The 141,220-nt window shown below is 53.8% G+C and overlaps 3 protein-coding genes across 9 annotated transcripts; 2 read left to right on the top strand and 1 right to left on the bottom strand.

The window, feature by feature from the left end:
- Positions 1–42,558: 42,558 nt before the first annotated feature.
- FAM131C (family with sequence similarity 131 member C) lies at positions 42,559–65,218 on the top strand. The gene is given in 8 exon segments (XM_048825335.2): positions 42,559–42,705; positions 53,601–53,719; positions 57,624–57,659; positions 58,679–58,772; positions 63,473–63,655; positions 64,258–64,368; positions 64,882–65,004; positions 65,007–65,218. Coding segments are annotated over 8 exon segments (903 nt in total). The 5' UTR covers positions 42,559–42,680.
- Positions 65,219–66,457: 1,239 nt separating this feature from the next.
- On the bottom strand, positions 66,458–96,533 carry CLCNKB (chloride voltage-gated channel Kb). 5 transcript variants are annotated; one of them, XM_075121169.1, is made up of 20 exons: positions 88,325–88,347; positions 87,671–87,879; positions 86,446–86,574; positions 84,117–84,245; positions 83,009–83,148; positions 82,225–82,302; positions 81,963–82,041; positions 79,156–79,281; positions 76,862–76,946; positions 76,332–76,433; positions 75,701–75,785; positions 74,979–75,152; positions 73,906–73,975; positions 73,413–73,523; positions 72,835–73,048; positions 72,290–72,423; positions 71,700–71,800; positions 68,260–68,343; positions 68,001–68,087; positions 66,458–67,793 (listed from the first exon to the last, which is right to left on the bottom strand). In XM_075121169.1, the coding sequence occupies exons 1-20, from the start codon at positions 88,330–88,332 to the stop codon at positions 67,746–67,748; spliced, it is 2,193 nt and encodes a 730-aa protein (XP_074977270.1). In that variant the 5' UTR covers positions 88,333–88,347; the 3' UTR covers positions 66,458–67,745. The 5 variants fall into 5 exon arrangements, with proteins under 5 accessions (XP_074977270.1, XP_048681284.2, XP_074977267.1 ...); XM_048825327.2 differs by lacking the exons at positions 66,458–67,793; positions 68,001–68,087; positions 88,325–88,347 and adding exons at positions 69,606–70,192; positions 96,443–96,533 and having other exon boundaries at positions 68,261–68,343; positions 87,671–87,884; XM_075121166.1 differs by lacking the exons at positions 66,458–67,793; positions 68,001–68,087 and adding an exon at positions 69,606–70,192 and having other exon boundaries at positions 68,261–68,343.
- Positions 96,534–106,955: 10,422 nt separating this feature from the next.
- Positions 106,956–120,468, top strand: HSPB7 (heat shock protein family B (small) member 7). Of its 3 annotated transcripts, none has more exons than XM_048825338.2 (3): positions 106,956–107,323; positions 111,284–111,417; positions 117,910–120,468. In XM_048825338.2, the coding sequence occupies exons 1-3, from the start codon at positions 107,161–107,163 to the stop codon at positions 118,093–118,095; spliced, it is 483 nt and encodes a 160-aa protein (XP_048681295.2). In that variant the 5' UTR covers positions 106,956–107,160; the 3' UTR covers positions 118,096–120,468. The 3 variants fall into 3 exon arrangements, with proteins under 3 accessions (XP_048681295.2, XP_048681294.2, XP_048681293.2); XM_048825337.2 differs by having other exon boundaries at positions 111,281–111,417; XM_048825336.2 differs by lacking the exon at positions 106,956–107,323 and adding an exon at positions 108,185–108,379 and having other exon boundaries at positions 111,281–111,417.
- Positions 120,469–141,220: the final 20,752 nt, after the last annotated feature.

Raw genomic sequence — 141,220 nt, 5'->3', positions numbered from 1 at the left:
AAACCCTGGGTTTGTTGTTATTTGTACTGTAGTAGCACCTCAAAGCTCTAGTCATGGTCCAGGATGCCGTTGTGCTAGGAGCTGTGCAAACCCAGCCCAAAAAGACCATCCCTGCCCCAAGCTCCCCTCGCCCACCCCTGGTTGTTCACGATGGTTACTCCTGATAGCAGGGTGAGTTTGGCTGGTTCACCTGATACAGACCAGCTGCCAGGGCCCCCGTGACCCGGAGATCCCCTAAATCAAGGGGCACAGAGGCTGGATGGAGTGTGGATGGACGGGTGGGGAGCTGATGGGTCAGGACACAAGGCAGGAGGGATCTGTGGAGTGAGATGTGGCCAGCGCTCAGCCAAGTTACCGACCGGCTGCAGCTCACACCCAGGAGGCTGAATTCAGCCAGTGGAGTCGCATGGGGTGTGCATCTGAGCAGAACCAGACCCTGGGATGCCAGCTGGATGGCATCAGTGCCAGCCCTAGCTCGCTCAGAGCAGGCACCGTGTGGGGCTGGGAGGGGCTCCCTCCCCTGGGGCTCTGTGTCTGCTACCGCCTGAGGAACATGGCATGGAAATGGCCTGGGGTTCTCTGCATGGCACTGAGTGCCCAGAACGCTTTTCAACTCACGCCCTATGAGCATCTGTCCAGACTGTTGATCTTAGAGCTAAAGGGCTCCAGCTGGGAGCAGGGCCTAGGGCAGGGATGGGCAAAATACAGCCCACAGGCCAGATCCGGCTCCTCTAACATTTCTCTCTGGCCCGCCATGAGTAACATTTCTGTCCGGCCTCCTCTGCCCCATCGAGAATCTCCGAGTCTGGCTGCTAAAAGTCCCACGGCGCAGTGGGGCACTCAGGCAGGCTGCCTGTCTGCCGTGGCCCCATGCCGCTCCTGGAAGCGGCCGGCTGCTGCTGGCATGTCTCTGCGCACCCCTGGCGGGGCGGTGGGGGCAGCTCCGTGCGCTGCCCCCGCCCCCATCACCGTCCTCACAGTTCTCACTGGCCGGAAACCGGGGACGGTGCTTGCGGGAGCAGGCAGTGCAATGAGACCCGCTGCCTCCCTCCCCACAAGGGGCATGCAGAGACGTGCCGGCCGCAGCCACTTCCAGGAGTGGCGTGGGGCCACGGCCTGCAGGCAGCCTGCCTGAGCCCTGCTGCGCTGCTGGCCGGGAGCCACCTATGGTAAGCGCCTCCTGACCAGAGCCTGCACTTCACACCCCCTTCCACAACCCAACCCCCTGCTCCAGCACCCCCTGCACCCAAACTCCCTCCCAGACCCTGCACCCCCCCATTAGTATAGTAAAAGTGTGCATCCCATGATGACTTACCAAAATTCGTGGAGTGGCCCCCCTGTGAAAACTATTGCCCACCCCAGCCTAGGGGATGAGTGCTACACAAACACACAGCAAAGGACAGTCCTGGCCCCACAGCTTCCAGGCAAGGAGGGGAGACGGAGGCAGAGAGCTTGCCCACGGTCCCGGCCAAGCAGAGAACCCAGGTTCTTGACTTCACTCTGTGCTCTGGCTGCTAGGCCACAGCCCGTGTAATATACAGGCTCCCAGCCAAGCTGACACCACCTTCCTCAGCTAAGGTGTGCCCTCATGATCAAACCCATCAATTCTCCATCCACGCGCTAGGGCACCGGTTCAAATGCCGGGGGAGGCCATAGTGACTGTCAGTAAAGCACCCTGGGCCCGACTCAGAAGGAATTACTCGAGTTCCTGCTAGAAATAGCTGGGTGCTGTGAGCTGAAATGGACGTTCCTGACGTGATGGGCTTCCACAGCGCATGGGGAACTGTCTTACAATGCTATGGCGCTTTTTGCCCGTAGATCTCAAAGCATTTTGGCCCAGGAAGGTAAGACCCTGGGTACCTTCGAAGATCTGGGCCCTGCTGTGTGGGACACCGAGGCAGAGAGCAGTAGCTCCGGCAAGGCCACCCGGCAAATCTGTGACAGAGCGGAAAGGAAAAGCCTGCTCTCCTGACCGCCGGCACTGCACTGACAGCACCACTGCCCTGCCCCCCCGCAGCAGGGATCCCCAGCACTGGTGCACTGTGGCTCTGTCCAGTTCCCCCAGGGCAGGCCTGCAGTGAGTTGAATTCTGGGAGGTGGGGAAGGAGTTTGTTTTGGCCTTGGTGTGGGAGACACAGCTGGGAAAAACAGCCAGATGTTTTCAAAGTTGTTTTATGAATGTGGCAGATGTTTCATTCCCCCTGGATTTGCACTGGGAGCGGTGCGGCTGATGTTTGGCATTTGTATTTCAGAGAGAAGTCTTTGGGCTGCTGCTCGGGAGTTACCAGCCATCCCCCGGCTGCTGCTGCGACAGAGGGGTCTGGGACTCCTGTCTTGATACAAGGGGGTGGGGGAAGTTGCAGACAGGGCCTGAATCCTGCCTGGTGGGAGAATCTGGGACACAGCGCTCTGTTAGGAGCACTTTACAAACGCTACCATGCTCCCAAAGCTGGTTAATTCCTTCTAACAACACAGAGTTATCCACAATCTCCTGGCTGGCTTCCAGGCCAGGTAATTACATTCCACCTACCTGAAATCCCCCGGGGGTTGTAACTGGATCTTGTGCATTTGCCAGCCTGATATGTTTAAAGACTGCTGCCTTCTGCCCCAGAGGTGGCTGCTTTTTTGTGGTGGGTGAAACCCTCTAACAATAAAACCCTTGATTTGGTCTAGTGCCCAGTTCGCCTCTTGCCAGGCAGTCGGGAGTAACTGGAGTTAATGGAGTGAACTCAGCTTAAAACGGGGGTGGGGTGGGGAGCATCTTTCATACTGTGTGTTGCAAAACATCTCACTGATTTAATTGCAATAATTAGGGAACTGGATGGTGATGGAAATAAAGGCCCTGCATTTAGAGAACTGTGTGAGAGTTTGCCCAGGGGTTGGGGGGATTGCCAGTTGCTGATATTAATTGTCAGTACCTGGAAGGTCACCCAGTGTTACCAGAGGACCCAGAGATATTGTTAACCCTTGCAGTGCTGACTGAACGGGTAGCTAAGGTATCAGTTCTAGACTGGGGCACAGGAGAGCTGGGTTCTATTCTTGGCCCTGCTGGGTGACCTCGGACAAGTTATGTCCCTGCTCTGTGCCTCAGTTTCCCTTCCCATTCTTTCTGTATTTAGATTGTGAGCTGTGTTGGGCAGGGAGTATCTCTTGGGCACATTTATAATTCAGACTCCTGGCTCCAGGAGACACCCCCTGTCCGCAGGCTCTGATTGAGCCAACGTGCTAAAAACAGAGCGTACCTCCCTGCAGTGGCGTGAGCAGAATGAGGAGCTAGCTGCCCCGTCTCGGATGGGTATGCGCTCAGGGCTGCTAGCCTTTCCCATCACTGCAGCTGCACTCTGGTTTTAGTGCAGGTCGCTAGGGTGGGTGTGTCTCCTTGAATTGTGAATCACCCCAGTGTAGACACAGCCGTTCTCTGTGCAGTGCCTAGCACAAGGAGGCCTGGATCTCAGGTGGAGCTCAAGGTGCTGCTGGGATACACGCACTCAGAACTGGGGACTGTGCAGGCTGCCTGCAGTTTCCGATCACAATCACAGCCGATCACAGTCACTCCTTAGCGAGGAGCAGAAGCGGGCCAGGACGAAGACACCCAGACGGTCTAGAGATGGGAGATCGGGAGCCCTCGGGTCTCACTGCACAAGAACAAGGGGCCAATCAAGGACCCTGCGAAGTGGCACATTCCAAACCACTCGAAGGCACGGCTTTTTCTGACAGTACACACACACAGCCGGTGGGACTCGCTGCCACAGGATATCACTGAGGCCAAGCGCTTAGAACGCTTCAGAAAGGACAGCAACCAGAGTGAGAACCGTGAATGCTAAAAAACAAACAAACGAATGAGAGCTGGGGAAGGATCTAACCCAAGCTCTAGCACTGGGGTCGGGAGGAAAGGTGCTGGGGGGGCAGGCCATCCTGCAAATGCAGGGCTTCTTGCTCCTTCCTCTGAAGCAGCTGATACTGGGCACTGTCCAAGCCAGGGCACTGGGCTGGCCGGATGCAGCAGGGAGAGACCTATGGTCCTGCGGTAGTCAGCAGAGTCCCTCCCGATTTGCAATGGTGCAATGAGACCCAGTCACGGCATGCCGAGGGTCCATTTGGCTGACGCCAGGGAGCCGAGAGACATCGCTAGACGTGGGATCATAACAACATGGGAATTGCCCTAGACGGGAATTGCAACATGGGACCACCCTGCCCAGCATCCTGCCTTCAGGGACAGGTGCATGTAGCGCCCCCTACTGGACAGTGAAGGAATCCCTTGCCCTGAGGCCGACTGGCCGAGCTCCTCTCTGAGCCCAGGCAGTCAGTGGTCTGCGTAGGGCCCTATCCAGATGTAGCGTGTTTGCTTCACCCAAGTTGTGGAAGGGCAGGCAGAGAAGGGGCACTGGTTGCACAGGCTGGCAGAGTCAGCATCCCAGCCAATGGCGGCAGCCAGGAGCCCTTCCCAGTCACATGGCTTCTCCTGGTCACGTAGCAAAAACTTGTTTTTCCTCCCGGTTTGCATCGTTCCTGCCTCAAGCGCCTGGTTTCCTGGAGGGAAGGCTCTGCAGATTCAGCACAATGGAAGGTGGGCGTGCCTGCCAAGAGCCCGCATGGTTTGAAACAGGAACTGCCCAAAGCTGAGCTCATGCTAGCCTGGCCCTGCATGCACCCCCTGGTTCCTCTGTGCACAGCTCAGGGGCAGCATAGAACTACACCTCTCACTTGCAAAGCCCCTGGGACAGGCCAGTCGGTAGAATCACCCCCATAGTACATGGGGGAAACTGAGGCACAGAGCAGGGAAGTGACACGGCCAAGATCATGCTGGAAGGGGCTAGTGTGAGAGCGGGATTAGAACTCAGGAGCCCATGGCTGCCAGGGCTGTGCTCAGGCCCAGGGCTTAGCTCTCAGTGGCCTTTTGCACTCCTGGATGAGTGCTCGTCCCCACTCCAGGCATGTTAATTCCCAGGGACTCCCTGGCATACATCTCACCCACGAAGCAGCATAATTCGGAAGCCAGCCCCTTGCTCGCAGCCCCTTTGGGGACAGCTACATCCTTTCGCTTTGCTCCCAGGAGTTCAAAGAGCCCACCGGCACTGTCCCTCTGCCAAGCACACACCCTGCCAGCGCCCCTCCGCTGCTCCTTGTGACAAAGCTGCAGTGGAGACAACACACAGGTGGCAGGGAGGTCCCCGGTAGCCCTCCCCGCTCCCTTGAGCTATTTTGCCTGGCTGACATGTACCCCGAGGCTTTCACCCAGTGTGTAACACCTGCACCGCTGCTGGGATCCGTCCAGCTACAGGCAAACCTAGCCACAGCTTCAGATCAGTCTACAGAGCCGGCCTGCCGCAGGGGAGCCTTCCCCAGCCCTGGCCCCTCATCCTCGATCTCTCAGCGGGATTTGTGGGGTGCTCGCTCGTCCTTCATCACTGCTGAACGAACACAGTGCCCCGTCCCCTCCAGGACTCAGTTAGACCCCAGTTGAGTCTGGAGCCTTCCCTTGTTGCCCATTGTTTTCCTGGTCTTAACGTACAGGCATTTTAGGGCAATCTCTCTGCCTTTGCCACTTGGTCCTGTGCTCAGCTTGCTACCACCTGCCTTTCTTCCTCCCCTGCCTCTTATCTGACTGTGCTGTCTCCAAGCTCAGGGCCTTCCACTGGTCACCTGCTATCTACACCCCATCCTCCCCTTGAGCTGCTCCCGGTGGGTGGCTCCTCTGATAGGAGCGTGGAAGGGCCGGGGGGTGGCTAGAAGGGTTAAAGGACAGATAAGAAGAGAGAAAGGGTGGATGTGTTGGGGGATGAGCAGATAAACACGAGGATTAAGGGACAGACGGGGAAGTTGTGTTGATGGACTGAGAAATAAAGAGAAACAAATGCTGAGCGACGAGTAGATGGAGAGGGAAATACAGGGATAACGGGACAGGCTAGTGGAGGATGGGAGTGGGAGGTATAGCTCAGTGGTTTGAGCATTGGCCTGCTAAACCCAGGGATGTGAGTTCAATCTTTGAGGGGGCTGTTTGGGATCTGGGGCAAAAATTGGGGATTGGTCCTGCTTTGAGCAGGGGGTGGGACTAGATGACCTCCTGAGGTCCCTTCCAACCCTGATAGTCTATGACCCTATGAGGAGTGGGCGGAGGAAGACGTGCTAGAGAAGGGTAGAAGGGGAGCGAAGATATGCTGGGAGAGGGTGGAGCTGAGGGGCAGATAGGGACCTGGATGGCTTGGAAGCATCTCAGGCCGGTGGCTACGTCCATCTCTCCAACCGAGTCACCCTGGTCACCGTGCAGCCAGCTCCTGCAGTGATCTGCTGTATTCACCTGCCAACTGGTCGGCCTAGCTCAGCAGCCCCAAGGGGAGCCCAGAATTCAAGAGACCCTTGAGTGATGGGGTCAGAGAGCTTCCCCAAGCCAACGGCACGTCAGGCTGACACAGGGAAGGCACAGCCGCTTCGTAGCCAACGGTGCACAGGAGAGCAACGTGGCCAGCGTCTTGGCTGGCCACCCTAACCCCATGGACCAGGTGCCAGTTTTGCAGCTGGGGGGAATGGCCTTTCCATGTGAGATCACATGAGACTTGAACCCATGACCCGCAGGGGTGTAGTCCAGCCATTCAGCTCAAGCAGTGTTATGGCTGGGCCCAATTCTGTGAGAGGGTGAGTCCCCTCGACCAGGAAAGCCTGGTGCAGGCTCAGATCCAGCACGCGGAGCGTCTGTTTTGGCTCAGAGCCGAGGAACACTCCCACCCGGTTGTGGGGCGGACGATCAGGGCAGGGCTCCCACAGAGGAGGGCCTCATGACCCCCCGAGGCAACGTGAGCAGTGCCAGCTGAGGCTCCTCATTGTTCCAGCTGGGCTGGGCCTCCCTGAAGACAGTGCCCCGGCAGGGGGGTGGCGGCACGGAGAGGCTGCGAAGGAGGGGGCGCGAGGGCTGCAGCGACCAACCGTGGGGTGAGCCCACCTGCCCGCCCGCTCCGGTGCCAGCCCAACGGGTGTGTGCAACCCCACAGAGCCGCCTGCTGCTGCCTTGGCTTGAGGGTGACCTTGGAAAGAGCAGGAGGGTGAGAGTCAAGCAGAACCTCAACGTGAGGGGGTGGGGGGAACTGGCCCCCTGAGGGGCTGGAGGGGGGGCACATCCACTTTGCCTGCAAAGAGAGACATAATAAGAAAGGGGGTTGGGGTAGAAGGCCTAGGAGACAGACAGACAGACTCTGCTAATGGAGGGAAACTGAGGAAGGATGAGTGGAAACAGGGACTGCCCATCCTAACCCCTCGTCTGTTATTCTCTCCCCTTTTCCTCTCACTCTCCTGTTCTTCCTCCTCTTCTCCTGTCCCTGCCCAGCTCCCTCCTCTTCCTCTTTCACTCCCCCATCTCTCTCACCCCACACATGTGTGTTTCTCCTAAGTGGAGGGACGGGGGGGATTGAGGGTTCAGCTCCCCAGGTCCAGGTGGTGGAGGGAGGCCTAGTTTTAGGCAGGGCTTCGTGCAACCCCCAGCATTTGAATCATCATCACATTGTCTAACCCTGCTTCGACCTTAAAAGCCCACTTGCTCCCGGCACCTCATCTCCATCACTGCTCCCACTGGGGGAGCCGGCCTGGGGCAGGCACTTGTGGGGCAGAGAGGCTGGGGTCACCACCTCGCTCTTACCCGGCTGAGGGGGCCAGGGCGGGAGCCTTTCCGTGCTGCACTTCAGGCAGCCAGAGGGGTCGTTGCTGAGCAATGGGGCGGGGGGGCACGTCTCCTGCAGACAATGGTTTGCACAGCTCACCTAGCCCCCAGGCAGGGCTGGGGGGGGCAAAGCCAGTGCTCCTGAGGAGCCGTGCCAAGCCCAGCCCTTTGAGTGGCTCAGGTTCTGCTCTACCATTTTGTACAGGAACTCTGGGCTTTCCTGGGATGGTACAGGAACCTCCCAGGCCCTCCAGGGTCAATGTTAGACTCTAATCTGGGACCCCCACCCCAGTCTGGGCAGCTGGGCTACTGTAGTGCTACCAGGACTGATGCTGAGGCCTAGTACAAGCATATCAAACAGCATCTCTTTCATTTAACGACATTTCCTTTTCTAGAGGGTTCTAGTAATGAAGGGGTTGATACATAGCCCCAGCCACTCAAACGTGTCCCCATTGTACAGGTGGGGAAACTGAGTCAGGGAGCGGTGAAATGACGTGGCCCAGCCCATATAGCAGGTCAGCAGCAGAGCTAGGAATAGACCCCCCACCTAGTCTCATGCTCCATCCACTAGACCATGCAGCCTCTCCACTAGCAGGCTCTTTTCAGCTCTCCCTGTGGCGGGGGGGGGAGGGGATGCCCCAAATCGGGATGAAATGTCGAAAGCTTGGCAATTTCCACAAACTGGAAAAAAAAAGTCAACTCCGGCCAACTGCAACAGGGTTTTTTTCAATCAGCTCGAACCACTTCATTTCAGCCTCTTGTGCTTTGCTTTTTTAAAAGCCTTTCATTCGTCTAGTTCACGTCTTCCTCGCGAACGAAAACGTTATTTCAAAACTTGGAATTTTTCGTTTGGAAAATGTCAAAATGAAACACTTTCAACCCCTTTTGATTTCACACAGTGTTGGCCGCGGGAGATGCTCTGAACCTGCCCCTTTCCGAGACGTTTTGGTGGCAACAAGTTGGCATCGAAATTGGAATAGAAAAATCCCCATCCGGCTCTAGAAATACTATCTTTGGTCCGACAGCAGAATGGGGCTAAGGGTTTTCTTGGGCCAACCTCCCATCCTCCACCCTCTCCCAAGCACAAGGTTGCTCCAGTAGCCAGCCCACTTGACTCTAGTCTCTGATCCCATCAGCACACCCGGCCCGGCAATCTATATAACACACGGCTTGCATCATTCCCCAGGCTTTAAAGATCATAAAAACGTGTGTTGTAAAATTTTGAATAGATTTTATTTATTGTCCAGTATATTTCAAACACAACTGGTCATATATTTTATGGGGCCTATAACACAGACAGGGTTGCAGATGAACGAGAAATGGGTTACGTTCTCCTAAAGGGTTACAACTAATAATGCCATACGTTTTCTACATATTGTTGCACAGTCAGCCCAAGGGTCTTGAAGAAATTTACAAACATTCATTCATTAAGCCTCGCAAGCCCTTGATGAGTTTATTACAGGAATAATTAATTGTTCAGCCCTGCTACCTTACAGGTGAGGAAACTGAGGCACAGTGTGATTTGGTGGGGGTGACTTGGCCACAGTCACACAGCTAGTATAGAAAGACCTTCCCACCCCTTATCTGCTAGCCCTGGCCTTAACCTCACTCCCATCCCTCTTCTTTGTCAGGTGATGTTCCACATGACCTGCAGGGGACATGCTAAGGATAAGCAGGGGATCTGGGTGATATCTGATACCTGCTCCGTTGGGGGTGGGCTGCATCCCAGTGTTGCCAGCACCTCCCTAGTTTATGGAGAATCTCATCACACCTGGTGGGGTTTTTTCTTAAAGCCCCAGCTCCTGGAGTCATGTTATTTTGGCAGCATCTCAGCTTTTGTTTTACAAGGCTGTCTGGGTTGCACAGAAAAGCTTGAGCAGGATTCCCTAGTGTATCTGGGCAGCACAGAGACCCCAAGGCAAAGAAACAGAACCGGACATCTCTGTGTTTATTTTTAAATCTCATGATTTTTAAGCCAACCTCCTGATTTATTGGGGTCTGACTCATGAGCTTTGACTGTCTGGTGGCCCCTGGATGAGGCAGGTGAGTGGATACGGTGAGGCACTGTGCTCTGAATCCCACTGTCAGCAGGTCTCGTTTGCATCTCGCCCACACCAAGAGGACGGATGGGCCGGTGGTCAAGGAGCCCACCTGAGAAGGGGCAGGGGCAGTTCCTCGCTCTACCCCAGACGCCCCATGGCGCGGTTCAGCCAGATTTGCAAAGCTGCTCTGCTCAGGGTTACAACACCAGGCTGAATTCGGCACCCAAGTCTCACTTTCAGAAGTGACTGAGGCTTGGTCTCCGCGTAAAAACCAGGTGATCCTCGGCACGTGGCTCAGGGCTGTAAAAACGTCCCGCCCCGAGAGCCGGAGTTGTCTTGAACTAACCCCCAGGGGGGACACGGCTAGACCAACAGACGAAGCCTTCCGTCAACGTTGCAACCGCCTCTCGGAGAGGAGGATTCACAACGTCACTGGAAAATCCCCTTCCATTAAAGCAGGAAGCCTCTACACTACGGCGTGCCGGTGGCACGGGGGCAGCACCATAGCCGTGCCGCTGGAGTGTAGACATGGCCTTGGTCTCTTTGGGCTCCAGTTCTCCACCTGTGCACACACAGGGAGGCATGGGATAAATACGCTAACAATCGTGGCACGCTCGGATGCTGGGGTAACTGCTACCCCCATGCCTGTTTCTGTTATGACTTGATTTCCCCAGCCCCAGCAGCATGCTCAGTGGAGAGGAGCACGTGCCCCCCACTGCAGGGGGCTCACAATCCCCAGATGCATCATGCCCTGTGTGATCCCATGCCCCCGCACCCATGTTACTGTCCGCTCAGGTTTATTACTATCACCACTCACCCCATACGGCTTTAACCCTGTACTGCCCTCACTCTAGCCTCTTGGCTGTAAGGGTCATGTTTTGCCAGCCTCTTAGAACAGGGAGGGATGAGCCGTATTTAAAAGGCAGCAAGGGGGAAGGGGTGGGGTAAGCCTACAGAAGAGACCATTGGGAGAGAGGCTTGGGAAGAGAGTGAGTGGGGTGGAGGCAGGGGCTGAGCTAGGTGGGTGTGCATCATGTCCCTTCAGCGGCTGGTACATTAGAGAATAACAGCCTACTACTGGTGCCAGCTAGCTGAGTTGCTCCTTTAGCTCCAGCAGCAGAAGCTGTCTGTGCGGTGCTGAGGGCTCTGAGTTTGACCCATGCTGGGGCATGGCTGTGGATGAGAAGGAGTGAGCCTAGGCTGGGGACATTGCTCCTGCGGTCGGAGGCCCAGTGGAGCTCTGTGCCAGGCTTGGGATCCTGCCCAGACAGCGTTCCATGGGGCAGAAAAGAATCTGCTGGGAAGCTTTCCCAGCAGGGGAACGGAGCCAGGGGAGCGGTGAAGGAGACGCGCCCTGGGGGGACGCGCCCAGGCCAGACACTGATTAGAACCAGCGTAGCTCCCCCAGGAAGGGCTGCGAGGAGAAGGCTGGCGCTGAGAGGGCGGCCCCTCAGAGATGCTTCCCTGGCCATAAATCCCCACGCGCTGACAGCTCTGGGGCTGGATGGCAGATTCCAGCCCCAGCCGGGTCGCAGCTCTGCCGAATGCCTTTCATCAGCCTCAGGAAAAACGAGAGGAACATCTGGAGTGGAGGCTAGGGGGCTTACAAAGAGAATAACGGCTTTTCTATACACTCCGACCGCGGCTCCCTTTTCCCATTGCAAAGCCAGGCTTCGTTCAGCAGCGAACGGGCCCACAGGCATGACATTCAGTGCCCCTGCCACATCCCTGGCCTCACACCACGTGGGTTCCCATGCTATAGATCCTTTGGGCCCCAAGGTGGAAGCCCCCAGCCTGGCCTGATGGGGATCTTCAGTCCAGCTGCTTTGGTTTCTAAAGTCTATTTACTCTGTCATTGTCACCACTGATTTAGCAGGACCTACTAAAACCGATGTGTGGAAACTCTCCCCAGTTGCTATGTTGGCAGAAGCTAAGTCTTCGGAGACTATCAGTATCTGTCTATCCATCCACGCACCCACCCCTTCTCCTTCTATCCAGACTTTCATTCACCAACACCTCTCTCTAATATAGCCATCTGTTCAGCCCATCAATCAGAACAAGTTCAAGGACTCTCGCATTGTCACTATGTCGCATATGCTGGTCATTCATTTCACAACCCCAGCAGGACTAGTTCTGAGACCCTTCTCCCAGCCCCTACAATTTGCTCTCCGACCAGGAGAATCCCCTTCTGCTGTCAGCTGTATAGAGCCTATGACACACAACTGAGCAGTTCTAATTCCATGCAGCAGAGGGCAGTGGTGCAGACCCACACTAGCTTAATACACTCTATTAGAGACAATGTAGTTTAGGCAGAGATGTTCTCCTACAACACCCATTTGACTGGCAGTCTGGAAACAGCCAGTGTCCCGGGGAATAATAGAGTGCTACTGTGACAGCATCAGCTAGTGGCTAGAGCAGGGAATTGTGCATCAAGATTCCTTAGTTCTCTACCCAGTGACTCAGTGTATGACCTTGGGCAAATCACTTCCCTTTGTCATGCCTCAGTTTCCCCATCAGCCAAAGGGGGATAATACCCACCTCCAGGGTTATGAGGTTCATGCTTGTTTGTAAAGGGTTTTGTGATCCTTCCATCATGCAAAGTGCAAGTTACACAGATTTGTAACTCTTGGTAAGGAAGGAGTCAGGTGGAAATAACTCCCGAGCCCAGCTGGAAATAACTTTTTTCCTTTTCTGCCCCATGGAGAAGAATAAAAAACCGGGCACCACAAACTCTGGTTAACAAAAGGAAAATCCAGCCTCACAAACAGGTGCTCCACGGGGCCCCTTAAATCCCAGCAAAGCTGGAAACTGGCGCGGTGTACAGGCAATTATTTCTGCTTGTCATCTGCACTTGGAAACGCACATGCCAGCCATACCAGCAGGCATAAGTCAGTCAGGGGAGTGGTGTGGGGAGAACATCCCCTATTATGCCCCAGATTGGCCTGTGGCAGGTCAGAGTCTGCACTCAGCTGGAATGACTATAAGAGGAGGATGAGGGTGCTGGACACGGATCCTGGGGTTCTTGCTGGCTCCCAGACTCTCCCTGCCTGCGCTATCTCATGTCTCCCTAAGTCCGGGCCTGGCCTCTGATCTCACAGAAAGGACATCTGGGGTTATTACAGTAAAGAGGCTCCACCCAAGTTCCCAGCCCCATGGCTCTGGGCGTTGTACATACACATCGGGAGAGAGAGACTGCCCTTGAGAGCTTGCAGTGCAGCTAGTCAGAGTGGTGGGAAAGGAGAGGCCCGGACCACACACCAGGAGCAGGAACGGAAGCCAGGTCTCCCGACTCCCAGCGCTCTAACCACTAGAGCACACTGCCTCTGCTTGACCACCCGCCTCCCCACCTCTTTACTGAGCCTCCCGGTTCACTTGGACCGCTGCTGCTAACCACAGCAGGTGGGAGAGGCGCGGGTCCCTCTGGCAGCAGAGGGGTGACGAGATGGTGCTCTGGGGCCAGGACGGGCGATCGCGCCTGCTGAGCTGGGTCGATTTTTTTTGTCCTTTGGCAATTTTTGCTCTTCTCGAGAAGGCACCTAAGAGCAAGCCGGTGTCGGCAGGCGGAAGGCACGGCTGCGGGAGCGTGGGAGCCAGGCCCCAGGAATGTGTCCGCCTCAGCCCGGCACTGCCCCAGGGGCTTTCACAAGGCCAGGAACGCAGGTGAAGGGTGGGGGATTAACACAGTTCATCAGCTAGCACAGGCAAAGACGCTTTATTGCAGAGATGGACCCGATCCAGAGCTCACACCCACCAGTGTAAATCAGGAAGCACTTCCTGGAAGCCAGAGGGATGTCAAATGGGCAGAAGATCAGAATCAAGCCCATAATCAATAAGGCCCCGATCCTGCCATCAGGAGGATGCAGGGGGGCGGCATTTGGGTTTTTCATGGTCCGAGCGGTCAGTGCTAGTGGATCCAACAGCAGGATCAGGGCCTAACGGAGCCGAGCAGCAGCAATCCACAGCCCATCTAGGGGGTCTGGAAACGCGGCGCCCTGGATGAGAGACCAGGGCTGCTGGGCGGAAGTGGAGCCAACCCGCCCCGCTGCTGAATGTGCTCGGCAGCCTATCGACCCTCTGGTTCAGCGGGATATGGAGAGGCGATGGCAGCACAGCAGCAGCCAAAGGGTTAACTTTCCACTGCTGAGTGGGGGCAGAGAAAAACACGTGGCTTCCCCAGGAGGCTGAGCCCGGCCAACCCAGTCTCTCCGACCCATAGGGAGGCGAGGTGAATACTCGCAGGTATTCAGAGACAGTGAACTCCGCCCTCCTCCCCCCCAATCTGCTCTCAGACTCCAGCTCTGCCAAGCTCCCCTACGCGGTGACAGTGTCACTTACTGCCAGCAGCAGCTGCCCCACCGGTCTCCGGTCTCCGGGGCTCGGACCCTTAGGGCAAATCAGACTCCGCCCAACCTTGGGACTGTAAAATCCCCGGAGCAGCTTCTATCCTCCCCATCAGCATGGTAGGGCATGGGAGGGCCAGGGTCTCGGCCCCACAGCAGGAATTGTAGAGGGAGAAAAAAAGGCCACAACATGCTCCTGCTGGAGATCTTCCAGTGCTTTACAAAACACTCAGGCTCACAGTGCCCTGGGCAGGCAGGGAAGTCGGATGATGCCCATGAGAGCTATACACCCTCATGCTTCAGGGCACCAGCTAACCTCTACCTAATCAGGGTCAGGAAGAAACTTCTTCTGGGAGCAGGTTATCTCCTAACTTCTGGTTAGGGGGTTTCTTGTACTGCCCTCTATTGCTGGCCACTGCTGGTAACAGGAGGTTGCGCTGGATGGGCACCGGAGCTGGTTCAGTCTGGCGGTTCCTGGAGGCTAGCTCTTCCAGGAAAGCTGTGTCCATTTTGCTCAGCACCACGTTCTCTTCAAGAGGGGAAGCGGCGTAGCAGTTAAAGCAGAGAGCTGCCCGTTCGGTCTCCTGGGGGCTTTCCCGGCTCTGACCTGCATGGTTCAGTATCAGGCCCTCTGGGTCCATCCGTCTGTACCGCAGCTGAGAGCGAGTGACACTTGTGTGAGCTCAGACCCAGGGAGCAGGGGCGTCTGAACCTCAGTGGTTAGCCCAAGCCACAGCTGCTGCAGCAACATCCACGCTGCTATTTTCACTGCACTAGCATGTGTCCATATTGTCACTGACCCTACAGAGCTAGATATAAACCCCTTCTAGGAGGGGCTTGGGTCTCCTCCTCTGGGAAAAGACCTTATCCATACAGGGTCACATCTGCCACATCTCTGCCACAGAGAGCTCACAGCTACCCCAGCCCCTCTCGGCAGGTGGCATGGGAAGGAGCAGTGCTGATGAGAGGACGGTGAGAGCACTTCCAGCAACTCCACTCCCAGCCTCCCCAGCAGGAGGCGCTGTCAGGAGCAGGGCAGACGCTCTGGCTGGGAAGGGGCTCCTGGCGACTCCAGTCCCAACCTCTCCCAGCAGGGGGTGCTGTCAGGAGTGGGGCAGACGCTCTGGCAGGGAAGGGGCTCCCGGTGACTCCAGTCCTAGCAAGGTAACCAGTGAATCCAGTCTTCTAAGCAGGGGCCCGAAAGCTCTCGTGTTTCCAGGCCCAGGAAGGAAAGGCTGGAGAGGTGCAGAGAGCAGGTGCAGCCCATGGTGCTGCCCAGGCTCCAGGCCCTAGATCTGCCCCGTCTGCCAGCCAGGCAGCCCAGGGCACTCCGCACATGCCAGTGCTGTGAGGCAGCCAGCAGCGCCCAGCTCCCAGCCAGCCACGGGTGGCTGCAGGGGCCCAGCTGGACTCTGCAGGGCTGGGTGTCTCTGGACACCCCCACCTGGCTGGCATGGGGTGGTTCTTGGCACAGCTCTCCGCGGGCGACAAGAGTCCAGCCCAAGGGAGAGCTGAGCTCTCTGGCTCCTCCAGGGGAGGGAGCGGCCCCTCGCCCTGCCGGTGCTGAACATGGCCCCTCATCCAGCCCCAGGGCCTCGCAGGCAGGGGGCCAAGGGTAACCCCAAGCAGGCAGAGGCAGCGTGGGGGGCAGGGCCAGGCAGGGGAGAGGGCAGTGATGGCGGGGGGGGGGGGCAGTGCAGTGCTGGGAGGGAGGCCGTGCTTGGCGGGGGGGGGGGGGCAGGGGGCAGTGCCAGGCAGCAGGGCTGGGGAAAAGGGTCATATCTTTCTCAACTCACCCACTTGCTGGCTCTCGTTCTCCCCCTTCCCAATGCTGACGACATGGCGCTAGGCCCATCTCCCCATCACCTCCCACAGCGGGTGGCAGGGGAGTCCTGGTACAGATCCCCCCCCAAGCCAGGCACTGGAGGTGGCTGGGTCTTTTCCAGCTGCTCGCAAGTCTGGGACATGGCAGGGTTTTACTAACCCCTGCTGAGACACTCCTAGCCAGTTCCTGCTGTGATGCCCGCACCAGCCCCCTGACCAACCGCATGCCCCCTGCCTAGCCTGCCAGCCGCCCTGCCTCTCCTGGCAATGGGAACAGTGCTCTCTCTCCCACCAAGAGCCAGCCACACAAGCACCGCCAGCTCACTGCCGAACCCAGGGGTGCTGCCCGCTCTCTCCCCACCTGCCAGCCCCCGTGGGTGCTCGCGGGGCTCGGATGGGACTGGTACACGGCAGTACGCTGCAACAGCCCCTTTCACGCTGCCCACTCGTTCTGCTGAATTGCAGCGGGCCGTTAAAAGTAGGACATGTCCAGCTGCCCTGGTGGCTGGCACTGCCCTCTTCACACACCAAGGCGGGTGTCTGATGAGGCGAGAGCGGTGCCCAGGCATGGGTACTTTTTACCTCCTCGTAGCAAGTCAAGGTCAGCCCCATCGCCCCTGCTGGGATCCCCCCTCGAGAGCGTCTCCTGGCCGGCAGCGTCCACACCCCTCTCGCTGTGGTGCTCTGGCACCTCCCTCCCCATGCAGAGGAGCCTCGGTGAGCAGGGCTGGCAGCAGAGGCTCCAGGCTCGGTGCCCACCACAGCCCAACCCGGAACGCGGCCTCGCGGGGGACAGCTCAGAGTCCTTCCCCACTCCCCCCGCCCCGTCTCCCCCGCTGGATCCCGGCGAGATGAGAGGCCCCCACGGCAGCAAGATTAAAAGGGACTGAATCACAATGGCAAAGGGATTGCTGAGTAACCTACAATTACCCTAGGAACGGCGGGCCTCCTGGGAGCTGCCCTGCCTCTGCCCCTTTAACTGAGCCACCCAGGGGTTTGCTGGGGCCAGGAGGACCCCTCCTGCTGGTGGACAAACCAGTCCTTATGTGGCTGCTAAGATCCCTGGTGTCCCCACAAGACCCAGACTCTCACGACCCTCCCTCCTGCACCAGTCACCCACATGACCAGCTTTGCCAGTATCCCCAGCAGGGTGAGGTGCCTGTGGCCCCTGGGCTGGGGCCTGGCTCCCTGCCCCGGCCTCTCGCCAGTGTCAGGGCGGACACTGGCTGATGCAGCCCTGCTCTGGGGGATTTCTAGACAGGGGGTCAGCACGGCTGGGCTTTCCCCACCACGTGCCCCATAGCCCCGCTCAGAGCTCAGCCCTCACTCTCTGCTGTCCCGGCTGCTCCCCCTGCAGGCAGAACCCAGCCAACTCGCTCCAGGGCTCGAGCCCAGCCAGTCGCCACCGGGCCCTAAGGAGAGTGGGGTGGAACAAAATGGATTATCCGGCAGCACCAATGCCCCCTTCATGTGCAAACCGGAGACACCGCATCAGGGAGCAGCGCACATGGCAAGCGTGGGATGTGCCCGCCGGCCTAAGTGTCCCTTCCCTGAGATCCATTTGCATGTTCCCCCTTTCCTCCCCAATAAACAAGCCAACCAAAAGTGCAATTAGCTCCAGGATGTTTTCAATCCCTCTAACAAAATAGCCAAAGCAGCAGCTGCCTGGATCTCAGGAGCAGGCCCACAACAAGCCAGCTATGAAGAAATCCCAACGTTAGCAGCCAGCCCTTATGGCAAGAGCCAGCTACCCTACAACAACAAGCTGGCAACTCTAACATTAATAAGCTAAAGCCCAACAAACTCGAAACTTCTCAGATCTCCCCCAGACGCCCCACGTGACCTCATGGTGTCTCTCTGGCCCTCAGTTCATTAACCCTTCCATTCCCCCCGCCTTTGGGCCGTGTTGGGTATTCAGACTGGCAGCCCTTTGGGGCAAGAGCTGTCTCTCGTTATATGCTTGTACAGCACCCATCTCGCTTCAGGCCTGCAGCGTTATTGTCCTACTAACAAGAAGCAGCAACCCGGCATTGGCAAACAAGAGCCTCGTTCAGACATAACGACAACCCAGAGCCCTTACAATAACAACCCAGCGACCCTACAGTAACAAAGCGGCTGGGGCACTCACAGCACAGAGGAAGCTGTTTCAGCAAGGGAACACGGCTCGGCTAGACCGGATCACAGCGCCCCCTACAGGACCAGCCATGGGAGAGTTCTGAACTCCCCAGGCACACGCTGCCAGATAGGTGAGCTCCCTGGCAGTGCCCAGTTGCTGTGCCATGCAGAGAAGTTCCACAGACGTGGAGCAGCAGGAATCCCGTGGCACTGGACTCTGCCTCTGTGTGGCTAGGACACGCTGGCAGTGACTGTTAGAAACTGACAGGGCCGAGAACGAACGCAGAGTGGAGGGCAGAGAACCTCGCCTACCCCGGCTCGCCCTTTCCCCATGGCCCTCCACCCAGTCCAGGCATTCCCAGTGCCCACAAAGGCCAGCCCCAGCTCATGGCTGAGCTGAGATGGACAGAGCTGGAGGCATCTGCTGTCACACTCTGCCCTCCAGGCTGTCACGTAACCAAGGGGTCCTGCCTCCACCTGCCGGAATTAAACCCTTTCCATAGGGAACTAGCACAAGGCCAGTGCTCCCACAGACCCGGGGCCGCTCGGCAGCAGGCAGGGCCTACTAGGTCTTCCTGGCACTGCCAGGTTCTGGGTGGGTGGCACGTGCCCTAGCTCTGCTGATGGCACCTCCCCAAATCACAGGGTCTGGGAGCCCCTGCGATGACCCAAGGTGGGTTACTGAGGGGAACAGCTCTGGCTGGACCCCTGCTCCCCATACAGTGTTCCCCTTATATTGAGAGCCCTGAGTGGATGCCTTCTTGGTACATGACAGCAGATAAACCCTAATAACCAAAGGGTACCCTGTGATACTTCCTTAACACCTGCCAATGACTACCTCAGGCCCACCAACAGGTACCCCAACACCCAGTATCAGGGCACCCCCTGGCCCACCAGCAGGGCCCTGGTAGCTCCTCACTTCCAGTCCCCCAGCCAGATATCCCAGAGGTCACCTGGTGGGACGAGAGAAGTAGGCAGAAGCTGGGCATGGCTCAGCTGGAATCACTGCTCTCAGGCCGTGTGCCCACAAGCGGACTGGCCCATAGAATCCACCCCCAGCCACCCACTTCCCAGGCTCGAACAGCACTCACTGGGCAGCAACACTGCAGGGAGCAGCTTTGGGCCTTTGAGCCCCAGTGGAGGGGAGCCGGACTGGGAGGCCCAGAATCTGGAGTACTGAAAGAACCAAGCAGGCCTTAGAACTGGCACTGGCAAATCCAAGGCCCACTAGGGACCTCAGGCTAGGGACCACAGCCACCTGGCCCTTCCCAGCAGCAGCAGGGATAGAACTTAGGCTCTCAGCGTTTGAGCAACAGGAGAATCTCCATTAGTCAACAGCAGTACAGGGCCTTTGACCCAGTTCTGATTTCATAGAACATCAGGGTTGGAAGGGACCTCAGGAGGTCATCTAGTCCAACCCCCTGCTCAATTTCATCCATGTTAGCCTCTTCATTACCATAGCTTCAGCCTCCAGTGAGCCGAGCTTTCCCCTCGATGAGAGCGAAGGATGGAGATACGGAGGACAACAGAGGGAGTCCATCCAGTGTGTGATCTCTGACTCAGCTTCCGTCTGGTCTGAATCCCAACTGGTCCCTAATTATCCTTCGTATGGCCCTGGCGTGGAAGGGGTTTGTCCTCAGCAGTCTGGATCTGATTCTAGAGACAAGTGGATGGGGTGAGCAGGTGATGTTCAGACCCTCTGCCCCTAGTCCCATGGCACAAACAACTCCAACCCAGGCCACGCAGATGGGATGAGGCGGCACGGATTGGTGGGGAGCCTGGGGGGAATGTCTGCCCGTCCTCTCCTCGGTGCCTTTGTACGCAACCATTGTTAATGGGCATTGGAGCTGGGGCCTCAGAACCAGACTCCCGGAGCTAAAAGAGTAACTCCATCAGCTGTGAGTCAGTAGCAGGCTCTTATGTCACTGGGGCTGGCCAGTCGGGGGAGACACAAACGCACATGTGCTAGGAAAGAAAGGAACCATGAGCAGAGGAACCCTCAGCCCGAGCCCTTGTGCAGCATCAAGCCGCTTCCAAGGAACCAGCTCCAGGCCACGGCTCAGGACACTGTTGCCACGTAATTACCAGGAATTTGTGCCCTGGCTCCACCTTGCACAATTTCCCCATGATTGAGACATGAATCAAACCAACTCTCAGGGACATAAACAAACAAGAGGCTGGCATGAAATTGCAGGTGATCCATGGGCCTCTCGGCCTTGACCCCATGAGCAGTGGCCGCTTGCCGTTTGGTTGGCTGTGCCCGGGTAGCACAGGCTCCTTCAGGCTGGGGTTTGCCAGGACGCCACTGGCTCTCGTGGTTGGCCCTGGGCCTGATCCCCTGTTCGCCACATGGGTTGGGTGCGACTCCGCACCCGGAGCAGATGAGACGGCTGGTCAGATCCAGGGGCGAGGCCTGTGTCTATAACCAGAGATTGGCCCAGCGCAACCCTCCCTCCTCCGCCCCGCCCGCCCAGGATCTCAACACCCGGCAGCACCATTTGAGGCCTGGATCTGAACTCTAGGATGCCAGAGTCCACGGATCCCTCCCGGGGCTGTCGCTGGTTCCCCTCCCTTCCCCGCAGGGTGACTCACTAACCGATACCCGTTTATCAGCCAGCGGCTGCTTCCCAAGCGCTCTGCTTGTTCCATGTTTGTTGGTGACAGCAAACACCATTGCTAGGCAACAGGGGGGGAGAAGGTGGTCATGCAGGGGGAGGGAAGGGGGGGTCTCTGATCCCACCAGGAAGAAAGAGGCACCTGCGATTACCCAGTCCTTTGCTGCCGAGACCCCTGCCATTTCAGGGGAGGGCAGGTTAGTTTAGGGCCCCAGCAAACCCCTTGTATTTGCTCATCAGGGAAGTCTCCAGTTGCCCTTTGCCTTGCCACAGGTTTGTCCAGTGATGGGCCGGGGTGGGGGGAGTGGAGGAGGAAACAACGACACTCAAACAGCATTTTGCTCTTCTCTGCAGGTGGCTCAGGCTGGTGCCAAGAAGAAGAACTAGCTCTCACTTACACATCGCTTCTCCTCAGTCGATCTCAAAGGAAGGCATGATCATCATCCCCTTTTTACAGATGGGGAAACTGAGACACAGAGTGGCACCGTGACCTGCCTATGGTCATGTAAGAGAGTAAACGGGAGAGCTAGGTGCAGAACCTACAAAGCCAGCTTCCCAATCCCCAGCTCTGATCGCTAGACCACACTCCCTCCTGAGCTTTGCCTTTCCCTGGGCTCCCTCTATGTACACCCCTCCTCTCCAGATGAGGAACGCAGGCAGCGGATCTGGAGAAGGGAATCATGCGACAGTCGCCCTCTTGGCCCACTCACCGGGGACCTCCACGCTAAAAGCACAAGCTGCTAAAGCTTGAGTCGCAGCTACCTAGCTGGGGGTGGGAAGAGCCTCACGGATGGACCATGAAGGGGACCTCGAGCACACCCGGGGGGTCCAAACGCCCACGCAGGTTCCCTCCCACTCCCGGACTCAGATGATTCCACAGACTAAGCCACGTCCTTGCAAGAGCGCCATGCCAGGGCCGGAGAGAAAACAAGAGAAATTGAACTGAAAAGCAACTGTCTGGTGGCGCAGGCCCCATGTCGCCCTGTCCTGGGCAGACTGGGAAGCACGTACACCCCGGCAGGGAGCTGCTGAGGTGCGTTTGCTGCTCTGTGTGGCGCTCAGCGAGGGGTCTATAATCCCCTCGACAGCAGGAGAGCAGAACTTGCTTTCTCGCTGGTCCGAAGCGTTTCCATTTGTCTGGAGCTGATTTGCTGCCACCAGGCTTTGGAAGTGGGGCTCACAGCCCATGCTTGCTGGCACACGGCAGCCCAGCAAGGCCATTTTCTAATCACGGTTCAGTGGCTCCTGTGTGAAATGAATCTAGAGGCTGATCCCCCTCCCCAGACCCTCTGCAAGCCCCGGGAGGCCTTTCCCACAGGGCAGCATTGCACCCCATTTACAGGGCAACGCGGGTGACGCTGCCTTGCTGGGCCTGATCTTGGGCCCTCCACCGGGCTGTAGGTGTGAATCCAGCACCTTCCTGCAGAGGTGCGTTCGCTCCAGAAACGTCAAGGTGGGTGAGCCTACATCGGACCCACTTCTGGTGAGAGAGACGAGCTTTCAAGCTCCATGGAGCTTGGCTTCAGGTGTGGGAAAGGAACTCCGAGCGTCCCAGAGAAATGCAAAGGGTGGGATGATCGCTTAGCAAAAGCAGTTCAGAAGAGCTCTCTGTGGCTCAGAAGCTGGTCTGTCTCCCCAACAGAAGCGGGTCCAATAAAAGAGATGACTTCCCCCACCTTGTCTCTCTAATCTCCGGGGACCCCCGTGGCTATAACAACACAGCAAACAAATCTAAACCGTTCAGTCAGTTGCACTCAGCTGTTTGCGCTGGCTCAGCCCAGCTCTGGGGTGAACCCCTCCCTCTAACTCTGTCCCCTGCAGCGGGTGGGGCTGTCTCTCGTTTTGAGGAGCATCTCCACCTGCAGGGGAAAGACCAGTGCCACCATCTCAGTCGGGCCCCAAACCAGCCGGGTGGCCGCTCCCCCTCTCGTTTTGTGTTGTACTGACACACTCATCTTCGCAGCTGCACCACACAGACACACGTGTTGTCACACACACACAGTGGGTCTTGTCTGCACTCCAAACGCTGCGGCAGTAGCGAGGCTGACAGGAGAATTTTCCCAGCGATCCAGTGCTGTTTACACTGGGAGTTAGGTTTTTCACACACGCCCGCCCCCGAGAGACACAGTTATACCGACCTAATTCCCAGTGTAGACCAGACCTCAGCCCCACACACCTTATAACGCCAGGTATATCTACACTCAAAATAACTCCTCTCCAGTTAGCCCCGCTCCAGTGAGAGCACGCTGCGAAATAACGCTCCCGCAGCACCGAGCGGTTGCATTAGCGGCACAGAGGCGCCAAGTCCCACTAAAGTCGAGCTGTAAGTCAAGTCAGCTAAATCGGTTTTGTCATAAATATAAAGGGAGGGTAACCACCTTTCTGTATACAGTGCTATAAAATCCCTCCTGGCCAGAGGCAAAACCCTTTCACCTGTAAAGGGTCAAGAAGCTAAGGTAACCTCGCTGGCACCTGACCCAAAATGACCAATGAGGGGACAAGATACTTTCAAATCTGGATGGGGGGGGGGGGGGGAAGGCTTTTGTCTGTCTGTGTGATACCTTTGCTGGGAACAGATCAAGGATGCAAGCCCTCCAACTCCTGTAAAGTTAGTAAGTAATCTAGCTAGAAAATGCATTAGGTTTTCTTTGTTTTGGCTTGTAAATTCGCTGTCTTGGAGGGAATGTGTATTCCTTTTTTTGTGTCTTTTTGTAACTTAAGGTTTTGCCTAGAGGGATTCTCTGTTTTTTGAATTTGACGGCCTGTGAGATTACCTTCCATTCTAATCTTACAGAGTGTTTCTTTTATCTTTGTTTTGTTCTTCTAATAAAGTTCTGTTTTTTAAGAATCTGATCGGGTTTTTTGAGTCTTAAAAATCCAAGGCTGGTTTGTGCTCATCTTCTTTATTCTCAAGCCTCCCCAGGAAAGGGGGTGTAAGGGTTTGGGGGGATATTTTGGGGAAATAGGGACTCCAAGTGGTCCTTTCCCTGTTCTTTGTCTAAATCACTTGGTGGTGGCAGCATACTGTTCAAGAACAAGGCAAAGTTTGTGCTTTGGGAAAGTTTTTAACCTAAGCTAGTAAAAATAAGCTTAGAGGGTCTTTCATGCGGGTCCTCACATCTGTACCCTAGAGTTCAGAGTGGGGAAGGAACCTTGACAGGTTTCTTTAGCTGACTTGACTTCAGCCACCGCGGGGACGTCTACACTGCCGTGAAATGCCCGCGACTGGCCCATGTCAGCTGACCCAGGCTCAGTGTAGATGTATCCTTTGACTGCAAAATAAGTGTATCCCCGTCCAAACCTGCACCGCAAGAATGGGTTTTAGGGACCTGATTGATCAAGCCCTGCAAGTCTGTCTGTAGCTCAGCCCTCAGCTACCCCTGGGAAGCAGCCACCCTGCTGGGGATCTCTCAGGAACAAAAACTCAGCGACCATGACACATCCTTCCTTGTAGCTGGCTGAGAAGTGTCACTCCTGTGCTAAGCAGCCTCTAATCCCTTCCTTGTTGTTGCAAAACAAACACATGCACCCCACCTCCCTTGAATTAGCTGCAGTGAACTGTAGATGAGAAAAAGGAATCAAGCCAAGTGTTTCAGGATATTTTGAGAATGAACAGACAAAATGAGTTATATACTCATTGATGCCCTGTCCTATGTATGCCTCAACAACCAGCTACACACACACACCCCAATTATATTGTCCTGTAGAATACTTGGATGGTGGGCATGTTACAAAAGTGAACCAGCCAGGGGTGGAGTCTTGGGGGGGGAAGAGGTGGAGCAAGGCCTCAGGGAAAGAGGAGGTGCGGGGGCTTGGGGATAAGCGGTGGTATCATGGGGGAAATGGGTGGTGTGGGGAGGGGCAGGGCCACGGTTTGGGCTCCTGTGGCCCCCCACTTTCAGAGCGCTTCTGCCGCTCCTGCTCCCCGGCCCACCTGTGCCACAACAACTGGTTTTCTACATATAAAAGCGAGGGCCAGCGTTAGAGGGTAGCAAGCAGGACAATTGCCCGGGGGCCCCACACCACAGGGCCCCCCCACAAAAGCTGTGTTGCTCAAGCTTCGGCTTCAGGCCCAGGTGGTGGGGCTCCAAGCCCTGGGCTTCAGCCCCATGCAGTGGGGCTTTGGCTTTCTGCCTTGGGTCCTAGCAAGTCTAATGCTGGCCCTGCTTGACAGACCCCATGAAACCTACCCACAGCCCCCCAAGAGGCCCTGGGCCCCTGGTTGAGAACCACTGCTCTATAGAAGCATGACCTTGTCATGTGAAACCCATGTGAGTCTAGGAGTCATGCTAAGGCCATACAAGCAACATACAGTCCCCATCAGACACTTATGTTAGCCACACTAAGAGTGTAAGAGCCACATACATACCTTGTGTGTTGTCACACGAACCACCCTAAGGTGATGTGAGTGACACAAATGCTGTCTGGTCTGCATGAAAGCCAGGCTGGCCACATGGGTTCTACCTATGAAAACTGGGGGATTCTCCCCAGCTAATCAGTGGGGGGTGTGGGACATTCTCTCTTTGTACTACCCATGATCCCCAGTATCATTGTGACCCATTAACAGAGCGCTTTCCCTCCCCGCCCCCCCATCCCCAGCTGCCCCTGAAATGTACCTATGTTGTTTTCCAGCTGGCTAATTTAAGCGATCACTGGCTCACCCAGGACGGTGACATGCTAATTGCGAAGTATGATAAGAATTCTGGGCCCGGGAGCATGCACGCTGCATTCCGGCGCACTGCGAGATGGGCACGCTCCAAGGCAAAGGGTGTGGAGGCAGTTTGCCTGTTGCTTCAGCTCCAGGAAGGCCAAGGGGCCCAGCTCAGAGTGAACCTGGCCCCCACGAGAGAGGAGCCCAGGGGACAGCGTTTGGCTCTGGAAGGGAATGTTCTCAACATCTGGAGGGGGTTCCTACTCAGGGGTGGGGCCGTTGCTGTTCCTTTGCTAACAAACACCAGAGTCTACACAAAACACTCGTGCAATGAGTGTCACAGCCTCAGCTCAGACTCTCAGGACAAAGCGTTGGGGGGCGGGAGGGAGATCTGGCCTAAGGTTCCACTCACCCTGGGCACCAGGACAGACAGACCTTCCCATGGCAGCACCTGCAAGCAAAGGAGTTCCCAGCGGTGGGGCTGGCTTCCCGTGGGAGGTAAAGGTGCTCAGCTGGGCAGCTAGGAAGCCCCGCAGAGCACCAGGCTGCCCTGGCCTGAACCACTGAGCCGGCAGCAGTGGGCCCCGCAGAGGAACTCTCTGCACCCCTACGCTTGCTTCCCAACCGCTGCAGGAGAGCGGGTGGCTGCTGCTGCGCCTGCCTGGCTCCGAATCACCATACCGCATGGCACCGCTAGCATGCGGGGGACGGGCATCTCCTGAACAGCCGGGGCTGTGGGTCAGCACTGAGGGGCAGGGGCAGGGCTGGCGCGGTGGGGTCCCCAGACCGGAGTCACAGGGGGGATATGGGTCAGCAGGGAGGGGCAGGGGTAGGGCTGGCGTGGTGGGGTCCCCAGACCGGAGTCACAGGGGGGATATGGGTCAGCACTGAGGGGCAGGGGCAGGGGCAGGGCTGGCGCGGTGGGGTCCCCAGACCGGAGTAGCAGGGGGGATATGGGTCAGCACTGAGGCCCCTAGACCTTGCTGAGAGGTCTACCCACCCCCCTGCCCGCAGACCAGCTGGAGTTCAGAGTCCCCACGGCACGGCACGGCACGGCAGGGCAGGCTTTGTTGCTCGCTGCAGATTAGAGCCATGTTCCCGCTGCAGACTGGGAGGTGTGTGTTGGGGGGGGGGGGGCAGGGGGGCAGCGCTCCAGCCAGAGGCCTGACCTTCGAAGCTGCTCTTTCAAAAGACGAAAAGGGCAAAGGGTCAGAGTGCTCCAGCAAAGAGCGAGGCTGGGGAGGGAGAAGCCAGGCTAGGAAAGACCCAAGACACTGAGCTGCTCTCCAGATGCTACAGCCAGGCCAGGCCTGGGCATCTGCTCAGCTTTGTTTCCCAGAATCTTTTCCTAGCCCAGAGGGGACTGAGCTGCGGACTCACAGACCCTGCCCTGGCCTGCAGGATACCTGTCATTCCAGCCCTGCCATCCTCACCCACACAGCCCTGCCAGTGCCCCTCAGTCCTGCCCCGCAGCCTCCTGGCTCTCGCAGCCCTGCCAGCGCCCCTCGATCCCGCCCCATGGCCCCCTGCCGCTCACAGCTCTGCTGGCGCCCCTCGGTCCCACCCTGCAGCCCCCCTTCCACTCCACCCCATTCGCTGTCCTCCTCTCCCCTTCCAGCGGCATTCGCACTTGTGTGCTAGCACAAAAATCTGCACCATGTCCTGGCTGCTGCATAAGGGTCAGTGACGCTGGGCTCCTTTTCTGTGGGCCACTATCCAGCTGCCATTGTCCTCCCCTTTTCCAAAGAGCCCTGTCAGCATTGCTCACATTCCTCACCAAGGATCAGCTCACAAGGCCCATCTCCAGGCTTTGATGTTGCAACCCGATCCAGTTAATAGCATCCCTGTTTACATCTCGCTGGGCCCAGACGGTGTAATTACCCTATTAGCCAGCCCTCCCTGAACCAAGCACTCTCTGCCCTTACACAGCCACCCCTGGACACATACCAGCACCAGCAGTGCACAGATCCACCCTGTCTGCAATCACTGCAAGCTCCTCTTGCTTGGATTCACTAGACTCCATCTAGCCTGCCCCGGAGCCTTCCGCCTGTAGTCTTTCCTCCAACACTGTGGTTTGCAGGAGGGAGATGATACTCCCAAAGTCCCTCCCACCACCAGATTCCTGGTCCCTCTTCCATCTTTCTTTTAACATGGCTGTGTAACATACCGGCACCATGTGCATTACATTCCAGTTTAGTGTCTGGGCTACTGGAAGATAACAGCTTACTACTGCAGCTGGTTAATGGAGTTACTCCTGTAGCTCAAACAGGAGAGGTCTGTGGTAATGATCCCAGGGTTGAGGCCCAGCTGCTGACCCAGGTGGGGATTGGTCACACGTGCACCATGGTTTATACCTAGAACACACTGACCACCAACGGGGCCCTGGGCAGCTGCTCTGGAGGAGAGCAGACCCTGCCTTGGTTAATAGTATCTTAGCACACAGATAGCCCTACTGACATCAATGGACTAAGGTGTATCACAGTCCAACCCTAGGATGGGGGTTTCAGAAGCACCTTAAGGAGTCAGATGCCCAGCTCCCACTGGCATTCAATGGGATCTGGGTGCCCAACTCCCTTAGGCACCATTGAAAATGCCACCCAAAGGCTCCCATTTCTGAATGGGTTTTAGGCCCATGTTGCAGCAGTTTGGAACCTGGAATCGGAGTTGTTTGGGTTTGAGATGTTGGCTTGGACCCATCTCTGGTTTCAGGCCTAGCATGAGCGGGGCAGAAGCAGAGTCCCAGGCCTGAGTCTCTTGAGTCAAGACAGGGTAAAGCTTAGGGTAATGGGGGGAAGGCAACGCATGGGGGGATATTCCACCCAACAGGAAAAGAAAGAGCAGCTGAATTGTCTTCCTTGGGACCCACCCCTAGTTGGCCCAGCCTCCCAGCCAGGGTCAGACAGAGACCATGCCAATTAAAATCAGACCTGAAATGGCTTAAAACAAAATCAAATCCCATCATTAATCAAATAGCAAGGCCAGAACTGGGACACAGTGATCCTTAGCGTTTGCTCTTCTGCTGTTAATGTGACTTTGGCACCTCTTCTAGTCAAAGAGGGGGAGCGGAGAATTTTGCACATCAGTAAATCTGGCTAAGCCCCCCTACCACCAGCCGTGGGCTTCCACATTCCGCAGGAGTTTTACAGCTCTGTGTGTTGCACTCTATGTGGCATTCCCACAGTGCCTTCTAGCAGAGGATCATTAGCACTTCAACGCTATGGCAATGGGCTCAAAAAGGCTGCTAAAATTAAGCAACAGAGCAGATGCACTTGTTTCATTTAAACTAGTTTAGTTAATCCAGTGCAACGTTTGGGTGCAAACTCTTACTGGTTTAAAACCGCTTTTCCTCAATAAATCTCCTAGTGCAAGCTAATGTGATAAGAGAATCCACCTACAAAGCTGCACCAATTATAAAAATCTCACCTTTAGCTCAGCTGGTACAACTTTGCACCCGCACCAGTCTACAATGCAACTGCAAAGGACTATACAAATGCTAATGAAATAAGCCTCAACCCAAGCCGTGAAATGGTATCACCTTAGGACAGATGGGGACTTTCTGATTAGCCAAAAAATGCCATTTGAGGGGCAACCCGAAACTATTTCTCACCCCTCTCTGATGCTCTGGATTTGCCAGCAAACCAAAAAAATCAGCTATTTGCACAGCTCTGCTGCAGAACAGAAACTGTCTGTGACTTATTTCAGAGGAACAGCCGTGTTAGTCTGTATTCGCAAAAAGAAAAGGAGTACTTGTGGCACCTTAGAGACTAACCAATTTATTTGAGCATGAGCTTTCGTGAGCCACAGCTCACTTCATCAGATGTTTACCGTGGAAACTGCAGCAGACTTTATATACACACAGAAATCATGAAACAATACCTCCTCCCACCCCACTGTCCTGCTGGTAATAGCTTATCTAAAGTGATCAACAGGTGGGCCATTTCCAGCACAAATCCAGGTTTTCTCACCCTCCACCCCCCCACACAAATTCACTCTCCTGCTGGTGCTAGCCCATCCAAAGTGACAACTCTTTACATAATCAAGTCGGGCTATTTCCTGCATAGATCAAGGTTTTCTCACATCCCCCCCACCCCCATACACACACAAACTCACTCTCCTGCTGGTAATAGCTCATCTAAACTGACCACTCTCCAGGTTTAAATCCAAGTTAAACCAGAACATCTGGGGGGGGGGGGGTAGGAAAAAACAAGAGGAAACAGGCTACCTTGCATAATGACTTAGCCACTCCCAGTCTCTATTTAAGCCTAAATTAATAGTATCCAATTTGCAAATGAATTCCAATTCAGCAGTTTCTCGCTGGAGTCTGGATTTGAAGTTTTTTTGTTTTAAGATAGCGACTTTCATGTCTGTGATTGCGTGACCAGAGAGATTGAAGTGTTCTCCGACTGGTTTATGAATGTTATAATTCTTGACATCTGATTTGTGTCCATTTATTCTTTTACGTAGAGACTGTCCAGTTTGACCAATGTACATGGCAGAGGGGCATTGCTGGCACATGATGGCATATATCACATTGGTGGATGTGCAGGTGAACGAGCCTCTGATAGTGTGGCTGATGTTATTAGGCCCTGTGATGGTGTCCCCTGAATAGATATGTGGGCACAATTGGCAACGGGCTTTGTTGCAAGGATAAGTTCCTGGGTTAGTGGTTCTGTTGTGTGGTATGTGGTTGTTGGTGAGTATTTGCTTCAGGTTGCGGGGCTGTCTGTAGGCAAGGACTGGCCTGTCTCCCAAGACTTGTGAGAGTGTTGGGTCATCCTTTAGGATAGGTTGTAGATCCTTAATAATGCGTTGGAGGGGTTTTAGTTGGGGGCTGAAGGTGACCGCTAGTGGCGTTCTGTTATTTTCTTTGTTAGGCCTGTCCTGTAGTAGGTAACTTCTGGGAACTCTTCTGGCTCTATCAATCTGTTTCTTTACTTCTGCAGGTGGGTATTGTAGTTGTAAGAAAGCTTGACAGAGATCTTGTAGGTGTTTGTCTCTGTCTGAGGGGTTGGAGCAAATGCGGTTGTATCGCAGAGCTTGGCTGTAGACGATGGATCGTGTGGTGTGGTCAGGGTGAAAGCTGGAGGCATGCAGGTAGGAATAGCGGTCAGTAGGTTTCCGGTATAGGGTGGTGTTTATGTGGCCATTGTTTATTAGCATTGTAGTGTCCAGGAAGTGGATCTCTTGTGTGGACTGGACCAGGCTGAGGTTGGTGGTGGGATGGAAATTGTTGAAATCATGGTGGAATTCCTCAAGGGCTTCTTTTCCATGGGTCCAGATGATGAAGATGTCATCAATATAGCGCAAGTAGAGTAGGGGCTTTAGGGGATGAGAGCTGAGGAAGCGTTGTTCTAAATCAGCCATAAAAATGTTGGCATACTGTGGGGCCATGCGGGTACCCATAGCAGTGCCGCTGATCTGAAGGTATACATTGTCCCCAAATGTGAAATAGTTATGGGTAAGGACAAAGTCACAAAGTTCAGCCACCAGGTTAGCCGTGACATTATCGGGGATAGTGTTCTTGACGGCCTGTAGTCCATCTTTGTGTGGAATGTTGGTGTAGAGGGCTTCTACATCCATAGTAGCCAGGATGGTGTTATCAGGAAGATCACCGATGGATTGAAGTTTCCTCAGGAAGTCAGTGGTGTCTCGAAGGTAGCTGGGAGTGCTGGTAGCGTAGGGCCTGAGGAGGGAGTCTACATAGCCAGACAATCCTGCTGTCAGGGTGCCAATGCCTGAGATGATGGGGCGCCCAGGATTTCCAGGTTTATGGATCTTGGGTAGTAGATAGAATATCCCAGGTCGGGGTTCCAGGGGTGTGTCTGTGCGGATTTGATCTTGTGCTTTTTCAGGAAGTTTCTTGAGCAAATGCTGTAGTTGCTTTTGGTAACTCTCAGTGGGATCATAGGGTAATGGCTTGTAGAAACTCGTGTTGGAGAGCTGCCGAGCAGCCTCTTGTTCATATTCCGACCTATTCATGATGACAACAGCACCTCCTTTGTCAGCCTTTTTGATTATGATGTCAGAGTTGTTTCTGAGGCTGTGGATGGCATTGCGTTCCGCATGGCTGAGGTTATGGGGCAAGTGATGCTGCTTTTCCACAATTTCAGCCCGTGCACGACGGCGGAAGCACTCTATGTAGAAGTCCAGTCTGCTGTTTCGACCTTCAGGAGGAGTCCATCTAGAATCCCTCTTTCTGTAGTGTTGGCAGGGAGACCTCTGTGGATTAGTATGTTGTTCAGAGGTATTTTGGAAATATTCCTTGAGACGGAGACGTCGAAAATAGGATTCTAGGTCACCACAGAACTGTATCATGTTCGTGGGGGTGGAGGGGCAGAAGGAGAGGCCCCGAGATAGAACAGCTGCTTCTGCTGGGCTGAGAGCATAGTTGGATAGGTTAACAATATTGCTAGGTGGGGTGAGGGAACCATTGCTGTGGCCCCTTGTAGCATGTAGTAGTTTAGAAAGTTTAGTGTCTTTTTTCTTTTGTAGAGAAGCAAAGTGTGCGTTGTAAATGGCTTGTCTAGTTTTAGTAAAATCCAGCCACGAGGAAGTTTGTGTGGAAGGTTGGTTCTTTATGAGAGTATCCATTTTTGAGAGCTCATTCTTAATCTTTCCCTGTTTGCTGTAGAGGATCTTGATCAGGTGATTCCGCAGTTTCTTTGAGAGCGTGAGGCACAAGCTGTCAGCATAGTCTGTGTGGTATGTAGATTGTAATGGATTTTTGACCTTCAGTCCTTTTGGTACGATGTCCATCTGTTTGCATTTGGAAAGGAAGATGATGTCTGTCTGTATCTGTACAAGTTTCTTCATGCAGTTGATAGATTTCCACTCCATACGGCTAAATGCAGTGCCTTGCATAATGACAGGTTTCAGAGGAACAGCCGTGTTAGTCTGTATTCGCAAAAAGAAAAGGAGTACTTGTGGCACCTTAGAGACTAACCAATTTATTTGAGCATGAGCTTTCGTGAGCCACAGCTCACTTCATCAGATGTTTACCGTGGAAACTGCAGCAGACTTTATATACACACAGAAATCATGAAACAATACCTCCTCCCACCCCACTGTCCTGCTGGTAATAGCTTATCTAAAGTGATCAACAGGTGGGCCATTTCCAGCACAAATCCAGGTTTTCTCACCCTCCACCCCCCCACACAAATTCACTCTCCTGCTGGTGCTAGCCCATCCAAAGTGACAACTCTTTACATAATCAAGTCGGGCTATTTCCTGCATAGATCAAGGTTTTCTCACATCCCCCCCACCCCCATACACACACAAACTCACTCTCCTGCTGGTAATAGCTCATCTAAACTGACCACTCTCCAGGTTTAAATCCAAGTTAAACCAGAACATCTGGGGGGGGGGGGGGGTAGGAAAAAACAAGAGGAAACAGGCTACCTTGCATAATGACTTAGCCACTCCCAGTCTCTATTTAAGCCTAAATTAATAGTATCCAATTTGCAAATGAATTCCAATTCAGCAGTTTCTCGCTGGAGTCTGGATTTGAAGTTTTTTTGTTTTAAGATAGCGACTTTCATGTCTGTGATTGCGTGACCAGAGAGATTGAAGTGTTCTCCGACTGGTTTATGAATGTTATAATTCTTGACATCTGATTTGTGTCCATTTATTCTTTTACGTAGAGACTGTGACTTAGTTTCTCTCCCCTGGAAAGCTGTGAGGACACTGCTGGGATCTGAACCCTGTGACTGGGTGGCATCCACTCCCGAGGCCCTAATCTCGCTTTCCTTTCTCCCGTCACTCTGTTAAACCTTCTGAAGGACAAAGCCCAGGAATAACCAGCCAGCAGCACAAAGGAAGGATGCTCTCAACGGACAATGGCAGAGAAGTGAATTTATTGGGGGGCAGACTAGGGCCCGTAATCCTAGTGCTCTGGACACGAGCGTGTTTGGGGCTGATCATTTCAAACACTAACACACACGTTCTCTTCCTCTCCAGCCTGGCCTTCGCCCCTGGGGGGCATGAGACAGCAGTGGGGTTGAGCAGTCGCCCCCCGGGAATAGAGGCTGCCAGGACAGTCACAGCAAACCCCTTTACCACAAGGGTCATTTCTTTAGTGCAACAGCACCCCCTGCTGGTGAAATCCAGGGACTGGCTGGCATTCAGGGCACTCCCCTTGGTGAGGCTGGGTCAGGAGAAGCTTGCAAAGAGGCTGAGTTTTGCAAGGCCCCAAGGCCACAGAGGGCAGAGTTATCTAGCAGCTAGAGCAGGACACCTGGTTCTACTCCTGGCTCAGACATTGAGACAGGGCCAGAGGAAGTCACTTGCTCAAGATACAGGTTTCCCCATCTGTGTAAGGGGAATCCTGCCAGTGCAGGCTGTTAACCCATTAATGACTGTCAAAGAAAAGTTCCTATTATTATTGCCTGGTCAGTGTGGGAGTGTTTCCCACAGCGTGTGCCCCAGCAGTTAGGGCCTGGGCCATGCCCACAAGTCCCCTACTATGTCCCATCACTGCGTGTGTAGGTCTGGCTTGGCCACCTGGCTGGTAGGTTCCTGCCTCCGAGAGGAGGGCAGGGTTTCAGTGGGAACAGATGGGCAAAGGCTAGTTTTGGATCATGCTCAGAGATCTCAGAAAGGGCCAAGCTCAGGTTTGCTGATAAATCAATTCTGCGGTAGGTCGGGCCAGAGCCTTGGAAACTTACAGCCCCCATAGTACTCCTTAGAGAGAGGGACACAATCAGCTGCATGCAGCAGAGCTAGAGTGAAAAACAGGTTCTGACCTTAGCAAGAGCCTCCACCTCTGACAAACACTACAGGGCAGATTCTCAGGTGCATCAGGAGGGGACCAGCAGGAAGCTGGTTACAGCTCCTGGATTCTCTGCCTCAGAGCAGGTTAAAGCAGCCAGGGGTCCCTGTTTTAACTGGTCTCAGTTGGTTATGGTCCCTTAGTGACCATTTGCCAGCTGGACTTTGCCAGAGCATGCTGTGCTCCAACCATGCCCCCTCTCCACCCTGGCGTGCCCCCTACACCAGGGGAGGTGCTGGTTCCAGAGAAATGCCAAGCAAGGGGCTTGCAAGTAGTTTCTGCTTTCTTGGCATCACTCTGGTCCTGTGTCATTACCCCTTGGGTGAGGCTGGTGCTTTACAGAGCTATAAGAGACGTGAGGCTCGCCCCAAGGAGCTGATCACATAAAGCCCCAATCCTGCAACCAGACCTAATAGCCCAGGCCCCTGCAACCCTCGATTGCTGGATCAGGGCCACAGCCTGAGGTGACCCAAGGATACATGGGGAAGACTATGCTGGAAAGGGCCCACGTCTATTCGCTCCCAAAGACACCAGGGAAGGAGCATTTTCTCTAGTAAACAGGCTTCCAACCCAGCAATGCTTCTCTTCCCAGACGGACGATGATTCAGGTGGGGTCTGCGTGGGTGGGTGCGTGGCCGGCTGGCTAGGCGTGGCACAGCTGGTGCTAGGAAAGGAACAAGACACCGTTATTTCCCTAGCAATTTACTCAGGCCCAAACGAGGAATTGCCTCAGGCTGGTTTATCCTGAAGTATAACCGCACAGGTGACACCCATTGGGCAAGGGGAGTCACTGCCAGGGCTACAGCCGGGGTTTCTGGCCACTTCCTGCCTAGGCTAATGTCAAGAGTTTCCTTTAGGATTACCATATTTGAACTTTCAAAAAAGAGGACACTCCACCAGGGGGGTGGGGGGTGGATTTGCTCCTGCCCTCCCATCCCTGGCCCTGCCCCAACTCCACCCCTTCCCCATCCCCATCCCAACTCCTTCCCCAAAGTCTCCGCCCCAACCCTGCCCCCTCCCTGCCCCATTGGGCCCTTCCCCAAATCCCCGCCCTGGTCCCGCCTCCTCCCCCTGAGCGCGTCAAGTTCCCCCTCCTCCCCCTTCCCTCCCAGCCCCGCAAGACAGCTATTTTGTGGCACAAGCGCTGGGAGCTAGGGGGAAAAAGTGGGCACTCTCTCGAGTGATCATCATTCACTCTCTTTCTTGAATGATCAACTCTTCTTTGGGGAAAAATAATAATGGCAAAATCCTGGACGTTTTTAGATATTTAAAAATTCCTCCCGGACACTGATTTAAGAACCAAAAAGCCAGACAGGTCCTGGAAAATACAGACGTATGGTAACCCTAATCAACTTGAATTTTCATAGTTGTGGCAAATTATGTGGGGGTCATACCATGGCGGGGGGGGGAGGGACGACGACAGAATTCAGACTTATTGACAATAGACATTGATATTCAAAGAGTTACAACTTTGTAACCATTATACACGAATTGCAGGCAGTGGCGTTGTAGCCATGTTGGTCCCACACTATCAGAGCGGTCAGGAGAACCTGACCAAGAACTCTGCGTAAGCTCGTCTCTCTCACCAACAGAACGTGGTAAGTAAGAACGGTAAGGGATTACCTCACCCACCTTGTCTCTCTAAAAAACACAAATTGTCAGCAGCACAGGTCAAAATATACAAAGTAAATATCCTGAAATCAAGTCCTAATAAATTCTCAAGCATCAGTTTTCTTACTTTGCCTTTCTGTAAATTTTGATGATCGATGGAAATATTCTCATTGTTTGTGTGCATGGTGAAATCAACGTTTACCAACACAAATCTAATCCTGCCAAGCCAAGGTACAGAGCAGGCTATGGGAACAGTCATGTCTCTGACTGTCTGCATGTATAGGAGGGAGTGCATTTCTCACTGTGTATTTGTGCATCTGTTTGTGGGATATGGGGTGCTTAGATCTGTGTGCTCTGATGGCTGTGTTTGTGCGAGTTTGCCCCTGAGAGCGTGTGCATCTCTCCTTGTGAATGGGATAAATGCCATCCCATTCCCACTGCACTAAACCTGGGCCAGATCCTGCTTCTCACCACATGGAGGCACTGGTGAGCACATCGTGGAAACCCCACGCCTTAGTGCCAATGGGCTTGTCCCCGGAGAGTTTTGTACTTCAGTGTGATTTTAGCACAGATGGAAGGTGCCAGACAGCCAGCCCTAGAGAGCAGAGGCCTCAACTTCCACTGCTGCCCCTCCTCTGTGGGTATGCCCCCCCACCCCGAGGCATGATGGGAGATCAAGCTCTATGGCCCAGTCACTCCTTGATCTCTTCCTGGCGCTGCCAGCAAAGGGGCCAGTTAACGCACGTGGGGTTGAGGGCTCTGTCCGGTAGCCACTAGACTCCAACAACTTTCGGTCACGACCGGGGCTGGATCTGAACCTGTGGCCTAGCAGCCACAGGCTCCACTTCCATTTCCAGGCCACGCAGAGGGCTTTGCGAAGGGATGCGCACATGCCCGGGGCCTAGGGCTTCCTCTAGTTTCTGGTGTGGCGTCCAACCTGGCTTGACATGACCCAAGAGATGGCTCCTCAGCCACTGCTCTCAGGCCATTATCCCTTACACCCTACCTGCCAAAGCCAGACCCCAGGCACCCCTCACCTTTGGGACATGCGGTGTGCCAGCCGCAGCCCCCTCCCTAAGTCTAAGCCCAGTGCCCACAGCCAGAGGCAGATTCGGGGAAGAGAGGGAGCTCCTGGTGACAGGGAGCGATACCATCAGGCTCAGCAGCTCCATTGGGAAACCCCCTCGTCCCCGCTGTGCCGGTGCCAGGCTCCTCGTGCCAATGCGTTTCGTCCAAGCTGCTTGCCAGAGGGAGGGTCTGCTCACCATCACCAGCCACACCACCGGGTCTGCCCCCCTCGCCAGGGCCACAGGGAAAGCGACGCTGGGTCGCCTCTCACTATTTGAGGACTGACCCAGCAGAAGAGACAGAGCAAACTATTGTTCTCCTGGTGAGGAGAGAGAGAGACTTTACCTACCCCTAGGTAAAATCCAAAGACAGGATTCAAGCCTCATGAGCTCTAACGGACCTTGACAAGCATGCAATAAATTAGCATTCATGAACGTCCCACCTGAGATCAGGGCCCCGTTGTGGTCTGCGTTACACAAACAGTGAGAAAAAATCGCTGTCCCCTGGAGATCACAGGCTGTAGAAGGGAAACATGCACAGACTGGAGAAGTAACTTGCCTGAGGAGGTCCCAGAGCAGAGCAAGGAATAAACTCCAGGTCTCCTCCTGCCAAAGTGTGCTCGATCCACTAGGCCAAACTGCCTCTAAACCATGCTGGATTCAGATCCAGTCTGGCAGAGTAGCCCAGGGGATCTCACTCTCCCCAGCCCGGAACACACCTTGCCACTGTGCGGCTGAAACTGGCAGCTTTAAGTTGTTGGACACTGTAACAGGTCACAGACTCACCGCCGCAGCGCCTCCTGCTGGTCATCTGGGAATTAGCTCAATTCCAGCACTTGGAGCGCCACCTGCTGGCCAGTGTCTCTCATGCCTCAGGCCCCGTGCCCCTCCCAGACCCCAGTGCCCTTTACCTCAGGGCTCTGCCCACAGCAGTACCCCCCACACTCTGGGTCTTCCCTCCCCAGGGGAACCCCCAACCTTCTAAGCCCACCTTGCCTTAGTGGCTACTGCCAGTCATCATCTAGCCCCCTTTCTCTGGGGCAGGTGCAGTCTGTAATGGCCACTCATTATCAGCAAGGGGGTTGGAAGTGCCACCTTTCTTGGCCCAGCTGCCTCCCTGCAGCCCCAGTACCTCCTTTGGCCTTCAGCAAGGCCTCAGCCTGGGGACTCACCAGGCCAGAGCCCCCGGCTCTGCTCTGTTCCAGGTATCCTGTGCTCCCAGACAACTAGGTCCTTCCCACTCCAGCCCTGGAGTGAGACTCTGTCGCCTGGCTCACAGCCCTTTTATCAGGGCCAGCCGTGGCCTGATTGAGCTAGCCACACCTGGGGCCAGCTAGCCAGCCAGCCTCCCTCAGCCACTCTGAATCTCTTTTCTAATTGGGTCCCCACCACAGCCCTCTCCAAGGGCTGCTTTTAACCCCTGCTCTCCTGGAGTGGGGAGCCGCCCCACTACAGACACCAAGTAATTCTATTTTAAAAGTTACTAAAAATATTTACAGGTTTCAGAGGAACAGCCGTGTTAGTCTGTATTCGCAAAAAGAAAAGGAGTACTTGTGGCACCTTAGAGACTAACCAATTTATTTGAGCATGAGCTTTCGTGAGCTACAGCTCACTTCAGTGAGCTGTAGCTCACGAAAGCTCATGCTCAAATAAATTGGTTAGTCTCTAAGGTGCCACAAGTACTCCTTTTCTTTTTAAAAATATTTAGAGGAACAAGGAATGGTAGGCTGGCTTTAACCGGCTCTCGCTCACTGCCAGCTCGGGGGTGTGGCTTTCCCTGTTCAGTCACAGGAGTTACCCGAGGGCCACCATGACCAAACAAATGTCACATTTATTAACTGGGGCTATTTTCGTACGAAAGAGAGCAGGGGAGCCAATCAAACACAAGTCGACAGAATACAGGCTCTGGAGTGGCGACTTCCGTTACAATCTCAGCTGTCTCTCTGGGGAGAGCTTAATGGTGATTGCCGTGAGCAGGTAACGGCCCCTGGGGGCGCGTCTCTCGTGGTAAGAGAACGCCCAAGTCTGTTGTTGTGAATCCATTCTTTCGTGTGTCGTCAGCCAACTAAGAATGTTCACTGACGGGCAAACGAATTTTGTTTTGGGGCCGGTGGACCTGCTGGTGATTAATAACTAACCAGCCCGATTAGAATTGGGAACGTAAGCAGTCTTAACGGCATCCTGTGACATTGAAGCAAATGTTTAAATCAGTTGCTTAGAAGAAGCCATTGAAGGGGCTGTGTTTGAAAACAGGCCAATTATAAATCTTAGACCTAGTAGAATGCAGGTGGATTTCTTTCCCAGCGTTTTAGCCCATCTCCTCTCCAGGAATAACTAGTATGACAGCATTTCAATAGTCCAACAAAATCGTTACAAGAGTTTGAAGACCCTTTGCGGCGTCTCAGTTAACTCCCTCTCACCAACCCACGCCAAAGTCTTAGGGAGGTTTCCCTTGAGATGGTTTCTCTGCCTTAGCCACAAGCCCATCATTCCTCCCCTCTGTCCTGCCACAATGAGCTGCTGCTAAAGTCAGCTAGCAAAACTAACCCCCCCCAACCCTCGTAGGGTTGAGATCTCAAGTAGGGCTAGGCAGAGCTAGCTGCACTGAAGGAAGGGATCCATCCCCAATCTAGTTTCCCAGCACAAATAACTTTCTTGGGTCCTGGTCACATGTGGTGTCTGACATTTGGGCCTTGGCAGAGTTTTGTTAGTGTATTATTAGGATAGTGGTTTTACATGGCATGGTTGTTTAACACAGTGCAGCCAGAGGGTCCAGAAATGGGCACACAGGGGCATGCAGAGCAGTGACTCACCAGCCAGCACAACCCCCCCACGGCTGGGCATGGCATTACAGGATGTCCTCTGCTGACATCCCCGCACGACAGCTGCTCCAGCCCTGCACTGATCCGCTGCTTCTCCTAGTCAGCCCTCCGGCCAGCTCACTTATAGCCCCCCCCATTCCAGGGGGAGACAGAGTTCCACCACCCAGCAATCCAATAACCTCATGCCAGATCTTCGGCCCAATTCTGGGCTCAGTTCCTTACACCCCTTGAATGTGGGAGGCAGGGTGTCACACAACCTTTCTCCAGGGCCAGTTCTAGGCCAGGGACCTTGTAGCAAGCCACTGCAGTCCACTCCCTCAGGCTCCTGGCTGCCTCCCTGGACCACTTCCAACCTCAGCCTGTCTCTAGGCCCTTTTCCCCAGCTCCTACCTGGGCAACCTCCTCCACAGACCCTTCACTCCTTGCCAGGCTCTGCAGAGCCCCTTCCTGCTCTTGGACCAGGCGCTGCCTGTCAGGGATTTCTCCCTGGAGGGCCAGCTCCTGTCTGCCTCTCCCCAGACTGTCAGTGTGTCCACATCTGTCCACCTGCCATTCACCATCACTCCCATCAGCAGGGAATCCTCAGACCAACTCTCCTCCTACTTCCCCCCAGTCCCCTGGAATCCTTCCTTTATTAGCCACCAGCTCCCTTCAGCTGGGCCTGGCCCACCCTCCAGGTGCAGGCAGGTGCACTGAGTGCCCTCCCGCTCCAGTTAACTCTTTCTCTGCCAGTGCGGAGTGCACGCCCCATCACCTGGCCCCCAGGGACATTTCCTCCCTCTGCTTCTGTGAGGGCAGAGTCACAGCTGGAGGGGGCAAAAGCAGTGTCTTCACCCCGCCCTGAGATGCCGGCAGGGCAGAGCCAGTGGGCTGAGGTGGGGAAGGGTTCGGGAGAGATGGCAGAGATCAGGGCAGTTCCCAAAGGGGACAAAAACAACGAGGAGTCCAGTGGCACCCTAAAGACTAACAAATGTATTTGGGCATAAGCTTTCGTGGTTAAAAAACCCACGTCCCAAAGGGGACGTTTATCTGCTGCTTGTCACTGGCCTTTGTAACCTGGACACCCCAACGGACCCTGGCTACTCCCAGATGCCCAAAGCAGCAGCAGTCTTAAAAGCCCAGATCCTCAAAGGTATCTAGGTACCTAACTCCCATTGAAATCATGCACCTTTGAGGATCTGGGCCCAAGAATTTGTTTTCCAGCTGCGCTTGGGTAGAAAGCATCACTCCTTGCATTCAGCCATGGACCTCATCTACTCCCCCCAGTCACGATGGTGTTGAACTCAGTATGTTTCTAAAATGCTTTGGGAGGGAAAGAGCAAATTATTTTATCAGTCAGAACACCGGCTGCCTGCCATGTTCCTATTGGCCAGACGCGCCTGGCAGCAGTAAAATGAACACACATTGTTGCAACTGATGTTCTACTTAGTGCCTGCATGTCATTGACTAGCCTGGAGACAAAGCTGTGCAGGGCAGCTGCTAGTGCAAAGTGGGAGCTTCTAACCTGCTTTGACCGGCCTTGAGATTGCACTTGCTGGAGTTTCTATTCTACAAAAATTAAAAGCCAGATCCTCATCTGATGCAAATCAGTGTCGCTCCATTTAAGTCAGTGGGCCAGATCCCCAGCTGCTCTAATCTGGCACAGCTCCGCTGAAGTCAACGGGGAGTTTCACCAGCTGAGGATCTAAGTATTTTGTTAAGGAGAAGACAGGCTGGTGCTTTGCAATTCTTCAGCCTCCAAAGCACTACTGCCAGCCTCGTGAGTCCAGGTCCCCCCAAAACCACAAGATTGGCTTAAAAATTATGATTTTTTAAAAATAAATGCGGCATTCTTTATCTTTGCCTTCTGCTTCCGGAGCTTTTAAGGTGCATTGGGGTCACATTTCCAAGTTTTCCTCTGCAACCAGGCAGGCTGGAAGCTTACTAGAAACAAAGGAAAGCTGAGATTCTCCTGGCTCCGGGAGCTGGGGCTTTCAGAAAAACACCACGTATCGCAAGACTCTCAAGAGCTGGCAGTACTGTAAAGGGAATTTCTCTCACCCTCTTGGGCCAGGTGACTTAGACTGGAAATCTCATAAACACAGACTATGCCAGAAAATCTCCAGTGCTGGCTGCCTCCAGAGGGCTGTCCATAATCCAACCGGGGGCGGGGGGCAGCACTGGTTGCTTAGTCCTGTCTTGACACAGAGACCTTGGTACAAGCAAACAACCCCCTCTGCCTTCCCTAGGAGCCACCACATTCAGCAAATCCCCCGCGCACACACACACACACACAATCCCTCTCCCCAAGCAAATACCAGACCCGCGGGGTGAGCCGCCCTCTTTGCCCTGGAAGCAGCAAAGTGCAACTCATGGGGCAGGTGCAGGGAGTGAAAAGCAAACTCGAGCATCAAGCCCCCTCTCCCCCCTTGCTGAGAAGCCACTGCCCCCAGGCCCTGGTCACTCAAGCCCCCATCCCGCATGCTGATCTCAGCAGTCAGCGGAGACAAGTGGCAGTTTTGGGGGCCCAGCAAAGTGGTTCAGTCACAGCTGGGGGCGGGAGGGGGGACTGTTGTTACATTGTCAGGAGCCAGTTTGTAACCCCCCTCAGCATCACAGCCGGCTCGGGGAGGGCAGAGCCTCTGAGCCTGACCCTCCTTGGACTCAGGGGTCAAGGCAGCGCCTGGGGTCAGGGCAAGGAGAAACAGGCTCGCCAGTGCTGTCAGGGAATGCAACAAGTGGGCTCCTCTCCACGGGCGGAGAAGGACAAAGGGCCCCCCACAGCTCCCCGGCTCCAGCAAGCGCTGGTGGGGAGAGCAGCCAGGCGAGAGGGGAGGTGGCTAAAGCCCAGCTAATCCCCCAAGGAGCCCTGACTGGCAGAGAGCTGCCTTTTCTTCCCCTCTGTGTGTGCACGTCCATCTGTCTCTCCTCCACACGCTGTGCCGCCTGCCTCCTCTTCCCCTGCGGCTCGCCGGAGACAGTGCTACAGTCGCCTGCAAACTTGGGGAAGGGGGGAGCAGGGGAGGAGGAGGAAGTGAGCGCCGAGGAGGAAAAAATTCAACCGGGGGGGTTTTGGGGGGGAGGTGGGTCTTCTGTCCGCACCTTGGGCAGGCTACAGAGCTGGCTTGGGAACAGATGAGCTGGGGAGAGAAGAGATGAGCCTCCAGCTGTCCAAGAGGGGGCTGAAGAGGAGCCCCGCATGATGGGGTCCTGCGTGTCCCAAGGTGAGTGCCATCCACCGCGGAGGGAGGGGTGGGGCAGGGGGGCTGAGCCAGCCAGGGCTGGAAGGAGAGGGGGAGGGGAGAGAGCCGCCGACTCGCACCTGCCATCCAAAGGCAGCTGCTCTCCAGCCCAAGGATTGTTTACTTAGTGTCTGCCTCCCCATGGGGGTCTGCCCATGCCCCGCCTTGCCAGCCAGCCCCTTGGACGTGTGTGTGTTTTTGTGTGGGGGGGTGTTACTGAATGTAACAGAGACTCAGGACAAGGAGGAAGGGAATGGCTTTATTCCCTGCTAGCTGAGGGCTGTTGGCTGGGGGGGGCAGACCTGGGGGTGGGGCATTTAGCTTTTGCCTTTACTACAAGGCTCCCCTCGGACACTGGCTAGAGCTTCACTCACGTACTCGGTAAAAATCCCCATGCTCCAGGGCATAAACAGGACACTAACTGAGACGGGTCAGGCAGAAACCTCCCCTAAAGGCAGGTTATTCCATCTGTGTCCACTAGGGGGTTTCTTGCACCTTTGTTTCCAGCCACTGTCTGAATGGAGCCCTGGTCTGACCCGCATCAAACTCCCAATCTCCCCCTCCCAAACCCCAGCCTCCTGGCATCTCGGTCAAGCCCTGCCCTGCACAGCCAGGATGAGACAGAGACTCTGCCACGGCAGCTCCTGGCTTGCTGCATGCAGACAGTCAGGCACTTGTCTTCCAACCCCAGGGCAGTGACAACTTGCCACGTCTCTGGGACAGTCACTCAGGGAGGATCAGGCAATAAAGGGAGGCATTTGGTGCTAGGTGGGAAGACTGGGGGAAGTGAGCATCATCAAGCTAGAGGTCCCAATTGTTTGCACCAGTGTGAGTCCATTGAGATTGGTGGGATTACTCCTGATTTATGCCAGCATACACAGGATTAGAATTGGGCCCAGACTCTCCGATGCATTCCCCAGGGTGATTTCAGATGGTAAAACAGCCCTGAAGCAACCTGGGTATGGGGTTACAACAGGGGAGACAGGGTTCTGGGTTCTAGTCCCACAAACCCTGGCCAGTTCTCAGCTTCCATGTGCAACTTGTGTTGAATTCAGCCCAGAGAGTCATATTTTTCTAAGGAAATATTCCCTTATAACAGAGGCTTTCATCCTAAAAGCTGCATTGCAAAGCAATTTGTAATGATTGTTTCATCCCACGCCAAAATGCAGCCACCTCTGGGGTACAGTGCTCTAATGGTCCAGCAGTGCACATCGCCATGGAGGAGGGGACTATACCCAGCTGCACACTGGGACTAGCCTCCCTGTGCCAATAAGAACCAGAGGTGAAGACCTTGGGTCTTTGAGACTGTATAATGCACAAGGAAAGCCGGTGTCGGCATGTTTTCCCCATGTATTACTGGGCTGCTTTTTAAAGTGAGTCGGGTGTTGGTGAAAGGTTGGAGCCTCTTTGGTGATTGGGACTGGTGGGCAGAGCCCATCAAAGCAACGGAAGGCCCTCAGGCAAGGGAGGGACCCCAGGGCCCAGAAATCAGCTGAATACTGGGCACAACAAATGAACAAACCGGGATGGCGAAACAAGTCACAGGGGCAAAGCAAGGGATCCAGAAGGGGACACAGAGCTGAGGACACTTGCACCCACCATGCCAAGAAGGAGGCCAAGCAGAAAGTGGATGCTGCGCATAGGAACCCTGCCTGGATGGACGAGGGGCTGGAGAAAGGCTCCCACTGGCAGAGACCCCCCCATCCAGCTCCCTCCTCCTGGACTGATGGACGATCACGGGGAGGTTGATGGGGAGGTCTTGGGCCCTTGTGGTATTGGGATGGGAAGGGCTTAGAGGAAGAGGTGTGGGGGGAAGAGCAGCCAGTACAGGTGACAGGCCTGTAGCAATAGGGAATTCTGCTTAGCTACAACACCTGTGCAGCTATGCCCTGCACCCTCCTCTGCCAACATGCCCTTGCCAACCCAGAGGCAGCCACTGGTGAGGGCGGGGCCCACTCAGGGACTTGGCTTCTCTCCCGCAGGCTGCCGGTTGTGCAGGTGATATGTAGGGTGTGGAAATCAGTCTCGTGGGAACACTCATGCCACGCCAGCCTTGAGATAGCGCCAGCTTTTAAGTCATGACTGAGTTGATCTGAATTCAAACTAGAGGTGAAAGGCCTGTTACAAAGTCCAGGAGACACTGGAGCCAAATCAGACCAGGGCCAGATTCTCCAGAGAGCTCCATCAGCCAGATTCTCCATGCCTGTGGAGTTCTTTTGACAACGTGGCCCCGAACGCACAGCTAGGCCGAGACAGGCCCTTGTCACTGCACACATCATCTTACACTGTGAGGGCTGCACATCGAGATCAGCCTAGCCCTGAGAGTGACATGGAAGCCAGCCATGCCTCCCACGGAGCCATTGTCAGTTTCCCTTGAGTCACGTATGTTGGATGAATCCCTTGGGATCTTCACAGCCAAACGGTGCAGGTACAAACAGTCCGCGTGGCCGGGCTTTTCCATGGCTGTATGTCTCAGCGCGTGTCCTCCTTTGCTTTCAAGGCAGCAAGGGGACAGCTCGCTCTTGGCTGCTGGCATGGTCCTATCACACCAGGATTCTTGATAGGGCCTCAGCTCCAGGTGGCCCTGGGTGACAAGGACAAAAGGGTCCACACTCGCACTGAGCCTCCCAGGAGCATCGTGAGGGGAAAACTGTAAATATCTGTGAGTCACTTAAGTGGTGTAAGTTTAAGGGAGGCAATGTGGCCTAGTGGACAGAGTGCTAGACTGCACTTCAGGATACCAGGGTTCTAGTCGTGGTTCTACTGGGTGACCTGGGGCAAGTCATTGCCCCTTATTGTACCTCAGTTTCCCCACCTGTAAAATGGAGGCAATGCTACTGATCTCCTTTGAGATCTACATCTCTGTCATGCTACCAGGGGTAGGACACCCCTAAGAGTCCCAATCTCAGATCAGACTCACAGAATTCAATGACAATAACCAGCCTGATAAAAATAGTCCACTTTTCCAGTTACAACGGGATTTCAGAAAATGCAAATCCACCCAGATCAACACTGGCCCAAAGAAGAAGGAAAGCCAACCCAATTTTTCTTTTACATAATCCCAAAACACCAACATTTTGCAATTCCTTTTAGTGGGTGGTTGTTATAGACACTTCTAATTTCACACCCACCCACCCACATCAGAGCAGACGGATTAGATCTGGTGCGGTTCAACTCCAGGGGGAGCTGGATGTTTAAATGCTTCCACTCCATTTGGAAAGCTCCAGTTTCTCTTTTAACCAGATCCAGGCACACTTATATAGTTATAGATGTGTGTGTGTGTGTGTGTGTGTACACAAAAGCCTTAAGTGCTGCCGAAACCTGCAGAGGAGAGACTGCTTATGGAGAAGCAAAGCCTTTGAAATGCCCCTGGTTTGCACCAGACCCCATGGTACTGTGCGTATACACCCCCTATACACTCACTATAAATATCTGTAGAGAAGAGGAATTTTGTTCTCCGAGGGCCGTTAGCGTCAGCCTGTGGCATCCTTCCCTAGATGTGGCCTTGTGAGGCTGGGCAGGAGTGGCACACTGTACTTGTGTCTATGACTCACCACCCAGAACCGTCAGTTACACTTAATAATATTACTGTCTGCAGAGCCTGTTAGGTGGACATGTGCCAGGCAGCTAGGGCTCTGCCCGCTGGGAGTCTGGGGGGAGATTAGTTGCTGGGGAGAAGGATGGGGAAAGGGAGAGCTCTAGCAGGCTCGTTATCAGGGGCTGCAAGGTGCAGCTTGCAAAGGAGCCATGGAAAGGGACTGATAATACACACAGCATGGTGTTCTCAGCTGTGCCACTAGGAGCCAGGCTATGCAGGGGGCCAGAAGCTGGAAAAGAGATTTGGCATAAAATTTAAGTAAGCTTCATAACACCTACTTCTTAGCTAGCACTTTTCACCAATAGATCTCCAGGCACGGTACACAGGACGGCAGTCTTATTATCCCATTTTACAGATGGGAAAACTGAGGTACAGAGCAGGGGTGGGACTTGCCCAAGGTCACCCAGCAGCAGAATTGGGACTAGACCCCAGATCTCCAAAAGCCCAGTCCTGAGTTTGTGCTCCCAGAATTGAGAAATTCTCCCCTTCCTCTCTGACGTGTTTTCCAGAGTGGGTGACTTTATTGCAAGATACCATCTCCACTGGGGAGATTTCCTGTGTTTGTAGAGCGCCTAGCACAGTGGGGCCCTGGTCCGTAGCTGGAGTTTCCACCTGCTATGAAAATACAAATAATAAATACTAATAAAAAACCCAATTCAGCTAAGCTGCTTAGAGAGCCATCACGTGGACCCCGTTTGAGGTGGTTCAAGGAGTCCTGATCTGTTCAGACTTCACCAATTTCCAGATGACTGAACCACTTGCAGGACCAAGGTGGTTTTGACCATTTGCATATGGGAGCCATTCACAACCACTTTGCTGCAGTGCATGAGGCGTAGGGCGATCAAGACTCCCGCCCCGTGTGCATTGCCACTCCCACCTGTTCGCTTCAGGGACACAACCACATTTTGCTCCCATTCGCCCTGCAGGAGCCAGCACAGGGGGAGCTGGATTCAATTCTGCCTCCCACTTCATCCACAGAGCTGGCCACTCTATTCCTATCAGCCCCATCTGTGCAAACCCATTCAAGACAAGGGGGCTGCCTGGGTGTAGAATTTGCCAGCTAACCCTTTGCAACTGGCGATGGTTGGGGAGAAGGATGAGAACCCCCAGCGTGACTCTCAGAGCCCGGCAGGAGTTTGCAGGGCCGGCAGCTAGAAAGACCTCATCTCTTTACTCAGAAAGGGGACACATTTGGTCTGGAGTCACCGAGCCCTAGATCCGCAAAGGTATTGAGGTGCCTGAAATTTTCCAAAGTACCTTTGAGGACAAATAAACATGGAGCCTCACAAAACCCTTTATATCAAGGCATGTCTCTGAGCAGAATCACACTTGAAAGCTAATTTCCTGCATCCATTATATTCCTCCCCACTGTCAGGCAGCTGGGAGCATCAGAGTCAAAGCTGTGAAAGGGCTGCACTGTCTGAGGGAGGACAAGGGCTTCCCGCTGAGGAAGCTTCCAGGGTTTCAGCGGGGCAGGCAAGAGCCCAGAGTTGAAAGCAGGTGCCGAGGGGGCAGCTGGGCATGAGAACATGGTTTCCAGGAGGAAGTGCCAATGGCTTCTCAGGAACTGGGGATAAAATACATAAAATCAGCTGTGAAAGGCAAGGCGGCCGCCCACCAGGTTCTCAAAGCGGATGAGATTTTTAAGGTATGAGGTAGGGTGACCAGATAGCAACTGTGAAAAAATGGGACAGGGGGTGAGGGGTAATAGGCGCCTATATAAAAAAAAGTCCCAAAAAACGGGACTGTCCCTTTAAAAACGGGACATCTGGTCACCCTATGAGGCAGATGTTGAAATCAGATGGAAAATGCAGCAGGTTGCAGGGCAGGGTTTGCTCTGAACAGTGTCTTACCGACTCTAGGTGGCTTCATGTGTCATTGTAGCTTGGACCACCATGCCCTGGCCAAATCCCAGCATGGAGAGTTGTTCTAAGCCTGCCTAGGTTCCCTACGTAGAAGGGTACACACAGGTTCATATACAGACCGAGGTCCTGTCTAGACTAGGGTCAGGAAGGTGTTAGCTAATGTGTTAACAAGGCAATGTGCCGTCAACGTGTTTTAAACTGGCTGAGTTAAAGCCTACCCCATGTGAGCTAATGCCTTCCAAACCCAAGTCTAGACAAGCCAAGGCCTTCCCTGTTGCATCCATGAGCGCCTGGCCCTCGTGTGCATCATGCACACGGCCAGAGTTGTCAAACATAGGGCACGTCGACCCCATAATCAGAGGTGCGATTGCAGCGTAGGTCGCCATAGCTTTGATCTGCCTAGCACGGCTGAAAATAGCCATGAAGATGTAGCAGCAGGGGCTCTGGGACAGCCTGGTCGGAACTCCGGATACATACTCACATTTCGGGGCCCTGCTGGCTAGATCACAAAGCTAGGGCAGGTATGTCTACACCTACAGGAGGGCCAACCCCAGAGGTTGAAAAATCACGCGTCAGGCTCACCAGAAATCATGGTTTGAAAATCATGAGATTATATAAAAATAATAGATTTGGAGCTCTTTTTATTTGCCTTCTGCTTTTGAGCCTTTAGGGGTCACATTTTGAAGCTTTTTTCGCAGCCATGAGTGCTAGAAACTTACTTTTTCTTTAAGAATGAAGGCTGAAATCATCACAGATCCACCTGACTCCAGGAGCTGGGGCTTTACGGGAAACAATAATTATCATGAGACCCGTGACAAAATCACTAGAGTTGGCAACGCTGCACCTGCCTGCACTGCTTCGCCTCTCTGCACCCTAAGGGGCTGAGCATGCAGACGCTCACTCCGGCGGTGTCATGTTTACTTCTGTGAGCTAATCCCAACGGATGCAACGGGGGCTGCTCCCATCAGGCAGTCATGGGACGGGGGTGTAGGAGTTTGCGAGGCCTCACAGATCCGAAGTTCATCAGAGCAGGGAGCTTGTCTTCTTGCATTGGCCTGCAGAGCACCAGGCACAGCAAAGGTGAGACAGAGATCATAACAGGGGCAGATGTGGAGAAGGTGCCTTCTGAGCTGGCTGGGGTGGAGTGCGGGTCCGGGAGTAGGGGACACCTTCCCTGAGCAGGTGGATGAGGGTGGAAGAGAACAGGGCCATGGGCTCCCTTTTCCAGGCTCAGCACAGTCAGCTGGGTCCATCAGCAGCTCTGCTAGTTTCCCGGGCTGGATAGCTGCAGCCCCACAACGCTCTCTGAACACGCCACACCCACTGGGGTAGGAGCACAGGACCATGCTGTGGAGAGTGTACATCCTTAGCCGATCCTCTCCCTAGCAAATCCCTGGGAGCGCACGGCCAGTGGGGACGGAGGCAAAACTGGTTGTGCACTCAGACGTTGATGAGCATTGCTGGGGAAGGACAAGGCAGCACAAAGCCCTGCCCCATGCTAATGCTGAATACAGACTGCTCCCAGGGGCCTTGTGAAGAGAGAAGGGGATGTAGTTGTGGCCTTTTTGCTTCCTGAGGATGATTAAACTCTGTCCCTTTGAAATGTCTGCTCGTCTCTGGTTCTGCTGGAGCGCTCCTTGGAGATCCTGGAGACGGAAGCTGTCAGCGCTCTTCGGTCTTTAATTGCAGCAGAGAAGGTGTCAGAGCTTTAGCAAAGATGCGCTTGTTCCCAAGCGTTTGCCATGCGTTTGACTCAAATGCCTGTTTGCCACAAAGCAAAGCCAACCGGTTTAAAGAGTCTGAACAAAATCACCTCCCTCCCCCTCTGTTAATCAGCTTTTACTCGCATGACACTCCTGAGGCTCGGATCTGACCAGGTCTCCAACCAGACCTAGTGTCGCCCTGGAAACCTAGAGTAGGCAAGACCCGAATTTGGAATGCAAAATAAGCACCAAACAGGAAAAATCCAAAGCTGTCTTCCAGGCCTTGTGTCCATCCCAGCATTAGAGGGCTCAGGGCCCAATTATATCTCCTAACGCAGGTCACCTTGAAGAGCGCAGGCTCTTGCAATGGCCTTTGCCCATCTCTGTTACACTTCACCTCCCTGCCTGTCTTCCTGAGCTTTTCCTGCTGCTTGCCTGGCTGTGCAATTTATTTTGTGGGCCACAAATACTGCTTTACAGCGGGAGCTGGCGCCTGGCATTTCCCACGAAGGGCTCTCGACTTTAAAATTTGTTCTCCTCTTGGTCCAAACTATTGCAAATGCATTGATGTGCAGGGAATCGTGGTGGGTGCATGGGCTTTCTTGGCCTTTGGGGATGGAATTAGCGATGGCTGGGAGCTGTCTAAGTGGGCTCGGGTAATTCTCCTCTATTTGATTGCCCTGGCGTGTGGCTATATGGGTCGGAGTTGTACCTGATGTATCTGTTGTATGGACCAGGTGTGTCAATTGCTGTCCTAGCTCCCAGAGCTTTAAGGGCAGGTGTTTTCTCATCATCATCAGCCTGCCCACACGATTAGGTGCATCAGGCAAACAGCCCAATTACTCCCATCCTGGGCTCATTTTCCGATCACTTTTATATTTGGGTGCAATAACACTCCTTCAGCCATTATCGTGCTATGCGGGTGCTCTTGTTATACAGACAAAACTGCACAGGATCGTTCCAGGGGACAAGACAAGAGGTCTCGTTTATTATAATAACACAATTGGATTTAAGACCAATAACTCATATCTAATACCTATGTATACACACACACACACACATCAAATGTTCTGCAGCTGCTGGATAGTTACCAGTCCTGAATGTAGCTTGAATTCGTGGCTTGGGTTCGTAGCTTGTGGCGGCTAACTGGCCAGGAAAGCCGAGCACAAGGAAGGGCTGGGTTTCTGTTGGGCATGCACCGATGCCCTTCCATGTTGGCAGCAGAATGTTACCCTCCAAAGTCTTCCATCTCATCCATCCTTTTTGTAGGCTTTAGTTTGAATCCAGAGTTTACAGGTCTTGCTGTGTCACGCGGCCTCTGGGTCCGGTGTGACTGATCACCCGTCAATTGCAGACATGACTTTCAGCCTGGGACCTGGCTTTGATGTTTCTTCAATTGTACTTTTGCTCTTTTCTTTTGAGGGTGGACTCTTCTTGCTTTGTCAGGCCTGCTGTCTGCATCTTCAGCCTTTGGTGTTTACACTTTATTTCATCAGGACAGCCTGGGGCTGGAGGTTGATTCCATCATCCATACATACCTCATTCCCACATCTAAACTACACTAATCAGATTACAGCCGGGTTTTGCAAAAATGAAGTGAGCATTTTAAAATGGAGTTTGGGACAAGTTAAAATGGAGTTTGGATTACACCATGGACAAGGGTAAGGAACGGCAAACAGGGAGCAGAGTTACAATGTTGAAGCAGTGCAAGTTTTAGCTATTTCAGCAGCAATTGGATTGAAAGTGAAACTCAATTAGCCAGTTATTGGGGTACCTGGTTTTATGAATGAATGTAGTTTCATTCATCATACTTTACTTATGAAGTTATATTAATAAAGTGAACAATTAAAAACAATTTCATTGATCAGTTCTACCCTCTAGGTTCGCCTCTCTGTCTCCTGCCCTGGGGTTGCCAAAGAAACACCTGTTTAGGGAGCCATTATTGGGCATTTGTAAAAATGTTCCAAATCCATCCATCCTTTCTTCTGTAGCACGAGTGATGTAGGTAGTTGTGCCTGGTCTAGGCTCTCTTCATTGCTGATTCTATCACCTGCACACAACGCTGTTCAGTTTGCACTAGAGGGACTTCTTATATTTCCAGGACTTTGCTCCCTATAGGACACGTAGGACGTTGGTTCTAAGGATCTTGTGTTTGGCATTTTTGCTAATTGCATTGAACTTCCACCTGTGCTGAGTTTTTCACATCCGGCACTTGCTTGACCTATTCCAGACTTTCCATCAAACATGCAATCATCAGGAACGATGCTGCCCAGTTAAGTAAATGTATTAACGGTTTTCAAGCCTAATTAATACAATAAGCTTGTCAATTCTAATCATTATTGATTAGCTGTACTGAGGCAGTGCCAAGAGGGCCCAGCCCTGTGGTGCGAGGTGCTGTACAAACACAGAACAAGCCAAAATACAAACCGCCTGGTCAGCTCTTAAGGGAAGGGCTGGGATTACTGAAGGGCACTGTGGCAGGAGGGAGGGAGGTGGCCATTCCTGCCAAGGCACACTCCTGGCAGACTGTGCCTCAGTTTTCCCATCTGTAAAGTGGGGATAACAGTACTGACACGGGGCTTGTGAGGCCGAACCATTAATGTTTGTGGAGCACCGTGTGGCTGTCAGCTGGCAGGGGCAAGAGAGGAACACAGGGAATAGATAGATACAGTATTAAGTGGCATAGAAGCCACTGCAAGAGATTTGGGATGCCCATATTTTGATCCATAACTTAGGCATGTGTAACAGGCTCTCTTCTCCCCCCCTCGGGACCACCCAAAGAGACTGGTTGCTTCCAAGTTTATAAGCACCTGTGTGTTATTTGTTGGATTTCCCCCACCAGTCCAGCAACATGCCATGGGAAGTAAACAGCCCCCTTTGCCCGCTATCCAGACATCTCAGGATCCTGTCTCCCACAGCCTCTGCTAGTCACCCCCCTTGCACTTCCTTCCTTGCCTTTACCTGTTGTCAGTTAGCAGATTGATTGTGCTCTTTAGCTCATCAGCCTCCTACCTAATTAAACCATTGAGCACCCATCCCCCCAGTTAAATCCAGCCCAGGGGGATCTAGCTAGTGCCCCAGTGAGCAGAACCCTGGGTCTGCTCTCAGACCCTAGCACTCTGTCACACCTAGTGGGAAATTTTCCATGTACGCTGTTTTTGATGGAAAATTAGGTCTTCAACTAAACAAAATTTTTCACAAAAAGTGTCTGCTTTCCCTGGAAAATGGTGACATTTTGTCAAAAAGCTGAACGCCTGAAAACCAAAATATTTCTATTTGGAAATGCTGCTCCAGTGCCCTATGGGAGCTGGGTATTTCACATCCCCATTCACCTCTGTGGGCCAAGTTCCCCATCAAACTACATATCCCATGGGGCACCAGAACCATGGGCGTCCATGATGCACTGTGGTGGCACAGCATGCGAGGCCATGGTGCATCATGGGAGATGTAGTCTGGCTGAAGAGCCTGTCCTATAGAGGAGAATGGGGACATGAGGCAGCTGAACTACAACTCCCATGAGGCACCGCAGCACCATTTCCAAATGGAAAGATTTGGGGTTCAATTTTGGGCCAAAAAGTTGAAATTTTCCATCTCCCCCATCCCCAGTTTTCCAAGCATCTCTTTAAAAACTGCCCTGTAAATAGACACCGAAGGAGGGTTACCAGGCCCAGCACGTCTCTGTCACCCATCTCTTGTCTCCTTCGGTTGCAGAATTCTTCACAAGTGCTCAGAAGGAATATTCTATCGCCAGCCACCTACAGTGTCCTCCTTCCACTCACCGTGACAGTCAGCAAGTGCCCGCAGCTGCCCTGGAGAAGGACAACAGCAAGGTAACCAAAGAGTCAGACCCCCAGGACAATCATCACAAGTGCTACAGGAATATGCAACATATGTGTTGTGACGCCTTCCAGCAGCTTGGCCTCAATGAGAAGAACAGGGTACTACCGCTGCTAGCTAGTGGAGTCACTTTACTAGCTCCAAAGAGCTACACTGTGCTGCTGAAGGACCTGGGTTCAAACCCTGCTGATGATCTGTGCGGGTGGCTGTTATAGCTGACTTCTAGTTGCTGTTTGGCAAACAAACCTTGAGGCTTGTGATGCTTTGGTAGGATGACCAGATGTCCCAATTTTATAGGGACTTGTCCCGATATTTGGGGCTTTTTCTTATATAGACACCTATTACCCCCCACCCCAATCCCAATTTTTCACACTTGCTATCTGGTCACCGAGGGTGTGTGTGTGGGGGGGGGGCGGTTAAACATTTCCCTGCAGCCCAAAAGGTCACTCTGAGGATTCTGCTGGCACGTAGTGTGGATGACTCAGGGATGGGAAACAGGCGGGGGAGCCGCTCACCCATTCATGAGGGAATGAAAGCTATTATAGACTACGGGCTGTTCAGTGGCCCGTGTAACAGCAGCTTGGTGACTCAGACAAAGGCCAAGTGGCCAGGGATCCGTATTTCCTGTGCTTATTGGCAGCCTCTCCGTGAGGCCAAGCACCGACCGGGCCATGTTATTATTATTATAACATCCAGGATCCCCAGTCAGGACCCAGGACCCCATTGTGTGAGGCGCTTTACAAACGCGGGACAGAATGACAGGCCCTGTCTTAAGGAGCTGACAAGCTAAGCCATGGAGCCTTCCCCCCAGGTCAGCACCCACAGCACTACCTTACCCTGTGTGCGTGGCAGGGAAGGCTGCTGCTACCTGGCCAGCCCAGTTCTGGGTTCAGGGCGCTCCATCCATTCACCAAGTGTGAAAGGGCGTTAGAGAGGTAGTGCTGTCTAGCAGCTAGGGCCCCTGCCTAGGAATCAGGACACCTGGGTTCTATTCCTCGCTCTAGCACTAACCTGCTGTGTGACCCTGGGCAAGTCACTTCCCTGCTCTGTGCCTCAGTTTCCCCATCTGTTAATGGCCCTGACCTGCATTCGCGGTGACAAGCGCCATATCAGAGCTGGGTGTTGTTACTACTGCGCGACACAGTCTCTCTGTGCCAGGGACGAATGTGCTGCAGGGTAAACAGTGTGGAAAGAACACTGGGGGAGAAGTGGTATAAAGCTTTCACTGGCCGCTGTTTAGGGCACTGTGCAGGTTGTTCCAAACAGCCCCCAATCTAACCTCCACACCAAGCAACCTCCACTTCTGTTTATATGTTTTAGGAATAAGCAAAAATTGTGCCTCAGTTTCCCATGAGTAAAACAGAGACAATGACGCTGAGCTGCTTTAGAAAGAGCTGGGGGTCCAGCTGTCCCGCTCTGAGGGAAAGACCAAGCCAGTTTCATGCAGAATGCTGTCTATGAAACACACCAGAGTTTTAAGCTGTGATACCCCGGAACTTACACAGACGGCCCCTGCCAGCAGCCCCCACCCACAGTACCCGAAAACCTCCCATTAGTTCTTCCCACAGCCCAAAGCCCACCATCCTTTGTGGCCGAAGTTGCAAAGCATTGTGGGATATTTGTTTATTTTTAAGGCCGTGAACCAAAGGCGAGTGAGAACTGTTGTAGTAGAAAGGGGGCATTCCAGGCCCATCTCACCAGTGGTGTGCAGGGCGCCCAGATCCTGTGGTGATGGGTGCAGTATAAGACCAGATGGATTAGATAGACATTACCCCTGAAATTTGCCATTGTCCAGGTCTGAATACTGCCCATCCTACATCTCCAACCAGTATAATTTCCTGAGGGGAAATTCCACTTTTATGGTGGGGGAAGAAATAAAAATCTTGTAATTAAAAACCTATCCCCAAATTCAGATCTTCTCCCTTATATGCCTGTAATAAAAATAATCCCTACTGCTTTCCATCAGCCAATCTCAAATTGGTTTACAAAGGAGGTCAGGATCATTATCCCCATTTTACAGATGGGGAAACTGAGGCATGTGGTGGTGAAGTTACATGCCCAAGGTCACCCAGCTGACCAGTGGCAAAACCAGGAACAGAGCCTGGGTCTCAGAGCATGGCCACACTTTGAGCTGGGGCTTGGATGGATGTGTACTTAGGGCAGGTAGCCTCTCCCACCACTCATGAGGGTGGCTCGGTCCGAGCTAGCCTGGGTATGTCTCCTCCAGTTGGAACGCACATCTCCTGCTCGAAGTGCAGGCATACCTCACTCCTGTGCCCTGCTCACTAGGCTGTACTGCTGTTCCCCCCTCCCCGCCCACTCGCTTAGAGAATTGTGTAGCTTTGTGTCTTTCAGACAAGCTGTCTGAATAAAGAATTATCCATTTCTCATCACAGTCCTGGCCAGACCGTTGAAATGCGATTCTATCTAGGTGCTTATATGTGGAGTATCTCACAAACAGTCAGGAGTTTACCTTCCCGGCACCCCTGGAAGCGAGGAAAATGATTGCCATCGTTTTATAGTTGGCAGAAAGACTCCAAGAGATTAAGTAATTTGCCCAGGGTTAAGCAGCAGAGCTGGGGAACTGAATCCACAGCATCCCAGTGAGTGTTTTAGCTACAAGCCCATCCTTCCCACACTGAAGACACTGCTGACTGAGGCCTGTCAAGCTCATCCCAGCAGTGACCCGGCACAGCAGCAGCAATCGCTCCCACGACTTTCACTGAATGAACCTGATTTCAGTTTTAAAAGGCAGAGATTTGGCTATTGCCCACCCCCCCAAGCCCTGACACCCGTTGGGCCGTTTCCCCGGACAGGTTAATTCGGCTGTTCATGGGGTTCAGAGACACTCAAACCCATCCCTGAGCCCCAGGGGAAAGGAGAGTGTGGGGGGAGACCCTGCTGGCTGATCTGGGCGGGCGGCTGCACTCCTGGTCCAGCCTTTAGCCAGAGGATGCACAGGGGAGGGGAAGGATAAATTGGATAAATTGGAGAGAGTCCAGCGAAGGGCAACAAAAATGATTAGGGGACTGGAACACATGAGTTATGAGGAGAGGCTGAGGGAGCTGGGATTGTTTAGCCTGCAGAAGAGAAGAATGAGGGGGGATTTGATAGCTGCTTTCAACTACCTGAAAGGGGGTTCCAAAGAGGATGGCTCTAGACTGTTCTCAATGGTAGCAGATGACAGAACGAGGAGTAATGGTCTCAAGTTGCAGTGGGGGAGGTTTAGATTGGATATTAGGAAAAACTTTTTCACTAAGAGGGTGGTGAAACACTGGAATGCGTTACCTAGGGAGGTGGTAGAATCTCCTTCCTTAGAGGTTTTTAAGGTCAGGCTTGACAAAGCCCTGGCTGGGATGATTTAACTGGGAATTGGTCCTGCTTTGAGCAGGGGTTTGGACTAGATGACCTTCTGGGGTCCCTTCCAACCCTGATATTCTATGATTCTATGATTCTATGATTCTAAGGGGTCATGAACAGAGAAGAGAGCGAGGACGCATAGAACTGACACTGCTTGGGCTCCCCAAGGTCTCGCCCCAGAGCCCCACAGAGAGGGAAGGGCAGCTGTTTAATAATAATTTTATCACAGTAGCACTTGCAAACCCGGGTTAAGGAGGAAAACAAGACAAAAGCAGTGACTTGCTGGAGTGGAGAACAAGGGAATGGGGACAGGAGGGGAATGAATAAAACAAGCCAGGATGAAGAAGGACAGAAGAAGGAGCCACTGTGTTAGGCGCTGTACAGAGAAGACCGTCCCCTCCCCAGAGAGCTGCATTGGGCTACAGGAATCTCGGTTTCCCCTCCAGCCTGTGACAAATCTGCAACAAAAGGGGGGCTGTGGCTGGGGAGCCCTGGGTTTGGCACCGGTTTTAATTCATTTCCTCCCCTGTATTTTAGGAAAACCAGATGGATTTCTGCTGGGACCCTCTGCAGGTCAGTGTGGGTTGGGTGGCCCTGAGGGTATTTTCTGCTTCTACAGTCTGGGAACCCTTGGCTGAGCTCCTGGGAGAATGCAGGGCAGGGGGTGGCTGAAGTGGTGCCCCCTAGTGGATACATGTGGTGGCTGCCATGCCAGAAGCTGTGCTTTTTGGGGGAGGTTGTCCAGGTTGAAAGTCCCTGGAAAACTGTGGCAAGTGGAGGGGGTAGGTTCAAGGTGATCACATCACCTGGCCTTTGCTCAGCTAAAGCGGGGATGCGGAGGCTCTGGTGGGCCACAAGGCCGGCACAGGGTCCTTACAGTGAATGGGACCAGTGGGCTTTCATGGGATAGTAAGGTCCTGCAGACCCTTGCCATCCCAGGACTCCGTGCCAGCTGGTGTAGAACCAGCCCTGTTGACGGGACACAGCTGGGAGGTGCCTGGCGGACACTGAGCATGCCCCCCCAAAAAAAACCCACCGCCCACATCTCTGAGTTTTGGAGGAGTGGCTCAGCAACAAAGATAAGTCTACTCACTGGCCTGCAGGCTGGGAACTTGCTGCTTTATTTAACTGCAACACACCAGCGCATGAGGAGGAGGAGCAGGGGGGGAACTAAGCCAGACTAAATCAGAAAGTAAGGGAGGTATGGAGCGTGGCTCCATCCCATAGTACTCTGTGTAACCCAGTTCACCCCCTGATGACCATGATTAACTACAAAAAGAAAAGGAGGACTTGTGGCTTTTTGCGGATACAGACTAACACGGCTGCTACTCTGAAACCTGTGATTAACTACAGTTGCCCCTGGAGTTACAAGCACGTGGACTTCTGCAACCACGTTTGCAGCAGCAGAGGGCACTAGACATGGTCGCACAAGCCCCCCTCACGAGTCCACAGCAGAATGCCACCCATCTCGTATCATGAGTCCTGAGTGCCCATGGCCTGCATGGGTCCCCTCTCTTAGAGATGGGGCTGGCTGAGGGTACCCGCTGACCCAGCCCGTCTTGCCAGCCTTTGCGTTTCTCCTCCCTCTGCAGAAATGTTTCAAGACATCCAGTGGGATCCTCTCCAATTCCAAATCCGGCTCCAGCGGCTACAACATCACAGCCCTGGCGACCTCCTCTCTGGTGGGTAGGTAAAGACCATCCCTCCCTCCCACCAGGCTCCGTCACCCCTGAGCCCCAGGTTGGCATGACGGGCGTAGCACAGCCTCCCAGAGGAGCGCTGGTGCAAACATGCAGGACGGGGCAGCCAGGCCAGCCTTCCAGCCAAGATCCAGCAGGGCTTCTCTGCCCCCCGTGTTGTCGGCAGGGGTGAATCCCGGTCTCAGAGGAGCTTTCTGACAGAGCAGTCGTGGTGATTCAGGTTTGCCTGAAGGGGTCTCCTCATTCTTCATTCAAATGGAGCAGCCAGTAGCCAAGCTGGTCTGCTAGAGCTAGGGCCTGATCCCAGAAGGGGCCTGATCCCACCCCCACTGAGGGGATGTCCAGGGCCCAGGCACCCATCATCCCGCCGGATCGGGCCTCGGGCTAGACAAGAGCCATGCCTTGGCTCCGGGGAACAGAAAGGGGATTCTTTAGCAAGGCTGCTGGATACACACAGCCCCTGCGAGCCTCTCTGACTCCCAGACTGGCTAGCACAGACCACCCCGCCTTGTGTTACCGCATGGAGAGCCCCTACGTCCTGACCTCGAAGGCTGACGAGACTAAAGCGTCCTTAGTTCTGTAGGGGTAGGGCCACTGCTCGGTCTGGGTAGAGCCATCCAAATCCTCTGGTCCATGCCATCACGCCTTTCAGATCTCAGATCTGCCCATGGCTCTTGCAAGAAGCTAGCGCTGCCCATAACAACAAGCAGCCTCCTCCCCAGGCCAGAGACCAGCCGGACCCCACAGGCCAGGCTGAGCGGCTCTAATTGCCTCTGCACTGGAGAGGGAAGGGAGTTTATCTGCTTTCAGCAGCAGCCGCGACCGTCCCTCCCCCCGGCGTAATTAATTGTGTGTAGTGGAGATTAATAAGGTGTTTGTTTCCATGGAAACCGCCAGCTGGCTGGCCCTGCTGGCCTGATTCTCTTTTCTCCACAAGGCCCACAGTGCTGGAATCATCCCCCAGGCTGCCTGCCCAGGGCCCAGCTCCCAGAGCCACCGAGGAGAAAGGGCCCCAGTGCCGGGGACAGGACGATTCTGCTCGGAGCACGGCATGGGGTGGGAGAGGGGGCAGACATGGCTCTGGTCCATCCCCTCGGAGCATCACGGGTATCTGTTTGTTTGCCTCCAAAACCCTCCCAGCCCAGTCCAGGCTCCCATCCAGCGCTGCTGGTGCCCTTCAGTCCCAACCCGCCTCCACATCCTCTCAACAGCTACATGGAGCCATTCGGGGAGCTGGTAGGGCAGCCCGGACACAATACCCAAGTCTCTCCGTGCCCAGCCAAGGGCAGCACCTGGATGGCAAGCGGTGGGTAAAGCTGGCCCAAGTGGCTGAGGGGATGTGGTGGAAAGGGGGATCTAGCGTCTTCTCTATCATCCCCCTCTACTGGGGACACCTGGCCTCAGGTGATTGCACAGCTGCCCCTGGATGTTGTCAGACCCCAGATAACCAGGGTGGCAAAATAATGCCCTTCCCCGTCTACAGCTGGCCAGGAGATTATGCCCCATCCCACCAGACACAGACTTGGCCACATTGACCCCTACATTCCCGACCTCTAGGCCTGAGCGCTGCAATTCATTGTATCTAGGAATGGAGCCACATGCCCCGACAAAGCCCCAGATGTTACAAAATACAGCAGCCCGTCTCCCTCCTGAACACAGAGTCTGGTTCAAGGTCTCCAGAGCCCTCCATGGGACTGGGACTGGGACTGGGACTGGCCCTGGCTCCCTGGCAGTCGCCTCTCCTGCCATGGCCTCCCGCTGCGACTATGTTCTACTGTCATCAATTAGCACAACAGACAGAACCTGCTCAGGAGATGACCCAGAGCAGACAGATTTGGGGGAACACTGCTCACAGCTGGGGCGATGCCGGGGGCAGCACTGTGACCAGGGTTCAGGTCTTCAGGACCCAGAGCACCTGGAAATCCCATGAGACCATGGGGAGCTTCCTATTGGCTTAGCAAGGGGGAAAAACCACAGTGAATTTTATGATAAACAGAAATTGTGATTTTTAGCAAAGTAGCAGAAGCTAATGATCAAGGGGGACTGGCTAGCATGGGAGAGATGCTTAGCCTCTTCCTCTATCCACTTAGGGCTGGGCCAGCTGGTCTCCTAAACAAGCACATCACACTACAGAGAAAGCAGCTGCAGGCTTTTATTATCTGCTTCCCCAATTCGGGTGGGGCAAGGGCCATCCAGAGGTGTGGCCAATGCTCTAGCCACTGCCCTTTCCTCGGATTTATAAAAGTGGCTTCTTTCTCAGCCATGACTGCATATGATAGGCAGCTCTTCCTGTTTCCCCTGCTGCAAGAGCTCCTGGCAGAGTCCGAGAAGCCTGGAAAACCAGTTCAACAGCCCCCTAGTCCGAGCCCTGTGAGCCCGAGTCAGCTGGCACAGGCCAGCCCTAAGCGTTTAATTGAAATGTAGATATTCCCTCAGGGGCTTCAGTTGGCTTTGGAATCACCCCTGGGTGAGCTGTCCAAAATTTTATCACCAGTAAACTGGGATCCAGCCCAAGTCATTCAGAGCAGTGACTATCTGAAGACTGGCCCATATGGAATGATGAGTTTGAGGAGTCTCAGTCCAGTTCCTAGTGAACTGGTGACTATCACCAGAGCTGGTACTCAGCAAAAAAGCCATCGAATGAATGAGCCCTGGAGACTGACTATCCCTCTGGCCCCAGAGGCAGATGCTCTGCTTGTGCTGTACCTGAGCTGGGGTCAATGGTAAATAGCCTATCCAGCTCCTTGCACCAGTGCTAACTTCACCCTGGAGAAATTCTTCGTAGTGCAAGGTGGCATCTTCGGGCCCGTGTCTACGCTGCAGTTAAACACCCGCGGCTGGCCTCCCTCCTCACGAGGGCCCGAGCTGAATGTCTACCCTGCAGTCTGATAGCCCCGCCACGCAAGCCCCACGAGCCTGAGTCAGCTGACTGGAGCCAGCCGCGGGGGTCTAGTGCCTCTTGAATGCCATGATTTGCTGTGCTCTGTTGAGGGTCCCGGTTAGATACCACGTCAGTGCACCCTCAGAGCGCTGCAGTGCTTGCCCTGCGAAGTGCCACGTAACTCCCAGCTCAACGAGACATGCAAAACTGCAGCTGCCTCGGGGAAATAGCTCCAAGCTCCAGCCACGCAAAAAGGGCTACGAGAAGGGCTGCCGCAGCCCTGCAGGGGGCGCTTTCGCTGGGAGAAAAACATTACCCCACATTGCCCAAGCAGGGGCACTTCACCATCCAGAAAGGGAGCCTGAGTCTCAGGTTACAAGGCAGGGGCGATGGTGCACTTCAGTTCCAGCCTGCTATCCCAGTCCATGGCATCCTGCAAGTAGCTCTGCCAGCGCCCCTCAATCCTGACCTGCAGCCCTCCGCTACTCCATCTCGGGTCTCACCCAGACCTCTGCCAGCGCCCCTCAATCCTGACCTGCACCCCTCCGCTACTCCATCTCGGGTCCCACCCAGAGATCTGCCAGCGCCCCTCAATCCTGACCTGCAGCCCCCCGCTACTCCATCTCGGGTCCCACCCAGACCTCTGCCAGCGCCCCTCAATCCTGACCTGCAGCCCCCCGCTACTCCATCTCGGGTCCCACCCAGAGATCTGCCAGAGCCCCTCAATCCTGACCTGCAGCCCCCCGCTACTCCATCTCGGGTCCCACCCAGACCTCTGCCAGCGCCCCTCAATCCTGACCTGCAGCCCCCCGCTACTCCATCTCGGGTCCCACCCAGACCTCTGCCAGCGCCCCTCAATCCTGACCTGCAGCCCCCCGCTACTCCATCTCGGGTCCCACCCAGACCTCTGCCAGCGCCCCTCAATCCTGACCTGCACCCCTCCGCTACTCCATCTCGGGTCCCACCCAGACCTCTGCCAGCGCCCCTCAATCCTGACCTGCAGCCCCCCGCTATTCCATCTCGGGTCCCACCCAGAGATCTGCCAGAGCCCCTCAATCCTGACCTGCAGCCCCCCGCTACTCCATCTCGGGTCCCACCCAGACGTCTGCCAGTGCCCCTCAATCCTGACCTTCACCCCTCCGCTACTCCATCTCGGGTCCCACCCAGACCTCTGCCAGCGCCCCTCAATCCTGACCTGCACCCCTCCGCTACTCCATCTCGGGTCCCACCCAGAGATCTGCCAGAGCCCCTCAATCCTGACCTGCAGCCCCCCGCTACTCCATCTCAGGTCCCACCCAGACGTCTGCCAGCGCCCCTCAATCCTGACCTGCACCCCTCCGCTACTCTGTCTCGGGTCCCACCCAGACCTCTGCCAGCGCCCCTCAATCCTGACCTTCACCCCTCCGCTACTCCATCTCGGGTCCCACCCAGACCTCTGCCAGCGCCCCTCAATCCTGACCTGCAGCCCCTCGCTACTCCATCTTGGGTCCCACCCACAGCTCTGCCAAGTCCCCTCAATCCCAAACCAAGCAACATCTTATAAATATTCCTCTAGATTCCCTACCAGTTCCTTAGGGAAGCCCCCTGCAGATATCCAAGCCAGCTGCTGTAGTGTCCCCTTAGGAGAGGATTGTGGTGAGTGGGGCTGGCTGGCTGGGGGCTGGCTACCACAGTGCAGATGCCCACCCAGCATGGACATGATCAGTCATGCAGGATGTTCCTTCAGCACCAAGTCTTGACGCGTTGATCCCACTGGTCTGAATCCCGCCCACTTCAGTCCAGCTCCTCCCCTGTCTCTGCTTTAGGGTTAGTCCAGACCATAAAGGACCACATCACCAAGCCCACTGCCATGGCTCGTGGCCGGGTGGCCCACCTCATTGAGTGGAAAGGCTGGAGCGCCCCCCAGGTGGGCTGCGAGCCGTGGCTGATGGAGGAAGAGCACTATTCCTACCTCACGGACGAGCTGAGAGAGGCACGCTTTGCAGCAGGTGGGTGGGCAGGGGGGAGCCACTAGGCCAATGATGCTGCAGGGGATAATCTGTGCGGGGGGGAGGGACAGTCAATGCAGCAGCACCGACTCCGCTTGTACAGCGGCGCCCCCTAAAGGGCAGTGACAGAGCACTGCAAATGGCTGGGCACTGGGGCATCCCTTGGGGCGAATGGCCCGTGCCTTTGCCGTGTCCCTCAGCTGTCAGCCGAATGGCAACCCATGCAGAGGACTCCTGGGCCTGACCTGGCTAGAGGTCCCTCAGCCTCACTGCCAGCCAGAGGATCCCAGCACTTTCCATACCGGGATCCCCATATCACGCCTCCCCCTGGGAGCAGGGTGCTGGTCCTGGCTGGAGACAGGGCACTGGACTGGATGGAGCGTGGCTGGATCCCCTCTGGGACCTCCTACATCCCGGCGATAGAATTGTGCTGGTTTGCCAGGGGACAAGCCAGACTCCTCCTGCAAACACTGTTCTTCAACCAGATTCGCTCTGATTTCAGTGATGCCAGATTTACCTTGGTGTAGCCAGGTTCAGGACACGGCCCAGTATCAATCTCCTCCCCTTGTAACCTGTCTTTGGTTTCCCACGGTCCTGCCCAGGGGTCGCTGAACAATTCGCCATCACCGAAGCCACCCTGAGCGCCTGGTCCTCACTAGACGATGAGGAAATGAATTACGGGGGCAGCTCCCAGGAGATCGTACAGCTTCAAGGTACCTTCCCCCTTCTCTCTGCCATGAGCAGCCCTGCAGGGCTCCTGGTGCTCCCCAGCCCTCCCTGCATGTAACAGATTCAGGAGGGTCCCTCGGGGCCATCCTTGCTGGTGACCTGCATCAGTCAGGTGTGGATCCCTGGCTCCATGTCTGTCATCTTGCTCCAAGGGGGATGTTTGGGCAGCTGGGGCCATGGAGCACAGAGACAGCCTGGCCACCTCCCCCTCCCCTGCACTAGGCCAATGCTGGGGGATCCCCTTCCACAAGCCCAGAGTGACACCCAGAGCGGAGGGCAGGACTGGGGCCCTGGATGGACCGAGGACCCAGCAACTCCAGCTGGAGCTGCGGGTGATCAGTGCCTCAAGGAATCAGGTGTCTCAAGCTGGGCACCCAGGATTGGTGGCCACTCCCGAAAGTGTTGACCTTGCCCGTTCTCCAGGCCCTGCCAGCTGACAGTAGCCTGCCCTGCTGAGTCCCCACAAACACTCTTCCCCTCCCCGGCTTTGCTTTCAGACCTGGAGAGCATCTACCTGCAGGAGAAGCTGCTGCTGAGTCCCCAGGTGATAAGTAGCCCCAACCTGGAAGGCAGCCTGCCCGCCTGCTCCTCCTCCACACACACCTCCCCAATACCCTGGGTGGGTGGAACTCTATCCACCCCTTCCCCGGGGCTCTCCCCTGCGGCTCTCCCCAGACCGGGAGCTCCCAGGCAGACAGCTCGGAGAAGGAGCAGGCCTGCGTGGGGAGAAGGCAGGAGGGCATGACCAGCGCCTGCCAGAAGTGGCTCAGCAACTCCCTGCACGATGTGGACAGCAGCTCCCTCTCGGAGGAGGACGAAGTGTTTTATAACTAGATCTCCCACCCCTCCTCGGGACAGGAAGTGGGGATGGGGTTGCCCTGAGGATGGAGCGAGGGGTCCTGCCCAGAGGGCTAGTTCCAGCTCCCTGGATGCTGCTGGGAGCAGTGATTAGAAGCTGCTATTGGTTTGACACACTATGGCAAAGCACCACCAAGAGCATCCCTCCTAACAGTGGCCGCTGGGGCTACCTGGGGGGCTGGGACTGCCGGGCCATAGGCAGCCCTAGCCCTTTAGAGGCGGCATTTGCTGGACTGTCGCCATTTGCACCAAGTTTGGGGATTAGATCGATTTTCCTTCGGCCAAGGCTACTGATCTGCGTTGAGTAGAATCGCTGTAAGACCCAGACATGTTCCGTCCCCCGGTGGGTTCCCCGAGGGCTGGGACAGTGGGGGGAGCCGGGGAAGCATCCAATCCGAGCGTGTTCAGTGTCTGTGCTTCAGGTGGGAGTCCATCCGTGGCGCTCTCAGCTAGCCACGTGAGCGTGTGGTCTGTGTGCAAGCCGGCACACGACACTTTGGCTTCTTGTCTTGATGTAGTTGGGACGAGCTCCTGGCTGGTTTAACATGAGCGCATCTCTGTGCTTCCCCCTGCAATTCCAGCTCACCGCAGAGATGTGTTCTCAAGCCACTTGGGGCCAGGGGCTTTGGCGTTTGGCTAGTGAGGGGCTGGCTTGTACTAGGAAGTCACCCTGGTCTCTGAGGCTGGGAGTTTCAAAGGCGCCTGAGGGGGTTAGATACCCAAATTCCATCAAGGCAGAGGGATGGGGGATTCCATCTAGTTCCCATAAACTCTTGCAAATCCCAGCCTAAAGGCGGAAATGCTACAAACCCAGTCAGTTTGGTCCTTCCTCCTTACAGGACCATAGTTAATTTCCAGGGCCCAGCTGCCATGTGGATGCTAGTTACACCCCACACCAACAGCCATGCTCCATCACTGTGCTGCAGCCTTGAGTAGGGCCGGGACACATCACGGTTCGGGGACAATGGGGTTAGGTTCAACCTAGATTACGTGACAGGCCCTTCCTCCAAACCCACCCCCCACAATTGCTGTGCACAGCTGGCTTTGATTCTCTGATCTCAAACGTTTGGATGGCTCTGTGGGCAGGCCCTACGGCTGCTCCCACCCTCCCTCGGGCACATACCATCGTTCACCCATTTTGGGAGAGGGAGAGGAGGGAAGGGGGAATGGTACGAATGAGAAAAATCTCAGCTAGCCCACTGGGGGCAGGGGGAATAGGGGACAGGTGAATGTTATATTTTAATTGAAAAGGCTTTTTTGGCATCGCTACTCCTGGCACCTCTGGCAGGGTCCCACCCCACCCCTGCATCCTGCAGGATTTCCTCCCATGCAGGGTGCTTCTTTAAAGGGGGGGACTGTAAAGAAGGCGGCTGGTATGTGCAACGGCTGTCACTTCTGGGAGCCGCTGCCTCCTCTTAGGGCTGGCCCTAAGACCACCTCCCTGCCCAGCCAGCCGCTGTCCAGCCCGGCGCTGGGTGCTTTGCAACCTCACTGGTTCCTAATGTTGCGTGGAGGCTGTGTGCACCTTAGCAACGCTTCCTGCGTCAGCGGGAACAAGGGGAGGGGGTCCCCCGGGGGGGGGGCAGGATGCAACGGCCGTGACACCTTTTCCCCTCCATGGTCCGTGTCCCCAGAGAAATACAAAGGATCAATAGCTCCGCACCGGCCGGCCCTCGTCTCTGATTTACAGCACGCCGTGAGTGGGAACAATGGATTTCAAAGGAGGCTCCCCCGTCCCCTGCTGTGTAGGCCACAACAGCCTGGCTGCCCTGGGGATGGTCTAGGCTGAGCTTCCGCTACAGACAGGCAAGGGGTGGTCTGGCTCCTCAGGGCTTGTGCGAGCTTGTTTCTGACTCAAACTGCACCCTGGCAGTTAGGGAGTGATTAAAGGCAGCACATCACGTTACAGGAGAATCCAGCGCAGGCAGGTCTGTGATGAACCCAGACGTACACGACAGGAACTGGGGCCTTTCACTGCCCGAAGCACAGGCCCCTGCCCCTTGAACTCAAGGAGCATCTCTTCTCGGGCTTGCTAAGTAGCAGATTCTTGTCCCACTGGGCCCAGCCCAGAGAGGGCAGCAAGCACTAAATTCAGGATGGTGCATGCACATTTCACATTGCACTATACACTGCAGCCTTGGTTTGCCCTCTGCACTGACAGTCTGTGGCCCAAGTTGTTTGTCCCTGTGTAGCTGTGTGTTATTGTGTCTCCAGGGTGGGTGAGGGCTGCCAGCGGCTGGCAGGCTCCCCGGGGCAGAGAGGTCCAGGTTTTGCCTCTGCTCTCACAACTGTGGCTCCTTGTGGCAGGAGCAGGAAGGGCGGGGAAGCTTTCAAATCCATTTCCATTTACAAAAAATAATTGGGGAGACCCACATAAGAGGCGGGGGCTCCTGCCAGCCCTGCCCCCCCTGCTGCTGAGATCTCAGTGCCCCAGCGAGATCCCCTGTCCCACGCTCCGCTGCACAGAAGGGGGAAGGGGCTGCTGTCCCAGGCTCCGAATTGCTCACTTCAGCGTCTTCGGATTTGCCAGGTCTTCAATCGCCTTCTTCATCTGGAAGAGAAAGCGGCAGGTGGGCAAGGCCAAGCCCCCGCCTGGCTCCATGCTCCCCCCAGCCCCGGGGAATCGATAGCCACTGAGTCACCTCCTCAATGCCCATTCCTTTCCCAATCCAGGATGGGTCCTTGAGCTCCTGGCCAGCAGCTCTCTGGTCAGCCCTTCTCCCCCAGCCCCCGATTCCTCGCTGGCCCCAGCCCTTACCTCGCGCCGAGAGATGGCCCCGACGAGCCGCCCCAAGGAGGTGACGAAGACACGCTGCATGCTCAGCAGTTCAAACAGGGTGTGAGCCTGGAAGGGAATGAGAAGCGAGTGTGACGTGGGAGGGCAGCGCCGTCCAGATCTCGGCAGAGCCCTCCCCCCCCGCCCCGTCGGTTCCCTCTTCACATGGAGATGGCAGGGCCTACACAAGCCTGGAGCTGCCCAGAGCCCTTCCTCCCAGGCCCTCTTCCCACCCAGTTACCTGGTGCAGAGATGTCCAAGGTGACAGCTGGAGGGTTATTGGCTCGATGGTGCAGTCATCCCCCAGCGTCCCGTTGGAGCGAGGCTGTCGGGGAAGACAACGGAGAGTGGGCATTGGCAGACCTGAGGAGGCCATCGCAGTGGTACCACTTTCGAAGAGCACTCTCGGGGGCGTGTCCCACCCACACGCTGCCTCCCATGGGGACAGGACTCGGTGAAGTGCCTTTGCGGTCTGATACCTTACGGATTGCAAGGTGCTGCCCCTTTAAGAGGGTGGAGCCTCAGCATAGAATCATAGAATATCAGGGTTGGAAGGGACCCCAGAAGGTCATCTAGTCCAACCCCCTGCTCAAAGCAGGACCAATTCCCAGTTAAATCATCCCAGCCAGGGCTTTGTCAAGCCTGACCTTAAAAACCTCTAAGGAAGGAGATTCTACCACCTCCCTAGGTAACGCATTCCAGTGTTTCACCACCCTCATAGTGAAAAAGTTTTTCCTAATATCCAATCTAAACCTCCCCCACTGCAACTTGAGACCATTACTCCTCGTTCTGTCATCTGCTACCATTGAGAACAGTCTAGAGCCATCCTCTTTGGAACCCCCTTTCAGGTAGTTGAAAGCAGCTATCAAATCCCCCCTCATTCTTCTCTTCTGCAGGCTAAACAATCCCAGCTCCCTCAGCCTCTCCTCATAACTCATGTGTTCCAGACCCCTAATCATTTTTGTTGCCCTTCGCTGGACTCTCTCCAATTTATCCACATCCTTCTTGAAGTGTGGGGCCCAAAACTGGACACAGTACTCCAGATGAGGCCTCACCAATGTCGAATAGAGGGGAACGATCACGTCCCTCGATCTGCTCGCTATGCCCCTACTTATACATCCCAAAATGCCATTGGCCTTCTTGGCAACAAGGGCACACTGCTGACTCATATCCAGCTTCTCGTCCACTGTCACCCCTAGGTCCTTTTCCGCAGAACTGCTGCCTAGCCATTCGGTCCCTAGTCTGTAGCTGTGCATTGGGTTCTTCCGTCCTAAGTGCAGGACCCTGCACTTATCCTTATTGAACCTCATCAGATTTCTTTTAGCCCAATCCTCCAATTTGTCTAGGTCTTTCTGTATCCTATCCCTCCCCTCCAGCGTATCTACCACTCCTCCCAGTTTAGTATCATCCGCAAATTTGCTGAGAGTGCAATCCACACCATCCTCCAGATCATTTATGAAGATATTGAACAAAACCGGCCCCAGGACCGACCCTTGGGGTACTCCACTTGATACCGGCTGCCAACTAGATATGGAGCCATTGATCACTACCCGTTGAGCCCGACAATCTAGCCAGCTTTCTACCCACCTTGTAGTGCATTCATCCAGCCCATACTTCCTTAACTTGCTGACAAGAATACTGTGGGAGACCGTGTCAAAAGCTTTGCTAAAGTCAAGAAACAATACATCCACTGCTTTCCCTTCATCCACAGAACCAGTAATCTCATCATAAAAGGCGATTAGATTAGTCAGGCATGACCTTCCCTTGGTGAATCCATGCTGGCTGTTCCTGATCACTTTCCTCTCATGCAAGTGCTTCAGGATTGATTCTTTGAGGACCTGCTTCATGATTTTTCCAGGGACTGAAGTGAGGCTGACTGGCCTGTAGTTCCCAGGATCGTCCTTCTTCCCTTTTTTAAAGATTGGCACTACATTAGCCTTTTTCCAGTCATCCAGGACTTCCCCGGTTCGCCACGAGTTTTCAAAGATAATGGCCAATGGCTCTGCAATCACAGCCGCCAATTCCTTCAGCACTCTCGGATGCAACTCGTCCGGCCCCATGGACTTGTGCACGTCCAGCTTTTCTAAATAGTCCCTAACCACCTCTATCTCCACAGAGGGCTGGCCATCTCTTCCCCATTTTGTGATGCCCAGCGTAGCAGTCTGGGAGCTGACCTTGTTCGTGAAAACAGAGGCAAAAAAAGCATTGAGTACATTAGCTTTTTCCACATCCTCTGTCACTAGTTTGCCTCCCTCATTCAGTAAGGGGCCCACACATTCCTTGGCTTTCTTCTTGTTGCCAACATACCTGAAGAAACCCTTCTTGTTACTCTTGACATCTCTGGCTAGCTGCAGCTCCAGGTGCGATTTGGCCTTCCTGATAACATTCCTACATGCCCGAGCAATATTTTTATACTCTTCCCTGGTCATATGTCCAACCTTCCACTTCTTGTAAGCTTCTTTTTTATGTTTAAGATCCGCTAAGATTTCACCATTAAGCCAAGTTGGTCGCCTGCCATATTTACTATTCTTTCGACTCATCGGGATGGTTTGTCCCTGTAACCTCAACAGGGATTCCTTGAAATACAGCCAGCTCTCCTGGACTCCTTTCCCCTTCAAGTTAGTCCCCCAGGGGATCCTGGCCATCCGTTCCCTGAGGGAGTCGAAGTCTGCTTTCCTGAAGTCCAGGGTCCGTATCGTGCTGCTTACCTTTCTTCCCTGTGTCAGGATCCTGAACTCAACCAACTCATGGTCACTGCCTCCCAGATTCCCATCCACTTTTGCTTCCCCCACTAATTCTACCCGGTTTGTGAGCAGCAGGTCAAGAAAAGCGTCCCCCCTAGTTGGCTCCTCTAGCACTTGCACCAGGAAATTGTCCCCTACGCTTTCCAAAAACTTCCTGGATTGTCTATGCACCGCTGTATTGCTCTCCCAGCAGATATCAGGAAAATTAAAGTCACCCATGAGAATCAGGGCATGCGATCTGGTAGCTTCCGTGAGCTGCCGGAAGAAAGCCTCATCTACCTCATCCCCCTGGTCCGGTGGTCTATAGCAGACTCCCACCACTACATCACTCTTGTTGCACACACTTCTAAACTTAATCCAGAGACACTCAGGTTTTTCTGCAGTTTCGTACCGGAGCTCTGAGCAGTCATACTGCTCCCTTACATACAGTGCTACTCCCCCACCAGCAGTGGGTGTGGTCTCAGCAGGGTGTCAGCGGTGATATTGACGTAGGGTTGAACGCCCCCCCAAGCCTCTTGCCTGGGCCTCAGTGTCAGCACATCGCAGCCTGAGGCACTGAACCCCCCATTGCAGACTGGTCTCTCCAAAGGGGTACGGCTCCGGGAGGGCCCCGGGTGTGACATGGAGCCACCCAGCGGTCTTGGAAGGAAACTGGGACTGACCCATGGTGGCCACCTGCCCTGCCCTTGCTAGACTGGAGCAAGCGCCCTAATGGACTGCACTGAACAATCCGTCCCAGGCTGCCGGGACCGAAGAGCCTCTCCCATCACTAAGGTGGGGCTGACCGGACGGAGGGGACGACCTGCAGCCTCTAACCCAGGGATCTCACCAGTTCCCTCCCAGGTCTCGTTCCCCTAAACCTCCACCCTCTCTGTGCTAAGAGCTGCTGGCTGGAGGGGCCATGTAGGCAGCAGGGGGATGAGTTCTCTGAACCTACCTTCTCCCCTGGCTCCTGGGGGGACAGCTTGGCTTCATCGTGGGTCTGGAGGTACCTGATCAACTCAGCTCTTTGCACCATGCCCACCAGCATCAAAGACTCTGTAGGAGAAGGAGACAGGAGGTGGGAGGAGGAGCTGGATGGGTGGCTCAGATCCCTGGCACTGGCTGACCATTTCATGGTCATGGGCCCAGGCTGATGGCACATCCCTGCCCACCACGAGGGCTGTGTCCAGGGAGGCAGCTCCATGCCGTGGGCTCCGTTAAGCCATGGATGCTCCTCCACCAAGGTAAGGCTGCTCATGTCACTGGCTTGCTCCCACCCGTCCGGCCCGGGGCCCTCAGTAGCAAGGAGAAATGCCAGCCATGTCAATCAAAGGGAACCACTCCAGATGCTCCATCCCTGCCAGACTAGGAAGCAGGCTTGTCTCTCGCTGCCCAGGGCAGCAGGGCCCAGCTCCAGGGAAAAGGGAGAGGGGCGGGGGAGGGAAGGAGAGACAGAGATGGCCATGGGGCTGCGGGACAGAGAGAAGAAGCGGAAGGGCCAGCAGGACCCGTGGCCCCAACTCTGGGCACTGTGTGGCATGGTACCTGTGCTCTCCACAATGGGGTACTCCAGGTCGTCGGTAGAGGTCACAACACTGAGGATCTCCTCAAAGCTGGCGCCCTTGGCCAGGACTGCAAAGTGGGTGTTCATGAACTGGTCAGTGGTCACCCTGTAGGAGCTGGGGTAGAAGGGCCAAAGGTCAGCCAGGAAAAAGGGGAGAGAGCTCTCCTCTGACCCAGCACCGAGGCCTCTGGACAACCATCACCACAGGGGGGCTGGTGTAAGCCAGAGCCAGGAACCTCAGACTCATGCAGGGATGGCGTGGGAGCTGAGGACCCTGTGGTTGATCTGTTATTAACCCACGGTACACCAGGGCTACTCTCCTGCCTCAGCTCTGTCTCTGTGCCAGGCGCTGCATTCGCTACCCAGCCGGGGTGGTGTGGGCCTCCCTCCCCTCCAGCTCTAGCTGCCTGCCTAACCTGCCCCTCTTGCACCGCTGCCAACCCAGCACCAGGCCAGCAGAGATGCCCCTCCCAGGGGTATAGCAGACTCCCTATAGGGTGGCAGCAGCGTCTCCCCAGGGGCTTACCCGATGTGTCGGCTCCTGATCCGGGGCAGATAGGGCAACTTCTTCACGATGATGGTGCCGTCGTAGAAGGAGGGCTGGAACTTCTGGGCTATTGCGTTGGCAACCAGCACAGCCAGGATGACGGGCAGGATATGGGCAATCTGCCCAGTCACTTCAAAGGCCAGCAGGGCAGTGGACAGGGTGTGGGTGACTGAGCCCGAAAATGCTGCCGCCCCTGCCAGAAGGACAATACAAAGGGCACTGATCTCTCAGTGCTGTCCAGCGGGGGGATCTGCCAGGGAGCTCGTGTCCAGCTCCCAGATCCTCCTGCATCATTCTCTCAGGCTGTCATACCTTGCCAGCCATGGCGGAGCTGTGTCCAGCCCCCCTGAGCTGGAGTTGGGCTCCTAGCACACCAGGCCTTTGGGAAGGGAAAGGAATGGGGGAAGGCAGAAAGATCCTGGAGACCACCCTAGAAATATGGGGTAATACACTAAATTCTGGAGCCACCCTGCAAAGGCACCTACCACTGCAGTCTCATTGGTCATTCAAAGCCTCTCACCAGGCTCCTGAGTTGAGGTCTCGTGCTAGAGACTTACCTGCCAGTGCGTAGCCTCCCGGAGTGATGGTGTTAACTACGCCGTTCGACTGAATACCATGAGGGAAGAGAAAGGCGACCACTTCCCCCACCAAACGCCCGATTGCAGCGCCTGGGAAAACATTCACCACTGGAATCCAGCCGCTCGGATCTAAAGGTCAGGGACTCACGTTCCCACCTCCCAGTGGGCCCCTCTGGGACAGAAGCACAAAGGCCCAGGATTTGTTGAGTGTATGTGCCACCGGAGAAGGAACCAAAGTTCCCAGGAGCCAGGGGTGGATCTTGCTGATCTAAGCACTTGCTGCTTTCCCCTCTCTCCACAACCCTTCTGCAGGGCAAGGGCTCTGAGTGTCAAGAGATCCCAGCAGCCTCCTCTTAGCTCTGAGTGATAAAGGGCTGGTCCAGTTGGCAGCCCTTATTCCCTGTTATGGTAATAAGGACAATCAAATGGTCCAATCAGAAATGGGTGCAAGGGCAGGGTGAAGCGGTCTCACCGTATACAAAGAGCGGCATGAAGTATCCAGCTGGCATAGGCATGGTGGTGGCCAAGATCAGCATCCAGAACTTGAATGAACGAGAGAGCGGGAGCGAGTGAGACATCCACCCACGTGCACCCACTCCACCCATCCCTAGCCCGCGATGGTGGGGGTGGGGTGTCTAGCCACCAAACCAGTTTGCAGAATCCTCCATCCAGAGGCAGGCCCTGCTCTGCACATACACCCTGCACATTACCACGTCAAGGTGCACAGCCATACCCTCATCGCCCAGAGGTGACAGCTCTGCCAGGGGACCCAAAAGGAAGCCTTCCCCTGGACTGGCTAGGAGGAGCTGTGCTGAGCTGTTCTCAGCTGACCTGGCCAAACATTACATGGGAGATCTGGTTCTTCTGGCCCTCAGGTCCTTGCCAAATGACACAGAGAGGGAGCACAGGAGTTGCTGGCTACACTTCCCCTTCATAGAATACCAGGGTTGGAAGGGACCTCAGGAGGTCATCTAGTCCAACCCCCTGCTTAAAGCAGGACCGATCCCCGACTAAATCATCCCAGCCAGGGCTTTGTCAAGCATGACCTTAAAACCCTCTGAAGAAGGAGATTCCACCACCTCCCTAGGTAGGAGGGATCCATTATTGCATTGGCTGGGGATCAAACCCAGGTCAACTGCTTAGAAGGCAGCTACACTCACCACTCTACCACCAACACAACTGGTATAAATGGCAAGATTCACACAAGAGTAACAGGGACATTTCCTCAACAGGAACCAGAGACTTCTCCTCCTAGGCCCTTCACGAGGGCACTCTCCCTCCGCCCAGTGCACATGGCACAACCTTGGAGCCCTCTGGTTACTCAACAGGAGCTGCCACCTTGTATCCCCTATCAGACTCCACTGGGTCCTTGACTTTCCTCTCCCACCTCTGCTCCACGAGGCTGCATGTTCTTGGCTCTCCCTAAAGGTTCTAGAGGTCGATCCAGCAAGGGGCTGAGCACTCCCAGCTCCACAGAGCACTGAGGTTCCTGTAGAATCAGACCCATGGTACCCATTCTCACGGAGACCTCGACAGGACCAATACCTTCATCACCAGGAACAGCGCCAGGCTGCCATAAATGGTGATTCTGGGCTCCCACCACTCAATCCACAGGTTTTCAGGGTCGACTTGAGGAGGCCTGGCCAGCGATGCATTCTGGGACAGAAGGCCCCACGTCTGGTTGTCGAAGAGGGAGGTGAGGTGCTCCTTCATGCTGAGCTGGGAAAGGAGACAGGTCGAAGCACTTCCCCGCACAGGAGGAGGAGATGCTGTGAATCACTATCGTGCTCAGACATAGTCTGATTCTCTTATCACCCGCACTGGTGTAAAGCAGGAGTAGCTCCATAGATAGATGTCAGGAGAGTGAAGGCGTACAACTGGCCCCAGCCTGCTATACCTACTAGCTGTATTAAGCCTGGAAGACCAGACTGATGGAAAATACAGGCTTCAGGGGACTGCTGCCCTGCCAGAGGGGTCTTGGGTGGGAGACAGAGAGGATCTAGGGTGTGGGCTGAGGAGTCTGGAGACAGGAGCCATAGATGCAGCCAACCTGGGGAGAAGGTTGGAGTTGGACTTTAGTGAGAAGATGACAATTTACTTTGTTAGTAAAGCCAGACCCCAAGAAGGGGGGAGTTGGTCTCTCCACAGTGTCGCCTGTCTTTCAGAGCTGGTTGGGAAAGGCTTCTGCTCTCCACCCTGGAGTGAGTGCTTAGATCCCCACTGGTCAGAGAACAGGCGAGGGGATCCCGAGATAGGCCAGTACTTACCCTGGATGCCATGAAGTACCCCAGGCTGGGAGGGAATGTGATGGAGGCGAGCAGGAGGGCCACCAGGGAGGAATAAATGGGCTTGCTGAAAAAGACAGATCAGTGACATGTAACATCACACGGTGACCCTGGAATGGGGCTCTCTGAACTACAGAAGAAAGGGAGGGTCAGGGAGATGGCAGGTCACACAGGCTGGGTAGCCAAGCTGCAATGGGCCCATGAATTCTCCGCTAGGGTGAAAAGCCAGCAAAGGTTCTGGAGCAGGAGGAAGGTTTCCTTTCCCTCCTGCAGCAGAGGAGGAGGAGACAAACCATCCCCTTGTGGGCAGCGCAGGAGCCGAGCAGGCAGAGAAAGCTCCAGCATGGAGCCTTTGCTGCCAGCAGTTGGTTAGGAGGGAACAAATAGGCAGGCACATGCCAGTGCCTCTTGGGGACTGAGCCAAGGGAACAGGATGGATGTGGTGAAAGATGACATCCAGGGCAGCACGGAGGGTGCTGGAGGGACAAGGAGGGATACAGGGCGTGGGCAGAGAAGATCTTCGGCCACACACATGGCTTGCATGCCTCCCGTCCTGCTGCAATTTGGGAACAGCCCCCACGGCCGAGAACACCCCTCCCTCCAGAACGCCTACTCTGTAGCCAGCAGCTTGGCGGTGATCATGTTCCTCCGGACGTATCCCAGGAGCCAGCGCTGACAGAAGAGATACGCACAGCTTAGAACCCCACAGATCCCCCTGCCGAGAGAAGAGAACGAAAAGCAGGAATTACCCCCCACTTCTCCCCCGAGAGCAGCCGGCGTCCACCAAGACAGTCAGAGATCTGCACACGGGTGGATTCAAGGGTGATTTCATTACCAGGCATATTCGTGGAGTAGCATAAAGAAACCATGAATGTAGCTATTCCTAGGTTTGGCTAGTGACTATCTACGGCACCTCCCAGCTCTTCATAGATTTCATCCTCACGCACCCGGTGCGGTAGGGCACTGCTTGTGTGTCCATTGTATAGATGGCAGAGTGTTGTCTCAGTAACTTGCCCACAGCAGCTGCAGGTTTGCCAGGCCCCAGGGCAGCAAGCTATCCACTGGGCTGGTCCCCCCTTCCTTTGAAAGTGACACCTCTGCACCGAACAAAAGAAAACCAGACCAGACTGGGCCTGCTCTTACCCGAGCACCATGAAGAAGAACGTCTCTGGGAGATCAAAGGGGAAATCAATCTTAAAATTGGTCTTGAATAGAGCAGTGATGGTTTCTGAGAAAAAGAGTCAAAAGTCACAACCATGGACACCCCAGGCCAATTCGACACGCACCCTCCAGTTCTATTAGCATTAGTCACAGGAGCGGCAGAAGCACCCTAAAAGTGGAGGGGCCACAGGCGTCCGAACCATGGCCCCGTCCCTGCCTTGCCCCCTGAACCCCTGTGCTCACACTGCCTCTTCCCCTGAGGGTCGAGGCCCGAGGCCCTGCTCCTGTGCCGTCCCTTCCCTCCAAGACCCCGCCACCCTCTTGCTCCTCTCTGCCCTCGTCGTTCACTCTTACCGCTGGGAAAAAGGGGGGGGCATGGCCACTGGCCCCCGTTCTGGTGCCCTGATTAGCCAATAGGGAGCGGAGTGTATATCACAGACTCCCGTGGTGCGGCAGCAGCTGGACTGTGCCAGCAGACTGGCCCGAGTGACGCTGGGACGAGGGCAAACCAGAACCCAGCCACCATGATGACATGATATTTGCATCCCCAACTGCGCAACAAAGAATGTTACCTCCTGACCCACAGCCCGGAAGAGCCCACCCCACCAGTGGAAGATGATTCCCAGCCATGTGTCGGGGGGATGCCACCAGCCCTCCTTCTTCCACAGGCCCCACGGACGGGTTCTCAGAGCATAGCTCTGAGGCTAGGGCACCAGCGCAAGCCAGCCAGCAGTGTTGGGGGTTAGCTTGGCTGGCTGCTTTGGATTTCCAGGTGGAGCTGGCATCTCACAGCCTCCTAAGACATGCTAGCAGCATCCGGCACTCTCCCCCGCCGAGTCTCTAAACTGATCCTTTCGGTGTGACTCAGACTCTGTCCTGTTCTTTGACAGTTTAAAGGCCAGGGGAGAAATGAGGTGACTTTTGATGCTCATAAAACTGCGGGAGACAGAAACACATCTGGGTCTCTGCAGCCTGCCCACACACAGCTCTTCCCAGGCACCTCAGCCGTGACCTGCAGCCCCCCCATCTCAGCCCCCTGTTCCAGTCCACAGACACGGCTCTGCAGATGCCACTCAACCCTGACCTGTGGTGGCACCAACCGCAGCCAATTGGGCCAATGGCCTGTGCTTTTATACTGCGAACAAACAGCCGTTAGAGTCTGGCCTGGCAGAGTCATTTCAGATCCAATGCTGCAAATTGACACAGGTTACGAGCCTCATTCAGGCTGCCTGGGATGCTTTTGGCTAACACTACAGGTGGCTTTATCAATTTTTTTCAAGCAGGGCCATGTCTGAAATTGCACCACTGGGGTCCAGACCATGCTATAACAGACCATGGTTCTGTCAGCAGCATCCAGGACATAAACGATGCATCATGCACTGTTAACAAGCTGATTTTAGCAGGATAAAGGACCAATACTCAGCCCAGAGCCTGCCAGTCTGCTTTCAAAGATCAGTGTCTTTTGCTGGGTTGTTCTGACCTCAGTCAGGGGAAAGATGAATTCTTTTCTAATCCAGGATTTTGTTTAAAAAAAGAAATGTCATTCTGCCTGAATGGAGCACCTTTCATCCTGATGGATAGCAAGCACTCTGCAAACTACAGACTGCTTTACAAAGGAATCTTTCAACCACCATTAAAATGCAGCCACTTCTGGGGTGGGCACAGCACGTGACAAAAGCACACCCACAACACTTTTGGGTAGGGAGAGGAGAATACCGAATGCAAGGTGCAGGAGGTATATAATAAGATAGAATGTAACTAGCTGAGTTCCTTCCCCTTGTTCCTTCTGATTTAAAGAGGACTCTCATCTCTTAGGTATTGCAGAGCTGGAACTAATAGGACCCACCCAATCTGACTGCCAGTGTGAATCAGCAGAATAACTCTGCACTGTAGCTGTAGCTTCTGACACAATCTCCCAGCCAAAGTCTCACTTCCAAGTTCTGACCCAGTCTGATGCTGCTTATTTCATAGGCTCCCAACACAAGGCGGTAGGGCCGGTAGTCTGGAGGAGGGATATTTCAGTAGGGTGACCAGATGTCCCAATTTTATAGGGACAGTCCCAATTTTTGGGTCTTTTTCTTATATAGGCTCCTATTACCCCCCACCCCGTCCTGATTTTTCACTTTTGCTGTCTGGTCACCCTATATTTCAGGGATGGGGCAGCCCAGCTGTGCACATGGATACCCATGTGTGGTTTGAACTTCTCTTCACTCGTGGGCCATCCCATCAGTCCTGGTGCCCCGCTCCGATGGCTCAGCCAGCGCCACTCCCTGTACCTTGCTCACTGTTGAAGACGGCAAGCAGGCGGAACATGAAGGCTCCACAGGTGGCAGAGAAGAAGCCTCTCCAATAGTCCCTGACCGCAAAGTGGGATGACATCACCTCAATGCTGAACAGGACCCCTGGGGAAATAGAGGTCTCAGGTTACTGGGATGGCAAATGAGAGGCAACAACTCACGTTAGGCATCTGAGCAGGCCCTGGGTGAGCTGGATGCAGCCAGCAGCCAGAGCAGACCCAGACTGAGCCAGGTGCTTGTGCCTTATCTCCTGGCAAACTCTCAAGTGCTTATTAAATTTTATGCCCTGGGGAAAACATACAGCATCAAAGGCCCAGATCCTCACACCAGGAGTCTGGGCCGTTCACAAAGAGGCCACTTAGACTCCTCCACCTCCAGCACCGCTGACGATGGTGTTACGGGATGGAGAGGAGATGCTAATCTTTGAAGTGCAGAGGAGTCCCCCAACCTGCTGCTGTGAGGCCACTGCCAATTTGGTGTCTCAGTGCCGATGCAACATGTTACAGAGCAAGGCAGTGTGCGCTCTCACCCTTGGAGACTTTATATTCGTTCTTTCTTTGTCCGTTACTTTCTTTAATCTGAAATAAAAGTCCCTCAGGCTGAGCAATACATAGCTGCTGTCAGCGTAGGGGGAAAACACAACACTGGAGACTTAGCAATGCAAGAAGGGACTGATTTAAAGAGTCGTTTCATTGACATCAAAGGCCTTTGGAGCAGGCCCTCGGATAGCTCCAAATCTATTCTGCATCTAGTGACAGAAATTCCAGCAGGGACATTGTTTCCACCTGCTGCTGCTGGAGATCTCAGTTCTGAGCTCTTCTCCTCAAAGGACCCACATTAGGGTTCGTACTGTTGAATTTTAAAAGGGGTTTTACAGAACCTAATACACATAGAAACATTTCCCTGGCTTTCCAGGTAGGGTCATCATGGTTTTGCCACCTGGTTTTCCTTCTTAAGAGACATCTCACCTTCCCGGGGGCTCTCTTCTGGGTAGTCCCATTCGCAGTTCAGGGCAGACACGATCTGCCATTTTGGCCAAGGTGCCATTTTGTTCTGAGTTACTGACTCTCCACAGTAACACGATCAATTGCTATTCATTTAGCAACAGCAGAAAGGGTGTGAAGACAACAGGAGGTGAATTCCTACCTCCCTGCTGGCTCCAAAAGCACCAGCCTTATAGGAAAGGTAAGAGGGAAATTGGCAAGGTGGGGTAGGGTGCAAGGAGCACCAATGGGAACAGAGCGAGGCAGAGCAGAGCCAGTTGGGGCCAGGACTGCTGTATTGTTCGCCAGCAGGGTTTGAAGCCAAGATTTTCGGCACCAAAGAACAGATCTTGACCATATGAGATACTCTATTGGCTAGCACCAATAGAAGGCTGTTATCCTCTGTGTCAGGGGTTCCCAACGGTGGTACACATACCACCGTTGGGAGTACACAAGGCATCTTGGGGGGTACGCAGGAGCTTTAAAACTCTGTGGGAATTTGTTATATAAAACACGGTAATTAACGTATTTCAAGATGTACCAATGAGAACACAAATACACAGAGACACTGATGTATAGAGCCCTCCCCGCCAATCACCATACCGCGCAGGTTCAGTTGCCCAGCAACAGCCCAGTCTAACTGAGCTCAGAACTGAGGGGGGTGTTCGGTTGTATACGTTGCACTATAACTATATCTGTACATAACAGTGACATATGGACAGGTGGCTAAAGACAGGTGGTGGTAAGATGACCACACAAAGTATCAGTGATGAGAAGGGTAGGGGTAAGCAGGCAGCCGGTGGTTGCTCCGGCAGGCGGTACGGGGGCAGTGGTGGTTGCTCCGGCAGGCGGTACGGGGGCAGTGGTGGTTGCTCCGGCAGGCGGTACGGGGCAGTGGTGGTTGCTCCGGCAGACGGTACGGGGGCAGTGGTGGTTGCTCCGGCAGGCGGTACGGGGCAGTGGTGGTTGCTCCGGCAGGCGGTACGGGGCAGTGGTGGTTGCTCCGGCAGGCAGTATGGGGGCAGCCGGTGGTTGCTCCGGCAGGCGGTACGGGGGCAGCCGGTGGTTGCTCCGGCAGGCGGTACGGGGGCAGTGGTGGTTGCTCCGGCAGACGGTACGGGGGCAGCCGGTGGTATGCGGTATGCGGCTGTACCCCCTGCCGGAGCAACCACCGGCTGCCCCCGTACTGCCTGCCGGAGCAACCACCGGCTGCCCCCATACTGCCTGCCGGAGCAACCACCGGCTGCCCCCATACTGCCTGCTGGAGCAACCACTGGCTGCCCCCGTACTGCCTGCCGGAGCAACCACCGGCTGCCCCCATACTGCCTGCTGGAGCAACCACCGGCTGCCCCCATACTGCCTGCTGGAGCAACCACTGGCTGCCCCCGTACTGCCTGCCGGAGCAACCACTGGCTGCCCCCATACTGCCTGCTGGAGCAACCACTGGCTGCCCCCGTACTGCCTGCCGGAGCAACCACCGGCTGCCCCGGTGTCCCCTGCCGGAGCTACCACCGGTTGCCCCAGTGCCCCCGGCCAGAGCTACCACTGGCTGCCTCCGTACCGGCTGCCGGAGCAACCACCGGCTGCTCCGGCAGGCAGTACGGGGGCAGCCGGTGGTTGCTCCGGCAGGCAGTATGGGGGCAGCCGGTGGTTGCTCCGGCAGGGGGTACAGCGCAATAAGAAAAGTTTGGGAACCTCTGCTGTGTGACCCAGCTGGTGAGGGGAGGCATCACACACTCCACCAGCATGTGACACTGTCCCCACCCCTTCCACCCCCCCGGGTCATGCCAGTTGCACTCTTACCGCTAATGGGAGCCCCAAAGACGGTCGCGACTCCTACAGCAGCGGCTGCCACCAGCATCTCCGTCTGCTTGCTTTTGTTCTGGAACGGAGACACATGCAGAGCAGGGTGGTTTGCCTCAGACTTTAGGACTCGCAGGGAGTCCCACTATGCTGCCAGCGGGGATCAGTCGATAAGGGCAACCCTGGGGAGAGGGGTGTATTACCCCCTCCCTGAGTCCCCTCTCATCTCACCAGCAGGCAGTGGCCCCATTCTCCACCTTACCTCATACTCCCCAACGACAGACATTTGGATCTTTCCTAAATACGCTGCGATCATGCTGGAGAGGTGCACAAAGGGGCCCTGGAGGAGAGGAGGAGTTGGGTGCTCAGTGGTTTGCACGAAGAGCAGAGACTCTCTAAAGGGCAGTGGCTTCCTTCGAGAGTCACTTGGAAAAATGAGCTGTTAAACAGCAAGCTGGTCTCAACCTTAAGTGCCACCGCCCGACTCTGACACGGGCTAATTCCCGTCCACCCGCCATTGCTGCTCATCCACTGGATGGTTTCCATCTCCGTTTGTTTGCTGCTCAGAGAGGAGGGGCTCTCGAGCATGTTATAGACACACCCCTTCTCAGACTCAGAAAGGCCCTCGGGTTCTTTGCACATGTCTGGAGATTCCCGTCTTTTGCTGGACTTGGAATCTGTTGACACGACCTGACTGAGACACACCCTCAGATATCAGACAGCTAAAAATCGGCTCTGGTGCCCTGAATCAGGGTCAGATTCCCAGCGGGTGTACATCAGCATCGCCCCACTGACGTCAATGGATTTGCACCAGCTGTGGATCTAGCCCTCCTTGGGACACCCCAGCAACTTTTGACTTCATCTCCCTCCCAAGAGTTGGAAGGGAGTCTCCTTTCTGTACTTTTTATATTATCCCCAATGGCCTACACCGGCCTGGTCCCTCAAGAGGAACCATTAGAGGGCAGCATGGAAGAGTCACCAGCACCAGCAACCGAAACGTCTCCTCAACCTTATTCAGCTGTGAGACCGAGCGGGGAACACTTAACGACTTTGCCGAGGAATATGGTGCTCCCACATGCGAGGGTGCAGGTCAGGCCCACCACTTTGGCTCCAAAGTTTTTAATGGCCAGGTACTCCTCCAGCATGACTCCGGTGAGAATGGTCTTGAGCTCCGGGATGCCAGAGCCTGGAAAAACACAAAAACGAAGGATACGCCAGAATGCCAGCAAACAACTCGGAAAGCCAAGAGTTAACAGAGGTGAAGGCATTTGGTAGGAATGTCTGGATCTCCAGTTCTGGGATTCCAGTGGTTCTCCAACCAGGAACCCAGCATCAACAAGACCAAGGGGGTATATTCTGAGTTGGGTACTTGCAATTAAAACCAGATGACACTACATCATCCAAAAGCAGAGAGATGCTCTGCTTCTATCCAAGGTGTTTTCCATATTTGTTGGGTTCCAGGGATAAAAAAAAAAAAGCCATCTGTTGCTTGCTATAGGGCAAAGAGCTTTGTGCATACCTGACACTGAGAGCCAGTGAAAGGTTCCCTGAGGTCAGCCCTGGCGACTGAAGTCCTCTGTTTATCCACCAAGCCAATACAATATGGGAAGCAGCAGCACAAACTTCCCACACGCAGCCCGGCCAACTCACTTCAATGCATCAGATCTGGGGCGCGAGAGGGGAGTTCACTCTCAAGGCCCTTCCAGTCCTTGACCTGTCTACTGTGATGGCCAACAAGGGACCCACTTAGTGCTAACCATCGTAGGATTTTTGTGATGTGCACATCTGTCTCCAGCTTTCTCCACTCTGTAGGCCATCCGCTAGGAGATAGACCATCTGATGGACCATCTCCCCAACCCCCCATTGCTTAGTTCTCAAAAGTGGAAGAACCACTTCATTTACTGCCCACTGGGCTCCACTGTCCCCATCAGGCTGCACTGTCCCCATCATGATGTTGCTCAGCATGAGCCCATGGTGCAACAGAAGAGTCACCCCTGAAGCACTTGATATCAGGTTGGGTAGCCAATAGCCTGGAACTTGATTCCAGAAGAGACACCAGGCTGGTAAGGAGCTATGGGGCAAAGGGATGATTCTTATTAATCAGACAGCTCCTCTGTGACCTGTGAGCCTCAAGTCTGAGCACATTGGACTCACCTCCCGAGTGTGGAGTGATGCTCTGAGAGAAGCCAGTGGAGAAGGCGGACAGGGCAACCGGGTACATCGTCCAGGACAGGTATTTCAGCAGTAAGTGATCCCCGAGCTCCTGGTAAAGCCACTTGTGTGCTAGAAAATGAGTAAAACAGAGATGAAGGAAGTGATGTAGCAAAATGGACCAGTGGCCTAACGAGTGCAATATCTTGCCTCCCTTCACAACACAACAGACCAGTTCTGCATCTGTTCTGATAGCCCACATACGACACACCAGAACAGAGCGACGGTCCAACTGTTCCAATGTCCCACCATTCCAGATTATATCAATGGCCCAATCCCAATTCTGGGATCCCACCTCCTGCCACACCATAACAGATCATTGGTCCAGCTATTCCAGTTCACTCCTTCCAACAGTTCTCAGTGGCCAAGGGAAGATGGTAATCCCATTCAAACATCTAATTGTACAATAATATCCCTTGGAGAAAGACGGGGAGATTCTTCCTGACCCCCATCTGACAATCTTCCTATGCCCTGAAGCATGAGGATTGGCAGTGCTTAGGTTTTTACCCCACCTAGTGTAACCTTCAGATTCCATTCTAATTTAAGTGTGTCCAGTGCAATAGTGCATCTTACTAAGTTGTTTGCCCCACTAATATCCTATGGCAGTGAGTTCCACAGGTTTATTATACAGCATCTAACTCTTTGATTTTATGAATGCCCTTCCTGCCTTTCATTCACCACAGCTTCCAACTCTGTGTTCCCTGGAACATTACCCTACATAAAAACATGACATCAAAACAAACTGGGGTGGGTTGTGATGGGACGGTCGGGAGAGGGGAAGAAGGACCGGCAAAGGGTGGCGTAGGAACAGTCTCTATGATGAGTTCGGCCGCAGGGTTTCCTGTGGCCAACATACTCTAAGCTTTTCATGTTAAAAATCAATGTCAGTGGCCCTAGCGGGTCTGTGGAAATACGTCGTATACATGGGGCATCCTTCATCTGAACCCTCTTTCTATTGCCCTTTCTTGGGGCCACATTCCATGCTCCTATCTGAAACCCAAATCCCTCTTTCCTCGGCGCTGGGTAGGGGCCCGCTCTGCCCAGCTGCTGCCTTTCAGAAAACAGACTGGGGCTGCACAGGACAGGCAGCTGAGGTTAGCAAGTTGCCACGCCCCATAGAGTTTGTTCGTGCCATCATTTGCACAGGCAGGGTAGCTGGAATCCACTCCAGACGGGCTCAGAAATTCAGTCTGGAATCTCTCTCCCACTCGCTGTCTCCTCCTTCACATGGAAGAAAGAAAACAACGTGGATTTCTGTCTCCACCTGGAATGGATTCCTTGGGGAGGATAAAAGCCTCTTTCAGATTTCTGTGCACACCCGGGGTGGATCGTTCTGACCGCACTGTGGGCATGACAGTAATTAACCGAGATACACAAAGGAGTTCCCAGGGTACTGTTTGATCTCATGTGAACTCCACTAGGTGTCAATGTAACCTAAGTTTTCCCTCTGGGCATGGACTCTGGCTTTGTGTATTTTACCCGTCAGTGTGGGCTCCTAGGGTTCAGCCGCAAATCCCCTCAGAATGGAGCGTCAGATGGAACAGGGAAATTCTGGACTGCTTTCCAGCCACAGGTCCCAGCGGTGAGGGTGGGGAGGTGTTGCTGTGCTGTGGAGGGGGTGGAGGGGGTAACTTGCCCAGGGTCATGCAGTGAGTCGGTGGCAGGAATAGAACCCGATGCTCCGGATTCCTAGTTCAGTGCCCTACCCACCCAACTCCTTTCCCTAAGCTTATACTGTTTGCTCAGCCAGTGATACCCTGCATTGAATTCTGCTGTCATCCCCATGTGCCAGCATCCCCCACGGAGAACCCAAAACACAGATTTCCATGGCACAGTCGGTGAACCCCACAGAGACCAGCCAGGCCAGGAGCTTCCTCTCAAGTGATGCTGCAGTAGAGTCTTGCAGAACACCCCGTGCGCTCCTAGGACAGGCCATTGCCTTGGGGCTCCTACGTTCTGAGTAGGCAGAGGCTAGGAGCAGCGCAGAGGGAATTCTCTCCATGTCCAGAAAACCCCCACTGAGCACCTTTGGCCAGAAGGACTATGGAGCATTCAGGAGACGCATCCAGTGGAACAATGCAAGCCAAGGCCTGGCCAGGAGCACCTGAGTACTAATCCGATCTCTGATACTACCTCCTCCTGTGGCACTGTGGCCCCTCTCCCTGCCTCAGTTTCTCCAGGCGGATAATCATTCTGCAGTACTCGCTGCAGAGGCCAGGGTGCTTTGTAGTATTCAGCTGAGAGAAAGAGATCACAACCAGTCAATAGTTACCATTCGATACCCTGGAGACGGTGAAATCCATGGCAAAACTGATCAGCGCCATTATCAACCCCAGGAAAAAGAGGAAGTACCAGTCATCACCGACACGGAACAGCTGGCGCTTCACACACTCCAGGCAGCCTACAGGGGGCACCAGTGGGACAGGGTGAGTCAGACACACTCTGCTGGGGCTAGGTAAATCGCATGTTACAAGGAGGGTCAGCTAAACCCCACAGGGCATGAGTTTGATCATTGCACGGCAACTCCCCTTTCCTTTTGCCAAGGGACTGTAGCTAACCCAGTAAAAACCCTGGCCCCAGATCAGGGCCCAGGCACCAGGAGAATTTCCTCCTGCCTGTGCTCCTAGGGAAGGGTTTTTGGGGTTGCTCTTTTCAGCCCCCTTGTAAACAGAGGTTGCACATCCCTCACAGGAGGAAAGTGAGCGGAGGTTGTCAGTAGCACAGGGTCTGGCACTGAAGCAGAAACTGATCGTTTGTTCTGCACTCGGAGGAACAGGTTCTCGGAAGATGGGAGAAGCACATAGATACTTTTCAACCAGCTCGGTTATTAACCAGGAAACAAAGTTCCCCTGTGGTGGCAGCTTTGTTAAGGCTGAAATATTCCATGAGTTCATTCCGAGATTCATTTTCAGTCCAGCTACTGCCAGCGAGACCCACCCATCAGCGGGGTTTTGTCCTTCTGCAGCTCTCTATGCAGGCAAATGTCAAGGGAAAGGCAGTACAGACCGAAGGGGCACCTTAGAAATCCCAGCCGGATGTTATTAAATACAGCTGACCAGCAGCCCTGGATCAAACCCAGTGCAGTGATTTGGGGGCAGCCATTTGAAATCTAAGCCCAATTGGAGCAGCCACAGAACAACACTAGGCAGACAGAGCAGGGAGACGCGCACAAGCCCCTAGACAAGTACGGAGTGCGGAGCAGGGGTTATTCGATCAAGCGTAGCAGAGAAAGGACCATCAGCCTGCTGGGGCCTGGCTTTATTAACACAGAAGTTAACAACGACACACCATAGAGTGGGGGCTTTAGGAACTGCAAGGCTCCAGCTGGGAAGGTGCCTGGGGCCCCACCCCAAAGGGGTACAGGTGTCATACTTGAGGGCCTGCTGGCAGAGGAGAATGCTGCTTATGCCCCATCTGGACTAGATGGCCCAGGAGGCCTTTGCCAACTCTGCCACCCGTGCTGGAGTAGGAGCATTTCCACCCATCTTGGCTCTTACCTTGGATTGTCCTGCGTGTTCTGGGCCAGGGCCTCCAGCTTTCTTCTAGCACGAGAATCCTCTCTGCCACCTGAGCAGCCTGGTGCTCCCTCCACACCCTCCAGGACCCTGCTGTTGCCATGGGCCAGCGATGCCTCCAGGCCAGGAGTAGCAGGTCCCTGTGCAAACCGGTTAAGAGGCGGTTCCGGGCTGCCTCGCCGTAGGGGGTTCTGGGCTACGGAGAGGCCCATGTTACAAAGGATGGCACGGAGCTAACCAGGAACCATTTCGCTATCAGCGACCATACAGCTTTGGCAAACGACAGGCTCGGCTGCCCTGGTCTGCATGTGTGGTGGGGCGGCCTACCTCCCACAGCTGCTGCTTCCCCAACAACCCAGCCGTGGGGTACTGCATTGCTGGGTCAGAAACAGCCTCCTTATAGACCCTGGGCTGGAATTTGATGTTACACGGCTGCAAATCCATTCACTTCAATGGATTAATTCTACACTTACACTGGTGACACTGAGCCCTGCGTCGCTCCCCTCCCCGCTCTCCAAGCTTGTCTAGTTCCATCCCGTCCCCGTCCCCCCTCTCATCACCTCTGTTGTGGTGAAAACCTTTTCCTCTGCCCTTCCCAGAATCCAGAACAGACTCCCTGCCAACTCACTGACTCACCCTCTCATTTCATATCACGCCTGACGACAGCTTTGGCCCTGCCCGGATCTCTTGAGACAAAGTCAGTGGGACTTGGACCCTCCTTGGGGTGGCCTAATGCCCAGGGGCGAGCTTCTAAGACAGAATCTCGCTGGAGAGCGAGGGGTTATTTAGCTCTGCTGCACACCAGGAAGAAGTTTATAGGAAAGATCCTGCACCAGGTAAAGCCGCATTGTGCTAATAATAGCTGATGTTTGGCATCTAGCTGGAGTGAGCGGGTGATTAATGTGTTGACGGAGTGGGTGACCTTGAGTTGCTAATGGAGTGAGACCCAACAAACGTGCAGACTCGACTGGAATAAATGCTCCCACCATGCACCAGGCCCATGAGGCCTCAGGGCATTCACGTGTTGTTCACAGGAGGCCAAGAAGGTCAAGTGTAGGACAGGAGCTTATCGGACAGCTCAGAGCTAGGTTTTGTCACCTGGACACAACTGCAGGATCCCAGCAGAGGCCCCATGGCAAAGGGACACAATTCACTCCAGGCATCCCGCCCCTGGCTCAGCTGCACTGACCACCTGGGGATGGAGCCAAACCTCTACCCCTTTGCTGCCCACTGTTCCAGGAAGTGGGTAAGCAGGGGCATCAAAACACTGAGCGTTGCTGATGTGTCAGGAGGGGGGCTCTTCCCTCTGAGCCAGCCGGGTAGCCCAGGTGATATAGCTTACCCCAGCAGGTTCGGGTAGCTTGCCCAAGGCGGGGGGGTCTATGGGGATGTAGTCGAAGTCTCAACACATAGAATCATAGAAGATTAGGGTTGGAAGAGACCTCAGGAGGTCATCTAGTCCAACCCTCTGCTCAGAGCAGGACCAACACCAACTAAATCATCCCAGCCAGGGCTTTGTCAAACCGGGCCTTAAAAACGTCTTAAGATCTAAGATCAAATGAAACCAAAAGGCATTTAGGGCTGGATCCTGCCCATCCTCTGACCCCCACTCATGCAGAGCTCCCCTGAAATCAACATGATGTAAGGTAATGCTAAATGTGAGCAGGGCTGGCAGAATCCAGCACTTAATGAACCTTTATGACAAGGACATAAGTACCTGGATAGAAACCATCCTGTTTCGGGTTGCTTCAGGGAGGGCCTGGCTCTTGTATCAGCCAGACTGGGTTCACCTAATTCAGACTGCTCGTGCCATCCCTGAGGACTCAGCCCCTGTAGTTTCACAGCACAGAATCTGCCCCTGCAAGGACTTGCACCAACAAGGGTGCAGTAACAGTGAAGCCTCGGCACGGGGGGCAAATGTACAGCGTGTGCCATGCTGTGACCCAGCAGCCAGGCCCTTCACCACTGCAGCGCCCCAATCTTGAAAGCAGGGGCAGCGGCTGCAGAAGTGGGCTGGGAGAGCCAGTACTGAGGAAGAAAGGGGGGTTCGTGGCTCGCAGGGCAGTGGTTGGTTTGGGGCTCTGACGGGCGTGGGAATGGGGATCAGAGGGGGAATGGGAGGGAGTAGAGAGGATTCTAGCTAGAGCTGATAGAAAAAACCTTTCGATGGAACGTGTTCAGTGTCAATTGCCTGGGACCCAATGGGAATTTTTCAGCAAAAGCTTCTGTGTTCATCAAAAACTTTCACCAAAAAACTGAAATCTGATTTTTTGTTTGTTTGTTTCCTGCAACCAAAAAACTAAAATTTCAGGGGTTTGGGTTGCTGAAAACTGAACATTTTTTTCCAGGATCTACTTTCTACGAGGAAATTTGTTGTGACAGAAAAAAGTGAAACATTTTGCAGTTTTGTCAAAATTTTTCATGGGGAAGAAACATCATTTCCCAACCAGCTGTGATCACAAGCCTTGTGACAAGGGAGCTCACTGGGCCAGGACACAAGGAGTCTAAGAGACTCCAACGTGGGGAAGTTAATATCTCCCTTTCACCATGTAAGTTACACCAGCACAGACTCCTCTCTGAGCCTCTCTCCCCAAACTTTTCCATGCTGGTCTGGACCTCTGCACTTTTCATGATTCGCCCATTGCTCATTCGTACCCTAAAGATGAGTCTTTGTTGGGTGGGCAGGGGCAATGATAGCACCAAAGACAGATTATACCTGTCCGTGAAAGGAGCGGGGAGCCCTACAGGTGTAGGTGCCTGCTTTCAGCACTGCAGTCTTCTCCACATCAGTCCTGCGTGGGAGTTAGGGGTGGACCAGCTGGTGGCCCTTGGAGATGCAGGAATGGGATTCTGTCCCAGGAACTCAAAACAGCTTCCCTGCATCCTGCCTTGAGCATTTCAGTGCACTCACGTGTAACAGCACCTTCTGATTCAGCAGATGTTCAGAGGCCTAGATTTGGCGCTGGTAGGGGCTGTGCTCCTTTCTGGGCAGGACAGGGGCAAAAGTGTCTGTCTGCCAGCTTTGTTGGCCCAGATTCTGGGCCCTGCCATGACCCAGTTTGTTGTAAGTTTTTGCTGCTTTATTACTGGGCACCTATATTAACACCCCCTGAAATTCATGGGGCAATTTGCCCCTCTAAGGGCTGTTGCTTCAGGCTCTCTGCAAACTCAGACATCACTGCATTGATAATACTCACTTCACCTTTCAAGGGTTTCTTCACAACCAGGACAGCTGGAGACTTACTGTTTTTTGTTTTAAGGAAAGCTGAGATCCTCACATAGAAGATGGCACCTTCAAAAGCAGAGCTGGGTTGCTGACTAGGCACAACCCAGCCCCATTCAAGCTGGGGGAGAATTCCCAGGTAGCCAGTTATGCCATTTTTCCAGCTGCTTTGTGCCACCCAGTGGAGTGGAGCCCCCAGGCCGGGGCCAGAATCCAGCCCAAAGCCTCTTTGACTTGCATCGATCACTAACGTGCTGAGGAACCTCAGTTTTGCTCCACAGAGAGGAAGGGAGTCAACAGAGAAGAAAGAACCACAGAAAATCTGATTTCCTCCCAGCTTCCTGGAACTCATAACTAACTGGACCTATGGCTACAGCAGGAAAGGAGCCCCCAGCTGCCAGCATCTCCACCCAGCAAGGGTGGCCCAGAGGAAAGGCTGGGGTACAGGGGAAAGGGGCTGAGATTCTCAGCGGGTGTAAACTGGTGCCACTCCATTGAAGTCACCGGGGCTATGTCAGTTGGCACCAGCTACGGAGCTGGCCCCTAGGCTAGTGGTTTCGCCTGTGGGACTGACACCCTAGACTCGGAGCGAGTCTGCACTGGAGCTGGCAGGGGGTTCCCAGATTGAGGCGACACCCCTGCGCTGATTGAGCCAATGTAAGTGCGGTGGTCCAAGCAGCTGGAGGGGCTAGCCGCCCCGAATACAGGCCTATGGGGTTCAGATGTGCTCAGAGTCAGGGTGGTGAGCCCATCCCACCTCTCCTGCCACTATAGCTACATTTTAGCACACTAGCTCGATCAGACCTAGCATGGGCCTGTGTCCAGCACCTGGGCATCTCACCCCAGCTCTGAGGAAGACACAAGGGCACCAATTTGGGGGAGGCCAGAAGCCTCCCAGGTGGAGCTCTTAACTACAGCCCAGCATTAGTGGAGAGGAGAGGTGCCCCTGGGGCAGGGAGCCAGTATTTTGTTTCCAAACAGAGGCAGGTGATTAAGATAAGAACGGGCTGGTGATTAAATGAAGGGTATGGAAGTGTAGCCTTTAAAAGAGGTTTCAGAGTAACAGCCCTGTTAGTCTGTATTCGCAAAAAGAAAAGGAGTACTTGTGGCACCTTAGAGACTAACCAATTTATTTGAGCATGAGCTTTCATGAGCTACAGCTCACTTCATCGGATGCATACCGTGGAAACTGCAGCAGACTTTATATACACACAGAGAATATGAAACAATACCTCCTCCCACCCCATATAATTCAGATGTCAAGAATTATAACATTCATAAACCAGTCGGAGAACACTTCAATCTCTCTGGTCACGCAATCACAGACATGAAGGTCGCTATCTTAAAACAAAAAAACTTCAAATCCAGACTCCAGCGAGAAACTGCTGAATTGGAATTCATTTGCAAATTGGATACTAGAAAATTTAGGCTTAAATAGAGACTGGGAGTGGCTAAGTCATTATGCAAGGTAGCCTATTTCCCCTTGTTTTTTCCTACCCCCCCCCCCCCCGGATGTTCTGGTTTAACTTGGATTTAAACTTTGAGAGTGGTCAGTTTGGATGAGCTATTGCCAGTAGGAAAGTGAGTTTGTGTGTGTATGGAGGTGGGGGGGGGCGGGGGTGAGAAGGCCTGGATTTGTGCTGGGGGTGGCCCACCTTGATTATCATGCACATTGTGGGGAGAGTGGTCACTTTGGATGAGCTATTGCCAGCGGGATAGTGAGTTTGTGTGTGTGGTTTTTGGGAGGGGGTGGGGGGGTGAGAGAACCTGGATTTGTGCAGGAAATGGCCCAACTTGATGATCACTTTAGATAAGCTATTACCAGCAGGACAGTGGGGTGGGAGGAGGTATTGTTTCATATTCTCTGTGTATATATAAAGTCTGCTGCAGTTTCCACGGTATGCATCCGATGAAGTGAGCTGTAGCTCACGAAAGCTCATGCTCAAATAAATTGGTTAGTCTCTAAGGTGCCACAAGTACTCCTTTTCTCTTTAAAAGAGGAATCCCTCTGTGGAGGGGGGAGAGGGAGAAGAGTTGTTTTAGAGAGAACACAGGTGGGGGCGGGCTCAGAAAAAATACAGCAAAGCACTGAGCCCAGGTTACGTTCAGAAAAGGGGGAGATTTGGGGGCGCAGGTGGAAAGAAGGGGTCGGACCCAGGGCAGGGCTAGCAGTGTATAGAGAGGTTCCCACTCTACCTGTGATACTTATGTGGCCTCCTCACCACAGTATCTGAGGCTGCACCTCACAATTTCTAACCTATTTCTCCTCCCAGCCCCTCGGTGAGGCAGAGCAGTGCTGTTATCCCCATTGTACAGATGGGGCATTGAGGCACACACAGACTAAGGGCCAGATTTTCAAAGGTATTTAGGCACCTAGTGAGATTTTCAAATGCACTTAGAAGGTTTGGTGCTTTGTAAACCCCACTAGAGATCTAGCTGCATCTTTCGGTGCCTAAAAACCTTTGAAATTGTGTCCTTAAAGCACTGGTCTGGGGTCAGACAGGAAGTCCATGGTCGGGGGTAGAACCCAGGTCTCTCAGGGCTAGCTCCCTACCCAGCAGACCAGCCTCTGTCTCTGCTGCATGCTGCAAAAAAAAAAGAGGATTCTGGTAGATGGGAGCAAAACCAAGGTGGCCAGTTCTCTGAGACTCCAGCAAACAGTCCCAGGACAGAGGTCATGGCTGACAGCATGAAAAGCAGCACAGAGGTTAGAAAGGCTGGAGAATGAGAGTCAGGTGAGAGGAGATCACTTAACTTCCCAGGAGTGGCAGGTTCTGCCCCAGGCTGGGTCACAGAGCAATGGCTACTGGGCAATTTTAACTGAACCATTTTGTTCAGTCATTTTTTGTTCTAAGTTTGAGAAAAGGAAGGAACAAGGAAGTGCCATGTAAGTATGTGATGTGTTTGTGCCTCAAATTCTTAGGGATTCAGCTGTATCCAGGCCAATGCCAGAACAAAGAACAGAAACTGCATCCAGAGAGTCCATAAAGTCGACAATTATTGTCACGATTTGTATTATTCACTGGGCATCATGTGTGTTCAGCACTGTTCAGAAAATCCAGTCCCTGAGCCTGTGCATCTAAGCTGTGTAACTCTGGATAAGATGGCTCAGATATTGAAGTATGAAGCGTATAGTTATTGACCCCACACGTTATCACATGGTCACCGTGATGTTTACAGCGGTGAGTGGAGGCACTGATGGCAATTGACGTTTTACTTGAGTAAGGGCTAGAAGATTTGACCCTCCCACTTTCTTTCTAAAGGAAGCACTGCCCAAAGCTCCTGTGCCTGTGTATTTTCCTTTCCTGCCTGCAGAGGCCCTGAGATACCTCAGAAGTCTCAGGGTTTTTTCTTAACTTTAAAATGTAGAATTTTCTTGGTGTTTGGTTTTAAATATCCCCCTGTGAGAACCGCAACTCAGTCGCTGGAGTGTTGTGTGTAAGAGCCTTCTGGAAAGTAACTAGCCTTTAAACAGAAGTAAAAGCACTGTTGGCAACTCTGATTTTGTCATGAGTCTCATGATAATTGTTTTCTCTAAAGCCCCAGCTCCTGGAGTCAAGTGGATATGTGATCATTTCAGCCCTCATTCTTAAAGAAAAATGAAGTTTCTAGTCCTCATGGAGGAGACTGCGGAGAGAGCTTCAAAATGTGACCCCCCAGGGCACCCTAAAGGCTCAAAAAAGCAGAAGGCAAATAAAAAGAACCCCAAATCTGTTATTTTTACATCATTTCATGATTTTAAAGCCAATGTCATGATTTTGGGTGAGCCTGATTCATGATTCTTTAAACATTTGGGATTGGCACTCATGTGAAAGTGACTTGAAAGTGTCAGTTTCACTCCTGTTTGAGGTTAGTTTCTAGTCTATTATCTGTAGTGAGGTAACACCTCTAGACCCCAGGCAAGTGCAGTATAAACTCACGGGGCCTTGCCCTAGTAGGCAGGGCCGGCTCTAGGCACCAGCAAAACAAGCAGGTGCTTGAGGTGGCACATTTCAGGGGGCGGCATTCCGGCGCCGGCCACACCGCCCCTAGAAATGTGCCCCCGCCGCCCCAGCTCACCTCCGCTCCGCCTCCGCCTGCTCCCCTGAGTGCACCGCCGCCGCTCCACTTCTCCCCCCTCCCTCCCAGGCTTGCCGCACGCCAAACAGCTGTTTCACGCTCAAGCCTGGGAGGGAGGGAGCCGCAGGAAGCAATGGGGGGGGAATGTGGCATGCCCGGGGGAGGAGGCGGGGCCGGGGATTTGGGGAAGGGGTTGGAAAGGGGTGGAGTTGGGGCAGAGCCGGGGGTGAAGGGGGCACGAAAAAAAAGCTGGGGCAGCCAACAAATTTTTTGGCTTGGGGCGGCAAAAATCCTAGAGCCGGCCCTGCTAGTAGGATGTTTCCAAAGTTAAATTATCTATTCCCAGCTTGGTGAACTGCAAAAAAAGTGATAGGAAGTAATCTAGATTTTTCTAGAATTGTTTCGATTGTTGTATTCGAGAGTTAGTAACAAAGAATATACATTAACATTTTAAACCTAACCAGTGTTACTTAAGTGACTTGACACAAGATGTGAGAACATGTTAGTATTAGAGCTGAGTGGATCTAATATTTATTAAATCCTCTTTTTTTAATATAGGAATTAGATAGTGCTCCTATCCGCTAATTTCTACGTTATCTGCAAAAAAACCCCAACACCTAGAGTTTTCAGGTGCCTCCTCCCGCTTCCTCTCCACTTTTTAGGGACAGACTCGTACCCAGTGTCAGAGATGTGACAAATGGCCATTAGCTGTGTCACTTGTTACTACCCTGATGAGCACTGACTGCTAACACACCCCTCGCAGTCCTTGCCCTTACTATCACCTTGCACCATTCACCTCTGAGGTGCCACAAGTACTCCTTTTCTTTTTTCATTGGCCAGGCTGGATTTTGGCCAGGGCACTAGTCAGCAGCACCCTGAGCCTTGGGAAAAGTCCCAGAGCATCTTCCGTGAAAGTGAGGAGTTGTAGCCTTGGCCGTGAGGCTTCTGGGGAATAGCAGCACTTTCACCACCCCGTAATCATGCCAGATTTTGCTTCGTTATTGGCTCCAAGGAGGAAAGAGCCTCTCATAACAAACCACCAGCAAGTTCAATTTCATTTGTTGCCTGTTCTGGGCGCTCAACACTGTGACTGGATTTACCCCGCAGCCCCCCAAGGAAGGGAGCCGTATTATCCTCCCTTTACAGATGGGGAAACGGAGCCTGGACAGACAAAGTGACTCAGCCCAAGTTGCCCAGGGTGTGAGATCTCCTGAGTCCCAAATCCAGAGCCTTCCCCGTGCCCACCCTTCCTCACTTTGGAGCTTTCTTATGCACCGACGTAGCCCAATCCTGCTTTGGCTGGGAACTCAGAGAAGATTGTAGGACTGTGCGATGTGGCCGTATCAGTGTTTAAGAGAGTGCTCTGCAGCGTCGCCCTGAGCCTGTCCTAGCCCAGCCCAGCCCTGGCTATGCTGAGCTGTAATGGCCCCCTTTCCAGGGATTTAGTACGCTCAGAGCACTACAGGACTCACCTGGGTGCTTCTCAGGACAGCTGCTGCCTCCGAAGTTCTGCAGGAAACTGCCTCCCAGCCTCTGCACTTGCACTGGCCAGGTACCACTGCACCAGTCGCTGTCCCTCCTCCCCGCCCCACCCAGGCAGTTAGAACACAGGAAAGATTTACAGTCGCTATTCAAAACGTCCTTGACAAGTCAACCAGAACCACCTGGGCCGGAGTCAGCAGGAGCAGCAAGGGAGGGTTCGTTCCACTTGTGAATTTTTTGACGATACAGTTTTCCATCTCTAAACACCGCTTCATTGAAACAGAAATGTTCTTGGGAAAGGCTGATGTCGGCAAATTTCCCATTTCGAACACTTTGGGGTGGGGGTTGTTTCCATTTTGCAAATTTAAAAACTTCAGTTTTTCAGGTGAAAGTGACCTGATTTGTCTCCCCCCCCACACCCCCGATTTTTGGTTTGAGAAAATTTTCAAGATTAATTTTTTTGTCCCACTTCGGGATTGGAAATTTTTTTGGCATCTCAAAAGTTCTTATGGGATGGAAAAATCATTTCCCACCACCTCTAGCTAGGAAGATCCCAGGGAAAACTCTTGTAATGTGGCCCATTGCCTCCCATCCAGATCCCCCACTGAAGCAAGGTCACCTACCAGTCCTGACCCTTGCTCCGTGGGTTTTTTTCCAATATAACTAGGATGACTGACAATTGGGAATCTGCCAGGAATCAAGAATCCGAATGTATTCAGCAACGCTAATGTGACAGATATCCATGCAATAGCAGTTCTGTCACACAGAGACAGCTCAGCTCCCCCTGAGTTCAGGTTCAGTTCTCAGGGAGGTTTTTGCTTTGTTCTTGTCTCTTTAGGAGCAGAGTTCAAGGTGTATTAAAGAACCAACTTGGATCAATGAAAAAGCAGGGGAGTCACTGATCTAGTCAGTGTCTGCTCGCCACAGGGGCTCAGCACCTGTGAACATCAGGCCTTCAGAGTCTCAAGTCGGGGTCCCAAAAACCAAGCCAGAAATCAATGACTCTTTTCGAACATATTGGCTCTAACCGCTCCGTGCCACAGTTTCCCCACAATACTAACCTACCTAGTGAGTTGTGATGCTTCACTCATGCATTGCAAAATGCTTTGAGCTTGCTCTGGAGTTCACGTTATAACTTGTTATTATTATACCTTAACCTGTCTACCCCAGGGAAAGGAAATCCACCAATGCTGTTATCCTAAAACACACCCAGAATCCAGCTCAGGGCTCTTTCCCGTCCATGTCCCAGTCACCATGTCTTTCCTTCCTTAGAGGTTTTTAAGGTCAGGCTTGACAAAGCCCTGGCTGGGATGATTTAACTGGGAATTGGTCCTGCTTCGAGCAGGGGGTTGGACTAGATGACCTTCTGGGGTCCCTTCCAACCCTTATATTCTATGATTCTATGATTCTATGATTCCTCAGCATAGTGCTTAACTCATGGGTTCCCAACCCCCCCACTTCTTTCTAGCTAGAGGGGAGTGGGTTCCTGGGGGGGTTCAGTAACTTGGGGTCGTGGAGTGGAAGAGTTGCGAGTCACTCATGAACCTCTTCCCACCTCCTCCCAGCATTCTGGGCTCATGACTCTCAGCGCAGAGATTCCAGGGCTGGCACCGGGCCGGTGGATCAGGTTCCCCATTGAGCAGGGAGGCGTGGCAAGCAGCCCAACGGGAGGAACTGCAGCCCGTAGTGAGAGGGTGCTGACTGACTCCAGGGTGGTCACATCCCTTCCCGGGTGAGAGTGCCGCCCCACACAGGCGGAGGTCAGCGATGGCTCAGGCACCACCTGATCACAGCCGGGAGCAGCTGCCTCCACAGACCGGCAGGGCCTAGCGCACCCCAGGGAGTGATGTGGGATCCGGACACCAGCCAAGTCCTGAATGGAACCAGATGGGCCCAAGATATGGCGTCAACACCGAGCACCAGCCGACCCTGAAATGCAATGGCAGCCCCGGACCCCAACAGGGCCTGCAGTGTGGGGAGGCTCTAGACCAGCAGTTCTCAAACTTCATTGCACCGCGACCCCCTTCGGTCAACAAAAATTACTACAGGACCCCAGGAGTGGGGTTTCAAACCTGAGCCCACCAAGCCCCGCCACCCTGGGGGAGGGAAAGGCAGGGAGAGGGGGATCCAAAGTCCCACCTCCCCAGGCCGGGGAGCCAAAGCTGAAGCCCAAAGGCTTCAGCCCAAGGCAGGGGGTCTGTAACCTGAGCCCTGCTGCCCAGGGCTGAAGCCCTCAGGCTTGACCTTTGGCCCCAGGTCCCACCAAGTCTAAGCCAGCCCTGGCGACCCCATTAAAATGGGGTCATGACCCACTTTGGGGTCCTGACCCACAGTTTGAGAACCGCTGCTGTAGACCCACTAAAGCTGATGCAGACTCTGGACTCCAGCAATTTGTGCCTGGAGACTATGGTGATGGACCCTCTCCAAATACCCCAGAAAGATGTTCTCATGGTTCCCCTCTGAGCGCCTGACCGGAGCCTTCAGTCCCTAGCCCTGGCCCGGCGCTCCAGCCAGTACCCGTCACACCATCCTGTACCCCAGCGCTCCAGCCAGTAACCAGCCCTGGCCTGGCACTCCAGCCGGTACCTGTCACACCATCCTGTACCCCAGTGCTCCAGCCAATACCCCCGTCCCCAGCCCTTGGGGGAGAGGGGCAGTTAGTCCTGATTAATGCCAGAGACAGTAAGATCAGAATGAGGCCTCCTGACAAAGTCTCTTGGATTTTGTTCTGGGTTTGTACAGCATCTAGCACTCTGGGGATGTGGGCCATGGCTGGGGCTCCTGGGCAGGAGCCTCTCTCTCACACACACACACACGCCATTCTCCCTTCCTTCCTCGAGAGCCTGGCTACAATTTTTAGCCCCTTAGGAAATAAATTTCCTCAGTGCCTGGCAGGATGGATCTGAAACCCTGCAGCACCCGGGCGCATCCCTCCCACCATCCCCGCCCACTCCTGCAGCGTTTTACGAGGGACTGCCAAGCAGTGTGGGATGGCTGAAGTTCCTTATCCCAGCCTTTCAGATGCATCCTGCTCCTCCGGGGGCTGGTGCCGGTTTCTTTCAGTGGTGACCTGGGTGGGTTCAGTTCTCAGATGGCGGGAGGGATAGCTTAGTGGTCTGAGCATTGGCCGGCTAAACCCAGGGTTGTGAGTTCAATCCTTGAGGGGGCCATTTAGGGATCTGGGGCAAAAATTGGGGTTTGGGGGTTGGACCAGATGACATCCTGAGGTGCTATCCAACCCTGATATTCTGTGATCACCAGTTTTGTTTTGGGAGGTCAAATGAAGCCTGCATCACTTGATCACAGAGCAAAACCATCAGTCAGCCCCAGATGTTCTCCAGCCTCGGTCTGGATTCACTCCAAACACCCACAAACCATGCAATAAGTCTGGCCTCACCTTCAGCTCCATAAAGAAACCCAAGATGTGGAGGAGCTGGGCCTGGTTTCAGCTCCAGTGAAGGGACAGGCCTGAATCGGAACCCCAGATTCAAACCCACCGGGGGATCTGAATTTCACAGCCGGCCTTTAACTGCGTAACAGACTGAACAAAAACCCCCACTCAAACCTCGCCCTTTCCCCATGACATCGGTGGTTGGAAATATCAGCGTTTTCCAACATATGTCCACACTGCACACGCGCGACAGCAGGGCTTGAGCTCGCGCGCTACAGACAGCAGGGCAGACACGCAGCTCAGCCTCTCGAACCCAGACGACTGCCCGGGCTCTAGCCTGAGCTCACATATCCAGTGCTCTGGTTAGCACGCTAGCTGACGCCCTGCTCCTCTGAGGCTGTGGACCCAGGCTAGGAGGCTCGCTCCGCGCTGCAGGGTAGACAACCCCCAAGTGACTTAGGAGCCCAGGTCCCATTTTCAAAAATGATTGAGGGCCAATTTTTAAAGGCATTTGGGTGCCTACAGAGCTGCCATAGGCACCTAGTGGGATTTTCGAAAGTGCCTAAGTAGTTCAGGTGCCTGACTCCCATAGGCCCCTAAATACTGTTGCAGACTTGGCCTTTGGGTCCTTTGGAGCCTAAATCCCATGAGATTTAGGCTCCTAAGTCTCTAATGACTTTTGAAATGGGACTTAGGTTCCCAAGTCACTTCATCCTTTCTGAAAATCTTGCCCCGGGACTACTCCAGAAGCAGGGCCAGCTCTAGGTTTTTGCTGCCACCCCAAGAACGTGCTTGCTTTGCTGGTGCCTAGAGCCAGTCCTGTGCAGAAGTGAGCTCATCAGTGGGGATTGTCACCATTATAAATCCACAGACACCATCTCACAGGCTTTCTGCTCCGCAGGGTGTAAAGAACAGCCCGCAGGGCCTGACGACGGGTGATGGGCTGGGCCGGGGGCTGTCAGCAGCACCGAGTCCTGGGTGAGATGGAGGAGAGGCAGAGCAGAGGGGAAGGGGGAGGTGTGTGTGAGGGGAACGCTGGCCTCAGATTATTCATCAGGGGCTGACACAAGGCAAAATGCCCCCGCCAACCTGTGACTCTAGCCCCGGCTGTAATTACTCAGCATCTGGATCTCCTTACATCCCCTCTTCCCCAGACACATGCACGGCTATCCGGAGCTCGGCCCGCAGCCCTGCATTCCCCCAGCTCGGCTGGGACATGCCTTCAGGCCTGGCTCATCGCTCCGGGTAACGCACAGTCCCAGCACGGGGCAGACGCACATTCCAGCCGGCTCACAGGCCCGCACATTTAGCAGCACGGACATCAGCCGCATTCCTGGAGCGGATGCAGGGTGGGTCAGCAAGCCCTTTTATCAGGCTGAGAAATAAAACCTTAAATGGTTGAAGGATCGGCTAAGTGAAGGGCTGGTCTGACCCAAAGGGAGGCTGTCAGACAGCAGTGGGGGCAGGGGCTGCACAAGCTTCCCCTTTCCGTACAACCCTCCCCAGGCACCCCAGTCCTGACCTGCCGCTCCCCCAGCTCTGCCACTGCCCCTCAGACCTGACCTGCAGTAACTCCTTCTCATAATCCAGCCACAGGCCCCCACTCCATGCTCTGCTTATGACAGCCGCCCAGGATCTGTGGATACCCTGCCCCCCAAATGGGGGCGTTAGCCGTAGTCTCTTTGGAGCAGAAAGAGACACTTTGTGAGGCCATTTTGTGCTTCAGACAATCTTCTCCCAGGGCTAAACTGGATCCTGTCAGCGTGGCCAGGGGAATGCACAGCACCATGTCCTGCAGTGAGCAGCAGGGGCCCCTCATCCCTGTGGCCAGCACAACCGTCAGAGAGACCCCCCCAAACCAGATAACCGGCGCCCCCAGCTCCTAGGAACAACCCCAGGCCATGCCAGGAGAGGGAGAGTCTCCCAAGCCCTCCATCCCACGGAGGTGGCTCGTGACGCCGGCAGAGGATGCTGACACGGAGAAACGTGGATGGAAAAGGCATCTTCACTCATGCCAGGAAGAAACGCTTCTGGCGGGTCAGGGCGGCCGAGAGCCGTGCACGCTCTGTCCCGGGGGCACCACTGACCTTTCCGGGCTAGAAATCATCAGCCCAGAGAGCGTCGCAAACCCAGCGGGGTGGAGTCCAAGGGCCAGAGCCTCAGCCATAACCAGCGCAGCAGGGCCAGTCTCCGCTGGCCACAAAGAGCAGGATGCTGACCCTTTGGTGAGGCGGCAGGCTCAGCTGTTTGGCCAGGCTTAATTAACCCTGTACGGGCAAGGACAGCAAAGCTCCCCCACTCGCAGTGGGCTGCTTTGCAGCATTAAGACCAAATTAGTCTCTGGAGCCACCCTCACCACGGAGGGGTTTGGCCCTAGGAGTTGAGTAGATCTGGGCCCCACCACTGCCAATGGGAGTTTTCACCCTGATGTCATGGGGCTCAGATTTGGCTGTGACTGGGGAACTGCACGGCTGGAAATGCTCTAAAAGCCCCAGCTAGTACAGACATCTTGGGCCAAATGCTGCCCAGGGCTGTACCCCCCAGCACACGCCTGATTCTCCACTGCCTTGTGTTCAGCACATGGGTAAGTGACAACACACCGGCATGGCTGTGGAGTGCAAGTCAGGGCAGAATCCAGCCCCTCGTCCCCGAGCAGGCTTTGCTCCCACCGAGCCACAGTCCAGCTTCCCTGCCTGACCGTACTGGGAGGAACACAGCAGTTGGCTCACCGGATCATCCCATGGTCCATCTAGTCCCTTGACCTGTCTCTGTCAGTAGCCAGCTCAAGCTGCTTCAGAGGAAGGCTCAAGGAACACAGGATGAGTCTAGATTAACCTGCCTGTAGAGGAAGGTCCTTCCTCCCCCCGGCAGCTAAGTTTGGCTGACGCCTTGAAGCAGGACCGTTTTAAAGAAAAATCCTCTCTTTTGTAGCCCATTATCTCTAGAAATGTCTGACGCCCACACTATACCCTTAGCATCTGCAATGTCTTGTGGCAATGAGTTCCACAGATTAATTATATGTGGTGGAGGCAAGTGTTTTATCAGTTTTAATTGTATCACCTTTCAAGTTCAGTGAATGTCCCCTTGTTCTTGAGTTATGAGTAGAGGTAAATAGAAGCAGCCAGTTTCTCTCCTCTAGACTCTTCCATGTTTTCTATATCTCCATCACTTCCCCTCTTGCTGGGTTTCCTCTCTTAACCAAACAGTCCCACTCTCTCTTCTTGGCTGTTTTTCCCTGCCTCTAATCATTTTCATTACCCACCTCTAAGCCCCCTGTAATCCTGCTCTGTCCTTTCGGAGATGGGGCAACCAGCTCTGAACACAGCGTTGCAGATGGTAACACCCCACTGATTAATACTGTAGAATGGCACTGTAGCATTGGGGGGCGGGGAGAGATCACAGTCTGGCTCATCTTAGCATTGTGCTTGTAGTAAGAGGGACACAACCAAATAAAAATCTGGATTTCTAGATTGCTCTAAATCCTCCAGTATGCCAAAGTCCTTGACCAACGACATGCAGCCACCTCTGGGGTGAAGGTCAGCTTCCACCAGCATACTGCACAATACGGGAAGAAGACATTTTGCATAAAGAAAGTAGGGCAATCCCACCCTAGGAGCAATTAGCAGACAGCACTCGGGTCTAAGAGTCGCAGAATAAAATTGCTTGGAATTTAGCAGATGTCCCTGTGAAGGGCTAAGATGGCCTTACGGAGTTGTGAACCTGTGGTTATAAAGAACAGAGGGATTTACACCCTAAGGCTCTGTTCCCTCAGCCATAGCATTTGAGAATGCCAAGGCAGGGAGTTAGATAGTACAGGCAAATGCAGCAACCATGCTGTACTCCTCTGAGATGACTCTGACACCACTGATCAGAGGTGGATTTAACAAGAGGGGATGTTGGCCAGGATCATGCCCTGGAGGGACCATGAAGAGATCTTTAACTTCCATTGGCAGGTGTCATACAGAGCAGGGATGAGCAGCAGCATACGGGTGGAAGCCGTGCACTGGACACCTGGTCTGTGTACACCAGGCTGGTCTGTCAAACACAGGAAGTTCAGGGGATCTCACCAATGGAAAGATAGCTCCTTAGCTGTACAGGGCAGAGCAAATCAGGATGTGGGGTGAAGACAACTCAACCCACTGACATCAGCTGATGTGATTCCCCCCTTTGCCACCCTGGATTCTTCAATGGAGACATTTGGTCAACATCTAGCCAGAACAAAGTTTCATTGAGTGTCTTGAGGATGCTGGTAACAGGAATGTTGAGGAATAGGGTAATATCCCTTTAAATAACTTGTGAGCCCTCTAGTGGTGCTCACCAAGTCCAGTGTCTGAGAAGGCACCAGAAACCAGAGCAGCAGCATGTATGGAGCTAGGCATGGCATGACTGCATATAACTTACATGCACGTGGCCCATGGTAGCACATCTCCCAGCAGCCTTTCTATCACCCCCCGTGCATGAGACCTGCCCTCCAGCTGAGGTGTCTTTAAGATCCAGTCCCTGGCAGGCATTACTGTGACACTGCATCCCATAGTCTTCACAGTGATATTATTATGGTATAATTATGACATAGTTATGATGTATTTCATGCAAGATCAGTCATGGGAGGTGTCATTGGAAAGGTTATGATTTGCTGGATATGATTATCCTATTTGTATGCATGTATCATTTTCGTATCTGAAGTTATGAATATTGACTATGTATCTCTTTCACATGTAGCTATCCCTGGGCAATGCCCACTAGGCAAAAGGCTTTCAATCTAGATGGCTGGCCAGGAAGGGCCCATTCACCTTAATGAGCTGTTAGAGAGAACAATAGGCCTTAGGAGAAGCTTCCTGAAGACGCCACAGACAGCCTCCGAGTAATGGCTGCTGTGACATTACAAGGACATGTGACCAAGTCACCTAGTGCTGGACTCCATCTTGGAAGGTCAGTATTTTCCCACTGCTGGCCTAGGAAGCAGGCTTTGAAACAAAGGGTTCCCTCCCTATGCAAAAGCTATATAAGGCAGGGGAGTGACATCTTGGTTCTTCATAGACTCCCCCGCCCAAGAAGACTCCTGGAAACACCTGAGGAACAAAGACTGAACTGGAAGAAGTGCTGGACCCAGGCTAAAGGGAATTTTATCCTGTGAATGGAACAACTGGGGATTCCAAGCTGTAAGCAAGCGTAGCTTGCCCCTTAAGAATCTGCAGAATGCTTGTATAATCACTTAGGGTGAGAATGCGGTATTCATAACTGATCTATGTAGTATATTAAGTTTAGTTTGTGTTTTTTTGTTTATTTGCTAGGTAATCTGCTTTATTTGCAATCCCTTATAATCACTTAAAATCCACCTTTTGTAGTTAATAAGCTTGTTTTTGCTTTATCTAAACCTAGTATGTGGGAGTCATAACTTGGGGCAGAAAGCTATTGCATATTCCTTTTCACACTGAGAGAGGGGGCAAATTTCATGAGCTTACGCTGTACAGTTCCCTGTGCAGCGCAAGACGGTATAATTTTGGGTCTATACTCCAGAGAGGGTGCATGCCAAAGGAGGTGGGAAGTACCCTAGCTGAAGCCTTCCTATGCAGGAGCTGGTCAGAGCATCTGCGTGTAACTGCAGATGGGTGTGTCCCTACCTGTATGTATGCTGGTGAAAGTGCAGGCTAAAGCCTGGAGAGGGCTTGGCAGGTTGTCACAGCAGTACAGTGCAGAAGGGAGCCCAGGCTGGTGGATCAGGGGGGCTCAATGGTACCCCAGTTCCAGGTGGCACCCTGGGGGGAACCCATCACTATTACCAAGTCTTTTGGCACTCCCGAGTCATTCAGCACAACCATTGTAACCGTTGTTCTTTCACCACCGGGTGTCTGGAATCTTTAGTCCACCTCCTCACACCACCAGATGCCTGTGCCCTGAGACTGCGTGAGGGGAGTCCCAGCCCCTGTTTCAAGGCTCTGGTGCCCAGGCTCTCTTCCCCCTCAAACTCTCCCTCAGGGTTTGTTGCCTAGTGCACTCTCAGCCCCTTTGCAGACCTAGCTGTCTTTCGACTCAGTCTCAGACCTTCTTTCAGGGTCTCTCACTATTTCTTTAACCCAGCTCTTTTTCCAGGGCTCCTGGACCCAGATCTTCCCCACCCTAGCCCCTTCCCTGCCTTGCAGCCCCATTTCAGAGATCCTTTATGCTCTCTCTATCCTGTTTAAATTCTCTCTTCCGGCCACATCGCCCCAGGAGCAGAAGCCTTCCAGCTGCTCCGTAGCTACCCATTATTAACCCATTCTCCTTTCTTTGCCTGGCTCATGCCAATTCCCTCCCCCGCCCCATCCTGGGAGAAGAAGCCTCGGCTCAGAAGGGGGCCGAGTCACTCTGACAATCATCAGGTTAATTTACGACCTAACTGTGCCTGTTCTTTTTGTCAGATAAGGAGCAAAAGGCACCAGTAACCTGCCCTTCCTCTTTATCCACTTCCTCAGGAAGGGGGCACTGCAGAGCCCTGACCTCATCTCCCCAATACTAACCTCTCCTTGCATCCGACACTGTGACATTTCCCAAGTGCTTAGGGACTAGCAAAGGCCGGCAGATGGGAAAGTAGGGTCATCAAGGAAAACGGTGCCAAAGCCTGGCTCCTGGCTTCTAATCCTGGCTCTGCTCTTGGCTTGCTGGGTGACCTTGGGCCAGTCCCGTCTCCTTGCCATGCCTCAGTTTCCCTGTCTAACACAGCTAGCACACACCTACCTCCCATGCGGGGTGAGATGCTTGCAGACCCTCAGATGGGAGAAGGGCGTTATTAATGCAGCCGTGTGTCCCATCGCCCCCCAGTCATCCCAGAATGGACATTATGCTATGACATCAGTACACATCCCTTTCCCCTCAGAGCTTGCACATATCGCTCCCCCCACACACTTCCTTTTTTTGGGCCATCAGCCCACAGCAGCCTGGTGCTGCCAGGAGCCAGCGAGAGCTGCATTATCCAGGCGGGCTGGAATGCCAGCAATGAGATCAGATTCCTCCACACTGTTTGTTTGGAGCTCTGGCGGAGGGGAAAGTTTCCACGGCCGTCCAAGTGATGCAGAAGCACCTAAATTTAGCCTGATTTCAAGAGGGCTGGAAGGCAGCCTAGAACCTAAAGGGGCTTTATAAGCCCATCAGCTGCCTCTGAACTGTGCTGGCTCCATCCTCCCAGCCTGCTGTAAAGGGGACAGTGGCAGGGACACCCAGAACAAGCTCGATTCCCATTTTCATCCAGGAGGAGAGAAGAGGATTCCCCCCCCCGCCACCTGTGGTTGGCTGACTGGTGGGTTGTTTCTCCACCCGCCCTCCACAAGGCTCTGGAGGTGAATGAGCTTGAAATCTTCCCCTGCCTTCCACTCGGAGCGCAGTTTCCACCAGAGCTCCTCACCCACCCCGGCCCAGGATCAGCACATGGAGAAAGCCCGCGGGCTGTTCGGCGACGACTTCGGGAACTTCATGAGGCCGCGCAACGAGCCCCTGGTGTTCCCAGGCAAGTTGGCACCTGCCAGCAGGTGCAGCCTGAGATCTGGCAGCAGTGTTTGCGGGCGGGCTGGGAAGTGGGGCAAAGCGGGCAGTGGTTGTGGCTGGAAATCAAGGGTGTTCGTTGGCAGAGCGATCGGGTGGTTGCTTCTGTCTATGGCGATAAAACTTGCTTCTACTGAAGAACAGTCTAGTCTCCCAGCTGGTCCTTTGTGTCCGTCCCTTAGCATTAAAGGGTTTTTTCTCACCGCTGTCCTTACTCCAGCTCCTGAAGAGTCACCATGAGGCTGCATCATGGGCTGGTGGAGGGAAGCTCCTGGCCCCTCGAGCTCCCTCCTCCCCCAGCAGGCCGGGTGGTAGGGAGCGGAGCAGGAGGGCCAAGTGTGGAACAGCTTACAGACAAGCCAGCCTCAGCTGACCCCAGCAAGAGGCACAACAGAGCAAGCTGGAGGAGCCCTGAACGAGGGGGACTCTTACACCGACTCTAGCTCCAGTTCTCCCAGCAGGGGGCGCTCTAGGGGAGGGTGCAGGCGCTCACAGCCACGTGCATCCCAGCTCAAGCTGCGGGCTGTGGGGAGGCTCCCAACTTTTCCAGTGCTGGCCACACGTCAGCAGGGGGTGCTGTAGAGATCAGTAGGGCAGTGTAGTGGCGCTCGGAGCCACCGCAACCCCAGCCTGTCAAAGCACGGGGAGCTGTACAGAACACAGAGCAGTAACTGGGGAGTCATGACTCCTGCAGCCAGAGACCTGGGCTTCTAGGAGGAGTCAGCTGGGGCAGGGGGGAAGTCCGGATCTCCCAGCATGGGGGATGTTTCCTCTCGGTTGCTTGTTCCCAGCATATTCCCCGCCTGTTTTCAAGGGGGAAAGCAGGGAGAGAGGACTGGGCAATGCCAGCTCCCGGGGAGGCTACTCGCATCCACACGATGGGCAGAACCTGTTCCATCCTCCGCAGCAGCAGACGTTCTGGGAGCACTGGCCATGGGGCTGCGCTGTAGGGCAGGAGTGCAAACCGGGGAAGAGCTCCCAGACACTCCAGTCCTGATGGAGGCGCTACCCCCTATGAGAGGTTGGTGAGGGGCAGACCTATGTGTAAATGCATTAGCCATGCAGCTGCATTGAGGGAGACCCCAATGGGACATCAGAAGTTGGTGGGCTCGGGGGGGAGGAAACATGACCCCTTCGTTCCCCCAGGGATTGCCTGGGCAGTGACTGATGTGCCTCCTAATCCTGAGTTTGCCACTTTACATGTGGGACAGAGACCACGTCGTCCCTGCTGTGCTAGACTTGCCTAGTGCCAGATTCAGCAAGACAAGGGATCCGGGCTCGCCCCCGGTTGCTGGGTGTTTGTACAGGACTCACTGGGGGTGGGGGGGTGCAACGACACCCGAGCACGTGTTCAATGGGACGTCTGTAGGGAAATTGCAGGAATTGATGTCCATGGCCAGAGGCAGCCTTTGTTTCCATGGAGAATAGGGGGGCTGATAGAGGAGAAGGTGTTGTCTGAGGTTATCTGGGGAACAACCTCTATGCCCTCACCAGCATGTCAGCGGGGGGCAGGGGCCTCACCCTCATGCCCCTGATTTCTCAGCAGATCTGTATGGGAAGGGGGACAACAGAAGGAGCCAGAGGAATATAGAGGAAAACTTCTGCTACCATCTCGGGGGCCCGCTGAAGTGTTTCAGTAGTGAGAGTCCATAAAGGGCAGGACAGGCCAACTCTACGAAAAAGCATTTGGGGAGATTTATCTGGCTAAGTGTCCCTGAGGGGCTTTGACGCAGCCTCTTCCCTTGGTTTTCACCAGCCCGGGCACAAGGGATGTTTCCTTCACCCAGAGAGCCAATGAAAGTGAGTCTTGGAGCCAAAAGTCATTTGTTCAAGGAACCAAAAAGAGATCGATGTAAGGAAACAGAAAGAGAACCAATGTCACGTGACTTACCCAGGCAGCCAATCCCATGGGGGCACACTGACCTCTCTACAGAGGTGTGTGTGGGCCCAAGCGCGTAAGTGATGCATGATGGGGCCCCCTGCACCGGGGTGAAGTCCACCCCTACCCAACAGTGCAGGGTCCAGGTGAACCATTCATAGGCAAAGGGCAAGCTCGAAGTTCTCCATAAACCGTTTATTGGGTGATTTTTTTGCATAAAATGGACAAATTGATAAAAATCGGGGTGCGATTCGCAGACAGGAGGGGGATGAGTTGTTTGCTGTGTGCAGTTAGATTGAGTGAGGACAGACGCAGCCCTGTAAAACGCAGCTTTTTATCAACTGACCAGATAACTGAGCACAGTGGGACTCCAGCAGAACCATCCCAGAAGGGTTTTGTACAAGCATCGCAGCTTAGCCTGGCCCACGTGGCGGCCATCAGTTCCAGGGGGTGGCAAATTACCATTGCCCCTCCCCCCCCCAAGGACGAACAAAGCTGAGAACTGCAAACTCATCACGAGGCAGATCCTGGTGTTGAAAGCTGAGCTTGAAGCACAGCATAGGAACAGACCTGCTGCCACTTACTCCAATACAAGCCCATTGTCTTTTTCCAGATTTACACCAGGGGAAAGTGAAAGCAGAGTCAGGCCCATTACACTGCACTATTCTGTAGTAGGTGTCAGAGGAGCAGCCGTGTTAGTCTGTATCCGCAAAAAGAACAGGAGGACTTGTGGCATCTTAGAGACTAACCAACTTATTTGAGCATATCCGATGAAGTGAGCTGTAGCTCAAGAAAGCTTACGCTCAAATAAATTGGTTAGTCTCTAAGGTGCCACAAGTCCTCTTATTCTGTAGTCGTGATCCTAAACATCACACCTTACAACAGGGACCTACCTGCTGCAGGGCAGGGGCCACTGCTGTGGAGCACTGTAGTATTTCTTTCAGAGGGAAGATCCCAGAGTAGGAACAGACCACATCTGGGCAAAACCAGGATTGGTGAAAGAAGGAAAAGGAGCTAGTTTCACTGTGCAACTCCTTGCTGAGGAGACCTTCAGTGTCAAAGCAAGGGCAGAACCCCCCAGCATTAACTAGGAATAGTTGCATCTGAAGGTTTGTAGCTCATGACTTTAGGAGGCACACAACTGCACACACATACAAGGAAACAAGGCATAATTAACTCATGGAACTCACCACCACAAGAGTGTCATTAAGGCTAACAACTCAGTAGGATTCAAAAAGGGTTTAGGCATTTCTGTGGATATGGGAACACTCAGCTACCTTAAGGAGGCTAAAAATGAGTATGAAGGATACACTCATGCTCAGGGCCTTAGCCAACCACTAACTTGGTTCAGAAAGAACTTCCATGGATAGCTTACACCATAATTGTCCAATACAGGGTCTTACACCCCTCTCTGAAGCATCCTGTACTGGCCATGGTCAGCATGGTCAGAGCATTGGTCTGACTATGGCCGCTCCCTTACTCCTGTGTGAATCTGGTCATTGCAAATGCAGACGGCCAGTTAGATGCATAACTGCCATCTTTGCTTGTGCAAATGCAATCACAGTAACTTTGTGCGCAAATCAAGTGCACAACTGCACAAACAATTTTGCACATGCGCCATTCGATGAGTCTTTGCACAAGCAGTTTTGAAAGTCAAGTCCTTGGTTTCCCAAGCATTCTTCCCCCCACTGCCATACATCCTTAATAGCACTGACAATCAAAAGCTTTTCTGGTGAGTACATAGCTCCAGGCTTGGGTTACTGATAAGGCGAGAGGGGTCCACTAATACGGATCCAAAATCCATAAAGACTCCTTCTGACTTTGGGATCATGCCCAATATCTAGTGGTGGGGAACCATCTTCTTTTGCTCCAATCAAGGATAAGAAACTCTCCCAGATTTCCATACCCAGCTGTATACAGCAGCTCCTGGTAAAGAGCTGGATTCCCGTGTCACCCTGGAATGGGCCCTGATCTACCCCAGGCACAGGGAGAAATCCCTGCACAGGGATCAGAAATGATTCACTTTGTTCTTTCCTCTCCCAGCAGCCCGGCCAGGCAACATGGGGAACATTAAAACTCTGGGGGACACCTACCAGTTTGCCGTGGACGTCAGCGACTTCTCCCCCGAGGACATCATTGTCACCACCTCCAACAACCAGATCGAGGTCCACGCCGAGAAGGTGAATGGCTCCACCACAGCGGCCTTCCATGTGCACAGGGCCTGGAGTAGCAGCACTGGCCACTCCCTCAGCCCATAATGCTCCCTCTGCCCTGGGTAGATCTGTCCCCTTGACAGAGTCTTGTAGGAGTCATGGGCAGAACAAGACAGGGGTGTACACCAAGTCCCAGGCCATGTGTTCCTCCAAAATACAGTGACCCTGTCCCAAATCTCCACCCAGACCTCGGCCCCGAGCTTAGGCTGAGCCTGCGCCCCCACAACTCAAACCCAGCTGGGCCGCCCCACAGGGCAGCCCTGCAAGTGGCCTCTCACCCCAGTTTCCTTTCTGAGTCCCTTCCAACTTGGCAGAAGCTGATCCTCAAATCCCTCAATAGTGCAAACAGTCCCTAATCCACAGTCCAGATCACCCCCAGAACACAGAACCCTTAAAACCTGGCTTCATTCTCACCAGATCCCCGTGTCTCCTGCCACGCCTCCAGTCCTCTGCCCTTCTTTCTGGGGTGCAATCCTGGTCTTCCCAGGGGAACCCGCACAGCCTCTCTGCTGGGAGCATCCCTCACTCCCCGTGGCCTTCTCAGAGTCCAGTTCTCCAGCAAAGAGACATCAGTGGGGAGGTGCCAATTGCTTCCCTGCCTTTGGCCCTCAGCCCCGCTCCGAGTCAGCAGGCATCTCCCTCTGCCGCTCCGCCTGCCTCAAACACCCATGCTGCATTCCTGCCTTCAACCTTCTCCCTGAAACCACCTTCTCTCTCTAACAGCTCTCTTCTCCTGCCGGCCACCTGACTGGTCTTTTATAGCCCCCAGGTGCTGCCCTGCCCTCTTCATTGGCCCAGCTGGGAACACCGGGCCTGGAACAGGATCCCTAAGCCCAGTTCCCTTTAATGGGCCTGTTACCCCCAGACCTTCCTCTCAGTCTGAAACCAGCCCTGTCCCTTTTTCGAGGTTTAACCATCTTGATTTTGGGGGATTTCCAGGCCAAGCTCTAGACCTGAACCCTGCGGGTCTGGCTAAGCTCAGTTCAGTATCTGGGGTTCGGGATGCTTGTCCCAGTGGAATCTTCTCATCTTCACTTTTAACGGCTGGCCCTGTGGGTTTCGTTGGTCCGGTCACCTCGCTGGGACACTTGTGCCCCTTCACCACCCTGTTGCCCCATCACGTCCCAACACAGATCGCTGCCCCAGGATGGAGTGGGGCGATGTGCTGAGCGAGGGCTCTGCAGGAGATTCCACAGCAGGCAGGGCAGTTCTGTCCAGCATCTGGGACTCAAGAGCTTGTGTTCGGAGCAGGCATGCCAGAGCTTGTGTTCTGGTCCACCTATGCCAATGGGGCTGCAATGACTTCACTAGCGTGGCTGGTGATTTACACCTCTGCGAGACCAGAATCAGACCTGATTTATTAACTACCAGAAGAAGCATGGGAGAGCTGGGTCAGAACCCTCCCTTCCCACAGCTCGCTCTCTCTGTGGGTACTTTGGGAAGCCCGAGATTGCTCGGGGCTGTGCTTCACACACTGCCCCATTTCATCACTCTAAGGTGTCACCTGGCCCAAGATGGTAAACGCTGTTATCATCCCAAAGTCAAGTGCCACCCCTTTGTGGCAGCTCAAATGACATCTCCCTTCTCAGTACCCTCTACCATCCCCTCCAGCACCTTTGGGGAAAGAGCACTATGGGTGCTGGGAGATGCTGTCCCAGAACAACCGCAGGCTGGTGACTCTGCCCATACAAATTACTGTACCTGCTTTGGAAAGTGCCAGAAGACCTGGGCATGGACCCCCTCTCATATATGCTGGTGTCACTCCGCTGACTTCAGTGAAGTGACTCCTGATTTACATCCACCTGAGTGAGAGGAGAATCAGGCCCTGAGCCACCTGCCATCAATACTTTCCTTTCTTTAACCCCCCTCCCGAGCTGCTCCAGGGTTTTCCTCCTGGCACATGGGCCCCTTTCCCATACCTGGATCATCCTTCCCACTGCAGCTTGCTGGAGCATCAGCCAGGACCACCCCCATAATGAGCTCCTGAATTATGCTGAAGTGTAGATAGCAACAGGTCAGCTGGCTCAGGGGACCGTTACTGGGCTCGGGGGCCTTTTGCCATCTGTCGGTGGTTTGCGCCTGAATGCTGGTATCACCTGGTAGTTTTCACCCCATCAGACTCAATTTCCTTACCCAGCCCTTGGAGATCCTGCTCCACTCACATCTCTCTTCTCTTCCCACTCTGGGCCTCATGTCTTCTAGCATCCTGCCCTTTGGACAGCTGGTCTCACCTATTAGGCATCTTCTATCCACTTCTTCAGAGTCCCCCCTTCTTCTTGTGGCCGGTTCCCTTCCCATCTCATCCTTGATAGCCCTTACATCCGAGCTGACCTCACCTGTTCTCTTGGCTTTGTCCTAACTCCAATTGTGAGCTGCTCTTCGGGGCAAGGAGCATGTGGTATGGAGTGTGCATAAGGCACCGGGTACAGGACTATTTCATTGATTAAAGGGCAGTTTGGAGGCCATCATATGACATGAGTTTGATGGGTCTCAGGCAGGACCCTAAATCACACCACCAGCACTGGCAGCAGAGCTAGCACAGGGTAGACCCCCCTAGACTGCACATGCTGCCCTCTCCGCCCCAGAGGAGGTCCCTCTAGGGCAGCATCAAAGCACACTGGCAATGGGACAATACCGGGAAAACTTGCCCTGCTAGTGCCCAGGCTGCACCCGTCCTGGGGATATACAGGGCATGAGGACAGCATTCTCCAGTGCTGTCACCTCTCCCTGGTGCTAAATTCATTATGAGGCTGGCTGGTACATACTGATCTTCTCTGCTATTCAAGGGCTCTGTGCCGCTCACGAGCACCGACACCTGCTCACTCCCAGGCCAGGTTCTGGGGACACTGTGTTCTGGAGAGTATCCACGGAGACACGGTGCACCGTGCTCTAACGATGTGCTCTTAATCGCTCCAGTGGGAGCTGCAGAATGATGTAACCTTCCCCAAACTCTACTGTGCAGCTCCAGCCTCCTTGTTTGGAAACACCTCAGCGAACAACTCAGGCTCAGCTCAACTCATCTGAGCGGGGGTGGGAGGGGGGGAGCACACAGCTACTGCAGTAGGAGGCGCTGTCATGTATGTTGCAGGAGCTCTGGCTCGGAAGGAGCTCTCAGCCTCTCGCAGCAGGAGACACTGTAGAGAGTAGTGCACAAGCACTGGGTGTGGGCAGATTACAGCTACTGACACGCAAGCCCCTTCCAGCAGGAGGCGCTGTAAGGTGGGATGCAGTGGCCACGCACAATCAGCCCCATACAGCAGGAGGCGCTGTAAGGTGGGATGCAGTGGCCACGCACAATCAGCCCCTTCCAGCAGGAGGCGCTGTAAGGTGGGATGCAGTGGCCACGCACAATCAGCCCCATACAGCAGGAGGCGCTGTAAGGTGGGATGCAGTGGCCACGCACAATCAGCCCCATACAGCAGGAGGCGCTGTAAGGTGGGATGCAGTGGCCACGCACAATCAGCCCCATACAGCAGGAGGCGCTGTAAGGTGGGATGCAGTGGCCACGCACAATCAGCCCCATACAGCAGGAGGCGCTGTAAGGTGGGATGCAGTGGCCATGCACAATCAGCCCCATACAGCAGGAGGCGCTGTAGAGAACGGTTTGGGGAGCTCACAGCCACCCCAGTCTTAGCCTCTGCCACTAGGAGGTGCTGTGAGCTACAGCTGCCCCACAGCCATGACCCCTTCCACACTCCCTACAGTGGTACCCCTTGGGAGAGGCTGGTTACTTGAGTAGATGTGAGCTCCTCCGGGCCTAGAGCTCCTACACAACCGTTGACGCCGCACACCACCTGTGAGAACAATGCCATCCGCTCCAAGAGGCGTGTGTGGCCGCCCCACCATGGAGCAGGCCCAGCAGTGCCTCCGAAGATGCACAGACAGGCCTTCCCCACAATAACAGGCCTTTGCCTGTCTCCAGCACCTTCTGTCTGCAGTCAGAAAGCGCTTTCCAACCAGGAACGAAGGCAGGGTTGCCAGGTGTCCAATTTTCGACCGGAAAGTCCAGTCAAAAATCGCACCTGACAGTGTCCAGTCAGAAACACTGACCGGACAGCCAAAGTCCGGTTGCCACTTGCAGGGGTGCCGGAACAGTTGGGGCCATGTAGGTGGACAGACAGGAAGGAAGGCGCTGCCAGGGGATCGTGGCCCAGAGCCGGCACCAGGGAGCAGCAAGTGGCCGTGCCCTCCTGCTTTGCTCCCCCAGTGTGCACCCACCTCTCACACGCCGCCTCCCCCAGTGGCAGCAGCATTGGGGATGGGCAGCGAGAGTGCGCCCCGGAGCAGCCCAGTCTCCACTGCTCCCCCCCACTCCTGCTGCTGCTCCTGCCCCGCGGCACCAGGGGACCCCCGGGCAGCGACTTCGCCACGCCGCCACCAGCTCCCACCTTGCACGGATGAGTAGCCGGGACAGGGCACCCCTCCCACTCCTCCGCACACCTGCTGTGCCCCCTGCCCAGCACCAGGGGCAGTCCGTGGGGAAGGGGGTCCCTGCTCAGCCCCGGCGGGAGGACCCCTGCTTCCCTGGGCAGAGGGGCTCCGCCTGCTGCTTGGCGGAGGGAGCGGGGGCTGCGAGCAGCATTTCACCACGCTGCCGACCCCCTCCTCCCCCGTACACACAGCCTGGAGCCACTGTGTCCCCAGCCAGCCCCTGCAGCTGCAAAACCCCATGCGCCCTTCTCCCTCAATGGGGCCGCCTTGGCTCTGAGCCTCACCCCCCCGTTCCCAGGCATGCACCCTGCCCATGCACACTCCCCACCGCCCCTTTGCAGGACCTAGAGCCAGTTCCCCTCTCCCTCATTCCCCAGGAAAAACATGGAGACCACAATGCCCCCCTCCCAGATCCCAACTCCCTGAAATTACTATGTGCTGACCCTCATTTCTGGTGGGTATATGTGTGTTGGGGGGGGTGGGGTGTCATTGTGCCAGAATTGGAGTTTATTTAAAGGTCTTTGACTTTTTTAGGAACCTTTTGGTGTGGGCGCTGGAGGTTTAGCTCAGTAGAGCCAATCTCTCCCCTTCTCCCCACATTCTTCCCTCAATGATGTGTCTTAAAGAGGGTCCTAACTACCCGCGGCCTTGTTGGGGTTATTACCAGACTTGCCTACTTGAGCCCTGGACTTTTTCTCTGAACAGCACAAAGAGGAAACACTTCACCTGATCTAAATGTGATCTTGTTGACGGTGAGGCTCAGGTGTCGGCTCTTTGGACAGAGGAGGGGGCAAGAATGAACTTTTCAGCCAAAATGAAAATGCAGCCAGCGAAAGTCCCTGTTTTGCTTTCATTGTACAGAGGGGAGAGGGGGAATCAGAGCAGGCTTCTGTTGCCAAAATGCATTTGCTGAGTTTATATTTCATGATGCACAGTACGTTGTGTAGTAACTATTGGTATCCCGACTGTTCTCTGTGGAAGGGCTGTGAAGGGTCCATCTGCGGGGGGAGAGATAGCTCAGTGGTTTGAGCATTGGCCTGCTAAACCCAGGATTGTGAGTTCAATCCTTGAGGGGGCCATTTAGGGATTGGGGGCAAAAATTGAGGATTGGTCCTGCTTTGAGCAGGGGGTTGGACAAGATGATCTTCTGAGGTCCCTTCCAACCCTGATATTCTATGATGGCACTAGTCTTTTCCCTCTTCTTTTCTACACCAGCTCGGGTTCAGTGCAGTGTTAGGGATATAGGTAATGGTGATTATTGTATAGTAGCGAGTAACTCCTTAACACTTCCCAAAGTCCCCTGACAAATATGAATATAAGTGTTGCAGCAAATCTTCGCCCCACACCTCTCCTCAGACCACGTTGTTATAATGATTAAGATTGAAAGAAGTTGGAAACGTGCCATTGGTCGGAAACGTGCCATTTTCTGCAATAATTCCTGCTTTGGAGTTTAGGTGTTTTTGTTTTGATTAGAGGGGAGAGGAGTGAGCGGGGGTGGGGCCTTAGGGAAGGGGGAGGGGAGGGGGCAGAGCAGGGGTGTCTGGTTTTCAGAAATTGGAAAGTTGGCAACCCTAGGAATGAAGCTCCCACCCCATCCCGGCGGTCAGTCGGTATTCGGTCCTTTTGTCAGATGCGGGGCACCAGAGCGCAGAGGGGGCACAGCGGCAGATCCAGGAACAGGACTCCGGCGTCATGACGCCCAGTCTCCTTTAACCACTCCCTCCCTTCCCAGTCCAAGCCACTCGTAAATATCAGGTGCCACCCAGCATACCTGGGGAGCAGGTAAATCTGATTAGAAATCACAAGGAGCAGGGAAGTGACTCACATAAGATCACAAGCAGGGAATGGCAGAGCCAGAACAGACAACAGCTTTCCCATCTCTTCTCCTAATCTGCCCTAAAGAAGCAACCCTCCTTTTGGCCCAGGGTCCACATTCTTTCACCCATGGCCTGGGGCAAACAGAGGCCGCCATGCCAGCCGTGCTGTATCCCCCAGCGTGACCCACCTTTGTTTCTTTCTCCCTTCCAGCTAGCCGCGGATGGGACCGTCATGAACACCTTCACCCATAAGTGCCAGCTGCCTGAAGACATGAACCCCACGTCCGTCACCTCTGCCCTGGGTGTGGATGGCACCCTCACCGTCAAAGCCAAGCGGCACCCAGCCAAACACACAGAGCATGTCCAGCAGACCTTCCGGACTGAAATCAAAATCTGAGTGGCTGGCGCCAGGGGGGTGAGGCGGGGCAAGGGGAAGCAGCTGGCCTGAGATGCCCTACTCTTTAAAGAGCAGCTGGGGCTTCTTTCAACGCTTCAACAAAAGCAAGGGACATTGGGCCAAATTCTGCTCACAGTTACACCAGCATAGGGGCAAAGTCCTGGTCCCACTGAAGTCATTGGGGGCCAGATCCTGAGCTGCTGTCCAGCGGTATGACCCCATTGACTTAATTTGACTGCAGTGAAGTCCAGGGAGCTATACAGATTTCCACCAGCTCAGGAGCTGGCCCTGCGAGTTTTGCTGTTGACTTCCAATTGGCCCCTATGCCTGACTTTAATGAGAGAATGATTTAGCCCTGGCACCACTTAGGAGTTTTGCCATGAACTTCAGAGAGAGCAGGATTTGGCCCTGGCTCCTCTGGATTTACCCCAGCGTAACTGAGATCAGGATCTGGCCCAATGGGCTTGTGCTGACGCAACTGGGAGGAAAGTTTAGCCCCCAGTGTGTAACCTGGAACTCTTGTCCCGATGGGAAACAAATTCCTCCCAGGCTAGTAGGTGTAGCAGGTTGTCCCACCCTAGGGAAGTAGGCAGTGAGGTCCTCAACTGACCAAGGGCCTAGCCCTCGGGAGGTTCAAATAACAATTTCTGTATAGGGAGATCCAGGCAGACCGTTTTGGGCTAACATTTTATTCATTTATAAGACGAAATTCACTGGACCTGATTCTTCTCTGACCCTGGTTTTACACTGCTGTAGCCCCACTGAATGGAGTTACTCCTGATCTACACCGGTGTGAGAGGAGACTCGAGAGCACTGACTTCAGCGGAGCTTGCACCAGGGATGGATTGGGTCTAATGAGAAGAACTCACCAGTTTCATCCCTCGGACTGAGCTCTACCTGAGAGAGATGGGAGCAGAAGTGTTTCTGTGCATAAGATTTCTCCCGTTTCCCAGGAGACATCAGCGGCTCTGTAAGCGGAAATCCACTGGGAGGGGTGATAAGAAGGAAGTCCCAGAGCAGCAGAGCTGTGCAGCAGGGCATGGGGGGAGAAGGAAATTACATGACATCAGCATCGGGCTGTGTCGCTCCCCCTCCTGTTCGGTTTGTACGACACAAGATAAGACCAGACAACACTGAGTCCCTGGCAGAGTTTTAGACACAGGATCACCACATTCATCTCTGGTGTAAACCAGTGGAACTCCCTTGGGAATCAATGTATTTGGCCCTGGAGGGTCTTTCGTAGAACTATTACAATTCACCTCCGCGCACAGATTTTGCCCAGTGAGAAAGTCGGAGCTTGTGGATAAGAGCTAAATAGCTGGTGGGACTCTCGCTGAACAAAGGCGTTGGTCGTTCCTGGGGCAGTGCTCCCTCTGGTGGGGAGGGGGAAAGACCTACTCAAGCATTTGTGTAGCATAGAGGGGGGGTCCCCAACTGTACCCTCAGATCCAAACACTCCTGAACTCTGGCGATGCTCAAATCCAAGTCTGAAGTCTGGGTCAGTCCCAACTCTTATAGAGAATTTTACACATGCCACCCAAGCCTCACTACAGCCCTGAGAGTTCAGTAAGTAGCACTGTGATCAGGTGCCAGGCTTTAAGACCCTGCATTTAAGATGCACAGAGCTATTTTGCTGACTCACCATGGCAGCCAGAACAGGTGGGTCTCATTAGATACAGTTCAGGAGTATAAAAAGCTCCAAGAAAACTAGATGCAGGAGGGAATCTGTAGGAACAGCTTGAGAGGGAGTCTGGGTTATGATTTATTTATATTTGTAAGTACAAGTCCTGCCTCAGGAATTGAGGGGCAAATCCCAGGAGGGTGAGTCTGACCAGAACCAATAGTGTGAGTGCTGGGAGGGGATCGTTCCTATTTATACAGCCATTAATCCCATTCCTCAAGGCACAAGAGTCAGAGCTGGGAACAGAACCTAGGAGCACCAGACAGCACCCCCTGTGCCCAGCAATGGGCTCAGGGGAACCGAAGGAGTCCAACATTGAGCATGTGTACAGAGGGTGGAGAAGAGAGAGGGGCACGGACAGACACACGGAAGGAGACACAATTTGGCAGAGTCTAGGTTTGACAGCTCTAAATCCAGTTGGAGCCAGGTCCCCACGCAAAGGGCCAGGAGGGTTGGAGGAGCCCACAAGATCAGCCTAGCCTTGGCAACTCTTCCTCCCAGTGGGCGTGTGTCAAGCGTGATCCATACATGCACTGAATAAAGGGAAGGAGCCAATAGCACATGGCTACACCTGCCATGGGGGCATTCGGGGGGGGGGGGGGGAGGGAGGCTGCATTTCCCATTGACCCTATGCTGGAGTTATTCTGTATATAAATTGGTTTGGTTTGTTATAAATGATTGGTAAATCCTGACTGTCGCATCCTCTTGGTTCATTGCTATTCATAGATTCATAGATATTTAGGCCAGAAGGGACCATTATGATCATCTAGTCTGACCTCCTGCACAATGCAGGCCACAGAATTTCACCCACCACTCCTAAAAAAGACCTCACATCTATATCTGTGCTATTGAAGTCCCCAAATTGTAGTTTGAAGACCTCAAGGAGCAGAGAATCCTCCAGCAAGTGACCCGTGCCCCATGCTACAGAGGAAGGCGAAAAACCTCCAGGGCCTTCCAATCTGCCCTGGAGGAAAATTCCTTCCCGACCCCAAATATGGCGATCAGCTAAACCCTGAGCATATGGGCAAGATTCATCAGCCAGATACTACAGAAAATTCCTTCCCGGGTAACTTGGATCTTACCCCATCTAAAAACCCATCACAGGCCATTGGGCCTATTTACCATGAATATTTAATTACCAAAACCATGTTATCCCATCATACCATCTCCTCCATAAACTTATCGAGTTTAATCTTAAAGCAAGATAGATCTTTTGTCCCCACTACTTCCCTCGGAAGGCTATTCCAAAACTTCACTCCTCTGATGGTTAGAAACCTTCGTCTAATTTCTAATCTAAATTTCCTAGTGGCCAGTTTATATCCATTTGTTCTTGTGTCCACATTGGTACTGAGTTTAAATAATTCCTCTCCCTCTCTGGTATTTATCCCTCTGATATATTTATAGAGAGCAATCATATCTCCCCTCAACCTTCTTTTAGTTAGGCTAAACAAGCCAAGCTCCCTGAGTCTCCTTTCATAAGACAAGTTTTCCATTCCTCGGATCATCCCAGTAGCCCTTCTCTGTACCTGTTCCAGTTTGAATTCATCCTTCTTAAACATGGGAGACCAGAACTGCACACAGTATTCCAGGTGAGGTCTCACTATTGCTATTGCTACTGTCTGCCCCTGGAGAACCTGGGGAACGGGGCACAGCCATGACACCCCCAGTGGCTGCCATCGCAGCTTCTCCCAGGCTCCTCTCCTCTCGGCCACCCCGTGCTGGGGAGCGGTCCCCCGCCGTTCTCACGCTGCGCTGGAAGCGGTTTCCAGTCAATCCATCTGGACTCAGGACAGAGGCGTCTGGTCTCGCTATCACAGCTGGGCCCCTTCTCACCACTGCTCTGTGAGCCACGTGCAAGGAGTGTGGGGAGCCTGAGCCCACTGGGGCTGCCTCCGTCACAAACGCCCAGCTGGGCACCCTCAACAGAGGGACCGGAGATCGAATGGGACATTGAGACAGAACGTGGGTCCTTGCAGGTCAAGACTGCTGCCCCTCATCAGAGCAGGGACCCTGCACTGCCATGGCCTGTGCTTGTTCTGGTCCGTCTCCGGCACCTTTCACCTACATTCATTGATAAATATCCTCTTTTCCCACATACTTGGCAGGCAGCCGGAGGGCTGGGCACTGTTAGGAGTCAAAGCCCTAAGCAGGCGTCAGCAACCAGGGCTGGCTCTCCAGCTGGCTTGGTCTTGCAATGATGCTTCACACTCCTGTGGCTGTTGGGGGCAATAGTACAGGGGTCTGGCCGGCCCATAAGGAGGGTCAGGGGGTTGTCACTGGCAGATTAGCTCGTTCCTTACAATGCCCGTGAGATGACCCCCTGGCTCGGGGCTCTCGTGACCACTGCCAGGAGCTGGGGAATCACAGAGAGTTTGGGGCTGATGATGGCCACAGAGCTGGACAAGCCTGGCCTGCACCTTGACCGAACATCCTTTGCCAGCGGTACCCCAGCGCCAGCCTCCACCCTCACAGCACGTGCTGTGTCTGGGGCAGCGTCCCATGGCGCCCCTAGATCAAGGCACTGAACTCGCCCTTGGAGTCCATGGCTGAGCTTTATGGACGAAGTCTGGGCTGCCGGGGCATCCAGCCAGCACCCCCTACACTCTCCAAGTCTTGTCCTACCTGCACTGAGCACACACCCTGCACGCGCCCCTCGCACACCCTGCACATGCCTGCCCCATACACAGTGCCTACGCACATACCCCTGCACACGCATGCTCACGCCACACAAATACACAACCAGTGAATAAGGCCCGGTAGCAGCAGGCTCCAGGCAAGGCTTGAACTCTCCCATTGGAGAGAAGCCACTTGAGGTCCTTCGTAGTGCAAGCTGGCCTCGAATTCAGCCCCACCATGGTGCCCTCGGGCAGAGCTGCTGGCTCAGAGCTCTCTTCTGGGCTCTGGACATCAGTGCAGGAGAAGCTTGATGCGGTGCCCCCCACTTGCCAGCACACTGAGTCCAGGGCATCCCTATGGTGCCAGGAGGAGGGGTGTTGAGCTGATCCCCCGGCTTAGGTTTCATATGCCCCAGGTACCATCCTGGAGTCATAACCTTCTGCCCCAGTTCCTGTCCTGCATCTCTGGCCATGCTCTGCCTCTCAGCGGTGCCTGGGACTGGCTCATGGGGGCGGGGGGCTCTCTCTGATCGGACAGTCTCAGGTGGCTCCAGCCACGGCACCCGTCGTGCCCGCTGCTGTGGGTGGCGTTGGCAACTTGCTGCCCTCCATCCCGGCTGCCCTGGCCCTGTCGAAAAGTTTATTCCTGGAGCAGGTGACTCACTCCTTCCCCTCCAGTCTATTTCCAAGCTCTTCACCTCAGCTGTTCGAACACAGGCCCATCGGAGACATTGGAAGGTCAAACCCCACCCGATTCGCCCAGGGGAGCGGTCGGGGTGCCAGGAGCTGCAAATGGCTGTAACACTTCCCCCTCCCTCTGCAGAGAGCCCCCAACTCCATGCTTGGATGCAGCCAGGGATGGGGGGGAAGGGGGAATAAACTCCTAGCTTCAGCCAGAGCAGCCTGGCTAACTAGTCTGAATTCCCTTGGTGGGATCCCCTTCGCTCCCCCGTGATCTTTCACCGACGCCGGGTAATCCTTTCACCCCAATGCGCTCCTTGCTGTTTGCGATGAAGAGGCAGGGATCAGTAAAGCTAGGGGTTGGGGCACCCAGCAGAACCCCCAAGTCTCTTTTCAGCTGATACATCGGGCATCTTTCCCTCCCCTCTCCTCCCCCACCACAGCTTAATAGAGTGGATTAAAATGTCACAGCAATGGATGCCAGCTGGAAACCGAGATCCAACCCGAACTGACCAAAACCCCCGACACAAGGACATCCCCATGAGTGGGGGTGGGGTGCGGGGATGGAAACCAGCTTCAAATCCTACCATTCTCACAGGCTACTTGGATTTGGCCCCTTCCAGAGAGGGACCTTTGAGCTAACCCAGGTCTTTGCCCTGCTTTGCCCCAGGGTTTGGCCTGCTTGCCAATTAAATGGGGCCTGGCTCCCATAGAAGGTCTCAGCCTGCCAAATATCTCTTCCACCTGGCCCCCTCCCACCAGGGATTTCCCTACACCCCCCCCCATGGGGGTGTTTACCCCCCTGAATTTCCCCAACACCCCCCCTCCAGTTCTGTGAACTAGTTACATGCAGTATTGCCAATTTAGTGATTGTTTGGAAATGTGAATTGAAATTGAAACATTAATACACACTTTTAAAGCTTATACAGTGTATGATAAAATACATGTATCTGAAAAAGTATCATAGATTTGAAAGGTAGGAACATAGACTAGCTTCCTTGTACAGCTGTTGCTTTTATGACCATGTCAGAGCATTCATTTCGGTGACGCTGGCCAACCTAATCATTTCAAATGATGATTTGTAAGCAACATCTAAATGAGCTCTCCCTGACAGCAGGTGATGAGCTGGGGGCTGGGGGGAAAGGCTTCAGGACCAGATTGTATTTACATTCACACCTAATCTACCTAGGTATCCAGCAAACAGAGCTGTGTTGCCCAAGTGATAGATTTTGGCTGGGGTTGGGTTACAAATCACTTGAATGTGGGGTGGGGTGGGGGGGGTATAAATGTTGTTGTTCTTATTGTAGGAGTAAAAGGCAGTAGAACTATCCTTAGCCTCTGCTGATTGAGGGCATCAAGAGAGAGGGTGGGGACAGGTGTTTTGCTTGATGGTCTGTCTGAGTCACAAGGACTATTGGACCTGCCCCTCTCCACTGTTTAAAGACAGCGCTGATTAGGCTCCATAGAGAGTCTTTTGTTCTGTTAAGTGACCACTACAGCTGAAATCACTGATAATCAGGTCTAAGTGCTTAGACCTGCTGTGGGACAGTGTTTCTGTGGAAGAGACGGCCCAGCTGCACTCGCAGTGAGGTTCCCCCACTGAGAGCTTAGCTGAAATCACGGAGAGCTGGGTGGAACCTCAAGAAACCCACTCGCAGACGTCACAGTGGCAGGTGGCAGCTGAAGGTGACGGCGCAGGGCCATTGGCAACAGACCAATAGAGTGAACGGTGGCACAACGAACAACAGTGGCCAGAGTGAACAGTGAGCAGCTGGAGGAACGAGCAAGGCGCCTTAGGATCATAGAATCTCAGGGTTGGAAGGGACCTCAGGAGATCATCTAATCCAACCCCTGCTCAAAGCAGGACCAATCCCCAATTTTTGCCCCAGATTCCTAAATGGCCCCCTCAAGGATTGAACTCACAACCCTGAGTTTAGCAGGCCAATGCTCAAACCACTGAGCTATCCCTCCCCCCAGCCTTCTTGCCCCCCAACCTGGGAGGTGAACTCATGTGAAAGCAGCTCTGAACTCTGAGTCTCCACTGACCAAGGACAACACCGGTGAATGTTAATGAGGCTGTTAAGAATGCTGGAGACACAACACAGTTCATGCAAATAAACATGGCCGTGGCATCATACTTTCTATTTAAGCAAGAGATACTGCACACTACAAACTGGAGGCCAGTGTTAAGTGCATTGTCACTTGTTCACCCTGAAGTTGAACACCGGTTCTGAACAAGACCAGCAAATGCTCACTGTCTTTCTTCAAGAAACTCAACTGACTGGCTAGACGCGTGTGGTGCAACAGTGAAAGACACAACAGTTGAAAAAGTGAAGAACTCTCTCACCACATTCAAAAAATTTGCATACACGGCTGATGAATGCACCGATGCAAATGGGCATCAAGTATTTAAGTCATTGTGTATGTTACCATGATGTCAGTGGTAGGCCAGTAGATGTATTTCTAGATGTTCAAGTTATAGAAGACACATCGGCTGCATCTGTGACAACCCACATCTTAGAAGAGATAAATGCTTGTCAATTGGACCCCAAAGAGATGGCTGCTTGTGCATTTGATGGAGCTGCAAACTTCTCTGGAAGACATGGTGGAGCACAAGCTTTGCTCAGAGAAAAGTGTAACCCTAGTCTCTCCTATATACACTGCAGAGGCCATCTACTCCAACTATAGCTAGTATGAGCTGCAGACTCTTCAAAAGACATTTAAAAAGTTATAAATCTAACGTCTTCATTACATTCTTTGTTCAGCAAGAGTCCAAAAAGACTGAATATCTTGGAAAATATAGAAGATATACTGGGACTGAAGTTCAAATTAGTACAGCCTGGGAAAACCCGCTGGCTTTCTCATGAGTGATCCTTGGCTGTTGTCTTAAAATTACTCCAGCTCTTATTACTGGCTTTGGAAAGTATCTACCAAGATGGGATGGATCTAAGTAGTGAGGCTGGTGGATTACTTTTGCTTCTACATTCAGAGAAGACTACTGCCATCATCTCTCTTGTAAGTCTACTGTTGAAACCACTTGGGTCATTAAACAATGCCATCCAGGCATCTGCTACAACAGTAGTAGGTCTTTGTCCAGCAATAGAAGCTACATTTGGATCAATCAGAGAGCTATCCATTGAAAAAGTACTGGAAGAAGCAAAGACTTCAGTTCAGAAGTTGACTAATGAAGGCATTTATATTGAATCATTAAGTGAAGAGAACAAGAAGTGTTTGTTAAGACAACTGAAAAAGTACACAGCCTTGATTCTTAAAAATCTACAACAGCGACTTCCAGATTCTGCTCAACCTCTACGTAGCTTTTACAGATCCCTGTCCTATAAACGCCGACAGTTGAGCGGAGTGAGATGCTACCAGCCATGGGGCTGCCACGTGCTCAGGACAGAACAGAGAATTTGAACACAGAGTGGAATATCATAAGAAGAACGAATGAAGATTTGACTTCAACTTCGTTTTTATCATCACCGGTGGCTCGACCCGATCTTTGTGCTCTGTTTCCTGGGCTGAAAGAAGAAGGAATTCCTCTCTTGCTACTCCCAGTCACAACAGCTACAGTCGAGCGATCTTTTTCATCATCGAATAGTATTTCATGTTCTGAAAAACGTCACCTTCTGCCTGATCATGGGAATGAACTAATGAGCGTATCAATGGAAGGACTGGCAGTACCGGACACACGAAAAGCCACTGAAGATGAACGCATGGCATTCAAGAAGTTCATTAACAGAGTTGTGCAAAATTATAACAAGAAACCAAGAAGGATGTAGTTGTTGTGCTTCATAGGAAGCTTGAGTAGCCGACTTTAATTTGTGTGGTGATTTTAAAACATGAGGTAAATCTAATAAAATAGTCATGAAACATTTTTCAGTTTTTACTATGGTGCCATACAGCCCACCTTCACCCTCACAGTCTCACCCCTCATCGGTCCTGATTCCCCCCCCTCCAGTAAATTTGAACATCCCCCCCCCCCAATTTCAATTCCTGGGAAAAACACTGCCTCTCACACCCCACAGAGAGATGATTCTCAGTAAGCCAGTGTGTGGGCTCCCCCCTCAGACCACGGCATCTGGATCCCCAAGATCCAGCCATGCTGGCTGTAACCAGCCCTTGGGGTATAAGAATCAGGGTTAATTCCATGCGTGGTCCTAAGGAGGACACAGACCCACCCCCAGCTGAGCTCTGGGCCGACCTGGGACTGTGGGAAGCAGCACCAAAGAGCTAAGCCAAGGGACCAGGAGAGAGCAGAGCTGTGTAGTGATGAGAGGGGGCTTCCCCCCCCCGCCTGCCCCGGGGGAGAGCCCAGCTGTAACTGTCCTATCTGCTGGGTAAGAAGGAAGATAAACAATTAGCTTCCCTGCGTGGGCACCAGGCCTCCATGCAATGCTGTTTGGGTCGGGCCATGTAACGGGAAGGAGGCTGCTATAAACCTGTCAGTCTTATTTATAATCCGGGGGGCTGGACTGGCTCCCAGGAGAAAGACAGAGATGAGCTCAGTTTGCAGGCCTGGACGAGGAGCGAGGGGAATAGGGAAGCATCCGGCCCGTAAGAGGACACCCAGCCCAGGCGCAGCCGGGGGATTAGAACAGTGAGCCACTCGAATGGCACATTCAGTGACGTTGGCAGCCCTGGGACCCACTCCAAGGGAGCGCAAGGCACAGCCCGCTGCCAGGGCAGACGGCTCACTCTGCCTTATGACCTGGGAAATTTTACACACAGGCAGCTAGTGAGGGGGAACTCAACACCCCTGTCGGGAGCGGAGGGGGCTAGAGGGGTCATTAGCCTCAGTGCTGGGAGCTGGGCCTCTCTCTGGTTTCAGTCACAAGTGCAGTGAGTTTGGTGGTGCTCACAGCAATGCCTATCTCTGCATAACCACAGAGCAAAGCTGGCTTCCCACCCACCCTGCCCAGCCAGTCCTGCACTGGAGGGACCCCTTCTACCGCTCAGGGGGAGTTCGGTCTTTATGGACCATTCACTCCTTGGCCTCTTTTTACTAAGACCGTGGGCAAACAGGGCCAATCGGTGCCAACTGCAGGGTGCATTTTGTGAGGTTGATACCTGTACAGTAGGGACAAGAGCCAGGCAAGCTTTGTGATTGGTCACCTGAGTCAAGCAATATTGTTCCTATTCTCTGATTGCATGAGCTGTTTTTTTACAAACTGCTTCCACCCAAAACAAAGTGAGTTTCCTGATTAATTGAATCTCAGCTCTGGGTGCAAAGTTCTCTGTTTGCAAACAGTCCTCCGAACTCAGCGCCAAGCATGCGAAGGTTGGCAAGCTGTGGGTAATACAGGGTGGTGAACTGGCTGCATTCAAACCCGGGTTTGCATTCAGCAAGTGGCTGGAGACCAGATTTCCTCACACACACACACACACCCTGCCTCGCTCTAACTCAGGCCTTGTCTACACAGGGGCTTTTCTGCAGTTTCAGCTCCCAGTATAGCTGCACCAGTGCAAATGTAACCCACTGGTGAGTCAGTTACAGCCCCAGCTAGGGAATTTTAGCTCAATCTGTAGCAGTTCATGCTTTTAGCTGTGGAGGTTTCCGAACCTCCCTGGTGTGGCAGCCAAGAGGTCAGGCACTACTCGAAGCCAGAGTGTAAACAGGCCAAACTGGTTTCAAGCAGAGCTAACAGCATCAGTGCAACCTGCAGCAGGCAGCAGCTTTGTCTGTGTGCATTAGGGGCTGGCCATGGATGGCTGAAATCCCCAGGACAGACTGGACCTGGGACCAGTGAAACTCATTCTCATAGGTCACCAAACAGCCATCAGCTAACAAGAGCTTTGGGTCACTAGCACCTGGGAGGGAGAGGGTTGGATCCAGATTCGGTGGGGCTCTTCACAATCCCTATCTCTATTTATTATCCAGAGCCAAACCTTGTCCTTCAATAATGACATGAAACCAAAACCTGGATCCAAACTTCCCCAGCTGCTGGGGGTATTTGGATCCAGATTCACTTTGCAGGGATGAGCGAGTCTCTCCAGGATCTCGAGGGAGACAGAGTTCTGAGTTTGCTCCCCGTGAGTTCCCGGAGCTGACAACAGGCAGGCAAGGTGACCTCTGTGTGTCAGACCAGCAGCCAGAAGACACCCATTTTGGGAGACTGCCGGGACTTTTGTCAGCTCTTTAAAGGGTGAAGTTGTATCCCTGGCAGCCCTTTGTTTTGTTTTATCTTCATTTCCACTTGTGGGGTTTAAAATTAGAAAGTGACACTGTTTGCCCAGCACCCTGGAGACATGGGGCCTGATTCTGATCTCACTGATGCCAGTTTCATGCTGATGCTGCTCCTGATTTACCCTGGGCTGGCTGAGATCAGAATCCAGCCGGGGCATTTGTCCCCAGCACTCCTTGCTCACCATCCGAACTGGCCTGGCTCGTAGACCCCAGCGCAGCTCCAAAAGGCAACAAACAGTGTTTTCTTAAGCGGCTGATTTTGCTTTGCTCATTTCATTCTGAGCAGAGCTGGTGAACTTTAGGGCTCGTGAAAGGGAAGAGTTAACAACGCTGGAGTCAAGCAAGTGACAGATCCCATATAGGGTTGGGCCAAAGGCTTGGACTGCTAACCCACATCCCCCGGGACCCTCCACGGCTCTGCTGGTGCCCCATCTTCCTTACCTGCAGCCCCAGGCCACTCTGGGCCTGGCTCCCCACCAGCCAGAGCTCAGCTACTTTTCCTCCACGCTGACCTACAGCGCCCCCTGTGACGACTCTCTTGGGCTCCCCACACACCTCTGCCCCTCAGTCCTGTTGAGTCTATCAGGGTACGTCTTATTCTCTGAGAGGTTTCAGAGTAGCAGCCGTGTTAGTCTGTATTCGCAAAAAGAAAAGGAGTACTTGTGGCACCTTAGAGACTAACCAATTTATTTGAGCATGAGCTTTCGTGAGCTACAGCTCACTTAGTCTGCACTAGCGTTCTCACCTCTGAGTTAGGGCTTGAGTGTTGACGATAACTCACCGCTGCATCCAGACACCAAACCCCTGCAATCCTGAGTCAGCTGGCAAGGTCGGTGTGTAGGGCAGATATCTAAGTGTAGCACTTGGACACAACATTCAAGGGCTGCTGGTCTTCTAATGCCTTCCCAGAACTGCACCTCATGGCCTACCTGGCCATCGAGCTATTCTTGGCTTGCTGACAAGGGGTCACCCAGCGCTGCATACAGGACTGCCCCACACCCTGTTGCCCGGTCACACACCGCTGCCAGCAGCAGCGACAGTCAGTGTCTCCTTCTGGCTCTTTCCTGCTTCCTCCATCCCACTCCCTCACTCTGCCTTTCACTCTCACGCTCTGGGCCAAATCCTCAGCGGGTGGAAATCAGGGCGACTCCATCAACTTTAGCACAGCCTTTCAGTCCTGCCCTGACCTTCCTCTGCCCTTCTCACTCTCTGAGCTAGCAGCTTAAAGTCAGGCCCAGAGCCTCTGCCTCCTGCTGCATGTTCCCCGGGTCTCTCTTCCCGCCACCCCCAGCAGGAACCCAGCCGTCCTGGCCTCTGTCAGCCTCAATTCCCAGCCTGAAAAGCCACCCAGATTCCAGCCAGGCACGAGCCTACGAGACAGCAAACAGCTTCTTGATCCTTGGCTGGCTGAGTGCAGTTCAGACAGGACTCTGCCATTGCAATTCGGCAGCTACTGTGTTCCAGGACCGAGCGTCCCCGCCTTCAGCGAGCCCCTGCAGCGACCCTCACCTCGCTTACACAGCGGTAAATCAGGAGTGACACCACTGGAGTCAGCAGAGTCACACTGGTGTAGAACGGGAGCAGGAGCAGAATCAGCCCCCTGTTGCTTGCGAAGGTGAATTCAGGGGGTGGCTTCTCCCTAAATACCCCCTAGAACATCAGCCTTCTGTTCCACCTTTCCCCTGCGCAAATCGGCCTTCGCCAGCAGCCAGCCTCCCAGAAGGTCAGCCAGCCGCACGGAGACGGGCGTTTATCGCAGTCCCAGCTGCCTGAGTCATTTCAGCCTGGGCTTCAGTCTCACAACCAGCCCGCTGAGCGGGGCCGGCAGAGCAGGTTCTCGCATCCCGTGCGAAAGGTCACGGGGCGGCAGAGACAGAGGCCTGAGTAGGGCTCCTGCTGCGTGTGCTGAGCGATTGTGCCCGGCTCGGCTCCCAGACGCGCTTCAGCACACGGGCTCCTCCATCTCCACACCTGGCATGGGGGCTCCCTGAGCACAATCCCCCTATAAGGGAGGCACCCACTGGAACATCTGAACAGCACCTACTGTACCAATATCAGTGGCTATAGCAGAAAGCTGTATCCAATTCCTTCCCCCCTCCCCCCCGCAAAGTGAGAGAGCAGAGTATGTCCCAGTGCTTTGCATTAGTTTCACTTGTAATTTACACTAGGCCCAGCTGAGGTACTGTCTGCTGCAGTGTGAGTGAGTTTGTGTGTGCATGCCTGCATACATGTGTGTGTTTGCACAAGCCTGTAACATACCATGAGGTCTCCTGCCATGCTGTGTCATCTCAGGGTGCTCCAAACAACACAAAGAACATTGCAAGAGATTTGCCGTGTGGATACACATCAGACAGTGGCTACTTTTGGTCCTTGCCAGCCTGGGCTCTCCTGGAATCAGCCACATGGAAGGGAAAAATCCTGATCGCCCCCGACCAGTCCCTTGGCCATCTAGTCAGTCACTCTGAGGTCCTGAGCTCTGGCCTGGCTGCACGGGCTTGGGCACTCAATGGCTGAATGCCAGAAAGTACTCCCGCAAAACTGCACAGGAGGAAGTCTGCCCTGGGGTTAAATGGACGACTTAAATTTCCAGTCACCAGTACTAAGCCCTCAGGCAAATGGAAAATTCCTCTGATTCCTGATCTCTCCTGTCACTCCCCAGCAGCAGAGTACATCCAGGGTGATCAAGATATTAGTGAAGGTGACTTTGGGATCTGGATTGGGAAAGGCCAGCGTTCCAGAGCCGCTCTGATAGTGTGTTGCCAAGGTCCCTGGGTTATTCGCCTGGGGGCAGAATCAGCCCTGGAGTAAGAATTTGCAGTGTAAGCAAATTTATGCCCAGAAAGGGCTGCCCTGACGTTATAACCTCAAAGTCCCGTTGGCTCTCTCTGGGGTCTGAGAGCTGCACCCAGTATGGAATCGTCGGGGCAGGAAAGTGCGCAGGTGGATACAGGGGATAGGATGGGTGGTTTGGTGATGGGACACAAAGAAACAAACAGGTGTCGTGTAGAACAGAGGGAAAGCGTGGGCAGGAATGGGAAGGAGTTGGACATGATCATCAGCCATGGGAGATGTTCAGCTCATTAGTTTAACGCTCATGTCTGATGCTGCCGTCTCAGCCTACACCACACTGCAGGGTTTGAGCTGCAGAGACTACACTGACCCCTCCCCGAAAAACAGCCCTGGCAAATCAGTGCTAGTTAAGGAGTCTGGCCCAGGCAGGATTTTATGGGCCACTCCAATGAGTTTGCATTCGGGGGAAGGCAGGATATGGAGCCGGTAGAGCTTTGGGGCCTGGTCCATTGACATCAAGGCAAATCCCACACCAGAGTAGATCAGGAGTGACTGTACGGGGAGCAGACACTGGCTCCTGGTCCTTTCCAACACAGCCAGTTCCTGGAGGATGTTCTCCTGATCTTGGTTCCAGAGTCAGCAGGACCCCTCTGGGAGCCCCAGCCTTCTGTTCACGAGGCTAATTGTCTTTTGCTCTTCTAAGGGGGGTGCAGAGAGCTCCTGTAAGCTCCACAGAACATCATCCCCTCCAGAGCAACAGCATCTGAAAAGAGGAAGTGCAAGATACTTGCATAAGGCTTTGGACTGACTCCAGGGGGTGAGGAATGGCTGGATTATCATGGAACTGTGTATATAAACAGTGCCAGGTGCCTGTATTTTGTTCTGGGTGGAGGCTGTTTATAGTTACCACAAGCCTGGCAGGCCTGGTGTTGTGTTTGTGAAGCTCTGTGATTAGCTCAGAGGTCGCTGTGTCCTCCCTGCTCTGGGAAGGGGGAACCAGCACTTGACGAGTCGGGGAACAGGACGGGATGAGAGTACAGATGTAGCCAGGAAAATGACGCATGTCTTAGGACCGCAGTGGGGAGAGGCAAAAACTGGGGGAGCCAGGCCGGTGGATCTTCAATTCATTAAATGAGTAGATCAAAATGACGTCAACCCAGGTGCCCTTTGGTCCAGGTATGACAGTGGGGGCACAATGAGGCTAACAGGCCAAATGCGGCCCAATGTGGCGATTAATATTTAATAGCTTCCCTGGGGCAGTGCCAAGAGGCTCCAGTCCAAGATCGTGGCCCCTGTTGTGTTAGGCGCTGTACACATGCAAAGGCAGTCCCTGCTACACAGAGCTAAGACGGGGCGCATAGCCCTTTAATCTGAAGGTGCAAGCTACAGACTACAACTCCCAGGATGCACCATTCCAGCCAGTCTGGGAGCTGACCTCTCTCGGTAGCTCTCCGGACCATGTGGTAGGTGAGGGAGACTGCAATCAGCTCCATTTCATGCCACTCAGGTGCAGCTCTTGCTGTCTCCCGCAAAGCTGGGCACTTCCTGGCATAAGCCCAGTTACCGGCAAGAGCTACTTTAGCATCCCCAGCAGAGGGCTGTGTTTCTGGAGCAGATGCTTGTGCATATCCTTCCCCGTATGCAGCTCCTTCATTTATGTGGCTAGCGCCTGAGTCCCTTGGGTGTTCCTGTTAGTGCATGGCTGCAGGCTCAGGCTGGGTTTCTGGACAGAGCAACCACCAGGGCTGATCCTCAATCAAGTCACAGTTGCCTCTTGCCAACTGCAGTCCAGGCTGGGAAAGGCAAAGAACCACCAAAAGCAACGGAGTCAACCTCCATGGCTGGTAAAACAGTGACGCCTAGTGGCATCCAACTGGCTGCGCATGCCTATGTCAGGAAAAAATAGACCATCTGACTGTGAATCCCTAACAGATCCCTTTTCATCAGCAGATCTCAAAGCCCTTTGGGGAAACTGAGGCACAGAGAGGTGACGTGCCTTGCCCAAGGTCAACCAGCAGGCCAGAGGCAGAACAAGGCTCTTTGCACCAAGCCACACTAATGCTGGTGGAAAATGCTAGGCTGACAGCAAATCCCTTACTCCACACACACTGGGTACAGCCCGGGCAGCAGCTGTGCAAGGCTCAGCCCTAGGTGCATTGATGATTTAGGGTAGGCCAAGACTGGGCTGCTCCTAGGTTGACCACCTGCCTGTCCCTCATTTTAGGGGACACCCTAGCTTATACATGGTGCTCAACATAGCATATCAAGGGCTCGATGGGGCTCACAAACTTTATTTGTGTGAAACACCCTAGATGGCTGGGTCATGATCAAACTTAGATATCAAGGGGCGGGGGCTTCTGGGTAGGGTCTTGCCAACCCTCTCTGGAGTCTGGTACAGATGCTTGAGTCCTACTGAACTCCACCTGGTGCACAACCCAAGAAGGGGCGGGTGGCAAAGTTCCTGCATGCCACCTTCACACTGTCCATGTTCTGGGGCCAGCCAAAGACCAGTTCGGTCCATCAGGAACCCAAGAATCTGGCCCGTTATCTTTACATGCTGCTTTAACCAACTGTGAAAGGCCTGGGGCCAGTTCATTCACCCCATGTGACTCAACATCTCTTAGGCACTCGAGCTACCAGCCCCTTGGCGTGGCTGGAGACAGGAGTTCCTGATGAGGGGTTCTCAGCTCTCAAACTTGCTTCTCCCTGTCTGCCTGCCAGAGCTGGAACACAACTGACCTCCCAGCTGCTGCTCTTCTGTTCTCCTAGGCTCTGTCTGGGGTAGCATGGGGAGAGCCTCTGTCTGGGTGCGCTGCAAGAGCTCTGTGCATATCTCATTAGTTAGATTTGGTGCTGTACATTAGCAGCTGTAGTGTTTCCATGATGGCAGCCAAGATGCCTCCAGCAAGATGTCCACATGGCTACAGCAGCACACAGTTCAAAACCAGCCATTATATAACAATCCAACCTTCCCCCAGCTGGGCGATGGAAGATGGAAGTGGGACCTTTCCAGATTCCCCCAGGTGAGAGGCCATCCTAAAATGGAGAAAGCACAAGCCCTTCCTCTCTCCCTCTCTGTTATGTTCACGGCACACCCCCAGAGAAGTTAGAGAAAGTCAATCAAAATGAAACACTACTTTTATTCTTAGAATCCAGAGCAATAACACACAGTAACCTAAATCAGAGGGAAACGAAGCAGGCTGCTCCCTAAGGTAGCGAGGCACAACTCATCCCACCTTGTTCCGGACTGACTCTGATCACACACTTCCCTACAGAGCCCCCTAGCCTGCAAGCAGCACCAGGAACACCCCCTTCCTTCCCCCCCAATCCACACAAATTCCCACCTGGCCTCTGTGTTACCTGAATTAGACAGGCAGACACCTCAGTGGACCTGATGTGATAGGTGGCCCCAAAGCCAAGTCACCCCCAAACTATCAGCCACCCAACACATCCCTAGAGAAAAGCAGATTTAAACAGTTCCCAACCAGGCAAGTGTCATGGGTCCAGCAGCAGTGGGAGCAGGGCTTACCTGTCCAATAATAATAGCACTTCTAAACTACTTTCCACCCAGGAAAGAACACTTGGGGCATGTGTAATCCAACCTCTCCCAATGGAATCCACAATCCAGCCTCTCCCTTTATGCACTTTCCCTCTTGCCTGAAAGTATTTGCTACAGTGATGCTGTGGACAGTTAAGCCATGTTTCTCCCCAGAGGTGACTGCATTTCAGTGCTGGGTGACTTCTATAATATCTCTAGTTTGTCAGATGTTTGGGGATCCTTTAGGAACAAAGACATAAACATACCCATTGTTCTACTGGCCGGAGCAAGAATTCACATTTCTGCATTTGCCAGTAACACAAGAACTGCTGACCTGGGGCAAAGCACTGGGCATCTAATCCAAGCCATCACCTGGGAGGGATGTTTATTCCTATTGTCAGCCGGCAATTAGTTTACAAAGCAGGAGGACTAATAGACCCCTGTCTTGTAGAAGGGCCTGAGCCATTCTTAAATTTTACCATGATATTAGCCTCAATAACATCCCACAGGGATGAGTTCTGCAGGTCAATTATACATTGCATTAAATAAGAGTGTTTCCTTGTACCCGTTGCCTGGATACTCCCAATCAGTTTGCCCAAAGACACACCTGGCTAAGCCCTTCAGGAAGTGTTTGACTGTGCACCAAGCAGAGCGCTGCAGGAACCTGGAATCAGGCCCCCCAGCTGCAGCATCACTCTTAGCACAACTCCTAACGTGGCATTGCTGGTGCATAGAGACAGGAGCCTTGTTCCTGAAGGACTCAGGTGCCTCCACAGAAGCTCCAGTGCCCGGCTGTGATGAAGCCGAGACTCGGGCCGGAGCACAGAACACGCCCTCCTCGCTTCCTTTGCTGTGGACAATCTGGTGGCCACAACTGGACACATCACAGCAGAATATCACATAAGTCTCCATCCTGAGTCTGCAGGGGAAGTGGCTGCGAGGACGCCCATACAGTTGGCTGTCAGGCCGTGCGTTCAGCAGTTCCCTTCTCCCGCTGGAACAGTCTACAAGGAAGGTCGGGCGCATGGGGAATCCCCTGTTTTCTCGTTTTCCAACCAGACACCAGCAGTTCTCCAGATCTAGAGGAGGGGAAAAGAATCAAATTACAGGAGGAAATTGACGAGGAAGGAGATGAGATGTCAGCCGTTTCAGCTTCAGCGGGAGGAAGTTGGAGCAGCTGACCTGTGCAAGTGAAAAACAAACCAGACCAGAGGCACCTTTGCTTTTGTGACAATGCCCTGCATGGTAACTAGGGTGACCAGACAGCAAATGTGAAAAATCGGGACGGGGGTGGGGGGTAATAGGAGCCTATATAAGAAAAAGACCCAAAAATCAGGACTGTCTCTATAAAATCGGGACATCTGGTCACCCTAATTGGAACAAATCTCAATGCTCTGGAAGAGGTGCAAACGGAATAAGACTGAGGCATCCTCCCTCCAAACTCCAAACATTCCTTCATTACCAGTAGTTACCGACCCTTTGGGAAGTCGGTATTGTCCCACTACAGAGAGGGAAACCGAGGCACAGAAGTGAAGTGATCTTCCATTGTATTAATTTCAGTGGAATAAATGGGCCCAAGGAGGCAAAGGTGTCAACGCGACCCTCTCGCTGCCCAACATTAAACTGTTTAGACCGAGGATCAGGGTTTGGTAGACAGAGATCTCGTCTGCTTTGTACCATGGTAAACACACCACTGAATAGCTCTGCAACCTTCTATTAAAGATACAGAAAACAGGAAAGCGTTGGGAATGTAAACAGTGTGGAGTCAGCCTTTCGTTGTAACCACATCCCTTGTCCTTTGCCATTAGCTATAGAAAGCCTTTAGAAGGGAAAACCCCCTGGTCTGACAAGCTCTTAGATCTGACAATAAATAATGTGCCTTTTGGGAAAAAGGGGAAAAGTTAGTTGAGATGGGCTGGAGGTGGGGTTATGGGTGCTGTTGTTAAAGTCCGACACCATTTCCTGGAAAGACAAACACACACAAAAAGGGAGAGAAAAGAACTGCCAAGCAGTTTCTGTCTCTGGTGCCGACTTTCCCTTGCAGCCAGCTCACTGATGGAAAAACACAGGAATGGCACACGGCCCTATCAGCCCCTCCAAGACCTGGCAAACTAGTCCCAGGGTCGGGCTGCTTAGGACATTGCTTTTAGCTGCCTTTTTCTGTTCATGGGCTCACAGCAGTATTGCACAATGTACAGTCTTGGCCGGCTAAGCCCACCCTTTGTTAGACTGAAGGCAAAAGGAAAGAGAAAAACGAAAATAGCGGAGGAAAAGGACGTGACAAAGGGCTTGTCTCACATATAGTGCCCCAGTTGCACTGGCTCAGCTGCACTGCTGTAGCGTTTTAGTGGAGACGCTCCTACGCCAACAGGAAAGGGTCTCCTGTCAGCGCAGTGAATCCACCTCCCCGAGAGGCAGAAGCTATGTCTGCGGGAGAAGCTCTCCCACCAACCTAGTGTTGTCTGCACGGGGTTAGGTCAGTGCAATTACATCACTCAGGGGTGCGGCTTTTTCACAGCCGAGAGCACCGTAGTTCTACCCATGTCAGACTGTAGTGCAGACCAGGCCAAAGTCACACATCCCAGGGGGGGTTCGAGATTCAGCCAGAGCCACTGGAAATGGCGATGTCAACTGGGTCCCTCTCTCTGGCCCCGCCCGATGAGGACGTCTCTCAGGATCAGGACGACATAGGCCCAATGGAGCCACAGTGGACGCGGGGATCCCAGGAGATGCTGGGGCAGCAGCTGTGATATGGGAAGCACGCGCATTCCCCTTCAGCCAGTCAGCAATTGTTGCATTTGCTTCCCAATTTTTCTAGAATAGTCATTTCTTGTAAGGACCCCAAGAGGGAGCGATGGAGAATAGCCCCATCCCCTCGTTATTTTGTCAGCTAATTAGGCCTAATTTTAGCACCCCAAGTTTGCTCCATTGATTTCCAGTCCCACACTTTCTCTGGTTCCCCCAGCATGACTCTAACCCTGTCCCTGAATTATAACAGGAGGCCTTTTTAGTTAGACTAATCCAGTCTTTCCATCTCCCTTTTTGCACCGTTTCCCACCAACCTGTGTCGTTCTTGTGACACTTGCTGAATTTTTATCCATGTTCCCCCAGCCCTACTCGGCCCTAGTTATCACTCAGGATCACACAGGGAGTCGGCAGCAAAGTCCCAAATCCCAGTCCTCTGGCTCTAACCTTTAGTCCCTGCTCCCTCCCAAAGCTAGGGATAGGAACCCAGAGTCCAGCTTTCCCTCCCTAATGTAGTAACCCTCTTCTAACTGTAACCCACGCTGACATCCTGTGCTCTCTGTGCCCCACAAGTGGCTGGATCCTAGAGAGGCCTATCAGACTGTGCGGCCTTTGACTAACCAGAGCTGGGCTCTTTAGCTCGAACAGCAGAGGCACCTGTGGTTTCAGGTTCAATCCCCACTGCAGCTAACCTCCCCAGGGCTGGGGCATTAGAAAGCCACTCAACTATCCTCTCCTCCCTGAATCAATTTAAGGGGCCCCTCCTGCTCTAACCTCTAGTCCACTTGTGTTGGAGGGTGGCTCAGCACCCACCGGCAGCCAGCTCCTCCCCTCCCCCCAAGCCCTGCTGGTCAACTTATCTCCCTCCCTCCCAGCGCCTCCCGCCCACCACGATCAGCTGTTCAACCGCACTGCACATAGGAGGCGCTGGGGGAGGGGGAAGAGCGGGGAGGGGGCACACTCAGGGGAGGGGGCAGAACTGGGTGGGAAGAGGCCAGGCGTGGGTGGGGGCTTGGAAGAAAGGGTGGGGGCAGGGCCTGGAGCGGGGCAGGAATGGGTACTTGGGGAAGGCTACTGGTGGGGGTGGGGCCTGGGACGGGGTGGAGAAGGGGGGGCTGAGCACCCTGGGGCCCGGAAGAAGCCGACGCCTATGAACTGGCGGACAAGACTCTTGTTTCAGTACAAGAATGGCTCACTCGGGGCGGTACTTTGATGGGCCTATTCCCATGCAGATGAGCAGGGGGCAGTGCTACAGATGAGGGACTGACACACACAGAGACGAAGTGACTTGCCCAAGGTCATACAGGAAGTCTGTGACAGAGCGGGGAATAGAACCCAGGGCCCCCAACTCCTCGGCCGCTGGACCACTCTTCCTCTCTTACAGTTTAAGCCAAGTCAGTTTGGAACAGGTCAACGCTTAACCACAATAACCCACTCCTACAAAAGACAAGCATCCCCTTCTTATGCCCTGTCCTGGGGGTCCTGGGGTTTTTTTTGCAAAACCGGGCATTTGCCCCATTTACTCTTGCCAGCTGATCATCAGTTATCAAGAGCAAACGGGACAAATACCCAGTTTTGCCAAAATGAGTGGGGCAGGGAGGAACGTTTGGAGGGGCGAGTGAGCGGCAACGCCAGTCCCGCGCGGCGGGGCTTGGGCAAGCGGTGATGCCAGGTGGCTCAGGCCAGCCACATAGGGAGTGAACGGCGGGGCTTGGGCAATGTCCCATTTGCCCTTTGGGAAATATGGTCACCCTACCACACACCCTTCTGAACTGCTTTAATTCAGATCAGTTCAAAAACCAATTCACGTTAGACCACTGACACTTGCGCATGTGGACACGCTCTGGTGGGTGTGAGGACTCGATGTGTACGGAGAGGGGAACGTTGCATGTACAGAATGTAGCTGTGTGTGCAGAATGCATGGGGGCATGTGCTGTATGCGGGTCTGTCTCGTGTGTACTGTGTGCACAGAGTGCATGTATGTGTATTACAAATTGGGCTACACACACACACACACACGCATATTTCAATCAAGTGGAAACTACTCCATGCCCTAAGAAATTCCTCTTCAATGCATTTCATAATCCCTAGCACTTTGGGTTTGTCAAATAACTGCGTAATTAACCCTCACAACCCTGCAGCCAGGTGGGTCGGGTCAGCAGCAGCATCCATATTTTACAGATGGAGAAACTGAGGCACGGCACAGGAGAAAGACTCATCCAAGGTCACATGGGAAGCCAGTGACAAAGTCAGGATTAGAATCTAGAAGCCCTGTGCTCAGACCACTATACCGCACTGCTGTTCCACACGGGCAACATGATATAGCAAGTGAACAGATTTAACGGCTCATCAGACTCTTGGAGTAAACTCTGCCACAGCCCATCTGGTTCTGCAGTGACTTTCAAAATAAATCTAGGAACTGTCCCAAGAGTTTTGAAATGTCCCCAGTTCCTTTGTCGGGCTAGACTGCTATGCCGATGTTGTAAGTTACTGTAGAGCCCTAATATTGCCCAGTTATGCGTGTCCAGCAGCAGATAGACAAAGAGAGGGAAATGTTGCGTTGTCTCTTACCTGGTCTGTCGTGCAGGGAATATTTCAAGCACATGGTCGTGTGTGTTCTCCTTCTTCCTCCAGAAGCTTTCAGAACCTGCCAAGGAAGCAGCCCCCACTCCCTGAGTTTATACCACCCAAGCAGGGGACATCTGCATGCAGGAGCCAGCCCACTTCCAACACACACAACGGCCCTGCCAGCCCTGTCTGCACTGGCTGAACTACATTGTAATTAACCCAAGGACCAGTGGCTGGGGCAAGAACCGGCCATGGGCAGTTTAATGTTATCGATTTGTTTAGGGTGTCATAAACCAGTTGTATGCAGATTGGCTGCTGCC

Source organism: Caretta caretta, chromosome 18 (genome assembly GCF_965140235.1).
Source record: "Caretta caretta isolate rCarCar2 chromosome 18, rCarCar1.hap1, whole genome shotgun sequence".
Taxonomy (NCBI): domain Eukaryota; kingdom Metazoa; phylum Chordata; order Testudines; family Cheloniidae; genus Caretta; species Caretta caretta.
Note: the sequence above shows the minus strand (reverse complement) of the source record. Positions and strands in the feature narration are given on the sequence as shown.

Bases quoted from the DNA above. Each gene is read 5' to 3' on its own strand.
- CLCNKB (XM_075121166.1), bottom strand. The intron at 76,947-79,155 runs GTACAGGGAGTG...TCTTTTTCTCAG, and splicing joins CGTCTTCAACAGTGAGCAAG to AAACCATCACTGCTCTATTC. The intron at 76,434-76,861 runs GTAAGAGCAGGC...TTCTCTCGGCAG, and splicing joins TTCTTCTTCATGGTGCTCGG to GGGGATCTGTGGGGTTCTAA.
- HSPB7 (XM_048825337.2), top strand. From the start codon at position 107,161: ATGAGCTTGAAATCTTCCCCTGCCTTCCACTCGGAGCGCAGTTTCCAC. The intron at 107,324-111,280 runs GCAAGTTGGCAC...TTCCTCTCCCAG, and splicing joins CGAGCCCCTGGTGTTCCCAG to CAGCCCGGCCAGGCAACATG. The intron at 111,418-117,909 runs GTGAATGGCTCC...TCTCCCTTCCAG, and splicing joins TCGAGGTCCACGCCGAGAAG to CTAGCCGCGGATGGGACCGT.